The following is a 122,466-nucleotide window of genomic DNA, read 5'->3' on the forward strand; positions in this document are numbered from 1 at the left end:
ATGGACAACCACTAGGTGAAGTAAAAAGTAAAGAAGGAAATACTACACTTCCAGTTGGAAATATGAAAAGTGACGAAATGACATTTATTTGAATAAAAAAAAATAATAATAAAAACTGGAAGTCCTTCCGGTGTGATGACCCATGCCGGTTTCAGTTACAACCTCTATAGCATATAAATTAACTTCATGGGGGGGGCGGTCTGATAACCACTGAAGAAGGGGATACGCTAGCCCCGAAATGTGTCTGGTCAGACCCCCCATCATTTTAAAGAGTAGTGCACTACACAAAGAGGAAGACCGCTGCCGAATATCCGTTGAAAGACCGCGTGGAAAGCTGGACTGAATCGGGTCCGAAGCCAAACCGGCGGACTCGCATGCACCGATCCACGATCCGGCAAACGAATCCTTGGTGAAACAAAAGGAAATCTTCACCTGAACACGGCAGTCGGGGTCACTCCAAACGGGTAAGACCGTTCCGACCTCTGGTCGGTATTACCGAACATAATATTTAGTTACTATCAGTGGGATACTGCTGGGACATACATTCAGCGGGACGCCGCCGTATGTCAGCTAGCAGCCACGATTCAAATTCTCACTGCAGGCGCTATAAAGGAGGTACAAAGCCGCTTACTATGATTATGGACTATTAATACCTCTTTCTCCACGGTAGGAACGCATAGCCATCTTCCATCCATCTCCTTTCGGTTGATTTAATGTTGCTAAAACCAAAATCTTTTTAGGACAATGATAGAAAAATGAGATAATCATCGTGACTGCTGCGCATATTTTAACTATATACAGCAATTGTTATTAACTGCTTTGAACTGTCCTTGACTACTGTGCAAGTTGGTTGTTGCGGGAATCCAGCAGACGCTATCAAGGTGGCATAAGGGCCGATAGCTGTCACTACAGACTTGCACCTACCCTGTTTAAAGAGATCCAGATTTATAGCTACCTTGACACCCACTACTGTGCCGCTACTAGTCGGCTGTTAAGGATTTTTATCCCTACTACCAGTGACTGAGTGTCCTTTAAAATCGTGCTTACCCTTAGCCGATTTTATCATCATCTTTCTTCCGGATCCTCAGCACACTGATAGATCTATTTGTATAACGTGTATTTTTAAAGATTGACCTTGTTCCTAATATTTACTTTTATCTATTTTTACTGTTCTAAATATTTTTAGAACTACTGTTTTCAATTGATTTTTTGAATTGTTTTAAACTAATTAAATCTTGTGGCTTAATATCTTGTGGTGTGCCCAGTCTTCTATTGATTGTTTTAATATTTTCCTGAGTAGTGGGGTGATACTACTCGACTGTGGGCACCCCGGTTGGTGATCACATAGACTTGTGCGTCTGACTACCTTTTATCTTGATTGATGTTTTATCTCCTATAATGGACCATTCGCATGCTCCTGTCGCCAACCTCTCTTAAATATTTTCTGGACATTTGAGCCAAAAATCACATAAGACACACCCATTTATACAGACCACGCCCCTAAATGCATTCAACTTCATTTGACAGTCCCCAGGATTAACCGCCTCCGGACCGCCTAACGCAGATTCGCGGTCCGGAGGCGGCAACTCTGCGCAGAGTGACGCATCGGCGCGTCATCTCGCGTGAGACGAGACTTCCTGTGAACGCGCGCACACAAGCGCGCGTGTTCACAGGAACGGAAGGTAAGAGACAGGATCTCCAGCCTGCCAGCGGCGATCGTTCGCTGGCAGGCTGGAGATGCGATTTTTTTTAACCCCTAACAGGTATATTAGACGCTGTTTTGATAACAGCGTCTAATATACCTGCTACCTGGTCCTCTGGTGATCCTTTTTGCTTGGATCGACCACCAGAGGACACAGGTAGCTGTGTAAAGTAGCACCAACCACCACTACACTACACTACAACCCCCCTCTGTCACTTATTAACCTCTTATGAACCCCTGATCACCCCATATAGACTCCCTTATCACCCCCCTGTCATTGATCACCCCCCTGTAAGGCTCCATTCAGATGTCCGTATGATTTTTACGGATCCACGGATACATGGATCGGATCCGCAAAACACATACGGACGTCTGAATGGAGCCTTACAGGGGGTGATCAATGACAGAGGGGTGATCACCCATATAGATTCCCTGATCACCCCCCTGTCATTGATCACCCCCCTGTCATTGATTGCCCCCCTGTAAGGCTCCATTCAGACGTCCGTATGTTTTTTACGGATCCACGGATACATGGATCGGATCCGCAAAACACATACGGACGTCTGAATGGAGCCTTACAGGGGGTGATCAATGACAGGGGGGTGATCACCCATATAGATTCCCAGATCACCCCCCTGTCATTGATCACCCCCCTGTAAGGCTCCATTCAGACGTCCGTATGATTTTTACGCGGATCCACGGATACATGGATTGGATCCGCAAAACACATACGGACATCTGAATGGAGCCTTAAAGGGGGGTGATCAATGACAGGGGGGTGATCACCTCATATAGACTCCCTGATCACCCCCCTGTCATTGATCACCCCCCTGTAAGGCTCCATTCAGACGTCCGTATGTTTTTTACGGATACATGGATCAGTTCCGCAAAACACATACGGACGTCTGAATGGAGTCTTACAGGGGGGTGATCAATGACAGGGGTGTGATCAGGGAGTCTATATGGAGTGATCACCCCCCTGTCATTGATCACCCCCCTGTAAGGCTCCATTCAGACGTCCGTATGTGTTTTGCGGATCCGTGGATCCGCAAAACACTGACACCGCGCATCCACAAAACACATATGGACGTCTGAATGGAGCCTTACAGGGGGGTGATCAATGACAGGGGGGTGATCACTCCATATAGACTCCCTGATCACCCCCCTGTCATTGATCACCCCCTGTAAGGCTCCATTTAGAATTTTTTTTGGCACAGGTTAGCGGAAAAAGATATTTTATTTTTATTTTATTTTTCTTACAAAGTCTCATATTCCACTAACTTGTGTCAAAAAATAAAATCTCACATGAACTCACCATACCCCTCACGGAATCCAAATGCGTAAAATGTTTTAGACATTTATATTCCAGACTTCTTCTCACGCTTTAGGGCCCCTAAAATGCCAGGTCAGTATATATAAGACACCCCAAGGTATTCTGTCAGGGGCATATTGAGTCCATGAAAGATTGAAATTTTTGTCCCAAGTTAGCGGAAAGGGAGACTTTGTGAGAAAATACAAAAAAAATCAATTTCCGCTAACTTGTGCCAAAAAAAAAAATTCGATGAACTCGCCATGCCCCTCATTGAATACCTTGGGGTGTCTTCTTTCCAAAATGGGGTCACATGTGGGGTATTTATACTGCCCTGGCATTTTAGGGGCCCGAAAGCGTGAGAAGAAGTCTGGGATCCAAATGTCTAAAAATGCCCTCCTAAAAGGAATTTGGGCCGCTTTGCGCATCTAGGCTGCAAAAAAGTGTCACACATGTGGTATCGCCGTACTCAGGAGAAGTTGGGGAATGTGTTTTGGGGTGTCATTTTACATATACCCATGCTGGGTGAGATAAATATCTTGGTCAAATGCCAACTTTGTATAAAAAAATGGGAAAAGTTGTCTTTTGCCAAGATATTTCTCTCACCCAATATGTTAATGTAAAATGACACCCCAAAACACATTTCCCAACTTCTTCTGAGTACGGCGATACCACATGTGTGACACTTTTTTGCCGCCTAGGTGGGCAAAGGGGCCCACATTCCAAAGAGCACCTTTAGGATTTCACAGGTCATGTTTTCAAACTACTTACCACACATTAGGGCCCCTAGAATGCCAGGGCAGTATAACTACCCCACAAGTGACCCCATTTTGGAAAGAAGACACCCCAAGGTATTCCGTGAGGGGCATGGCGAGTTCCTAGAATTTTTTATTTTTTGTCACAAGTTAGTGGAAAATGATGATTTTTTATTTTTTCTTACAAAGTCTCATATTCCACTAACTTGTGTCAAAAAATAAAATCTCACATGAATTCACCATACCCCTCACGGAATCCAAATGCGTAAAATTTTTTAGACATTTATATTCCAGACTTCTTCTCACGCTTTAGGGCCCCTAAAATGCCAGGGCAGTATAAATACCCCACATGTGACCCCATTTTGGAAAGAAGACACCCCAAGGTATTCCGTCAGGGGCATATTGAGTCCATGAAAGATTGAAATTTTTGTCCCAAGTTAGCGGAAAGGGAGACTTTGTGAGAAAATACAAAAAAAATCAATTTCCGCTAACTTGTGCCAAAAAAAAAAAATCCGATGAACTCGCCAGGCCCCTCATTGAATACCTTGGGGTGTCTTCTTTCCAAAATGTGGTCACATGTGGGGTATTTATACTGCCCTGGCATTTTAGGGGCCCAAAAGCGTGAGAAGAAGTCTGGGATCCAAATGTCTAAAAATGCCCTCCTAAAAGGAATTTGGGCCGCTTTGCGCATCTAGGCTGCAAAAAAGTGTCACACATGTGGTATCGCCGTACTCAGGAGAAGTTGTGGAATGTGTTTTGGGGTGTCATTTTACATATACCCATGCTGGGTGAGATAAATATCTTGGTCAAATGCCAACTTTGTATAAAAAAATGGGAAAAGTTGTCTTTTGCCAAGATATTTCTCTCACCCAATATGTTAATGTAAAATGACACCCCAAAACACATTTCCCAACTTCTTCTGAGTACGGCGATACCACATGTGTGACACTTTTTTGCCGCCTAGGTGGGCAAAGGGGCCCACATTCCAAAGAGCACCTTTAGGATTTCACAGGTCATTTTTTCAAACTATTTACCACACATTAGGGCCCCTAGAATGCCAGGGCAGTATAACTACCCCACAAGTGACCCCATTTTGGAAAGAAGACACCCCAAGGTATTCCGTGAGGGGCATGGCGAGTTCCTAGAATTTTTTGTCACAAGTTAGTGGAAAATGATGATTTTTTTTTTTTTTTCCTTACAAAGTCTCATATTCCACTAACTTGTGTCAAAAAATAAAATCTCACATGAACTCACCATACCCCTCACGGACTCCAAATGCGTAAAATTTTTTAGACATTTATATTCCAGACTTCTTCTCACGCTTTAGGGCCCCTAAAATGCCAGGGCAGTATAAATACCCCACATGTGACCCCATTTTGGAAAGAAGACACCCCAAGGTATTCCGTCAGGGGCATATTGAGTCCATGAAAGATTGAAATTTTTGTCCCAAGTTAGCGGAAAGGGAGACTTTGTGAGAAAATACAAAAAAAATCAATTTCCGCTAACTTGTGCCAAAAAAAATAAAAATCCGATGAGCTCGCCATGCCCCTCATTGAATACCTTGGGGTGTCTTCTTTCCAAAATGTGGTCACATGTGGGGTATTTATACTGCCCTGGTATTTTAGGGGCCCAAAAGCGTGAGAAGAAGTCTGGGATCCAAATGTCTAAAAATGCCCTCCTAAAAGGAATTTGGCCCACTTTGCGCATCTAGGCTGCAAAAAAGTGTCACACATGTGGTATCGCCGTACTCAGGAGAAGTTGGGGAATGTGTTTTGGGGTGTCATTTTACATATACCCATGCTGGGTGAGATAAATATCTTGGTCAAATGCCAACTTTGTATAAAAAAATGGGAAAAGTTGTCTTTTGCCAAGATATTTATCTCACCCAATATGTTAATGTAAAATGACACCCCAAAATACATTTCCCAACTTCTTCTGAGTTCGGCGATACCACATGTGTGACACTTTTTTGCCGCCTAGGTGGGCAAAGGGGCCCACATTCCAAAGAGCACCTTTAGGATTTCATAGGTCATTTTTTCAAACTACTTACCACACATTAGGGCCCCTAGAATGCCAGGACAGTATAACTACCCCACAAGTGACCCCATTTTGGAAAGAAGACACCCCAAGGTATTCCGTGAGGGGCATGGCGAGTTCTTAGAATTTTTTATTTTTTGTCACAAGTTAGTGGAAAATTATGATTTTTTTTTTTTTTTCTTACAAAGTCTCATATTCCACTAACTTGTGTCAAAAAATAAAATCTCACATGAACTCACCATACCCCTCACGGACTCCAAATGCGTAAAAATTTTTAGACATTTATATTCCAGACTTCTTCTCACGCTTTAGGTCCCCTAAAATGCCAGGGCAGTATAAATACCCCACATGTGACCCCATTTTGGAAAGAAGACACCCCAAGGTATTCCGTCAGGGGCATATTGAGTCCATGAAAGATTGAAATTTTTGTCCCAAGTTAGCGGAAAGGGAGACTTTGTGAGAAAATACAAAAAAAATCAATTTCCGCTAACTTGTGCCAAAAAAAAATATTCTATGAACTCGCCAGGCCCCTCATTGAATACCTTGGGGTGTCTTCTTTCCAAAATGGGGTCACATGTGGGGTATTTATACTGCCCTGGCATTTTAGGGGCCCGAAAGCGTGAGAAGAAGTCTGGGATCCAAATGTCTAAAAATGCCCTCCTAAAAGGAATTTGGCCCACTTTGCGCATCTAGGCTGCAAAAAAGTGTCACACATGTGGTATCGCCGTACTCAGGAGAAGTTGGGGAATGTGTTTTGGGGTGTCATTTTACATATACCCATGCTGGGTGAGATAAATATCTTGGTCAAATGCCAACTTTGTATAAAAAAATGGGAAAAGTTGTCTTTTGCCAAGATATTTCTCTCACCCAATATGTTAATGTAAAATGACACCCCAAAACACATTTCCCAACTTCTTCTGAGTACGGCGATACCACATGTGTGACACTTTTTTGCCGCCTAGGTGGGCAAAGGGGCCCACATTCCAAAGAGCACCTTTAGGATTTCACAGGTCATTTTTTCAAACGACTTACCACACATTAGGGCCCCTAGAATTCCAGGGCAGTATAACTACCCCACAAGTGACCCCATTTTGGAAAGAAGACACCCCAAGGTATTCCATGAGGGGCATGGCGAGTTCCTAGAATAATTTTTTTTGTCACAAGTTAGTGGAAAATGATGATTTTTTTTTTTTTTTCCTTACAAAGTCTCATATTCCACTAACTTGTGACAAAAAATAAAAAATTCTAGGAACTCGCCATGCCCCTCCTGGAATACCTTGGGGTGTCTTCTTTCCAAAATGGGTCACTTGTGGGGTAGTTATACTGCCCTGGCAATTTAGGGGCCCTAATGTGTGCGGAGTAGTTTGAAATCAAAATCTGTAAAAAATGGGCGGTGAAATCCTAAAGGTGCTCTTTGGAATGTGAGCCCCTTTGCCCACCTAGGCTGCAAAAAAGTGTCACACATCTGGTATCACCATACTCAGGAGAAGTTGGGCAATGTGTTTTGGGGTGTCATTTTACATATACCCATGCTGGGTGAGATAAATATCTTGGTCAAATGCCAACTTTGTATAAAGAAATTGGAAAAGTTGTCTTTTGCCGTTGGCGTTGGCGCAGAACTAGACTGCCGTGGGGATTGGTCCATATTACAGCACAGATCACATTCACAAACGTAACTTTATTTTCAATATAAAAGTATACGCTAGCTGCTGTTACAGAATATATTCCTCATCCGATTAATAAGGTATAAAACCTCTATTTGCAACAAAGGGGCGCAATCACTGACTAGGGTACTCAGAATCTTTGGCTCTATATATGTAGGTGTCAACTGACACTTAGAAAATGAAAAAAGTCATAAAACAGAAATGACTAGAAATATATAATTTATTACCACACAGAATCCTCTCCCTCATTTTTACAGGAAAGCTTGAAGCTCATCAAGAGAATGCCAAGAGTGTGCAAAAGCAGTAATCAAAGCAAAAGGTGGCTACTTTGAAGAACCTAGAATATGACATATTTTCAGTTGTTTCACACTTTTTTGTTATGTATATAATTCCACATGTGTTAATTCATAGTTTTGATGCCTTCAGTGTTAATCTACAATTTTAATAGTCATGAAAATAAAGAAAACTCTTAGAATGAGAAGGTGTCTCCAAACTTTTGGTCTGTACTGTATATATATATATATATATATATATATATATATATATGTCTTACTGATTGTTTTATGCTAAGGACTAACTAAGGCTCATTAAATTAATACATACATATTATATATTTTGCTTCTTTAATAAATACCTAATTGTATAGGTAATTATCACCAGCTGCATAGAGCTTATCTTTATCTCCCGTCATAAATTGAAAAGTAGACAAGGAGGCCTCTTCTCAGACTGGTACATTCATGAGAAGAATAACACTAACGAGCAGAAACCTTTGAGTGACCTTACTTCGGCCTACTCAAGACATACAAAATTGGAACTATTGTCGAGCATGGCTCTTAAAAACAATGAACATCCATCTTGACTAGAATAATTGGATATCAATGCATATACCTATGAAAAGGCACAACAGGGTGTAGAATAATTACCTCCCAATGCCCCGTGTTGTCATCCTGCAACCTGTGGCCAGTGTCTTTGAAACAGCAAAGGCATCATGATAATGTGGTGGGCAGTGGTGCAACGAGCTAGGGCTCCCTTGTATGTAGTAGTGCTGGTGCTGCTATTATATTCAACTGTACCCTCATCCTTAAGAATCTGGCTACACTTGAATTCAAGGACAGGGGAGGAGAGTGATATATGGGAGTGACTGCCCCTATCTAATCAAAACTGTCCCTGGATGCTTTATAGGGTTGACACATTTCCCAAAACAAAATGCCGGCCAAGTTTACATAGGTAAAAAGAAAGTGTGGTTTGGGGCTATGACTTAACATGGAGTGTTATTTGGCACCAATGTTTTGATCAGATTTGGAGCTTTGCGCCTTTTAAAAAAAAATATATATATTTTTTCCCCTGTAATATAAAATGCCGCTAAAAATGATTCAGCACCTTCATATATGAACAGGTGTAATGAATGAGCTGTTACGGAGAAGCAATAACCACAAATCCTGGAAAAACCCATCCCCTCCACCTATTTCAGTGCAACCCTCGAACTATGTAACCCAATGCAGGAGATGGTTTGCCCTGGTTTGTCATACTGACTTGCTAAATTAAAAATGATCATTTATGGCAACAGTCAGCGAGAAAAAATGTCTGTTCCGACTGACAGAAACCATCTGCATGAAATATATTACATCTTCCTTTCTAGTCATTATTGCTACTATAGCAGCTTATAACAGGTATTTCTAGAGAAGCGCTCCATATGTTTTATGTTAAAGATCCAGAATGGGCTGTAGGACCAGTGTAAAATGGAAACTTTACTGGTATTTGTGTGTTTGGTGTGATTTGGATGCTGGTAAATGTCTGGGTTGTGCCATCAATAAAACAGCCTAATTCCGCACAGAGGGGGATTAGATGGGCGAATGATTATCTTCTCAATGCTGTTCTTGGATAAAAGACCACCATATGTCACCTTCAGAGAGCAACTCTGTTCATTAATAACATGCACAGAAGTCTTTGTATTAAAATATCCGTCAGAAGCCTTCATTGCAGATACTGTCAAAATACAGCATAGAAAAGAAAAGCATGCAGTATTTGATTTTTCATGTAAAATGCCAGGTTTGCTAATGGGAATCAGATCCCTTACTACTCAGTGGGGACCGTCAGGTGGCATTTATTTCCATCATTTGGTGGAAATGCCACTTCCATTATTTTAACTGTTCTCCTGCTATCATGGATGGTGTTGCGTTATATATTCCTACTATATTCCTCTTTAGAGATACATAGAGATACAGGTATATCAGTGATATACCAGTATATTGTGCATGTGAATACATTATACATGGGAATAATACTATTCCGAATTTTAGAAAATCCTTCTATTGATAACAGTGGTCTCTTTTGGCTGATGGTTAGAGTTTATGCCTCCCATACAGCAAGTCCTGGATTTGAGATCTGGCATTGACCATCTAAAAGACAGAAATTAAATATACATGGGTATCCCCAAGTGCTGATCCCCCTCCCCCCTCACTGTCATAGCCTTGACTGCATAGAGCAGACCAAGAGCAGGAACTCCTAAGTAACACAGAGAAATAAAAAATTACTGGTGCTTCAATGTGCCGGTAAAAATAAAATACTGACCAGCCTCCTGCTACAAATACCGACTAGACTGGTGGTGGTTTTCTGGTCAGGTGGCAACCCCAGTGCCTTACAGGCTTGTGACCGAATGGTTGAGGACCAAACAGAAAAGCTATGCCTTAACAAAAGATATATAGGGCATGCTGTGACACAACAATAAGTCACTGAGTTGGACCGATTATGTACGCAGTGTAAATCCCCTATTTCTGTATCTTTCTCTTGCAAGCTCTTGTGGAAGTCCAAGTGTCTAAGGGCTTGGGATATTTTGTACACTCATTGACAAATAATGCACCAAGAATGATGAGATATGTAAGTGATTACAACATTAGAGGGAAAGGATAAGATTATTGGAGAACACTATACAATTGAAAGGAGGCTCTAGTATCCTGTTGGACTGCCTCTAGTCTGGATACCAGATGAGATATGGTTGGGTTGGGCATGGGAGCATATAGGTTCCATATGGTATCTTGCAGAATACAGTATTTGCCGACAGATGTTGCATCTAGACCTGTAGATCCTGCACACTCATAAGTTGTCAAAGCTAGCGTCCCAGTTGGTCCCATAAATGCTAGAATGACGATAAATCTGGTGACTGGACAGGACAGGATGAGGAATAGCTGCATTCTGGCAGAGACATTCCTGGGAAACCCTTGCTGTGTGTGGGCAAACAGTATCCTGCTGAAAAATGCCAGGCAAAAGCACTGCCACGAGAGGTAACACATCTGGCTTCAGGATGTCCTGCACCTATCACTGAGCTGTTATTGCCCTTTGTATCACTAGATATATCATGGCTTCCCAGATCACACCAGCAGTTGGGGCAGTGTGTTGCTCCACAGAAAAAGCCGGATTGAAGGGCTCACGCCAAGACCTCCGTACATAGTGGGATTTCAAACAGGACCTGGATTTGTTGCTAAAGACAATACTGTCATGTTCAGTCCACAGCAGTCCTGGTTTCTTGTTCATTACATCACCGCAATCTAAGGTGATGGTGGCTGTTAATGGCAGGACACGTAATGGGCGCCAGAACACCAAATTTCCCTCTACTAAGTGTCTGGAAATGCTCCGGGAAGAGACAGGTGATGTGTAATGAAGTTGCTACCAGTGTCTGGATGGTGGACAACAAAACCCAAACAGAATAGTTACCAGGTAATATGTCGAAATGATCATCCTGATTCACTTAGTTCATTGATGTGCCTCCTCCTAAGGTCTGTCATCTAAGTAAAATGTGTTTAAGTGTGTTGTAAAGGCATGTCTAGCAGTCAATAATCTCTCACCACCAAGAGATACACTACCCAAAAGTAGCCTCTGAGAGCTTTTTTTTTTTTTTTTTTTTTCAAGGCATTGGGGAAGTACTTGTATGCCCTCTTGTGGCAAGACAAAGGGGGACATTTACTAAGCATGTTTCACCAGAATTATGGCGTAAAATAGGCCAAAAAGATTGGTGTCTTGATTTGTGCCAAATATATAAACTGTTTTCTCTAGAATTTTCACCATAAGTAACGCATCACACCAGAAAATGACTTTTTGTGAAAAAGTCGCATTTATGAACTCGTCGTGGGAACAAGTGACAGGTACGTATTAAAACAAGATGCATTTATTTTTATTAGAGTTTTGTCAGTAAATTGACATTCCAAACAAATACAACAAAAGGAAAAAAGTCCAGAGTGTGAGGCATTACCATACCTGTAATCATTTACATATCTGCCTGAGATAAAACTGCATGCCAAGAGGCAATAAGTGTATTTTGTCCCATTCTTCACCTACTGTCACGACCCTTGGTCATGGTCGTGACTCTTGTGGCCGCATGCAGTTGCCTGCGGTCTTGGTGTGGTTGTCAATCACAGGTGAGGGCTATTGTATGTTGCCTCACCTGTGGTTGCCGCTGGCAACATTGGGTATGTGGCAGCAGAGCAGCCTGAGCGGTGCTAGGCAGCTTGCTGCAGTAGGCATGCGGTTGCACCTGGCAACCTCTCCTATAGGTGTGCCTTTTATCGGTGTGCACGGGGTGTTATATGTGTTGTGTGCACTTCCCCTTTAAGTTGATGTTTTCCCTTCCCTGGTGTTGGAAGGGTTAACTTCCTTCCTAGTGTGTGTGTGCACTGGGTGTGTCTGACTGTGGGTGTGGCTACTTGGCCCTATAAAGCCTCAGTTGAAGGCAGTAGTCAGAGAGGGTGCTTCAGCCATGCTTGCTGGAGACTTACTGGGTTCCCGTGTGATTTCTGTTGTGTGCTGTGTCCTTGGTGTTTGTTGTGGATAACAGCACTTGCATGTGGGTTCCAGGTTGTGTGTCTGTGGCAGGTAAGTGTGGTACTAGTCTCACTTACCTGTCAATGCCATATGTCTGTTTATGTTCCCCTTTTCTATGTAGTTTGGCCAGTGAGACTCCTGTTCCTCCGTGTCTAGGAGGAACGGGTCGTCTTACCCAGCTCCTAGCTTAGGGACCTGCGGAGGGTTAGTAGGGACCCGAGGTTCCGGAGCATGAGTCCTCCTACCTTCAAGGTCGGCTCATGCCGCTAGGAGTTAGGGTCAAATTAGGGATGTGTAGGAGGTGACCAGCTCCCTAATTCTCTGTCCTGGCCTTGCAGCGACTTCATCTGCTGATACCGCACGGCTGAGGGTTTTCCCCATCCTCAGCCGTGACACCTACTTGCATTATATCCTAGGCAAGTGTCTACTCTGCCACTCCCTGGAACACATGTGGGCCTTCCACAGATCCTTCACTTTGAAACTGTAGATATCGATCCTAGATGTCATGCACTAGCCTGCACCATACCTGTGTACTATGATAAGCCTAGGTGGCAGATTCTGGCAAAAAGCAGGACAAAATATCACTGTACCCAGCTGTATTTTGTCCACCAAAATTGTGGAATCCATAAAAGAAACCCATCTGATCCCATTATAGCCAATTGAAAACTGCTGTATATTGCTGTTGTCATACATATTGTATTTAAGTATGTCACAAAGAAGCCACTTGGTAGATGCAGATTATTACAGTACATGCAGACCATCAAGTATGTCACCAACTAGCAACCTGGTAAATGTGAATTGTTACATACAGACTAATGCATTTCCCTCCACTCCATGGGGTTCATTAGGGGCTATGGTGGCACAAAAACATACAAGTAGATACCCTATAACAGGAATCAATGACCACAAACAGAAATATAAGCAACTCCCCTACAAGTCTTGAAGAATCATTACGTAACAGATGATAGTAGCTTGTACTGGCACAATACATGACACATCACATACGGGACATGCCAAATACGTAATGGCACCCCCAAAAAAATGCAGCTCTTCAGCGATTTTTACTTATCATATGGCACACATGCCAATAGAACGAATACCATGGTTTGGCCACGCTGAGACTATGGGGGCAGCTGCGGTGTCTGTGATGGTAAGTAGAGAAAGAAAGAACTGAAAAGCAGAAAAGAGCCATTGATGTGAACATAGTCTTATGCGCTGGACCTAACATATATGCAATGCATAGTGCACTTTTCTCCATCTCTATAGCGGAGCCTCTCATAGGAAGGCACTTGACGTCAGGGCATGCTGTGACCTCTAGTTCTACAGTCTGGAAACAGCAAATAAAAAAGAATGGGAGGCAGTTAAAGAGAACCTACACCACTTGGGCTAGAGAGTGGTGGAAGTTGAGGAGAGCCAAGATGTGAGGAGAGCCAAGATGTTATACTGTCCCAGATTGAGGAACACTCTGCCGCCATAAAAGACCAGGCTCAGCAGATCTAGTCAGTAGTAGCGTATTTAGACGACATCGAGAATCAGCACAGTTGGAACAATGTTCGAATACGGGGCATACTGGAATCTATCCAACCCGATGAATTAGAGCCGGTGGTACAGAAACTGTTCAAGGCACTGTTGGGTGAGTGTAAGGGACTCTGTGGTTTTGGTTCCCTTGCTGGTAGATAAGGTGGGGCGTCCGCATGGGCACCGGAGGGGAGGGCCGCGGGGATCTCTGAGGCAGAATTGCCGGGCTGATGGCAATACGTCGCGGCCGGTCCTGCCTCCGGTGTCTCCTGCGGGTTCCGTATCGGCGTCCATGCTGGCACAATCCCGTGCCGAGTCTGTTGGGCGCCCACGTGCACGCCTGAGGGGTTATTCGCAAAGGAATGCGCGGCCGAGTGTGCGTGCATCTTATGCGCTACGTCGGCCACTGGCAGGAAAAGCATCTGTGCACAAATTCAAAGTTTATTAGGGATTTGCTGCACAGGTGCTAATGAGTAGGATCATTGCATGACCTATGAGGTTCTGACAAGCAGCACTCTGTGATTGGCCAGCAGGTATTTCAAAGGTGATCTCCCTGGATGACCAGTGCTCACTATTGTCTCTACAACCTGGGAGTATGCTGGTTCAGATTCACTAAGTTTGTTCCATGCATGAACTCTGTATGTCTCCATTTAGTGAATGCCTCTGGAAACCTCGTCTCTGCTCTACAGTTGCACTGTGTGTGATCTCGGATCGGACCTTGGATACTTTAGTCTCATCCTTAGGTATTTGGTTTCACGGACTATTCTGTATGAACTTTAGCCTGGTCTGGCTTTTCTCTGACGTTTTCCCACAGAGGTTATTGTTTGGACTACATTATTTCTGTATGATTTCTGGCTTGGACTTTACTGCTGTGTTTTCAATAAATCCACGTTTGTTCAGATCTTTGCCTGGTTGCTTGGGGTTCTGCAGCATTACAGAACAGTGAGCCCCAACTTCCAGTTATAATGGATCGTATCCAACAGCAGCTAGTGGAATTGACCGGAGCAGCGAACTTCTTGGTCCAACACAGGATAAACATCTCTGCTGTGAATATTAATAAGATCCATGCACAACTGGCAAAAGTCGGGGACGAGCTTAAAATCCTCCTCCAGGGAGGCCAGGGGTTGCCCGACCCGACTTCAGCAGAACGCCCAGTGGAACCCAAGATACCCCTACCTGAGGTTTTTTCAGGTAATAGGCAGGAGTTTCTCAACTTCCGTGACTCCTGCCGCCTATACTTTGAACTGCGCCCTGTATCATCGGGCAATACCAAACAAAGGATCGACATAGTGATGTCTCTATTGAGGAAGGACCCCCAACGCTGGGCCTTTAACCTGAAGACAGGGGATCCCGCATTTGACTCAGTAGAGGCCTTCTTTCATGCTATGGGGGTTTTGTATGACGACCCAGACCGCACTCGAACTGCTGAGACTCAACTGGAACACCTCCAACAAGGACGACGCACAGCAGAAGAATTTGCTGCAGAGTTCCGTCGCTGGGCCACCTTTACCAACTGGGGGGATGCTGCGCTTTGCCACCGGTTCCGGTTGGGACTCTCCGACCCTGTCAGAGATCTACTATTATCTCTACCATCTCCATCATCTCTAGATGTGGCAATCCAACAAGCAATCGATGCTGATCGTCGCATTCGAGAACGTCGTCTGGAGCGGGATTCTCATTCAGTTTCTTCCACCCCATCTCCACGACCCAGTAAACCGGCTGGGGAACCCATGGAACTGGGGTCTTCGCGTCTTACCCCTACGGAGAGGGCTCATCGCCAGAATGAGGGTCTTTGCTTATATTGTGGGGGAGTTGGGCACCGACTAAAGAAATGTCCTTTACTATTGTCAGGAAACGACAAAGCCTAGTGGAGATTGAGGAGAATCCACTAGGTACTCTGCTGCCTCATCTTAAAAGACGTCGTCTTCTCATACCTATTACTATTGAGTGGCAAGGGAATAACCATCCGATCTCCGCCTTACTTGACTCGGGAGCTGCCGGTAACTTCATTGACTCTTCTCTGGTCCAACAACTACAGATCCCAGTCTTCAAACCGTGAGAAGCCATTTCCGTCACCGCTGTGGATGGGTCTCCCCTTCAAGAAGGCCGGTCGTTGTGGATGACACCTGGGTTGCAGGTAAAGGTAGGGGCTAGTCACCGGGAAGTCTTAAACCTTTTAACTCTGGACATGCCATCCACTCCTGTGATTTTGGACCTTCCCTGGTTTAGACTTCATAATCCAGTTGTGGACTGGCGTTCCGGACAAATTTGCAAGTGGAGTTCTGACTGCTTCACCAGGTGCATTTGCCCTTTGTTGCCACTTGCATCCACGGAAGTGCTGAGTGTGTTACCCAAACACTGTCATCACTTCCAAGACGTGTTTAGCCCACAAGGGGCTGATGTGTTACCTCCTCATAGGCCATATGATTGTCCTATTGATTTGTTGCCAGGTACCATGCCATCCAGAGGGCACCTGTATAATCTCACTGGGCCTGAAATTCAGGCCCAGCAAGAATATATAAAGGAGAATCTTGATAAGGGTTTCATCCGACCGTCCACTTCTCCCGCAGGGGCAGGATTCTTTTTTGTGGAGAAGAAAGACGGCGGATTGAGACCCTGCATTGATTTTCGCGCCCTCAATCGAATTACGGTGAAGAATCGGTACCCCCTTCCACTTATTGAAGATGTTTGCTCAGGTGGCAGGGGCCCGGATTTTTACCAAACTCGATTTGAGGAGTGCGTACAACTTAGTACGTATTCGTAAGGGTGACGAATGGAAGACCGCATTTAATACTAGAGACGGGCATTATGAGTATCTTGTGATGCCTTTCGGTCTCTGTAATGCTCCAGCAGTCTTCCAGGAGTTCATCAATGATGTCCTCCGGGATTTCTTGGGTAGATTCGTGGTTGTCCATTTAGATGACATACTAATCTACTCATCAGACTTGCAGACTCACCGGGATCATGTTTGTCAGGTTTTCCAGAGGCTGAGAGAGAATCACTTGTACGCCAAGCTCGAGAAATGCTTGTTTGAAGTGAAAGAATTGCCTTTTCTAGGGTATATAGCTCCAATCCTCACTCATCCAGACACTTTTTGACCTTTTTTCCTCGAGGTTGACGCCTCTGAGGTCGGAGTGGGGGCTGTTCTGTCTCAGTACTCTGGAGATCCTGAGAGGCTTCATCCTTGTGCCTTTTTCTCTCGGAAGCTCTCTCCAGCCGAGCGTAACTATGATATTGGTAATAGAGAGCTTTTGGGGGTTAAGTTGGCCTTTCAAGAGTGGAGACATTGGCTAGAGGGTGCGGAACATACCATTACGGTTTACACCGACCACAAGAACCTCGAGTATATCGAAGGGGCTAAGAAATTAAATTCTCGCCAAGCCCGCTGGGCATTGTTTTTTACCCGTTTTAATTTCCGCTTAACCTATAAACCAGGAACCAAGAATGTCAAAGCGGATGCTCTTTCCCGTTGTTTCCCTGAAGCCCCTTCTGGACATGACACTGAGCCAGAACCCATTATCCCTGTGAGGTGTTTTGTAGCCGCCTTGGACACCTCAGGGATAATGGAGGATATGTCATCACTGCTCTTACCTTTACAGGCGGAGAGCCCTCCAAACAAACCGAAAGGTCGGCTATTTGTGCCTTTAAATTTCAGACTCAGGGTTTTGCAACAATTGCATAATTCTAAGTCGGCCGGGCACCCGGGGATAAAGAAAACAATATCCCTTTGTAAACGTCATGTCTGGTGGCCCAAGATGCTTTCTGATGTCAAAGCCTATGTCCAAACATGCAGTGTCTGTGCTCGCTGTAAATCATCTCGGTCCGCCCCTTCTGGTACTTTTCTTCCTCTGTCCATTCCTTCGGCCCCGTGGACCCACATGTTTATGGATTTCATAACGGATCTGCCTAGGTCTTCCGGCTGTACGGTAATTTGGGTAGTGGTGGATCGTTTTAGTAAAATAGCTCATTTTATTCCACTTCCTGGATTGCCGTCGGCTGGAGAGCTGGCAGATCTGTTTGTGAAACATGTCTTCCGATTACACGGGGCACCGGAAGATATTGTTTCAGATAGGGGAGTTCAGTTTATTTCCCGTTTCTGGCGTTCCTTCTGCTCCCGTCTAGGGATTAGGCTATCATTTTCATCTGGTTTTCACCCAGAGACTAACGGGCAGACAGAAAGAACGAACCAGACCCTGGAACAGTATCTCCGGTGTTTCGTGTCAGACTGCCAGGAGGAATGGGCAGCTCACCTCCCCATTGCAGAGGTGGCTTATAACAACTCTGAACATGCCTCTACCAAGATGTCTCCATTCAGGTGCGTGGGGGGCAGGGATCCAAGACTCTCCTCTCTGGCAGGGGCCTCCACTGACTGTGTAGTGGAGAATCAATTGTTCCAGGATAGACAGCCCATTTGGTTGTTGACGCAGCGGAATCTTCGTAAGGCGGTGGCACAACAGAAAGAATTCGCTGACCGCCATCGCACTACGGAGCAAGAGTTTAAGGTAGGAGATCCAGTGTGGGTCTCCACCCGAAATATCCCGTTGCGTCAACAGTCTGCCAAACTGGGGCCTAGGTTCATTGGTCCCTACCCGGTTATACAAAAAATTAACCGGGTGACTTACAAAGTTTCTCTTCCTCAGTCGATTCGAGGAGTTAACTCCTTTCATGTTTCACTGCTCAAATCGGCGGCCGAGTCAGCTCCCTTCATTCGAACCCCATCTCCGGTGGAGGTTCAAGGGGAGCCAGAATTTGAGGTCAATAAGATTTTGGATTCCCGCTTTGTCCAGAGATCTCTCCAATATTTAGTGGACTGGAAGGGATTTGGTCCTGAAGAGAGATGTTGGGTACCTGCCCACCAGGTTAATGCAGAGGAATTGGTAGCTACTTTCCACAGTGAGAATCCGGCTAAGCCCCGTTTGGAGTCTTCTGAGCTGCCTCCTCGAGGAGGGGGTAATGTAAGGGACTCTGCGGTTTTGGTTCCCTTGCGGGCAGATAAGGCGGGGCGTCCGCATGGGGAGGGGAGGGCAGCAGGGATCTCTGAGGCAGAATTGCCGGGCTGATGGCAATATGTCGTGGCCGGTCCTGCCTCCGGTGTCTCCTGCGGGTTCCGTACCGGCGTCCATGCTGGCACAATCCCGTGCCGAGTCTGTTGGGCGTCCGCGTGCACGCCCGAGGGGTTATTCGCAAAGGAATGCGCGGCTGAGTGTGTGTGCATCTTATGCGCTACGTCGGCCACTGGCAGGAAAAGCATCTGTGCACAAATTCAAAGTTGATTAGGGATTTGCTGCACAGGTGCTAATGAGTAGGATCATAGCATGACCTATGAGGTTCTGACAAGCAGCACTCTGTGATTGGCCAGCAGGTGTTTAAAAGGTGATCTCCCTGGCTGACCAGTGCTCACTGTTTTCTCTACAACCTGGGAGTATGCTGGTTCAGATTCACTAAGTTTGTTCCATGCATGAACTTGGTATGTCTCCATTTAGTGAATGCCTCTGGAAACCTTGTCTCTGCTCTACAGTTGCACCGCGTGTGGCCTCGGATCGGACCTTGGATACTTCAGTCTCATCCTTAGGTATTTGGTTTCACTGACTATTCTGTATGAACTTTAGCCTGGTATGGCTTTTCTCTGACATTTTCCCACAGAGGTTATTGTTTGGACTACATTATTTCTGTATGATTTCTGGCTTGGACTTTACTGCTGTGTTTTCAATAAATCCACGTTTGTTCAGATCTTTGCCTGGTTGCTTGGGGTTCTGCAGCATTACAGTGAGTTGAATAAGGACACTATTCTCCTGGATAGTATCCATAGGTCGCTTGGGCCTAAGTCCTCAGACCCAGCTAGACCCCGAGACACTGTTTGTAGTGTACATTATTACACAGAAAAGGAGGCTATAATGAAAGCCGCATGGCAGCAAGAGGAGTTAAAGCTTAATGACAGCCCTGTCTCTATTTAGTGGTTTAGTCTGGGTAATGTCATTTTAGGTAGCCTGCTAAGCCTGCCTGAAAAGATGTGTTTTTAAGGCACTTTTGAAGGTGGAGAAGTTGTAAATTGATCTAATATTCCAGGGCAGAGTATTCCAGAGAGTAGGTGCAGCTCGAGAAAAGTCTTGAAGATGGGAGTGAGAGGTACGAATTATGGAGGTTATTAATCTTAGGTCGCTAACAGAACGGAGAGCACAAATAGGGTGGTAGATGGAGATAAGGAAGATGTATGGAGGTGCAGCACTGTGGAGAGCTTTGAGGGTGAGAAGTTTGAACTGTATTCTTTGGTGGATAGGCATCTAGTGAAGTGACTGGCACAGACTAGTAGCATCAGTGTAGCGGTTGGATGGATAGATCAATATCTTTATTATGGTCTGGCAGAATTAATGCTGCGAAGATGGATATCCTTCCTAGGTTTCTATATATAGCACAGGCGCTGCCCATCTATGTGCCCAGAGTCTTCTTTGCATTGCTTAGAAAGCTGATTGCTAAGTTAATTTGGGGCGGAGTGTGTCCGTGGTTTGGCTATAGTGTATTATGCAGGAAAAAAGAAAAGGGAGGGTGTCGCCTTCCTGACTTTTCTTTATATCATAAAGCCACAATCTTGATGACTATACCTAACCACTAAGTTATGGGTACAAATGGAAGGTGAAACTTCCCCCTTGCCACTGAAGTGGATTTTTTGGCTAGACCCTAAGGATAGAGGGGACCAATCTTGATTTTTTTTTTCCCCTTATTCTTTTTCTTCTCCGTTTCTGGGATAGGAGCAGCTCTATATATAAACTTTCAGGCCCAAGGGGTCCTCTAACACCAGCGTTTGGAAACAAGAATTTCAAACCAGGTTTACATTCGGGTGAGCTATTGGGATATGCCGGAAGCAGTGGTCTATATGTGGCACAAGTGTGGAGGGAGGGTCGGATTCTGCCTCTCATCCTTCCCAAGAGGAGCATGGTATGTTCATGAACAATTCTATAGCTGGGTTTAGTCCGTTTTCACATGGGAGGAGTTGCCACGTCCTTTGCTGCCATTCGAGCAAATTTGCTTGTCTGGATCTCCATCCACCCACTTGATCTTTGCGGTGTAGGGCTGCTCATGGGAGGAATGACCGATAGTGTCCCTTCTTTCCTTGCTTCCTGGGAGAAAACTAGAGGATGTTCATACGCCAAGGCAGATTGGGATAAGACCCTGTATCTCATCCATAAGATTTCAGTGTCATATGGGATCCAGCAGAATAGCTATAAGATCCTGACCAGATGGTATCTGACACCTCCTAGACTCCATTAAATGTATCCCTCGTGCTCAGTTGCCTGCTGGAGATGTAATAGTGGGGTAGGGACCATGGAGCATATTTGGTGGCATTGTCCTAAGATCTACCAATTATGGCCACATATTACCACTTTCTATAATAAGCTATTTTATGTATCCATCTCTATATCTATAGAGATTGCACTTCTGTCTATGTTCCCTGGCCCAATTAACAGTACAAAAATAGGGTATCTTCCGTTGCTTTGTGGTAGCAATGAGACTGGTATTCCAAATTTGGGGAAATCAGCACTGGCTCCTTCTAGAGTAAACTGGTCTGAGGAACTGCATAGAATTATGAGAATGGAAGATATGATGGCTTCAGAATTAGATAATTGCTCCTTCTTCCACTCCATATGGCTCCCTTGGGTGTCCTTCAGGGACTCTCCCTCTTATCATAGCTGGTTGGAGGACGGTTCTTTGGTGCAAGTAAGGCAGTTTCTAGTCCAATGACCATGAGTCATGGTTAGTAGTAGTACACTTTGCTTTATTTTTACTTTAAAAAAGCAGAAGACTATGGACCCTTTCCTAGTGTGTCGCATCCTGTCTTCTCTCAAGTTATTGTTGTTTGGCCTTCAGCCTATTTCACACTTTATGTGATTGTGTAATTAAATTCAGAGCCTTGATTGTCATACACAGATATATTCTTTGGTCAACGGTATTGTCTTTGATTGTCTGAACTAATAAAACCTGATTTAACCTAAAAAGCCACAGGCAAGGGTTTGTAACTTTTTTAGACCAGAAAAGTGGCATGGGGGGGAAGACTGATAAATTCCCCCCAAAAAGAAAAAAGGCATTGTTACTGATCCTCATACCTTGATCAGAGCTGGTCTTTTTGTTCTTATTGCTGTATCTGTACTAAATCCAGCGGTCATCCTGACATCCCGCTTTGCACCTAGCTGCAGGTGAAGATTATCATATTACATGCCCGCCTGACACAACGCCATAAGGTGAGCCCAACTCTAACTCTTCCCTTTTTTGTAGGTTATTTTGTATGTGGCGCTATTTTTTCTATTAGAAGGAAAGCAGAAAAAAAAAACAGATTAAAAAAAAATATTAAAACCTGGTTTAATTAATAAGAAAAAATATTTGAAAATTTAAGACAGGCTTGAATTCAGTCATATAACGGAATCTTGACAAATGGGGTCTTCTGGTTGTTAAAAAACTGCAGCATGCTCGATATGTTCTGTTTGCACATTTTCCCAATTTTTGCCTGTCAGTGTATCACAAGCTAATAAGTCACGCCACCAACTACCACCATGGCATACTATTACATCCTGTTGTGGTAAGGAGGCCACCATTAGGTGATGGTACATCCACTTGTGGGGAGAGGTAACTGCATTTTCAGACCAAGAACCATGAGGACAAATCATAAATATGGAGTCTACAGCACCATCATGACCTGGAACCATAAAAATGTACAGAAGAAGATAGCTAATTCAGGAGTCCCACTTGTTCGATCCATAGGAGCCTTCAAAGAAGAAGGTGTTCTCATGACCTTCATAAGACAAAGCTAAATGACATTGAGTGCAGAGGAGGGCTCTGAAATCCTGACATCCCACCTATGGGACAGGCACTCATACAGATACAGAACATCGCCTTGGTGCAACCCTTCAGATTACCACATATCACACAACATCCACCTCTCCGCTCTCTCACACACAGTGCTCCTAGTGCCTCCTTCTCTAACACAGAACTCTCCTGGTGCCTCCTTCTCTCACACACACAGTGCTCCTAGTGCCTCCTTCTCTAACACAGAACTCTCCTGGTGCCTCCTTCTCTCACACAGACGGCTCCTGGTGCCTCCTTCTCTCACACAGACGGCTCCTGGTGCCTCCATCTCTCACACAGACGGCTCCTGGTGCCTCCTTCTTTAACAAGAGCGCTCCTGGTGCCTCCTTCTTTAACAAGAGCGCTCCTGGTGCCTCCTTCTCTAACACAGAGCGCTCCTGGTGCCTCCTTCTCTCACACAGGCGGCTCCTAGTGCCTCCTTCTCTAACACAGAACTCTCCTGGTGCCTCCTTCTCTCACACAGACGGCTCCTGGTGCCTCCTTCTCTCACACAGACGGCTCCTGGTGCCTCCTTCTCTCACACAGACGGCTCCTGGTGCCTCCTTCTCTCACACAGACGGCTCCTGGTGCCTCCTTCTCTAACACAGAGCGCTCCTGGTGCCTCCTCTAACACAGAGCGCTCCTGGTGCCTCCTTCTCTAACACAGAGCGCTCCTGGTGCCTCCTTCTCTAACACAGAGCGCTCCTGGTGCCTCCTTCTCTAACACAGAGCGCTCCTGGTGCCTCCTTCTCTAACACAGAGCGCTCCTGGTGCCTCCTTCTCTAACACAGAGCGCTCCTGGTGCCTCCTTCTCTACACAGAGCGCTCCTGGTGCCTCCTTCTCTACACAGAGCGCTCCTGGTGCCTCCTTCTCTACACAGAGCGCTCCTGGTGCCTCCTTCTCTCACACAGACGGCTCCTGGTGCCTCCTTCTCTCACACAGACGGCTCCTGGTACCTCCTTCTCTCACACAGACGGCTCCTGGTACCTCCTTCTCTCACACAGAAGGCTCCTGGTACCTCCTTCTCTCACACAGAAGGCTCCTGGTACCTCCTTCTCTCACACAGACGGCTCCTGGTACCTCCTTCTCTAACACAGACGGCTCCTGGTACCTCCTTCTCTAACACAGACGGCTCCTGTTACCTCCTTCTCTAACACAGACGGCTCCTGGTGCCTCCTTCTCTAACACAGAGCGCTCCTGGTGCCTCCTTCTCTAACACAGAGCGCTCCTGGTGCCTCCTTCTCTAACACAGAGCGCTCCTGGTGCCTCCTTCTCTAACACAGAGCGCTCCTGGTGCCTCATTCTCTAACACAGAGCGCTCCTGGTGCCTCATTCTCTACACAGAGAACTCCTGGTGCCTCCTTCTCTACACAGAGCGCTCCTGGTGCCTCCTTCCCTAACACAGAGCGCTCCTGGTGCCTCCTTCTCTACACAGAGCGCTCCTGGTGCCTCCTTCTCTCACACAGACGGCTTCTGGTGCCTCCTTCTCTCACACAGACGGCTCCTGGTACCTTCTTCTCTCACACAGACGGCTCCTGGTGCTTCCTTCTCTACACAGAACTCTCCTGGTTCCTCCTTCACTAACACAGACGGCTCCTGGTGCCTCCTTCTCTCACACAGACGGCTCCTGGTGCCTCCTTCTCTAACACAGAGCGCTCCTGGTGCCTCCTTCTTTAACACAGAGCGCTCCTGGTGCCTCCTTCTCTAACACAGAGCGCTCCTGGTGCCTCCTTCTCTAACACAGAGCGCTCCTGGTGCCTCCTTCTCTAACACAGAGCACTCCTGGTGCCTCCTTCTCTAACACAGAGCGCTCCTGGTGCCTCCTTCTCTAACACAGAGCGCTCCTGGTGCCTCCTTCTCTCACACAGAGCGCTCCTGGTGCCTCCTTCTCTCACACAGACGGCTCCTGGTACCTCCTTCTCTCACACAGACGGCTCCTGGTACCTCCTTCTCTAACACAGACGGCTCCTGGTACCTCCTTCTCTAACACAGATGGCTCCTGTTGCCTCCTTCTCTAACACAGACGGCTCCTGTTGCCTCCTTCTCTAACACAGACGGCTCCTGGTGCCTCCTTCTCTAACACAGACGGCTCCTGTTGCCTCCTTCTCTAACACAGACGGCTCCTGTTGCCTCCTTCTCTAACACAGACGGCTCCTGGTACCTCCTTCTCTAACACAGACGGCTCCTGTTGCCTCCTTCTCTAACACAGACGGCTCCTGTTGCCTCCTTCTCTAACACAGACGGCTCCTGGTGCCTCCTTCTCTAACACAGAGCGCTCCTGGTGCCTCCTTCTCTAACACAGAGCGCTCCTGGTGCCTCCTTCTCTAACACAGAGCGCTCCTGGTGCCTCCTTCTCTAACACAGAGCGCTCCTGGTGCCTCCTTCTCTAACACAGAGCGCTCCTGGTGCCTCCTTCTCTAACACAGAGCGCTCCTGGTGCCTCCTTCTCTAACACAGAGCGCTCCTGGTGCCTCATTCTCTACACAGAGCGCTCCTGGTGCCTCCTTCTCTACACAGAGCGCTCCTGGTGCCTCCTTCCCTAACACAGAGCGCTCCTGGTGCCTCCTTCTCTACACAGAGCGCTCCTGGTGCCTCCTTCTCTCACACAGACGGCTCCTGGTGCCTCCTTCTCTCACACAGACGGCTCCTGGTGCCTCCTTCTCTAACACAGAACTCTCCTGGTGCCTCCTTCTCTAACACAGACGGCTCCTGGTACCGCCTTCTCTAACACAGACGGCTCCTGGTGCCTCCTTCTCTAACACAGAGCGCTCCTGGTGCCTCCTTCTCTAACACAGAGCGCTCCTGGTGCCTCCTTCTCTAACACAGAGCGCTCCTGGTGCCTCCTTCTCTAACACAGAGCGCTCCTGGTGCCTCCTTCTCTAACACAGAGCGCTCCTGGTGTCTCCTTCTCTACAGAGCGCTCCTGGTGCCTCCTTCCCTAACACAGAGCGCTCCTGGTGCCTTCTTCTCTCACACAGACGGCTCCTGGTGCCTCCGTCTCTACACAGAGCGCTCCTGGTGCCTCCTTCTCTCACACAGACGGCTCCTGGTGCCTCCTTCTCTCACACAGGCGGCTCCTGGTGCCTCCGTCTCTACACAGAGCGCTCTTGGTGCCTCCTTCTCTCACAAAGACGGCTCCTGGTGCCTCCTCTCACACAGACGGCTCCTGGTGCCTCCTTCTCTCACACAGACGGCTCCTGGTGCCTCCTTCTCTCACACAGACGGCTCCTGGTGCCTCCTTCTCTCACACAGACGGCTCCTGGTGCCTCCTTCTCTCACACAGACGGCTCCTGGTGCCTCCTTCTCTCACACAGACGGCTCCTGGTGCCTCCTTCTCTCACACAGGCGGCTCTTGGTGCCTCCTTCTCTCACACAGGCGGCTCCTGGTGCCTCCTCTCACACAGGCGGCTCCTGGTGCCTCCTTCTGTCACACAGGCGGCTCCTGGTGCCTCCTTCTCTCACACAGACGGCTCCTGGTGCCTCCTTCTCTAACACAGAGCGCTCCTGGTGCCTCCTTCTTTAACACAGAGCGCTCCTGGTGCCTCCTTCTCTAACACAGAGCGCTCCTGGTGCCTCCTTCTCTAACACAGAGCGCTCCTGGTGCCTTTTTCTTTCACACAGACGGCTCCTGGTGCCTCCTTCTCTACACAGAGCGCTCCTGGTGCCTCCTTCTCTACACAGAGCGCTCCTGGTGCCTCCTTCTCTACACAGAGAACTCCTGGTGCCTCCTTCTCTACACAGAGCGCTCCTGGTGCCTCCTTCTCTACACAGAGTGCTCCTGGTGCCTCCTTCTCTACACAGAGCGCTCCTGGTGCCTCCTTCTCTACACAGAGCGCTCCTGGTACCTTTTTCTCTCACACAGAGCGCTCCTGGTGCCTCCTTCTCTACACAGAGCGCTCCTGGTGCCTTTTTCTCTCACACAGACGGCTCCTGGTGCCTCCTTCTCTCACACAGGCGGCTCCTGGTGCTTCCTTCCCTAACAGACTGCTCCCCATAATTCTCCCTCTTTCCTCACAAACTGCTCCACACCTCACTGACCCCCATACTCCACATCTCTCACAAACGACTTTCCTGCTCCCCCTTATCCTCCCTCTTGCGCCCGTCTTTCCTCCACAGGCTGCTCCTCGTGGCCCTCTCTCTCACAGAAAACTCTCGCCCTCAGTCCTATTATTACCAGCTACAACCTGTTCCTGTACTGTTTTGTTTTGTTTTTTCCCCCCACACAGGGATGCAAAGGGGGGTAAGCCCACCCCTTTCCATCTGGTCATGTGACCCTATTTTAACCACTCCAGGCTAGCTCCAGCTTCATGGCCATGCCCACATGTGGTAGCTTCATTGTGGTATTTACTGCTTCACGCGTGTGTGTTAGGTTATGTACGGTAATCTCCCCCGCCCCATCTGTTCAGCACCGGGGAGGGGGGGTCCCGGTATTTTCTGTTGCCCGGTCCTCGGTGCATAGTACACAGGATTGTATGACTGGGCCTCGGTGAGCGCCTACTCTGGCGCGGATGGTGGGGCCTGCAGATCGTTCCATTATAGCGGAGGGAAGGGGGAGGCGGATGACGAGCGGCTGAAGTGGAGGGAAGAGACGGCGGGGAGCGGGCACTGCGACCAGGTGAGGTGTCTGTATATAAGCACCCCCAGGTGGAAGTGGTGTGTGCCCGGGGCTGAGCAGAGGCGCGGGCCAGCTTCGTGCTGTTTCCAGCCGCGCAGCCTCTGTGTGTTGTCAGGACTGCAAGGCCTCAGGTCGTGGTCGGCTGATAGGCCCGTGGAGGTGACAGCAGGGGCAGGCCGCTGAGGTGCTGACACTCGCCTGTTATATATGCCTGTTAGCAGCTCCTTACATCTGATGTCACCCATGTCCCCTGCCTGTGCGATGCTGACAGGGTGACAACACTCAGCCCTACGCTTTTACTGCTTCTGCCTTTATGACTTGTGCTGTTATCTCCTGTGATAAATGCCCAGGCCTTCTGGCGGAGCATTCAAATGTATCCCTAGGCCACATGGAAGCTGATGTCTGGGGGGCTTTTTGACAGAATCAAACTGGACAGAGGGCTGATGATTTCCCTATACACTGTTATATTATGCTATGGTTAACCCCCTGCAGAGCCTCATTACGTTTATGATATGGTTAACCCCTGAAGAGTCGGTCTAATTACATTTATGCTATGGTTTACCTCTGTAGAATATATATATATAAATTCACAAGTGTCCCCCATATCTCAGCTTCTTGGTCCTCAGTGAGTGCAGGCAGCACTGTTTGTGGCCAGACTGGGACTGCTCAGGATAGTTCATCAGTATAGAGGGCTCAGCGCTAGTGTGGCGTGAACTTGTGTTATAAGTTCTGCGTCCAAAGTTCGGATTGTCGAAGAATCCCGTTATGGCTTCCGCTACCACAGACCATAACGGAATTTGGAATCCATAGCGGGATTCTTCGATAACCCGAACTTTGGACGCAGAACTTAAAACCCAAGTGCGTTCGCTCAACACTGCTCAGCGCTAAAATAAGATCGGCAGGCCCTTTATTCCTAGGGTCTCAGATGAGAAGAGCCCTTTAGCATCTGCACTTACCGAGTCTCCTCTGTGGCTGGGCATACACATGTTCGGCCGATGCTCTTAGGCTACTTTCACATCTGCCCTTTCCCTTTCTGGTATTGAGATCTGTCGTAGGAGCTCAATATCGGAGGAAAACGCTTCAGTTTTGACCCTATTCATTGTCAATGGGGACTAAACTGAAGGGAATGGCGTGCATCAGAATGCATTATGTTCCGTTTCATTGCGTTCCCATGACGCACACAAAAGCGCAGCAAGCAGCGTTTTTGAGTTCGTCCTGGGAGGCAGAGCAAAACGGATCCGGCAGGACTCGCAATGTAAGTCAATGGAGAAGGATCAGTTTTCTCGGACACAAAAGAAAACTGATCCGTCCCCCGTTGACTTGCAATGGTGTTAGAGACGGATCCGTCATGGCTATTTTAGAGATAATACAACCGGATCCGTTCATAACGGATTATCATGATGAAAGCGTTTTTGCTGATCCAGCACAAACGCAGATGTGAAAGTAGCCTCCTTTCCAGTGCTGACATCAGGGGAGGATTGGACATGTTCTCTGGAAGATAATCCTCTGGCAGCGGCTATCTCCCCATTCACTACATATGCATGCTCCGATGAACCGTTCATAAGTATGAGAGGATCGAGAGAGAGCTGTCTGCTATCTAATGTGTATGGGCCCCTTTATGTATAATATTTTGCATACATACATAGTTGGCTTTTGTTGTTTCAATGGTTTATTTAATGTGTAAAGTCAGAGATTGCTGCATCTGTACCCCTCATTATTTTCCTGAAGCCCCCCCCCCCCCCCCCAGGAGTTCTCCTTGTGCTTCATCTTAAATGCCCTTGGTACGGTGAAGGTGCTGCTGACTATCTGATGAAAGAGCAAAATGATGGTTCATCGGGTAATCCCGCCATTCGTGCGGTCACCTAAACAAAAAGCGCTGCATGCAATGGTACTTGTCTGGCTGAAACCCGGCATTTATTCCAGAAAGCGCCAGATCACCACTGGATCCCATTATAGTCAATGGGGATCCAGCGGTGATTGGCAATTTCTGGATATGGTGAGCTCAAGCAGGCTGTTCCTTTACTGTGTTTTTAACGCTGATGTAAACGTACCCTTAGGCTCCATTCACACGTCCGTTATAACACTCCGTTTCCGTTCCGTTTTAAATCGGAACGTTTTTTCGGATCCATTAATTTCAATTGCCTCAGCAAAAATGCGGACACCAATCATAGTGCTTTCCAAATCACTGAATCCGTTCCGTTTTCCTATTTTTGAGTATGCGGATCCTGAAAAAAAATAAAGCTTGTCCTACTTTCTGTCAGTTTTTCTGGTCCGTTGTCCATTCAAGTCAATGGATCCGCATACAAACTGATGACATGCACAAAACCATGCAAATGTTATCAGTTTTTTAACTGATCAGTTGGCAGGAAACTAAAAAAAAAAAATTAAGTCCAGCCCTCAGTGCCTGCGGTGAGAGAAGTTCAGGTCATCTCCTGCTCTCCTGCAAAATGGCATATGAAGTGGACCGATTGATCACTATGATCCAGGTACATTATCCAAGTCTTCAGACATGACTATCGGTGAGATAACTGTAGAAAACTAAGCTAGCAAGGCAGAGATTTTATACAGCTCCTACTACACCAAAAGCACAATAAAATGGCACCTGTTCTAGAAGATGTCCTCTGTTTTCACCAGTTTTTTTTTTGTTTTTTTTGGTACCCTAGCAACATCTATTCCTCCTCTTTTTTTTTTTTTTTCTTTTGGAAAAAAACAAACAAAAAAAACACGGAACAGATTCGGAAGCACGGATCCACAAAAAAAAGGAACGTTTATCTGGAATGGACCCTAAGGGTCCATTCACACGTCCGTTGTTTCTTTCCTGATCTGTTCCGTTTTTTTTAGGCCACTCCAGAACCTTGATATGCTTCTTACAGAGCCACTCCTTGGTTATCCTGGCTGTATGCTTTGTTGGAAGACCCAGCCACGACTCATCTTCAATGCTCTGACTGAGGGAAGGAGGTTGTTAATAAATGGCTCCATTCATCCTCTCCTCAATACAGTGCAGTTGTCCTGTCCCCTTTGCAGAAAAGCACCCCCAAAGCATGATATTACCACCCCCATGCTTCACAGTAGGGATGGTGTTCTTGGGATGCAACTCATCCTTCTTTTTCCTCCAAACACGACGAGTGAAGTTAAGACCAAAAAGTTCTACTTTGGTCTCATCTGACCTCATTTGACCTGATCATCCAGATGGTCATTGGCAAACTTCAGACGGGCCTGGACATGTGATGACTTTAGCAGGGGAACCTTCCGTGCAATGCATGATTTGAAACCATGACGGCGCAGTGTTCTACTGACAGTGACCTTTGAAATTCTGATCCCAGCTCTCTTCATGTCATTGACCAGCTCCTCCCTTGTAGTTCTGGGCTGATTCCTCACCTTTATTATCAGTGATAATCCATGAGGTGAGATCTTGCATGGAGCCCCATTCTGAGGGAGACTGACAGTTGTCTTTAGCCTCTTCCATTTTCTAACAATTGCTCCAACAGTTGATCTATTTTCACCAAGCTGCTTGGCAATTGCCCCGTAGCCCTTTCCAACCTTGCGGAGGTCCACAATTTTGTCTCTGGTGTCCTTTGACAGCTCTTTGGTCATGCCCACGGTAGTAGTTGGCGCCTGACTGACTGTGGGGTGGACAGGTGTCTTTGAAGAGCTCAGACAGGTGCTACTAAGTTAGATTAATGAGTGGCGTAGAGGTGGACTTTTTAAAGGCACAGTAACAGGTCTTTGAGAGACAGAATTCTTGCTGTTTCTCAGGTGTTCAAATACTTATGTTCAGCCGTGCAAGACAAGAATTATTTCAAAATCATACAATGAGAGTGGGAATGCACCTACAATGTGAATTTCAGACCCCTCCATGAGGGTGTTCAAATACTTCTGTTCCTAACTGTATGTGGCATCTACAGACTGATAGTACCAGAAAGAAAAAACTTTGCATACAGCATTTTTCTGCCCATCACTTTTTGACATCAGGCATCACAAGTGATAGAGTAGATGTACAGTATATGAGCAGTCCCATAGAAAACTATGGGATCAATTCTAGCTTCAGTTTCCCTCTGGTGTTTTCTGCATCACCAGACACAGAGGTCGCACCATTTATTTTTCTGGAAGAGTAAAAATACTCTTACCATTTTTGAGGAGTATTTTCAGCCGATGAAGAGTACGAAAGTTACAGTAATTCAAATAGTTAATACGAAGGCATACATAACATTAAAGGGAGTCTGTCACCTCCATATGGCCATATACAGTGCTTACATGGCTCTGTAGCACATCCATACAGGATTGTAACTGTACCTTTTGTTCTTTTCTTTAGACTTGCACCAGCAGGAAAAACAAAGTTTAATTCATATGCAAATGAGCACTCGCAAGTGCCCAGGGGCCGCGATCAGTATGTAGGTGCCCAGGCTGCTCTGCCTTCTTTTTACTTTACTCCTCCCCAGCCTCTGCCTTTGCCCGCCCTCCAAGTCTCTTGCCTCAGGAGGGCGGGCAAAGGTAGAGGCTGGGGAGGAGTAAAGTAAAAAGAAGGCAGAGCAGCCTGGGCACCTACATACTGAACGCCGCCCCTGGGCACTTGCGAGTGCTCATTTGCATATGAATTAAACTTTGTTTTTCCTGTGAGTGCAAGTCTAAAGAAAAGAGCAATGGTACAGTTACAATACTGTATAGGTGTGCTACAGAGCCATGTAAGCGCTGTGTATGGCCATATGGAGGTGACCGACTCCCTTTTAAGGGGTTGCTATTTATGCAGGGAAACCATTACTGGTCTTCTATGCATAAATAGCAAATTTAGACAATCTTAAATTTAACTAAGGTCACTGTTGCTCTGAGGGGGTCGGTACCACTGAGGTCACTGTTGCAGTGATTTTATGAGGTTTGAAGGGTTTGTCGTCCTAAGGCCTCATGCACACGACCGTTGACTGCAACCGTGGCCGTTGTGCCGTTTTCCGTATTTTTTTCGCGGACCCATTGACTTTCAATGGGTCCGTGGAAAAATCGGAAAATGCACCGTTTTGCAGCTGAGACCGTGATCCGTGTATCCTGTCCGTCAAAAAAAATAGGACCTGTCCTATTTTTTTGACTGACAACGGTTCACGGACCCATTCAAGTCAATGGGTCCGTGAAAGAACACGGATGCACACAAGATTGGCGTCCGTGGCCGTAGGTTACTTTCATACAGACGGATCTGAAGATCCGTCTGCATAAAAGCTTTTTCAGAGCTGAGTTTTCACTTCGTGAAAACTCAGATCCGACAGTATATTCTAACACAGAGGCCTTCCCATAGTGATGGGGACGCTTCAGGTTAGAATATACTAAAAACTGTGTACATGACTGCTGCCTGGCAGGTGCTGCCAGGCAGCAGGGGGCAGACCTCCCCCTGTAGTTAACACATTGGTGGCCAGTACGGCCGAATTCATTCTCCAGAATTGTTATTGCATGGGAAATGCAAGTCGTTACTAAAACAGACATGTCCCCTTCAAGTACATGATCGCTGGGGGTTCCACCTTGGTTACCATGTTCTAGTGTTCTCTTGGTCAAGTATGGATAGGTAAATGGTGTTGATCTTGGGACACTTAATTTTTGCTGCTGTTTTTGTGCCGCTGGTCACTGGGGTTTGCCATCCATCACGTGGCCATTGCTGCCCACCAAAGTTACGTCCTTGTAGATGAGCTCTCAGGTGGGTATGTCTGTGCCACCGGGGCTGTTGGTAGACTCTGAAGAGACCTGAGGCACTGGCGGAGTAGGATACAGGCACAATGGATGGTGGTGCATGCTGGTACCAAGGGCACAAGCAAAAGACCAGGGCACACACCTCTGGTGCCAGGTGCTTGCACCGTCACAGTCACTTGTTGTGGATCTGGATGATGTCATCACTTAGTGATAACCCCCAGGCTCACCTATAGATCTAGGGTGCAGCAACCTTCAGCACTCCAGATGCTGTGAAACTTTAACACCCAGCATGCACACTTGCTCAGCTGTTCTTTTAACTCCCCAAGAAGTGAAAGGAGGATACTGGGAGTTGTAGTTTCAGAACAACTGGAGTGCCGGAGGTTGCTGATCCCTGATCTAGAGGCTGTTGTGCTTGATCTTGCTATAAAGGGGAGTTTGTCTTCCATGACCCATTGCCCTATCTCATGCCACAAAATTGCCACCACCGCTGTGGTTATTGGATTATACAGTTTTACATCAAAGACTTCATGCGCTTGGCAAAGGGACTATGTCCTGGAAGCTGTAAATGGCCACATGCAGTCCTTGTACCACGTGCTGCATTACAGAAGATTCCTTATAGCAAACAAGATCTCTAGTTCAGCATCTGATCCTTGATGGATTCATAGGAAAGCTAACAGGTGACATAGAGGTCTACGGGTGAGAGGTCTGTCCGTTATGGAGGTCTCCTGTTGGTGTGTCCAGTGCAGGAGTCTGAATCACTCAGCCACTTTTCCTCACTGCTGAGTGCGGTAGTGAAGACTGTCCCCTAAACCTTCTATTGAGGCTATCTTCACTACCGCACTCAGCAGAGAGGAGAGACAGTGCTCTGCTGAGCGCTTCAGTCTCATCATTATAGGGAAAAACAAGGCGCTCAGATCCCCACTACACTAATTTCACAGCAAGACCACTTGCCCCGCCAGTGAGGATCACGCGCCTCACTTCAGAGCGGTGTGCCATAAGCTTCGGCAGCCTGCTCAAACTGACCAATAACAAGGCTCCTCACTGTAAGGAGCCTTGTTATTGGTTGTTTCAGGCAGCAGCATCGCTGCGCTGCCTGTGCCGTTCACGGTGCTCACTGCGCTGATGAGTGGCAGGGAAAAGTTTAAGGCGTATTGCTACCCCTTAGATTTTTTTCTAGGGAGTAAAAGGCCTTTTATTGTGGGAAGTCTAAGGCATATCTGTGCAATATTCATGCTGTCTAATCAGCAACTTGATATGCCACACCTGTGAGGTGGGATGGATTATCTCGGCAAAGGAGAAGTGCTCACTAACACAGATTTGTGAACAATATTTGAGAGTAATGGGTCTTTTGTGTATGTAGAAAATGTTTCAGATCTTTGAGTTCAGCTCATACAAAATGGGAGCAAAACCAAAAGTGTTGTGTTTTATATTTTTGCTATATATATCCATGAAGAAAATCTGGCAGCACTCCCTTTGTTACACAGATGTAGGGTGCCCGCGGTGGTCCGGAAGACAGCAAAGAAAGTCCGCAGCACTCCTTGAAGTAAAAAATGTGGTCTTTATTTACACATGTCAAATATTGACAACGTTTCGGTTCTCTCACAGAACCTTTCTCAAGTCAGGTGAAACACAAAGTGCATACGTGCAGGTATAAATACATGATCAGGTTGTTACCAATTATTTCATCAACCAATAAACAAACAGTGCACTCCCCTTTCTGGACGTGTTAGGGCTCTTTCACACCTGCGTTATTGTCTTCCGGCATAGAGTTCCGTCGTCGGGGCTCTATGCCGGAAGAATCCTGATCAGGATTATCCTAATGCATTCTGAATGGAGTGAAATCCGTTCAGGATGTCTTCAGTTCCGGAACGGAACGTTTTTTGGCCGGAGAAAATACCGCAGCATGCTGCGCTTTTTGCTCCGGCCAAAAAAACTGAAGACTTGCCGCAAGGCCGGATCCGGAATGAATGCCCATTGAAAGGCATTGATCCGGATCCGGCCTTAAGCTAAACGTCGTTTCGGCGCATTGACGGATACGACGTTTAGCTTTTTTACAATGGTTACCATGGCTGCCGGGACGCTAAAGTCCTGGCAGCCATGGTAAAGTGTAGCGGGGAGCAGCATACTTGCCATCCGTGCGGCTCCCGGGGCGCTCCAGAGTGACGTCAGGGCGTCCCAGGCGCATGGATGACGTGATCGCATGGCACGTCATCCATGCGCATGGGGCGCTCTGACATCATTCTGGAGCGCCCCGGGAGCCGCACGGATGGTAAGTATGCCGCTCCCCGCTCCTACTATGGCAACCAGGACTTTAATAGCGTCCTGGGTGCCATAGTAACACTGAAAGCATTTTGAAGACGGATCCGTCTTCAAATGCTTTCAGTACACTTGCGTTTTTCCTGGATCCGGCGTGTAATTCCGGCAAGTGGAGTACACGCCAGATCCGGACAACGCAAGTGTGAAAGAGGCCTTACAATTCATCCATTAACATCACATGGATACATCAGAACGGATAGTGAGGCGTCATTGGGGGCTACTTAGCAGTGGTCACCCCACTATAGCTGCTTATAGAACCTCCTATGATGGCATATAAAAGAGCAGGTTGTACACTGTAGACTGCCAGAAAGGGGTCAGTTAAGACAGACTTTTTTGAAGACCAGACATACAGGATCGTTTCCGTGCCTGGGATGCGTGAATTGTAAACTGATGAATTAAGGGATCAGCGTTCACGCATCCAGACACGAAAGAAATATTTAACATAAAATATTACCTCACATGTGATTCATCATGGGTAATATGTGTTATGGTGCCCTTGCAAAATGCTCTATGTGGGGGAAACCACATGCGACATAAAAACCAGGTTAAATAACCATAGACAATCCATTAGGAATAAAAGAAAAGATTTGCCCGTGTCAAAGCACTTTGTGGAAAAAAATCATAAGGAAAATGACCTGAGATTTATGATCTTGGATCATGTAAAACCGCTTGAAAGAGGAGGTGATAGGTTAGCTATCCTAAAGAAAACCGAGCTCAGGTGGATTTTTCGGTTAGATACTCTGTAACCCAAAGGGTTAAATGTGGAATTTAGGGTAACAGGAGGGATGGTTAGCTAGTGCCCCTCCATAGTGCCTGTGTTCTGATGTATCCAGTTTGCTGTATGGGGTGGACCCAATGGAAGTTATACGGATCAATTATATTATAATGTGATGTGGATATATATTACATTGTCTTAGAATAGAGTCTGGTGTGTACCAAGCTGGGTTTATAATTTGGACAGTGGGAAATAGTAGGAGTTAGAAAAATGTCAGTTTTAATTACTGCCCAAATATTGCCCTTTTGAAAAATGGCGGAAAAAGGCAGGCGCGGTGACGCGGGTGGCTGTAGCACCATGCTCGCGGGTACATGATGCACATGGAGCGTGCTGACGCAGCCTACCAGACGTCACGACGCTTGGTCTCCGCCCACCAGCGACGTGCAGGGGTTATGTATCACCGAAGAGAAGGAGAAGGATCGGCACATGCGCATTGACGAGGAGTAGACGCAAAGTAGTGGCGCGTATTTACAGAAACTAAGACGCCACCTTCTTCTACTCCATAGGTTCCCAGCAAGGTATTAGAGTTTTTAGATAGTTTTGTTATTGCACTATGCACTTTATTATATGCACTTTAAAACAGATAGTATGACTATGAAAACGATTATGGATATTGAAGTTATATATGTAATACACCTGGATCCGCTTGTATTTACGTTAGCATGTGATGTTAATGGTGGAATTGTAACACGTTCAGAAAGGGGAGTGCACGGTTTGTTTATTGGTTGATGAAATAATTCATCAACCAATAACCAGGTAACAACCTGATCATGTATTTATACCTGCACGTATGCACTTTGTGTTTCACCTGACTTGAGAGGTTCTGTGAGAGAACCGAAACGTTGTCAATATTTGACATGTGTGAATAAAGACCAAATTTTTTACTTCAAGGAGTGCTGCGGACATATATATCACTTTATTCACCCCTGTGGTCGCAACTAGGGATGAGTACAAGGTTCGGGTTATGTAAGAATTCCATTATGGATTCTGCTACCACGGACCATAACATAGGGTCCATTCACATGTCCGCATAATGGGTCCGCATCCGTTCCGCAATTTTGCGGATGGGTTGCGGACCCATTCATTCTCAATGGGGCCGCAAAAGATGCTGACAGCACCATGTGCTTTCCGCACTTCCGTTTCGCTGCCCTGCAAAAAATATTGAGCATGTCCTATTCTTGTCCGCAGCCACAGACAAGAATAGGCATTTCCCCAGTCGTCTCCATGACACCAAGTCCTGAGATTGACTTCCTTCTGATTGGACAGGAAAAACACAGAGGTTAAAAAACCCACCCCTCCCTTCATCGCCAGTGTTTTTCCTGTCCCATCAGGATAGGAAGCAGGAGAGGTGCATGGAGCTCTAGCAGGCTCACCTGGAATTTTTTCCTTCAGACCGAGGTTGGATCTGCAGGGCAGCTCTCCCTCCTCCTCCCGGTTAGGCCTGGACTCGGGCGCATCACGGTATGCCCCCCCTGCGAAGATCCCCTCTTCGACGGCCCAGGGGGACTTAATGCAGAGGGGAAAAGAAGATTCGGCGGATCGGCACTGAGATGCGTCCCTTCCGGCCGGCCGGCAGGCGGGTGACGTCAGACGCCGGGAGCGGAGCATCCTGAAGTCATCAACATGTGCCACAGGTCCTGGAAGGAAAAAAGGAAACTAGAAGAACCCACAGGACCTGCAGAATGGCGCCCTGCACAGCGCGGCTTCTTCCTAAGAGTGCGTCCCTGGAAGCGGTCGGGAGTCGAGATGAGTACCCCCCCCCCCCCCTCACGCCGGGCTCTGGAACTGAGCCTGCATCAAACCCAGGGACTGTGAGTAGCCTGCTCTCAGGCACATGCTTATGTATTGCTGGTTTGGTCTGCTCATCCTTTCCTCCCTTGGTATCTGGTGTTAACGACTGTCTAATACAGGATCTTAACCCCTTTGTAAAGAATGTACATCCAGTATCGTCAAATCCGAATCTTCCAGCTTGCTTGAAGATATTGGGAAAGTAGTTAAAGAGGAGGTTCAGCTGGCCTTAACATCTAAGGAACCAACACCCCCAAAAATTACTCCTCCTCAAGACACCCGCAGTAATCGGTCACTTATCTTGGACTCAGATTCTGAGGGACTGGCAGTTTCGGACTTTGAGTCGGTACAAAAACATGTCGCGTCCTCAGACGAAGATAGTGAATACAAATGATTTCTGTTCAATTCAGAAGACATTGACAAGCTTATCAGGGCAATTAGGGCTACCATTCGGATGGAAATGCCCAAAACGCCTAGACAAACCAGTAGCAAGGGTGGCGAAACATACAGCTCTACCATTTGAGGATTCGGCACAACTGAAAGATCCTCTAGATAGGAAAGCGGAGAGTCTCTTAAGAAAGACCTGGGAGACAACAGCGGCCCTTCTCAAACCAGGTGTAGCCTCAACTTGCGTAGCCGGAACATTAAACTTGTGGCTAGAACAATTAGAGATGCATCTAGTGCAGGCATGCTCAACCTGCGGCCCTCCAGCTGTTGCAAAACTACAACTCCCATCATTCCCTGACAACCTACAACTATCATCCTACAGAAGGGCATTGTGGGAGTTGTAGTTTTACAACAGCTGGAGGGCCGCAGGTTGAGCATCCCTGATCTAGTCAATAAGGCACCACGTGACCAAATATTGAAGAGCTTGCCCCTGTTAAAGATGGCAACCTCTTTCCTAGCAGACGCAGCAGCACAATCTGTTAAACTGTCCGCCCGAACAGGCGTTCTATCCAATAAAGCGAGACGGGCGTTATGGCTTAAAGCGTGGTCGTCACTGGACATCACTTCTAAAAATAAATTAATCGCACTCCCGTTCCACGGTCAATATGTCTTTGGAGAAGACCTAGATAAAATCCTAAAGAATGCTACTAATAAAAAAAAGGGGTTTCCCAGAGGAAATATACAAACAAAAAAGGCAGCTTTTTCATGACCCACACTATCAGCCTGAAAATAAGAAAGATAAAAGAAAGACCAGTAGGTGGAGCTATGCGAAGGGAGGCAGGGGAAGAAATTTCCTCTTCAACCCGAATCGAGCAGAATCCTCCACCACCAATACCAAGCAATGACGCCATATCAGTGGGGGGGGAAGGCTCAGCTCCTTTCAAAAATCTTGGGAGCACATAACAAACAGTGCATGGATATTAAGTATTATAGAAGAGGGTTACAAATTAGAACTACTCTCTCCCCCCCTCCACAAAAATTTGTTGTCACTACCCTTCCCCCATGTCAAATTGGTACCTTTTAAAAAAAAACGGCATCAAAGATTTGTTAAGCTTGGCCGCAATAGAACCCGTCCCAGAAGACCAGATAGGACTGGGATTCTATTTCCCGCCTTTTTATAATAAAAAAAAAAAAAAAAAACGGGAAATCCAGAGTGATATTAAACTTAAAATACCTAAACAAATATGTCAGGTACCAAAAATTCAAAATGGAAACTCTAAAGTCGGCAGTGAAGCTTATAAAAAAGGATGCAGTGATGGCCACAATAGACTTAAGGGATGCCTACTATCATGTCCCTATACACAGGTCATCAAGAAAGTTCCTAAGGTTCGCAATAGAATTAAAGGGACACATTTAACACTTTCAGTTCAAATGTCTCCCCTTTGGAATCTCGTCTGCTCCAAGAATTTTTACAAAGATAATAGCGGAAGCCATAGCAATTCTGAGAGAAAAGGCAATATGCGTGATCCCTTATCTGGACGACCTGTTAGTAGTTGCAGACAACATAGCTATTCTAGAAATCCATCTCAGGTTAGTTTTGGACCATCTACAGAGCCTAGGTTGGATAATCAACTGGGAAAAATCTGATTTAATCCCGGACAGACAGAAGATGTTTTTGGGCATAACTCTAAACACAGTCTCCCAAAGATCCTTTCTTTCACCTCAGAAAATAAAGAAACTTCAAACAACATTGAGGAATTTCAAGAAAGAGAAATTCTGTTACATCCGGCAGGCCATTAAAGTGTTAGGAAGCCTTTCAGCATGCATCCCAGCAGTGGCCTGGGCACAGTTTCATCTAAGACCACTTCAAAAATTCAAAAAGACCACTTCCATCTAATCACAAAGAAATGGGGCAGACCGACAGTGGACCTATTTGTGTCCAGAAAGAATCATCAGTTAAGTCAGTTCTTCTCCCTCAACCCCAGGGATCATCCTCTGGCAGTAGACGCCTTCAACCAAAATTGGACAACAAATTTAGTCTACGCATTCCCTCAGTTTCCACTAATCCCCAGAGTGCTCCAGAAATTTCTGAAGGAGAATTGTACGCTAATTGTGATAACTCTTTTTTTGGCCCAAGAGAAGTTGGTTTTCGCTGTTAAAAACCCTCAGCATAGAAGCCCCTCTCCTTCTCCCTCTGAGGCCAGACCTTCTAAGTCAGGGACCTATTACTCACCCAGATCTAAAAAATGCTAAAGTTAACAGCCTGGATTCTGAAGAATCCAATTTATTAATGCTAGGGTTATCCAGAAAAGTAGTGAACACTTTACTCCTGAGCAGGAAACAAAGCACGAATGACAAGTACTTAAAAATATGGGAAAAATTTGCTGAATGGTCAGGAAAGTCCTTTGACCGGTTCGGGGCCAATATCCCACTAATCTTGGAATTTCTTCAGGAAGACCTAGATTTAGGACTATCCCCTAATACCCTTAGGGTCCAGGTATCGTTTCTAGGAGCCTTATATAATACCAGGCTAACAGAACATCCCTGGATAACTAGATTCCTCAAGGCAGTGAATAGAATCAGACCTACTATTAAAAACATGGTAGCTCCCTGGAATCTCAATACGGTATTGGTGGGCCTGACTTTTGATCTGTTTGAACCTATGGACACAATCCACATCAAATGGCTTACTGTCAAAACAATTTTCCTGGTGGCAATAACATCTGCCAGAAGAGTCTGTGAGCTACAGGTTTTGTCCATCCAAGAGCTATTTCTTTCAGTGTTCCAGGACAAACTAGTACTCAAATTAGATCCTACGTTTCTCCCAAAGGTGGTTTAGACCTTCCACAGGTCACAGGACATTGTTCTTCCTTCATTTTGTAACGATCCAAAAAATGAACAAGAGATCTCCTACCAAACATTAGATGTTCGGAGAGCAGTCTTAAAATACCTGGAAGCAACTAGACAATGGAGAGTAGACAAATCTTTTTGTTCAGTTTTCAGGTCCCAATAAGGGGGGGGGGGGAGGGGGGGAGCGGCAAAAAGTTTCATCTCTAGATGGATAAGATTGGCTGGCTATCTCCGAAGCATATAAAGTCCAAGGAAAGGATGCCCCTGCTTCCCTAAAAACACATTCCACAAGAGGCATGGCAGCCTCCTGGGCGGAAAAAGCTTCAGCCTCTTTACAGCAGATTTGCAGAGCAGCAACCTGGAAAAGAATTCATACCTTAACCAAGCATTACAGATTAGACATATTTGCCAATGATGACCTAAGGTTTGGACGTAAAGTCCTTTCTGCAGTCGTCTCCCCCCCCCCCCCCACATAGTGTTTTTGATATTTTCTCAGGACTTGGTGTCATGGAGACGACTGGGGAAAAGAGTATTACACTCGCCGGTAATCCGGTTTCCTGGAAGTCTCCATGACACCACATACATCCCACCCATTTTGTTTCTGCTATTATCTATTATCCTTTCATCCTGGGGTTCTTCGTTAAAATACACTGGCGATGAAGGGAGGGGGTGGGGTTTTTAACCTCTGTGTTTTTCCTGTCCAATCAGAAGGAAGTTAATCTCAGGACTTGGTGTCATGGAGACTTCCAGGAAACCGGATTACCGGTGAGTGTAATACTCTTTTCTATCATAGTGCGGTCCGCAAAATGCGTAACGCACATGGCCGGTGTCCGTGTTTTGCAGATACGCAATTTGCGGACCACAAAACAGTTGCGGACATGTGAGTGGACCCTTATGGTCTGTGGTAGCGGAATCCATAACTGAATTCTTAGATAACCTAAACCTTGTACGCCAAACTTGAAACAGAAGTTCTCAACACTAGTCGCAATGTTTTAGCTCATAACTTGAAAAGACTCTGTGAATGAGCTGAAAACATTGCGACCACAGGAGAGAATAAAGTGTTTGAGAGTGTGGACATTTTTGTCTTATATATGTCATTTATTAAACTGGTGTAAAGTAGAACTGGCTTAGTTGCCATGGCAACCAATCAGATTCCACCTTTCATTTTTCACAGCTCCATTGGAAAATGAAAGGTGGAATCTGATTGGTTGCTATGGGCAACTAAGCCAGTTCTACTTTACACCAGTTTTGATAAATCTCCCCCACTGTGTCATCACACTATACTAATCTGTGTGGGAAAAGTGACAGCTCACTGTGCGGACTGCACACAATACTGTATTCAGAAGTGAGTGCATGTAGTGAGAGCTGTCAGTAATGAGATCTATATCCTTATTATAACGCCATAGTTCTCACTGTAAATCTCTGCACTAAGGGTATTTTCACACTAGCGTTATTCTTTTCTGGTTTTGAGTTCCGTCCTAGGGGCTCAATACCGGAAAAAAACGCTTCAATTTTATCCTAAATGCATTCTGAATGGAAAGCATTCCGTTTAGTATGAATCAGGATGTGCTGCAGTATTTTCTGCGGCCAAAATTCTGGAACACTTGCCGGAATGCCGAATCCGGCATTAATTCCCATTGAAATGTATTAATGCCGGATATGGTACCAAGTGTTCTGGAAAACCGGATCCGGACCTTTAAAAATGTGAAAAAAATAAATGCCGGATCCGTTTTTCCATTTGACACCGAAGATACGGTATATCAATGCATTTGTCAGACGGATCAGTCAGACGGATCGGGATCAGTCTACAAATGATATCCGTTTGCATACAGATTTACGGATTCAGCAGGCAGTTCCGGCGACTGAACTGCCTGCCAGATCCTCACGACGCAAGTGTGAAAGTACCTTAAAGTTATCAGCAGAAATATCTATTTGGTCTACAAATAATGGAAAGTGAGAAATAGATCTGCTGATTACAGCATACTGTAAGATTTACCATGTTGTGGATTGGAATGAAATCTTACTAAGTTACTTGCAAGTTCCAGCAGCCTATATGTAAGTGGCTGCTAGCTGTCTTATGTAACAGGATGTGGGGGCGGGGCATCAGAGCTCGTGCTGGTGCATGTGAAATCAACAGGAACGCCCACAGATTCTCACAGGAGATGACAGCACTGAGCAAAACTCATATCGGAGCATTTCTGAGAGCATGAGAAGTAAAGCTGATACCAGTAAACAATCAAGTGAGATTTTATTATGTGCTGCATTACGGTAAGATATGGGGTTATTGATTTTTAGTGCACAAATGTGTCCATAGCCTTTAAAAGGGAACAGGGCTTAGCAGGAAGGAGGCATCGCTTCTTGGAAAAGGGGTGGGACCCAAGATGCAACTTTTGCACCACAATTCTGGTGTAAAAGTGAATAGAATTAAAGGTACCCATACACATTAGTCTAAAGTTGATAAAAACAATCATACGTCAGGTGAAATTTACCAACAAACAGTTGCAGTAGTCGGCCAATGACAGACCAAGATTGTCTAAAATAATTCCGCTGTGTTGAAAATTTTTCTGATACTTGGTTGAAAAATCTTTCATTCAAAGAAAGGTTGTTTCTGAACAAAAGATATTTCTTGGAAAGAACGTTCCCAGAAAGATCGTTCATCTGTTGCCTGGTTTCATTGAACATGAATGGCCATGTTGAACAACTGTAACAACCAATATGGACTAAAATGTGTATGGCCATGTCTGTCAAATGATTGTTCAGATATCAACCTGCTACTATGTATAGCAGGATAGGACATCAATATCTAATTCCTGGAGAACCCCTTTAATGGTAAAAATAGCATGACATGCGGTGCAATTCCTCCTGTCAAAAATGACTGAATCTGATGTGTGAGCATGGCCCAAGTTTATCTGTAATGCCAGTAGATGCCATCCTGGATGTTAGGTGTGCCATCTAAGAAAGTGTCCAGGTTTCTGGTGACAGCAGTGGGAAGCGTTACCGCTGGTGTGGTGTGGTGGATATTCCGGTAGATCTATGCTCCATTTTGTGAGCTGCATATGGTAATACATGTTTTATGCATTGAGGGATACTGAAGAAGTCGTAATCCCAGAAGGGTTTGTAGTTGATAATAAAATTTCCATGCTGACAGAGCAAAGGGTAGTACCATACGAACCTGAACCCTGCCGCTGGCTCCTTTGTTTCTCTGGCTGCAACTCTCAGATCTCACCAGTCTACATCTGGTTTGTCACGGGTCATGTGGCTGCAGCTGCGATGTGTCCCTCTTGTGTCATGTGATGCATTGGGACATGCCACTGCTGCAGGCCCATGTGACCCACCAGATGTTGATGTGGGGAGGCCTGAGAGCTGCAGTGGCAGCGGGGGAGCAAATGAGCCATAACCCAGTGGTGGGGATCAGGTAGGTATGATTACCTCCACAGGCCACGCTGGGGTTCCTGTAGAACCGCCAAGGGTGAACAACCCCCTTAAGTAATCTCTGGACAAATCAGTCTTTGGAAAATGATGTGCCCTGTTTTTGCTTGCTGCAAATTGAGGGCATTGATAATCCACCACTCAAGACTGGTGTTTAAATGGAGTTTTGGAAATGCTATTCACATTGTACTCTATTTGACTTTTAGTGCAGAATCTGCGTAGAAGATCCACAGTAAATTTGCATGTGTCCTTAAAGGGTGTCTGTCACCTCCATATGGCCATATACAGCGCTTACATTGTCCTATAGCACATCTATACATGAATGTTATGGTACCTCCGTCTTTGTCTTTACACTTGCAGAAGCTAGAAAAACGAACTTTGATATGCAAATGAGCACTCGCGTGTGCCATGGGGCAGCATTCACTGTGTTGGTGCCCAGGCTGCCCTGCCTTTTTTCATTGTTCGCCCGCCCTCCTATTCCCTTGCGTCATCCTAAGGTCCGACCGAGATCCCGCGACTGTGCACTGCCTCGCCAGGCCAGAGCAGGCCATGCGATGCCCATTGTTGGCACGGCATTGCTTTAACTACTGCGCATGCTCCTGCGAACGGAACAAAACCAGCGGCAATGTGCTGTTTGCCGGCGCATGCCCAGTAGTTAAAGCGATGCAATGCCCACAATGGGCATCGCAGTGCGCATGCTCCGGCCCGGCGAGGCAGTGCACAGTCGCGGGATCTCGGCCAGACCTTAGGATTGCGCAAGGGAATAGGAGGGCGGGCATATGCAGAGGCTGGGGCCGGGGAACAATGAAAAAAGGCAGGGCAGCCTGGGCATCACCACAGTGAACGCCGCCCATGGGCACTTGCGAGTGCTCATTTGCATATCAATCAAATTTCATTTTTCCAGCTTCTGCGAGTACAAAGGAACCATTACATTCATGTATAGGTGTGCTATAGGACAATGTAAGCACTGTATATGGCCATATGGAGGTGACACTCCCTTTAAAATATTATAGCTCTGTACCTCATGTCTTTAGGCTGCATTCACACATCATATGTTTCATCATGCATTATGTTTGGCTTGTAATGACTGTTCAACGTTTTTAATTTGTGTGTCCAGTGCACAGCATATTCTGGGACTGTCATTTGTCATAGACAACCTTTGTAACAAAATCTGGTGCAAGTTTCATGGCATTATTTGTCAGTGATTGTGAGCCAAGACACAGAACAGATACAAATCTTTCCATTACACCAGAGGCCTCATTCCTAGCTTCGGCTCCCAATCACTCATGGGAATCACTGAATGTGTGAACTAGGCCTTGGGCTGCATGCACACAATCGGGAAGCACTGCCCATGTGTCGGCCGCGTCTTCCCAACGACGGCGGCTCCTCTGACAAACTCGCTGCATCATTGCTTTATAAGGTCTCTTTCACACGGGCGTGTGCGGCCCGCAATGCACGAACACAGTCCATGGGGCAGCTGCATCGGATCGTGGACCCGTTCACTTGAATGGGTCCGCGATCCGGCAGTTCCGCAAAAAGATAGAACATGTCCTATCATTTTGCGGAACGGAAGTACGGGACGAAACCCCACGGAAGCACTCCGTAGTGCTTCCGTAGGGTTCCGTTCCACATCTCCAGATTTGCGGACCCATTGAAGTGAATAGGTCCGCATTCGTGATGTGGAATGCCCACGGACCGGTGCCCGTGTATTGCGGGTCCGCAATACGGCAACGGGGCGCACACGTCCGTGTGAAAGAGGCCTAAAGCATTGAGTTCCTATCAGACTGTGGGTCTCTTGTGCTGTTCTCGCATGATGATGTAAGTGCAGTAGACGTGCGGTCAGATATGAACTCGCTGCGTCCTACATGACTCTGATGCACTTTGTGTCCGGGAGGTGCGGCTGACAAGTGCCTTTTTTCGCAGACTGCACATGAATGTGACCATGCAGCCTTAGTACGGCTCTTTCACACAGCGGATGCTGTGCAGGTAATCCGCTGCATGAAAGACAGCCAAGCCCCGCTCTGGACAGCAGAGACACGGACTAGTAACATGATTGATAATGCTCTTTGCCTCTCTGTGATGTTTTTACTACAAAATCACAGTGAGATACAGTTGTCACCGTGATTTTGTAGTAAAAAGATCACAGAGAGGCACAGAGCATTATCAATCATGTTACAGCTCCGTGTGTCTGCTGTCGGGAACAGGGCTTGGCACTCTTTCACGCAGCGTTTCGGCTCATCCATAGAGCCTTTCTCAAGCTTGAGAAAGGCTCTATGGATGAGCCGAAACGTCGCTGCTGCTATTTTGTTCCACATGGGTGAATACATTTTTCTATATTGTATATCTTTGGAGTGCTGTCCATTTTTTCCATTTGTATTTTGGGCTATTAGCCTGTGCCCCAGGACATGGCACCCGTTTATTTTCTTTTTTTATTTTCGGTGCTGCCAACTTTTTCATATATAATTCCCCAAGCAAGTGCGGATTTTCACGCACGGTTGCTAGGAGACGATCGGGATGGAGACCCGATCATTATTATTTTCCCTTATAACATGGTTATAAGGGAAAATAATAGCATTATTAATACAGAATTTATAGTACAATAGCGCTGGAGGGGTTAAAAATAGTTTAACTCTCCTTAATCCACTTGCTCGCGTAGCCGGCATCTCCTTCTGTCTTGATCTTAGCTGTCTGCAGCAACAGGACCTGTGGTGACGTCACTCCGGTCATCACATGGTACATCACATGATCCATCACCATGGTAAAAGATCATGTGATGACCAGAGTGACGTCACCAAAGGTCCTGTTGCTGCAGACAGCTAAGATCAAGACAGAAGGAGATGCCGGCTTTGCGATCAAGTGGTTTAAGGTGAGTTAAATTATATTTATTTTTTTAACCCCCTCCAGCGCTATCTTAGTATGCATTCTGTATTAGGGCTGCAGTAAACGAATATTTTTGTAATAGAGTATTCTATCGATTATATTTCTCGATTCATCGAGTAATCTAATAAGAAAAAGCTACTTAAAATAACGTACGTAATTAGGTATGTATAAAGTTATTGGTTTGAAGGGGTTAATAACTTTATACATGCCTAATGCCAAGGTGCTTCCATTAACCCCTCCAAACCAATAACTTTATACATGCCCATTGGGTTTGGAGGGGTTAATGGAAGCACCTTGGCATTAGGCATGTATAAAGTTATTGGTTTGAAGAGGTTAATGAAAGCACCTTGGAGGTGCCTTCATTAACCCCTCTCTAAACCAATAACTTTATACATGCCAAGGTGGTGCTTGCACTCCATTAACCACTCTCTCATCTGCTTGCCCCCAGCTCTGACTGCTTGCCCCCAGCCTGATCTGCGCCCCCCCAGCCTCTGATCTGCTTGCCCCCCCCAGCCTGATCTGCTTGCCCCCCAGCCTCTGATCTTGCCCCCCCCAGCCTCTGATCTGCTTGCCCCCCCCCAGCCTCTGATCTGCTGCCCCCCAGCCCCCCCCCAGCCTCTGATCTGCTTGCCCCCCCCCAGCCTCTGATCTGCTTGCCCCCCCCAGCCTCTGATCTGCTTGCCCCCCCGCCTCTGATCTGCTTGCCCCCCCCCAGCCTCTGATCTGCTTGCCCCCCCCCAGCCTCTGATCTGCTTGCCCCCCAGCCTCTGATCTGCTTGCCCCCCCAGCCTCTGATCTGCTTGCCCCCCCCAGCCTCTGATCTGCTTGCCCCCCCCAGCCTCTGATCTGCTTGCCCCCCCCCAGCCTCTGAATCTGCTTGCCCCCCCCAGCCTCTGAGCTGCTTGCCACCCCCCCAAGCATCTGATCTGCTTGCCCCCCCCAAGCCTCTGATCTGCTTGCCCCCCCCATGCCTCTGATCTGCTTGCCCCCCCACCTCTGATCTGCCTTGCCCCCCAGCCTGCTGATCTGCTTGCCCCCCCCCAGCCTCTGATCTGCTTGCCCCCCCCAGCACTCTGATCTGCTTGCCCCCCCCCAGCCTCTGATCTTGCTTGCACCCCCCCCAGCCATCTGATCTGCTTGCCCCCCCCAGCCTCTGAATCTGCTTGCCCCCCCCAGCCATCTGATCTGCTTGCCCCCCCCCAGCCTCTGATCCTGCTTGCCCCCCCAGCCTCTGATCTGCTTGCCCCCCCCAGCCTCTGATCGCTTGCCCCAGCCTGATCTGCTTGCCCCCCACGCAGCCTCTTGATCTGCTTGGCCCCCCCCAGCCTCTGATCTGCTTGCCCCCCCCCAGCCTCTGATCTGCTTGCCCCCCCCAAGCCTCTGATCTGCTTGCCCCCCCCAGCTCTGATCTGCTTGCCCCCCCCAGCCTCTGATCTGCCTCCCCCCCCCAGCCTCTGATCTGCCTCCCCCCAGCCTCTGATCTGCCTCCCCCCCCCGCCTCTGATCTGCCCCCCCCCAGCCTCTGATCTGCCTCCCCCCCAGCCTCTGATCTGCCTCCCCCCCCAGCCTCTGATCTGCTCCCCCCCCCCAGCCTTGATCTGCCTCCCCCCCCAGCCTCTGATCTGCCTCCCCCCCCCAGCCTCTGATCTGCCTCACCCCCCAGCCTCTGATCTGCCTCCCCCCCCCCCAGATTGATCTGCCTCCCCCCCCCAGCCTCTGATCTGCCTCCCCCCCCCCCCCAGCCTCTGATCTGCCTCCCCCCCCCCCCAGCCTCTGATCTGCCTCCCCCCCCCCAGCCTCTGATCTGCCCCCCCCCCCCAGCCTCTGATCTGCCCCCCACCAGCCTCTGATCTGCCTCCCCCCCCCCAGCCTCTGATCTGCCTCCCCCCCCCCCAGCCTCTGATCTGCCTCCCCCCCCCCCAGCCTCTGATCTGCCTCCCCCCCCCCCAGCCTCTGATCTGCCTCCCCCCCCCAGCCTCTGATCTGCCTCCCCCCCCAGCCTCTGATCTGCCCCCCCCCCATGCCTCTGATCTGCCTCCCCCCCCTCCCCAGTATTAATCATTGGTGGCAGTGGCCACAGGGTCCCCCTCCTCCCCCCCCCATCATTGGTGCAGTGTCAGTTCCGATCGGAGCCCCAGCAGTGTAATGCTGGGGCTCTGATCGGTTACCATGGCAGCCAGGAGTCACGCTACTGAAGCCCTGGCTGCCATGGTATGTTGGTGAGCAGAGAGCAGCGCATTATACTCATGTGCGCTGTGGCCGCCGGTCTCTCCTTCTTCTGTCTGTGCGGCGGATTGCTAATGCTTACAGCATTAGCAATGCGCCGCACAGGCCTATGAGAAGGAGCGACCGCCCTCCACAGCGCACGTGAGTATAATGCGCTGCTCTCTGCTCACTAACATACCATGGCAGCCAGGACTTCAGTAGCGTCCTGGCTGCCATGGTAACCGATCGGAGCCCCAGCATTACACTGCTGGGGCTCCAATCGGAACTGACACGGCCACCAATGATGGGGGGGAGGAGGGGGACCCTGTGGGATATGGCCGGCACAGTCAATGGTAGCGCAGTGGCCACAGTCCCTCCCCTCCTCCTCTGTCCTCATTGGTCTTCAGCGGCAGCCGCGCACAGTGGGGAGGGAGAGACTCCCTCCTCCTCCCTCAGCTGTGCCGGCCGGCTCAGTCCTGCCTCTCTGGCCTCCGGAGGACACGGAAGTGGTGAGTGAGACGCTTAATTTCACTCCCGCTCCGTGATCACGTGATGTAAACGATTCCTCGATGCAGGGAAACTGCATCAATGAATTTTTTGACTCGATTTAATCGAGTTATAATCGTTTCAGCCCTATTCTGTATTCAGAATGTATTTTCCCTTATAACCATGTTATAAGGGAAAATAATACAATCTTCAGAACATCAATCCCAAGCATGCGCGTACCAAACATGCACGATTTTTCTCACGCACGTGCAAAACGCATTACAATGTTTTGCACTCGCGCGGAAAAATCACACGTGTTCCTGCTGTGTGAAAGAGGCCTTAAGGGTAGGGTATTTTCCCATGTGGGGCGTCTGCTGCAGGTTTTCCACAGCAGATCTAAACTGTCTACAGCAGCAAAAGCTACACCAAACTGCGGATTGTGCTGCAGATGTTGGTGCAGAAACACTGCAGATTTGCTAGAGATTTCATCTGTATTGCAAAGGGTGAAATCCGCAGCAGCTATCTGCAAACTTAAATTGACATGCTGTGGATATAAAATCTACATCGCATGTAAAGTTTTGTGCGGATTCCAGTGCAGACACTTCCTGCTGCGTCTAGATGAGATTTTGGTACTGTAGATGGCACACAAATCCATGGCAGCAAATCTGCAGAATTTACACCACATAAGAGACTATATACTCATCAAGAAAAAAAACAATGCTGCTTTGATGCAGTTTTTGGCCGCACATCTCGAATGGATTTTCTGTGAATGTCGCATGTTGCAGTGCGACACCATAGACTGCCATTATAAAATTGTTGCAACAAAATGTCGCGCGACAAATGTCGTCGTGTAGACCTAGCTTTAAAGGGGTATTCCCATCTCAGACAATGGGGGCATATCGCCAGGACCTCTGGGACACACACCTATTTTGTAAGCTGAGCCGGCAAAGTAAAAGGAGGGCGCACCACGCTTGCACAGCCACTGTTTCCATTCACTCCAATGGGGCTGACGGAAATGGCCGAGCAAGCGCTCAGCTATTTTCAGCGGCCCCATATTAGTGAATGGAAGGCACATGCGTGTGCGCCCTTCTTCACTTTGCCAGCTCCACTTACGAGCTAGGTGGGACCCGCACCTATCAGACAATGGGGGCTTGCCCTAGTGATATGCCCGCATTGTCTGAGATGGGAATACCCCTTTAAATCTGTGCCCTGTTCCTGTTTCTAACACTAGCATATCCATAGTCATATCAGAGCTGAAATATTATTGTTAAAGCTGACAATGTAGTGAATGTAGACGGTGTGATGAATGCAGAAGTGTCAGCATTGCTTTCTATTATTCCAGTAATTAGCCCACTATCTTATGGTAATGAGTAAATCTTCGCCCTCGGTCTGAAGCATCTGCGCTGTGCACCCTGTCTACAGTAAGCAGCGCAGAAATCTCTATATGAAAGTCATTTAAAGGTCAGCCAGCAGACAGATGTAAACAGCGAGCCCTCTCCCCCGAGCCTGCAGTCTTCCCGTACAGTAAGGTGTCACACAGGACTAAACTTAGTCACCAGTCATGTAATGTATACTGTGCTGGTGGAAGAATGAACATTCAAGAAGTAACTGCTTGAAGAAAAACCTGTAGTCAGTATCTCTTCTCTAAAACTGCCCACAAGCTCTTAATACAAAGGTAGGGAGTTGTTTTGGCTCTCAAAGTTTCACATAATACATTTAAATTGCAGACATTCGATAAAACAGTCAACACTTAAAGGGACACTGACAGGCCCAATAATCATATTTAGGTGTGTATATGTATGTATGTATATATATATTAGGGTGCACTGTCCGAGTATGGTAACTGGTGCTTACCCACTAATACGGAATAAAGAAATCGGACTGCACTCCAGTTGAATCTTCAGTGAAAAAAGGTTTATTCACCCATAGGTGGCACAAGCGACGTTTCGGCTCGCATATGAGCCTTTCTCAAGCGTATGCGAGCCGAAACGTCGCTTGTGCCACCTATGGGTGAATAAACCTTTTTTCACTGAAGATTCAACTGGAGTGCAGTCCGATTTCTTTATTCTATATATATATATATATATATATATATATATATATATATATATATATATATATATATATATAGTACAGGTCTTCTAAAGTGTATTAAAATCATCTAAGTATCCCCCCTGTCCACCTTATAAATACAGTAAACTGAAGTTTTATAACCTGGTAGAAGCGTCTTTATTCTACCCAAGGGGCGGCGTTTCATCTCCACTTGCGCCCAGCCAGCTGCCCCCCAACTGCCGTTTTGAAGCACCGCCCAGCTCATCAATATTCACTTCGCTGGGCGGCTACTACTGTCCCCGGCTGCACAAGATCTGGCGCATGCCCAATACAATCCTATGGGCATCGGCCTCTAGTATTAACCCATTCTGAGGTGTAAGAGAGCAGCGCTCTGAAGAGCTGCTCTGAACAGTGCCCGGCGCATACCGAAGAGGCTGAAGCAGCCTTGAAGATGCTGACTGAACGCAGGCGCGATGTGAGGGTGCCAGGCGCATGCGCTGAAGATAAGACGGAGGCCGATGCCCATAGGATTGTATTGGGCATGCGCCGGATCTTGTGCAGTTGGGGACAGTAGTAGCCGCCCAGCGAAGTGAATATTGATGAGCTGGGCGGCGCTTCAAAACGGCAGTTGGGGGGCAGCTGGCTGGGCGCAAGTGGAGATGAAACGCGCCCCTTGGGCAGAACGAAGACTCTTCTACCAGGTTATAAAACTTCAGTTTACTGTATTTATAAGGTGGATAGGGGGGATACTTAGATGATTTTAATACACTTTAGAAGACCTGCATCGGATCACGGACCCGTTCACTTTAATGGGTCCGCGATCCGCCCGTTCTGCTAAAAGATAGAACATGTCCTATCTTTTAGCGGAACGGAGGTACGGGACGTAACCCCACGGAAGCACTCCGTAATGCTTCCGAGGGGTCCCGTCCCGTGCGGCCGTTCCGCGATTCCGGATTTGCGGGCCCATTGAAGTGAATGGGTCCGCATTTGTGATGCGGAATGCACGCGGAACTGTGGCCGTGTATTGCGGCCCGCGATTTGCGGGCCGCAATACGGCCACAGATCACACACATTCGTGTGAACTCGGCCTTAGAAGTAAGGACCTGTTTTATCTGCCTTAGGGCTCATGCACACTACAGTATTGCTTTTTCAGTGTTTTGCGGTCCGTTTTTAATGGATCCGTTCCGTTTTTTGTTTCCTTTCCGTTTTTCAGTTCTGTTTTTCCGTATGCCATATACAGTATACAGCAATTACATAGAAAAAATTGGGCTGGGCATAACATTTTCAATAGATGGTTCAGCAAAAACGGAACGGATATGGAAAACATACAGATGCATTTCCGTATGCGTTCCGTTTTTTTTGCTGACCCATTGACTTGAATGGAGCCAAGCACATGTTCGATCATTTTCTCATCTTGGATGACATTTTGGGGCTTTGGAACCAATTACTCACGTTTAGTGATGAGCGAACTTCTGTTTTAAGTTCGGCGTCTAAAGTTCGGCTTCCGGTTAGCGGAGAATCCCGATATGGATTCCGACTTCCGTTGTGGTCCGTGGTAGCGGAATCAATAATGGCCGATTATTGATTCCGCTACCACGGACCACAACGGAAGTCGGAATCCATATCGGGATTCTCCGCTAACCGGAAGCCGAACTTTAGACGCCGAACTTAAAACAGAAGTTCGCTCATCACTACTCACGTTACAATGGTTTTTAACACACAATGGTCGTCCTGGAGCTAATTAATATTGTAACTTGAGGGACCACTGTATTAGGATACTAGGATGCAGTCGATATCTTCTCATGGCCCATGCGCGAAAGATCACAGGCACACAACCATATGTGTTTGCAGTCCTCAAAACATGGATACCAGCCGTGTGCATGCCCTCCTTCTTGAAATTTGTTCATGATTTTCTTACTGATAAAAGGTGAATTGCGTTATGGATTACGTTACCACGGACCATAATGCAATTCTATGACCGAATGCCTTTAGAAGCATTCCATTATTCATTCTGTCATAATAGAAGTCTATAACGGATCCATCCCGTTTCCGTTATGCAGGGGAGTCCTCTACTGATCCTGGGTCCTCTCCTGCATAACATAAACCGTATGGATCCGTTATGCAGGCCATAGACTTATATTATGACAGAATGCCTCTAAAGGCATGCCGTCATAGAATTGCGTTATGGTCCGTGGTAACAGAATCCATAACACAATTCACCTTTTACCAGTAAACGAAGCGTGAACGAATTTCATAACTGGAAATTTGCTCATCTCTAGTAATGACAATTCTGGAGCAACTATTCTTATGGCTCTATGTTGTGCCATTCCTTTATTATTTATACTAGAAGTTATGACTGAATAGCTAGCAGTCTGCAGTAAGGGTACAGAGGGATGGTAACCAGTTGGGGGTGTGCACAGTCTGACTCTATCCAATCAGTGCTGCCATTTTCAGACTGTGCAGGGTCACACCCCAACTGGTTAACAAAATTATCCACAATCGGTGGATTTGTGGCCTACACAGATCTAATCGGCATGACCAGCTTTTTCTGGGTGTATAGTGCTACTCTCTTGCCTCGTCTAGGCCTCCAGCAGTACAGTTGTGTTCCTATTAAAGGGTTTGTCCAGTTTGTTTTGGGTTTTTTAATTTACCCCCCCCCCCCAGCCAGTTGTACTTTGTAGAATTCCTACTCAATTTTTCCCTCCCATCTATTAGTTTCGGCATGGTTATGTGTAGCTCCCCTCCCGGCCTACCTGCACACCAGTGTGAGCTGTCGTCTTGCGCTATAAAAGGTGGCATCTGCAGGTGCTCTGGCTCCCCCTACTGGTTCCTTGCATAGATGAGGTTTATTAGATCATCGCACAAAGTGAAAGTACCAGTCACATAGCTAGAAAAATAGTTAAAGGGGTTGTCCGGGTTTAGAGCTGAACCCGGACCGGACATACCCTTATTTTCACCCAGGCAGCCCCCCTGAGGCTAGCATTGGAGCATCTCGTGCTCCGATACGCTCCCTTGCCCTGTGCTAAATCGTGCAGGGCAAGGTCTCTTTTGTTACTCTTAATAACACACTTCCGGCAGTGTGTTCGGTGACATCACCGGCTCTGATGGGCGGGCTTTAGCTCTGCCCAAGCCTTTTTACTGGCTAGGGCAGTGCTAAATCTGGCACATCAGTGCCAGTGATGTCACTGGGCTTCCTGGCAGCCCCATGGAGAGCCCCGGTATGTCACCGGATCTCCAAAAAATGCCTTTGCCCTGCACGATTTAGCGCAGGGCAAAGGAGAGCATCAGAGCATAAACTGCTCCGATGCTCAAGTCAGGGGGGCTGCCGGGGTGGAAATGGGAATATGTCTGGGTTCAGCTCTGAACCCGGACAACCCCTTTAACCTTTTGTGACAGAAAGGTCAATTGAAAATATGATTTTTAGCCCAAAAGTTGTAACTTGCAATCATAAAAAAAAAAAAAAAAGCCTCCAAAGGTGTACATAGCCTTCAAGGCCTCATGCATATGACCGTAGGTAGTCTTGTGGACTGCAAACGGTCTGTGCGCAATATACGGACACTGGCCATGTGCCCTCCGTATAATGGATATGGACCCATTGACTTGAATGGGTCTGCAGGATACAGAGCATTGCGGAATGGAGGCACGGATCGGAAACACTGCAGTGCGCTTCCGTGGGATTTCGGTCTGTGCCTCTGCCTATTTGTTTTTGCGCTGTAGACCATCTATTTGGGGCCCACTGCATGGCCCACATGCGTTTGTGTGCATGAACCCTTGTTGTAGGGTAGATGTTATTTATTTCAAACAGCTGCTCCTACCAATATACAGTATGTTGGTTGTGGAGTGTGATAGGAAAGCCATAGAAGAACATAGATATCCAGCAAAACAAAAGTTATGCTAAATCAGCGGAGTGCTGCCTCTCCCTTTGTTTTGTTGGGCTCTATAGTGAGGGGCTGAGTTGGACTACACCTCAGGAGGCACGTGCCCACCTACGCTGCATCTCTACGAGAAGAACATAGGTGTGTCTGGCTGATGAATGACTGGGCTTATGAGGCAGCAGTTCTGCCCACTGTTCGCACATTGCATATTCAGAACAATGTTTTAACAAACCCCATTCACTCTCTGCATGCTGTAGTCTTCAGACATTCCTAATTGCAGACTGAAGTCTTTGGCCATATCCATACAGAAAAGGTGGATTTCATTGCAGATTTTAAGGGGTTGTGCCAAGTTATCCCTTCTACACTATAGGGCAGTGGTCGGCAATCCAGCTGTTGGAAAACTATAACTCCCAGCATGCATGCTCCCCCAAGAACTCTCATAGAAATGAATGGAGCATGCCTGGAACTGTAGTTTCACAACAGCTGAAGTGCTGAAGGTTGCTGATACCTGGTCGAGAGGATAACTAGCTGATTGCCGGCGGTCCAAATGTTGGGATTTTCACCAGTCCGGAGAACAGTGTTTCCTGTTCCCCCGTTCTGATGGAGCATGTGCACTGCCGCTCTATTCATTCTATATGGGAGATCACTAAGCGCAGCACTAATAGGCGATCGCTAAGCGCAGTATTTGGCTATCTCTTCCATAGAAATGGGTTATGTAATAAAATGCTCCCCCACTTCTGTGTGACTCCTTTTCCAGAATGGAACAGGTGGGCAGATGCTGGAGAGTGACGTCACCAGTGATGTCCGCCCACTCTATTCACGTAGACTGTACTGACTTGTTTGGATGTACATTGCTAGAAAGAAATACACCACTGAATTCCTGGAAAGTCTAAGCTTTGGTAAAAATGAGCAGCGGTACAAAGCGTCAGGCTTGTAGATTTAACCTGGCCAATCCCTCCAGGTGTATTTTTTTTATTGTCCCCATGTGGAGCAGGCCTGCAGGGGGAGAGCGGCAGCGGTTCCCAGTGGCTGTCCTCATTATGGCTTTCCCTGGGGCTGTGCAGCAGTGAATGGAGGGCACAACCTGACCTCTGGGGCTCTTGTCTGGTGGTAGTTGGGGGAACCCTTGATGGAGAATGTTTGGCAGGAGGTCAGGTAGAGTGTAATTGCAATAAATAAAGTCCCAGATAATGGGAGTAGTACTTCATACAGCAGCAAAAGGTTTGAGATATGTTACAGAGTAGGATTCTCCCAATAGCTGTGTATAGGCAGCCCCAATGATGGTGGTAGAAGTCCTTCCAGGGGGACACAGACCTAGACAGGACAGACACAGGCGGGGTAAGGCTGAGTTGCGAGTAGGTTCCCAATTGCAGTCAGTTTTGACTACGATTGCATTCCGTTCAGTTTTTATCGCGCGGGTGCAATGCGTTTTTCACCCGTGTGATAAAAAACTGACTGTGGTACCCAGACCCGAACTTCTTCACAGAAGTTCAGGTTTCGGTTCGGTGTTGTGTAGATGTTATTATTTTCCCTTATAACCATGTTGAATGATAGCATTCTTAATACAGAATGCTTAGTAGGTGGTCAATTGAGGGTTAAAAAATAATTAACTCACCTTCTCCTCTTGATGGCGTAGCTGCCGGTCTCTTCTTAATACTTTAATCATGAGCTGCCGGTGTTCTGCCACTTTTCTATACCCGGACAAAAGTCTATACCCGGAAGTGATGTAGCTGCACCGGAAGTCACGTGGACGCGTTGGAATCAGCTGGAGGAGGGGGTGTGCGCGCTGCGCAAGCGCATTCGGCTACAGTATGTTAATCTGGCAGAACGCCCCTGCATTTTCCCAGCCCTCCATTTCTTTACTATCCATCTCTTTCTTTACCAGCCATCTCTTTCTTTATCATCCATGGTGGCATAGAGTCAGTTTTAGCAAGTGGCAAGCGTGCAAATTAATGTAGATTTCGGGCTCGCTTCATTCTGCCAGATTACTATACTTTAGCCGAATGCGCTTGCGCAGCGCACACACACCCTCCTCCAGCTGATTCCAACGCGTCCACGTGACTACCAGTGCAGCTAAATCACTTCCGGGTATAGACTTTTGTCCGGGTATAGAAAAGTGGCAGAACATCGGCTAAAGGACCTGTGGTGACGTCAGATCATATGGTCCATCACCACGGTGATAGATCATGTGATTGGACCTTGTGATCTGACGTCACCACAGGTCCTTTAGCCGGCAGCTCATGATTAAATAAGTAAGAAGAGACTGGCAGCTACGCCATCAAGAGGAGAAGGTGAGTTTTTAATTTTTTAACCCTCAATTGACCACCTACTAAGCATTCTGTATTAAAGAATGCTATTATTTTCCCTTTATAACCATGTTATAAGGGAAAATAATACAGTGAATAGACTGTCATCTTAGAAACCATGTGTGAAAATCGCACCGCATCCGCATTTGATTGCAGATGTTTGCGATTTTTCACTCGGCCCCATTCACTTCTATGGAGCCTGCATTGCGTGATAAACGCACAATATAGAGCACGCTGCGATTTTTCACTCAGCCCCATTCACTTCTATGGAGCCTGCATTGCATGATAAACACACAATATAGAGCATGCTGCGATTTTCACGCAACGCACAAGTGATGCATAAAAATCACAGCTCATGTGCACAGCCCCATAGAAATAAATGGGTCCGGATTCAGTGCGGGTGCAATGCGTTCAACTCGTGCATTGCAGCCGCACGGAATTCTCACCTGTGTGAACTCAGCCTAAGGGGAAAGGATGACTTTCTGATAGCTATCCTAATAACTCCTATCTGATCTATTCATCCCAAGGCGCCCATGTAATGCTGTGAGGTGCTTCTATCCTAGCAAGGAGATCTGTGCTGGAGGTTGTCCCAGAACTAGCTGCAGTTACAAGTGGTGTCAGGGGTGCAGATCTTAAAGTTCAGATGGCCAGCCCATCTCGGTGTGTGGTTGGTGCAATTAACCCTTCCCACAAGTAGTAAAGTCTTGATGGTAGCTTACTGTCTGAATCCAGTGCACAGCCTCAATGGTTCTAAATCGGGGATGCTCATCCTGCGGCCCTCCAGCTGTTGAAAAACTACAACTCCCAACATGTCCTGATTGCTGTAATCTGTCAGGGCATGCTGGAAGTTATAGTTCTGCAACAGCGAGAGGGCTGCCGGTTGGGCATCCCTTTTCTAAACCTTCTGTGGACGTCTGTTCTTTTTTCCTCAGTGGATTTCTTCTCTGGCAGCTGTTCAGTCTCAGGAATGATGTTTCCTGGGTAAGGCCGAGTTCACACTACAGTGATTTCCATCAGTGATTGTGAGCCAATACCAGTAGTGAAGCATCCACAGACATAAGGGAAAGATCTGCTCCTGTTCTGTGTTTTTGACCCGTCCCTGGTTTTGGCTCACAATAACTGATCAAATAACTGTAGTGTGATCTCAACCTAAGGCCTCATGCACACAACCGTTTTTTTTTTTTGTTTTTTTTTCCCCGTTTGGTTCTGTGTACAGACAGTATACGGAACGCATTCATTTCAATGGGTCTGCAAAAAAAACGGAATGTACTCGGTATGCATTCTGTATTTCCGTTCAAAGATAGAACATGTCCTATTATTGTCTGCATAACAGACAAGTATAGGACTGTTCTATTAGGGGCCAGATGTTCCGTTACGCAATATACGGAATGCACATGGATGTTATCCGTATTTTTTGCGGACCGCAAAACACTGAGAAAGCCATACGGTCGTGTGCAAGAGGCATAAGGCACACGACCGTATGGCTTTTTCTGTATATTGTGGTCCATTTTTCACAGATCTATTGTTCCGTTTTTTGTTTCCATTCTGCAAAAAATCTCCATATGGTTTCCTTATGCGATTCGTTGTTTGCGGATCGCAAACGGAAACATAAAATTTGGAATCATTACTGTAAGTTGCAGTAATGTTTTTAAACAGTAAACACGTGGGCATGGATCTGCAAAAAACGGATGACATACAGATGTGTTCCATATGCATTCCGTATTTTTTTGCGGACGAATTGACTTGAATAGAGCCACGGATCGTTATTTGCGGCCAATAATAGGACAAGTTATATCTTTTAGAGGAACGGATATACGGAAACTGAATGCATACAGAGTAAATCCTTTTTTTTTTTTTTTTTTTTTTTTTTTTTTGGTTCCACATAGCAAGAACGGAAACGGGAAAAAAATAAAGAACGTTTGTGTGCAAGAGGCCTAAGGCTTCTCTTTGGGCCTAACTTGAAGGAGTTCACACATGTACGTTGTCTCTACCCTCTAACCAGAGGAAGTCTCTATGGCAGTGATGGCTAACCTTGGCACTCCAGCTGTGGTGAAACGACTCCCAGCATGCTCCATTTATTTCTATAGAGTTCTGAGAGCAACCAAGCAAGGGGGCATCTTGGGAGTTGTAGTTTTACCACAGCTGGATTGCCAAGGTTAGCCATCACTGCTCTATGGCAACCTAACCAAAGGCTCTTTCACACTTGCGTTGTCCGGATACGTTGTGTACTCCATTTGCCGGAATTACACGCCGGATCCGGAAAAACGCGAGTGAACTGAAAGCATTCCGTGCGGCTCCCGGGGCGCTCCAGAATGACGTCAGAGCGCCCCATGAGCATGGATGACGTGCCATGCGATCACGTCATCCATGCGCGGGGGGCGCCCTGACGTCACTCTGGAGCACCCCAGGAGCCGCACGGACGGTAAGTATACTGCTCCCTCGCTCCCCACTACACTTTACTATGGCTGCCAGGACTTTAGCGTCCCGGCAGCCATGGTAACCATTCATAAAAATGCGCCAAAACGACTTTTAGCTTAAGGCCGGATCCGGATTAATGCCTTTCAATGGGCATTAATTCCGGATCCGGCCTTGCGGCAAGTGTTCAGGATTTTTGGCCGGAGCAAAAAGCGCAGCATGCTGCGGTATTTTCTCCGGCCAAAAAACGTTCCGGTCCGGAACTGAAGACATCCTGATGCATCCTGAACGGATTTCTCTCCATTCACAATGCATGGGGATAAGCCTGATCAGGATTCTTCTGGAATAGAGCCCCTAGGACTGAACTCTATGCCGGAAGAAAAGAACGCAGGTGTGAAAGAGCCCCTAGACTGCCAGGGTTAGCTGTTTTTTGTCCATACACAACCATCAGGAATACATGGTGCATAGCGAGAAAATTAAAGAGTTAATCCCATCTAGCGATATGCCCAGCAGTGCTCCTCTGGGTTCACTGTAACGTGCTGGAGGGTCACAGACCTCTCTGCTGGGACCACATGCCACGGACTGGGGAGAGAAATGTGTTGGGATCTACTTGCTGCCCTTGATTGTGCAGACTGAACAGCCCCTAGCCACCAGGCAGTGTATTAGATAGCTCACGTTCCTTAGGGGGCGAGCCGCCTGGTTGCTATGGGTAACGGCTGCTAGCTACCGATGTCATTGCTGCATGGAGAAGGGACCGCCACCCCCCTCACCAGGTCAGCAAATGCGGGCGCGTCACGTGACGTTTGGCGGGCGGGGCTGCACGAGCAGCTCTCGTCATAATTTTGCCTTTGGTTCGGGGAGGGGGACTGACGCTTGGCTGTGCGCGGGCACGTCACGTACGCGCTCCCCCCTGTGTTGTGAATAGGGGAGCAGGACGTTGTCTGTCTTAAAGTGACAGAGACCGGAGCCTGGGCGCCTGTACAGTAGGGCGCGCTACCCCGCATGTCGGGCTGGGTGGCGAGCGAGCAGCAGCCGCCTGTGACCTCGCGTGAACCCGGCTCGCGGGGACCGAGACGGAGGCACCGGGTACGTTATTGAGAGCAGACACCGTGCTTTGTCCGAGGCTTTCTGTTCTGAGCGCTCAGCTCCTCCCTCTGGCATGTAAATACTGGCCACCTGGGTCACGTGTGAAGCGGGGCTGCTCCGGTGAGGGGGTGACCCTGTGGCGGGCACACGTGCTGTTGTTGTAGTTGCGCCTCTGTCCCTTTGTGTCTCGGTCACAGTGGACGGGTGAGTGCTGCTGGGGAGGAGGCCTGAGGGGCTGCGCTCAGCCTGCGGAGAACACGACGAGCGCCTGGCTCTTTTCCTTTGTTGTTGCTTTGTTGTTTCCTGCCGAGCACATGGTGTGAGACTGGAGCCTGCTCTTAAAGCCACAGCCTGCTCCCATGTGGTCACCGTGCCCATACATGCCAAGGTACTGTTGGAGGGGCATGGCTGGCACAAGCATCCCATCTGAAGTACTGTGGTAATGCTAGAAACCCCGCTGCTTTAGGTGTAAACACCAGAACGGTTTCTGGCGCCAGAGCATGAGGGTCTAGACCAGGGGTGACTGTTGATAAGTCGGCTGGGTCCTATTGCAATGGATGAGACCACAAATGTTATCACTGTGACTTTGGTGCCAGCCAGTATAAGTTACAGAAGCATTGTCACACCGAGGATACTGCTTAAAGGGTTTGTCCTACAAAAATAAGGTCATTTTGGATCTTGGGACCCACCACAATCCAGAGAGTTTTACTTCTATTCCACAGCACTTTACAGACCTCAATGGAGCTCACAATCTATACTGATCCGTATGTCCCGAGAATGAGGCGTCTGTACACGGTTTTGTACTGACATGCACACTAATGCTCTTTTTTTTTTTTTTTTTTTTTATTGGGGGAGGGGTGTCCAGCTGATAGGTATTACCTATCCTGTTAGGTAGTAAATGATTTTCATGAGGTAGCCCCTTTAAAAGGGATTCTGGTGCCACATACCTAGAAATAAAACCTTCCGCCTATTTAGTTGTGTACTTATCAGTTGAAAGGAACGTACTTGGTCCCATGTTGATATGGCGCCCCAATTCGGAGAAATAAGCCTTTGTAGCTTATGTAAATGATGCCTTAGGTGCAACAAGGGCGTTGCCCTTGCACTTGAAGCTCCAGTCACTTTCTGTTCAATCACCAGTTGAAACCCAGCAGTCTCGCCGAAAACTAGCCAGATCCCTGCCGGGTCCCATTCTAGTCCGTGTGGTCTGCAGGTGAACAACAGTATCCTCTGCAGATGCAACACTAGCTTAGCCAGTTGGGCCTGCCATGTACTGCGGCTATCTGTTGTGTGATGCATCTCACACATAGTAAAAGCCACAATGCTGATGTGAACAGAGTCTTAGCAACTCAATGTGGAGGACGTGGTCCATTTTTTTCTTCTCGGGTGCTGTGAAATGCTGTTTCCTGATGGTAGAAATTGTGCAAAATAGCTAGTTTTTGCCAATTTCTCTGGGGAAGTATCCTAGTCAAAAATGATTGAGACATAGGTTGCATATTGATCCCCTTTCACTTGAGACCCAGATCAGTCATAGGCATCAATCACAAAATCTGTATGTAATGGTACTGATTCACACAACCATACTCGGTCCAGAAAACCTAGGCCGTGTGTAGGCCGCATCTCTCGGAATCATAGTGTGTTATGATGGTCCATTCCTATGTAATTGTGGGTCAGTTGGACTGTACTCACATGATGTATATTGGGTTCTATAGAAGGGTCACATTAATGCTGAGTGGTATCTCCCCTCGCTGTGATACAGATGGGTGGCTATCCTCCTGTGTTATGTCATTCAAAAATCTTTCAGCTTGCACCTATAGTTCAACCAAGGTGGTTGTTGGCTGCTGTATAGAGATCAGTCACCCCTTCCAGTCCAAGATATTCTCGATGGGGAAGAGATTTGGCAATTAAGCTGGCCAGGGGAGCTGCTGCATGCCATGAAAGGCACGTTGTGTGTGCGAGTGGGCGTTATCTTGTTCTAACACCAACCGTACACGTTCATATCTCAATTCTTATCAAACTGATAGGTATTTGTTTATATCCTGTCAGGAGCTCAGAGATAAGGGCTGAACATGATCCATCAGGGCTTCTATCCGAGGATACCCACTGTAAGCAGAAAGCCTGCCACTCTACAGAAACTTCCATATGTACAGAGGAAGGGCTGAACGTTGTTGACAAAAAGAAATTTAATAAAAATTAAAGCCCAAAATGAGTAGAATGCAAGAATAAAAAATGCCCGGAATTCAGCTGTCAGTTGACTACTGTGGCGGGGCATGGTAGCCAGTGGCTCCCTGCTCGGCTTTTCACACTTATAGACCGCTAGGCCTGAAGCCCATGAGAACACACAACACAAGTGATGTGATGATGTCATCATGACTGCTTGTTCTGGGACGCATGCAGTGCAGGCCAGAAGAAACCTGTGGTCGTGGATCAGAAGTCAAGTGAGTATTAAATTTTTTTTTTTTTTTACGACTTCAACCCCCCCTCTCTTTGGCCACACAGCGTTATTATAACAAGGCATTCCACTCTGGGGAAGTATATTTCTACTTGGGCCACTATTGGGGGGGGGGGGGGGGGGCATATTACTACTCGGGGCACTATATAAGAGAATATTATAACTATTTAGGACACTGCTTGGTACAATTAATTTGGGGGTGCTGGGTGAGCACTATTACTATTGGGGGCACTGCTTGGGCACTATTACTTTTAGGGCACAATCTACTTGCTGAAATTATTTTTATAGATGCCACTGGTGACAGATTCCCCGATCAAACTGTTTGCATTGACACATAGCTGTGGTTCATCGGATTAAAACATGGTTTTCCTTTTGTAGATCCAAGGCCCCATTTCTGAGTCATAATACTTTTTCTTCATATGCAGATTAGGGCTTTGGTGCAAAGAGGGCAGCACCATTGCATTTGTTGCACCCATACTCTACTCATTTCTGTGGTCATCCCCTCCTTCATCCTGTCAATTAAAGCCAAGAGGGAGTGGCTGGCCACAGAAATGAGTGGAGCTTGGGTGCAACAAGAGCAATGGTGCTGCCCTTATTGCACCAAAGGCCCAATTTGCATGTTAAGAAAAAGCATAATAACTCGAACGAAGCCTCTGGTCAACCAAAGGAAAACAGTGTTTCAATTAGATAAACCATTTGCTAGGGAGTCCGCTGGCGACCGATTCCCTTTAAAAGGGTTCATACTGTCTTGCAGTTTCCACAGCAAGATGGGATGAAGTGCTGGCCCTTGGCTGCTCCACTATTTGCAGGGCCTTATCTGTGTATTACTAATATATTCAGGAGGACTATCTGTGTGGGACATTTATTTCTTTATTATTCAGGTGGCATTGGGGGGTAGCAGCAGGCTGACACTGTTGGGTCACTGGAATAGGGTAATTTGGTGGAGAGGATGATGGAAAAGTGAGGAACCTAAGTATTCTGTGTGGCTAACTCTGCAGAGAGACAAGATGTGGCTGGAAAAAGTTGTCCTGGTGGTTTGAAGCGTATGGAGAAGATGAGAAAAGAGGATGTCTACAAACAGAGGAGACCTCACTGGATGTGATAGGTGTGTACTGCTGTATTCTTTGGTAGCACTGGTTCTGCCCAGAAAGTCAAGGCAGCACACTAAAAGTAGGGCTGTCTCAATGCCTTGGCCCATGTCTCTCACCTTCTCAGTTCCCTACTCCATATCTTGGAGACAACAGGAGACGGTGGCAGCTGCTCTGGCCACCACAGAGGGGCAACTTCCGGGGAGGTTTTGTGCTGCATTGTGTTATTCGGGCTGTTGGGTTGGTGTGTTATGCTCCACTGTGGCATGTTTTATGCTACTACTGATGTGGTGCTGCATAGTAGTATTTGGTTGCTGGTGAGGTCCCACCATCACCATGGGTTGGCTGGTGGGGTCTGAGAATAAAATGTTTAAGAAGCCCTGCTATATATAATTGGCATACATTTAGACAGGCTGTCTAGACATTCACCAATGTATCACAGTGGCTGAGACTGGATGATAAATGTGGTCCATTGCACTGTTGTCTAAGGCTTCACGCACACTACTATATTTTTCGTCTGTGCACTATTCAGATTTTTTGCAGATAAGTATTTGTGGAAGCATTACAAATTAGGGATCGACCGATTATCGGATTTACCGATATTATCGGCCGATATTCAGGATTTTGAACACTATCGGTATCGGCATCTATTTTGCCGATAGTGTATGGGGAACACAGATCGCGCTACTGACAGCGCTCTCCGTGTTCCCCTTAGCAGCACAGGGGAGAAGGAGCAGTGTCTCCTCCCCCTGTGCTGCTCCTGCCGCTGCCGCCAATGTAAGGACAGGGGACAGGAGGAGGGGAGGAGCTATGGCCACTGCTCCACCAATGAAGATTAATCTATCATTCATTCATATACAGAAGGCGGGAGCTGCAGGATCACATAGCCGGCTCCCGTCCTCTATGAGCGGTAGCTGCGATCTGCGGTAGTTAACTCCTCAGGTGCCGCGGATCGCAGCTACTGCTCATAGAGGTCGGGAGCCGGCTATGTGATCCTGCAGCCAGCTCCCGCCTCCTGTATATGAATAAATGTGGGATTAAGCTTCATTGGTGGCGCAGTGCACCCCCCCAAGCCCCCCAGTATCAGACATTGGTGGCGCAGTGCGCCCCCCCCCCCCCCAGTGGTGGCGCATAGGGCCCCCCCACCCCAGTCGCAGTGCGCCCCCCCCCCCCCCCCCCCCCCCACAGGATTCCCTCTCCCTTGCTCCTCCGATCGGAGCCCCAGCAGTGTAATGAAGCCCTGGCTGCCATGATAAGCTCCATGCTGCTGTGTGCACAAAGCACAGAGCAGCAGGGACAATGAGAGCTCCTATTCACCCTGATAGATCTCTATCAGGGTGAATAGGACAAGGGTTCTAGTCCCTAAGGGGGCTAAAAGTTAGTTTAAAAAAAAAAAAGTTATAAAAACACCAAAATATTAAATATAAATGAAAAAGAAAGATTTACAAAAAAAATAAATAAACATTAACAATACATTAATTTTCAGCAGATTTGTGGGAATTTTTTTTTTTTTTTTTTTCAAAAATGAAAATTCCCAGAATATCGGTATAAATTATCGGCTATCGGCCTGAAAGTTCACAAATTATCGGTATCGGCCCTAAAAAATCAATATCGGTCGATCCCTATTACAAATCACTTTGTAAATTACACTCACACCTGTCCTGACACTGAATAAAAACTAGGGCCCTCTGCACTATGCTTCACCCTATGTGTTTTTGGATACAGGTACTTCTCTAGGCATCATCATGGGTGTTATGGCATGTATAAACCCTGCTGTCAGTTGCTACAAATTCAGTAGCAAAGAATTTAGTAGCAGTGTCTGGCTATCTTATTCCGCCATGCGTTAAGAAGCCCTTTAAAAACCCTCTGCTCAGCCTGCTATTTTGAGGTCAGACAGACAACCAGTTGGACATCACCTGGCTGCTTGCCAATCCACTTCACTAACAAGCCGCCAGGAATATGGAACGACAAGTGTCTGTTAGCCATGGAGATCACTGGGCGGCTAGGAGACTGACTTGTACTCAAAATCGGAAGATGAAGTGTCTGCAAGCCACTACCAATAGTTCCCACTAGTTGCGAAGTTGGAGATGTACCAAGTTTAGAAGTGATCCTTTAACCTCAGGAAGGGGGGGGTCCAACTGCTTTGGACCTGCATCATTCATCCTCTCTGGGGCCGCCAGAGATGGCCAAGTACAGCAGTCAGACCTCCAGCGATCGGTTAGTTATCCCCTATCCTTTGGATAGGAGAACATCTAAACTTGGTACAACCCCTTTAAATACCACAATGTAATGACCGTACTCCTCCTTCTGGTCCTATAATCAAGATGTCCTATAAATGTGGTCAGACGAAGTCCACCTAGTCGCTCTACTCAGGCTTGATAGTTTTTCAGGGAGGTTCTGAATGACGTACCAGATTACCAGTCCTAGGAATGTAGTTCTTCTATTAGGCTATTTACCATGCCTTCTTTTTGCCTCCTTGTACCTCTGTTCCTATGTGTGCTTATTTATCTTGCTATTGGACGTGTTGAAACTCATTAGGCCATACAGTATTTATAGGTGCTGTATTTGTTATCTAAACAGGATGAACCTTAACTGCACTTTGCAAATGTGGAAATTGGTTCTCTGACCAAAACATTTCACCTAAAGTACAAAATATTCAAAAGACCTGACTTCTCGTCACTATGGCCGTCTATAACTGTGGATTTCACTGAGCTATGCCATGATTAACTGGCTCTGCCAAGGTCTATACAGTAAAGAAGGTTTCCGATATCCTCTTGGTTCCTGGCAACCCTGAGTGCATGATCTGACTGTGACGAGTAATTCACTGGCTGTTATTGGGTTATTAGTTCATTTATTTTTAACTCATAATGTTATTTTTTCACAGAAAGAATAACTGCAGTTAAGTTTCTCCTTGTTGGAAAAGCCCTGCTTGCCACTTTGCCTTCCCGACATCACAAATGCGACCATGGGAGCTGGCAGTGAATAGGTGGCCTCCTTCAGCCCCCATAAACCAGCGGAGGTTCTTTGGACCCTGCAGCACCCCAGCACACCTCAGGCGAAGGTAGGAGCTGCGGGGGCTCTGGAAAAGGTATCACATTCTAACATAGCGTGCATCATAGGCTTTCTCTTGTTTTGGGCTCGGTAGCAAAATGCATATGGTTTATGACAGCACGGCTGAAAGAAAAGTTGTTGGTCCTCAAGCATAAAACCACAGCAGACAGAAGAGGTTATACCTAGTATTCCTCCTCAGTAGTAAAGACATGAGAGAAATGATGGCATGAACCAGCAATGTTAGACAGCCATCTGAGGTCATGTGCCCCCTCTGGCAGGGTAGTAGAAATCCAGACTTTTGTACCATTTCTACCTGGATGTCTTGGCTACTGATCAAATAACAATCCTAGATATAGTTTTGGTTCAAGATTGTCAACTCTCTGGATCGGTTTAAAGCCAGAAATTCAGAATTACAAGCTTATCCTGAATACAATGTCATGCTGCTCCGACAGTCTGGTAAATAGCATAGGCTAGATTTTACATGAGGACAACAGGTAGGTTGGTTTAGCTGACTCCTCCACTTCTGATTTAAGGGGGTTGTCTGTCTTTGGTCCAGACCTGTGCCCGTTAACTTGAAAAATAAGACCTATCTGTCTGCAATTCCACCGCTGCTCCATCCCTGGCCACTTCCAGTCATTGCAGGACCAGGATACGTCACTGCCGATGTAACCACTAAGGCCTGTGATTGTTTTCAAACCAGGCTTGCCTTGTGCGAGAAGCAGGAATAGAAGGAAAGTCTAAAGGTCCCCATAAAGATTCAGTAGCTGCTGGCCGAACTGTTCAGCCGACAGCTCTTTATACTCCCTCCCAGCTTTCCCATACACATACATGTTTGACTGAGCTGAACGTGTTTTCAATGGGGAGAATGGAGAAAGCTGCTGCCAGACACTTCTGGTGGTGGCTTATCTCCTTGGAGAATAAAAGGATCAAGTGAAAATATTCACTTCTTCCTATCCGTCTCTCCTCCGACATCATCCGTTGGGGGGAGAGTTGGGAGCTCCCCATGCACTGTCGAGCAAACCCGCCATTTTCGGCAGGTTCAGCCGACAATAGACTAATATGTATAGAGGTCTTAAAGGAGTTATCCCTTGACTAATGCAAAAAATGAAAATCAGAAATCATATAGTACATAACAATGTTTTTGTCAAAACTAGAACCAGCCCTGTACCTCACATGGATCTATAGATTCCCCCCAACAATTCATTGCTCTGCTAGATTTATATCAAGCTGGTGGCTTAAGGGGAGTGTCTTTTCTGTTGCGGCTAAGGGGGCGTGTCTCAGCTCTCCCTATCACAGCTCAGGAGGCAGTCGAGAATGAAACTGAGCATGTGTGGCCATCTCGGTGAGCAGGTCAAAGAAATGAGAGAAAAAAACAGCAGGTGGTGCTGTACAGATACATTTTATTGAATAACTCATTCCCGATCATCTGCTCGTGTAACAGACCCTTTAGTTTTCTCTTCTATAGTTGTTTTGATACCTTGCAGCAAGATTGGGGAGAGTATTGTTAGTAATGGCAATATGCAAAGTTATGCCCAAATTGGCCATAAATTGAAGAGACCATAGTTCATGATGTCTGTCAATTTACTGCTTTGTCTTATTCAAAGCAAACTTGTTTCTAGAGAGGTTTTCCATATAATCGGAAATGCATGTTTTTTCTTTCTGGAATATATTTTCTTTGTCTCAATTTTTTTTTCCCTTTATTCATAGTCCTCCAACGAGGCGTCAGTGGGGCAGGAGGGACAGACCTCAACAGGGCATCCTCATTCAGGATGAGAATTCTTTCCGGGCTACTTTCTTTCCTGTAGATGAACACAGAGTTTTTGCCCTCACCAGCACTCCACCACGAATGCTCCACCCCACTGCACACTCCACCCAGCAAACCCCATTCATGGTTGACCTTCATGAGCAGGTAATTGGATTTCTCATAGTTGAGATTGATGTGTTTCTCATATAGCAGAGACCTGCAGCTAATTACCCTGACCGTCACTAATGCTCGCACTTCTGGGCTTCCTACCTATGCCTCGTGTGTCCAATCTGGGCATAGGTAGTTGCGCTGAATACTGGTAGCTTTAGGGTCCATTCACACGTCCGCATCCAATTTTGCGGAACGGGTGCGGACCCATTCATTTTCTATGGGGATGGAATGGATGTGGACAGCACACAGTGTGCTGTCCACATTTGCGGAGCGCGGCCCAGATCTTCGGGTCCGCAGCTCCGCAAAAGATAGAACATGTCCTATTCTTGTCCGCAGCTGCGGACAAGAATAGGCATTTCTATAGGGGTTTTGGGCGGGTGTGTTGCGGATCCGCAATTTGTGAGTCCGCAACACACCACGGCGTGTGAATGGAGCCTTACTGAGTAAGCTAACAGTATTCAAACTGCAATTCTTATTTTGGCCACCAGGTGGCAGGCCAGGGTAAGACCTGAGCAAAAGTGAGCAAAATTAGCTAATAAATTCCCGATAAACCAAAATTAAAACTAAAATGTAATAAGCTCATATATGAAGCACATAATGATCACAAAAAAAAAAATTGTATAAAAGTTTAAATCGCCCCCTTTCCGTATAATTTAAAAGTAAATACCTAAATAACAATAAATATAAGCATCATGGGAATCGCCGCAACCGAAAATGCCCATACTATTAAAATAGAAAAAAAAAATCCAATATGGCGTAACGGGAAAAAAAAGGGTCAAAATGGCAAATTTTGACTTTTTTATTTATTTTTTTATATTTTTTTTTATTGCTTCTCTTACCCAAAATGTAATCCACAGCACTCTTCCATTATCAAAAATCCTATTCTTTATTTGTCCGACAGCATACAATGAAAGCGACGTTTCGACTTAAACAAGTCTTTTTATGAAGCCTAGGCTTGATAAAGACTTAAGTCGAAACGTCGCTTTCATTGTATGCTGTCGGACAAATAAAGAATAGGATTTTTGATAATGGAAGAGTGCTGTGGATCCTTTTGAATCACTAGTGCATCAAGGGACCCTTGGCCTGGACCCCAATCTGCGAGCACCCCCTTTGGACCATTGTTTTTGGTACCGAGAGAATTGGATGTCTGCCCCATGGGAGGGTATGTAGTGCTGCCTAATTAAATAAAACACCATTGACTGAATTGGACGAGTGCTGCGGACCTCTATACGTAGCTTTTTTCATGCAGCAGTCACTTCCACTGCTTGTCCCCAGACAGATTAATTCTTTCTAGGCAGCAGATGGCTGTGTACACAAGGCAATCTGCTGCCTACAAATGATGATTTTGGTGTCTGCATGAGCGATGCTTTCACCTTGTGAACAAGCGCTTGCTCGGGTCATCAGTGACATGTTTACGCAGGCAAATTATTGAGAATGAGCGTTTGTAGGAATGTTTGTTCCTGATAATCGTCTGATGATCATCACGTTCAATTGGACCTAAAAAATAAATAAAATCTTTGGTAGAGTCCATTGTTTTGTGACAGTTTGAAAACGGCGCAGTTCCAAACTTTTTTTATTTTGCTTTTAATGTGCATTCAATAGAAGTTTGAGACATTTATTGTAGGTTCCATATACTGCCTCAGTAGTACAGTCGTTAATTTGTATTGTTTTCTAGGTACACCAGGGACCTGTCCCTCTGTCATATACTGTTACAACGGTAACCCAAGGCTTTCCTTTACACACCGGGCAGCACATACCGGGGTGCAGCACCCAGCAGTTGCCAGCATGTTCTGTCATGTTCAGTGGCCAACACTACCCCCTCTGCTGCCTTCCTCCTCCGGTGAGTGACAAAGAAAATGGGAAAAAAGGTTTTTTTTATTTCATTTACCCAGTGCCACTGCTGACTGGTGTTTTGTCTCCTTGCTAAAGAGTGTTCCATAAGAGCCGAAATACACCCATTGCAACAAAGCACTCCACTTGTCATAATGCATTGTGGAGACCTTGAGCTGCTGTGTTTGTGCCTGTCAACCGAGGAGGCTCCAGGAGCCTGAGAGAAAAGTAGAGAAATTGAATGACTAGTAATATGGATGTCACATTCTAGTCTATGTCTTGGATCACTTTCAAACAGTCAGTATTTTTCATCAGCATTTGTAAGCCAAAACCAGGAGTGAATCCTACAGAGAAAAAGTGTAATAGAAAGCTTTCTGCCTGTTCTGTGCATTGGACCCACTTCAGGTTTTGGTTTACGAGCACTGATTAAAAAAAAACAACTAAATGCTGTCCTGTGACAGTGGCATTAAAGAAGACCCGTGGCCTCACTATGGGATCGCCAATACAGTCCCATGCCCTTGCAATCCTGGCGTCGGCTATTATAGTCGTGCCCTGAAGCCTTCTATATAGATGGGTAATCCATTGTCCATTGTACTGCTGCTATGAGTTGAAGATGTCTCCTCCAGGTCCCTGGTCAGTATTTGTCACTGTTTACCTTGCAGTAGTTTCATTATTTGTTTGTTTGGTTCAGATTGGTTTATGCTTTTAGGTCTTATTGGAAATCATTCTCTGGGCACTGGCTGTGTGACCACCATACTTTGGCAATTAGTCATTGTCTTATGCAAGTTCTTGTACGGGGCTGTGGATGTTTTAGGCTACTTTCACACTAGCGTTCGATCGGATCCGTTCTGAACGGATCCGATCATAATAATGCAGACGGAGGCTCCGTTCAGAACGGATCCGTCTGCATTATTTTGGCATATAAAAGCTAAGTGTGAAAATAGCCTCGGACGGATCCGTCCAGACTTTCAATGTAAAGTCAATGGGGGACGGATCCGCTTGAAGATTGAGCCATATTGTGGCATCTTCAAACGGATCCGTCCCCATTGACTTACATTGTAAGTCTGGACGGATCCGCACGCCTCCGCACGGCCAGGCGGACACCCGAACGCTGCAAGCAGCGTTCAGCTGTCCGCCTGTCCGTGCGGAGGCGAGCGGAGCGGAGGCTGAACGCCGCCAGACTGATGCAGTCTGAGCGGATCCGCATCCATTCAGACTGCATTAGGGCTGGACGGAAGCGTTCGGGTCCGCTCGTGAGCCCCTTCAAACGGAGCTCACGAGCGGACAGCCGAACGCTAGTGTGAAAGTAGCCTTATCCGTTTTGTGAGGTCAGTTGTTGACAATTGAGTCGGACCCCAACGGCTATAGCATGTCCGAGCTTGCAGTACATGAATCGGTGAACTCTATGGGGGTACATGCTGCTACAGTACTTCATGCACTACTGCTTATTTTTAAGGATGTTGTTTATTATGTTTTGTATGAATAATTGACTAATAAACTATGATGTTATATTATGTGTGCTCTTGTATATTTGGTGAGTCTTTGTGGAATATCACACATACTGAACTATTCACAATTATGTTCGAATGATTGGAAATGTTTAGATAATTGCCTGATAAGTGTGTGTAAAAGGACCTTTAACAGTAGATATAGCTGGTGGCAGTTAAAGGATGGATTGGACACTCCAGTAGGTGGACATGCACATTACTATACAGATTAAACACCAGGGGGCACCATTATAATGAAGTAAAGAGAATATCTTAACACTGGAGCATTGTCGTAACAGAAAGTAAGTTCCAAAAATTCCTGGTGGTTTATATAAACATTTTATGGTGGCACGGCCCCTGTAAAGCAGTGCTAAAAGTCCAAACACAAAAGAAATTTAAAAGCCAGGGCAGGAAGTTGAATACATAAAAAAAGAAATACATAGAATGTCCACATTTAGGTGGTTAAAAATAAAATGGGGTCCCTTTAACAAAAAAAATAATAAATCAATTTTAATTGAGGCAATGCAGATTTATTGAGTATGTTTAAAAAGAAAACAAGCTAAAATCGGTATTGGAACCCATGAGGCAAGGAGTACAATCTTGTGCTTTGTGTGGAAAAGTGCGTACAAGGTATAAATTGGATTGTAGGCATCATGCTAACAGAAGGGTGTAATTGTGAAAGCTTGCATGTACTCCCCTAGGGAAGAATAGCTCTGTAATATGGCACAGTGTGCCACATGCCACAGAATCCATGAGAAGAAAACCTCTCTGTGCCGCCTTGTTAAAATCTACATTCTGTGAAGGACCTATTCAGGATCTGTGTGACACAGACTCTTCGGCATTGGGAAGGCCAGAATGCTCCTGCTGCAGTAGTTCCTCACTGTGTAGTGCCAGTGTGCCGTCTGAAATAAGAGACTACTTATTTTTGTTACTATTGATTTTACACTGATTATTGCTACATTTGTAATGTAAAGCATAGTAGACCTTATCTCTTTTTCTTTTAAGCTCATCCCTGGGTGCACCATGCAGCAACTTCCTGTCTCGTACCAGCCATTTCCTCCTCTTCTCTCCAGCGATCATTACATCTTGCATCCTCATCCACCGCTGCCACCACACCAGCCACCTCATATGGCCTCTCTTACTCCATTTGTTACAGTGCAACCACAGAGAATGGTAAGTGCCGAGCTAACAGTGCGATTCATAAAACATTGTGTATTCTTGTCCTTCTCCTTGAGGCCCTGTGGTACAGAACATATGGTATACAGTTATACAGCTTTCTAGAAGACAGAAATGCCCAATCTCTGTATAGTGCGTTTTTTATTTTATTATTTTTTTTTTTTTTTTTTTTTCCCTGTGTGTGATGTATTTGGGGCCTTTTTGTAAATAAGATAATACATCCTGATTATTCTCCTGACATGTCTGTTCTAGTAAATGCTTGTAGTCCTCATAAAGGAACAATTCAGCAATATAGATTATAAAAAAAATATAAAGTCTGTGTGGTTTAAAGTGCTTCTCACTTTCTTTGTCTTGAGTGCACTTTTCATGCTCACCTGGACATAGTTAAGTTACACCAGTGGTTTAAGATGTGCTTGTTCCACACGCCTCCATTTTGTTTTGTTTTTTTTATGTATAGTGACAGCAAGTGTTTTTTGTAATACACTTTATCAGAGAAATGTGTTAATTTTCATATGTGAAGTAAACTGTATATAAAGTCTGGGGGTTAAGGAGAATCCATCGTCAACGTTCTACTAAACACTGGAAAACTGTATGATGCAGAGGCAAGCTTCTCAGCTGACCTCTGGTCTCCCTGTCCTAGCTGCTCCCAGAGCTTACTAAGACCAATGTGACCCTGCTGTCAGCGCTGATCACTGGCAGGAGCTCTCCCCCTTACCTTCCCAGCTCTTCTCTGCTTAGCGTTGAGAAGATACAGGAGTAGGGCTACAGCATTCAGCGCTGACAGGAGGTATACAGGAACAATGCCACAGCCTCGCCCTTCTTTATGACTACCCAGTGCTAACCAGAGGAATGCTGGGAAGATGGAGGGGAGCTCTCCAGTAACTGCAGGGTCACGTTAGTCTCAGTAAGCTCTGTTACACATCTGAGAAGCCAGTTATCTGGTGTCATTAACTTTTAGAAGAACGCTGAAGACAGGTTCTCCTTAGCTACCCTCCGTTATAGAAGAGGGGAAACTATACATACAGTTTTCTAATAAGATTTAACATTTTTATAATTTGTTGCAGAAACCCACTCACTGTCCCTACACAGTAAAAAAATGACATTTACACGTTAACTGTAGTGCCCATTTTAGCAGTTATTTCTGCTTTAGATACTTCCGAATGGAGCACAAGTTCTATCTGCATAAACACGTGCACACTTCTCACTTTTTAGTCAACTAAATAAGGTGGGATCTTTTCGGTAATGGTTTCCAATTTTATTTTAAACATTTTGTAGCCACTGCAAAGGATAGACAATGAGTTGGATCTTCGAGGTGACCAACATCACATGGGCAACTTCCCATTCCACCACTCTCACCCTGTGCCTACATTGCCCCATTCAGTGCCCATGCATTACCTCTCCCATGATGCACTGCACCAGGAGCTGTCCTTTCCAGTGGTAAGTTTGCCAAAGGTGTGGTATCTTTTTGTACCACATATCAATGAATAATATGTGAATAGTGAACATGTCATTCCCCATTTACATTTTATAAGCAAGGCCTTTATTTTCCTGTTGGCTTTTCTTATTGAAGCTCCTTGCTCGTGAGAGCTCTATGTATTGCATTCATACTGTTTAACCCTGTATTTAGACCACTCTCATAGAATCTAGGAAAATAACATGGACATGTTAAAGTTTCACCTCGTGCTTAAATGGGTATTCCAATTAGGAAAAGTTATCCCCTATTCACAGGAGTACAGCACTTGGCTATCTCCCATAAAAATGAATGAAGTGCTATCATGCATTTGTGACCAGTCGCTTGTCCACTTTAAGCGGGATCCAGGGGTAGGGGGCCCCTGTTTTTACAATCGGTGAGGGTTCCACCAGTCTTTTATAGTTATCCCCTATCTGTGGATAGGGGATAACTTTCTCTAACCAGAATACCCTTTTAATAAGGAATCATTTTTGAATTGAATCTTGTACCTTTTTATGATTGTGTGGTATTCTGTTTTGCTGTAGCCATACGCTCATCTGATGCCACGGCGATTAAATACCCAACGTTATCGTCTGCAGCAACCACTGCCGCCTCCTGCACTGCCTCCTTCATATTACCCTAGTTTTCTGCCCTACTTCCTGTAAGTATTCCTTATTACATTACTAAGAATGGTTGTTTGCACCGACATTTGCCATATTTTGTAGCAGCAGCAGCATGTTCTTTTTATGTATGCTGTACTTATTGCAACTCATTTTCTGAACTCGGTGCTATTCTTCTTGCAGCTCCATGCTTCCTGTATCCCCCACCTCTGTGGGCCCAGCAATCAGCTTGGATTTGGATGTGGATGATGTTGAAATGGAGAACTATGAGGTTAGATTTGGCCACCACCCCAGTCCAGAAAGCTGTTCTTACCGTTGCTGCCTGTAAAGTTTGACAACCCATGTTCATTTTTTGCCCCTAGGCACTGCTTAACTTAGCTGAACGTTTAGGAGAAGCAAAGCCGCGTGGACTCACCAAAGCCAACATAGAGCAGCTTCCATCTTACCGCTTCAACCTTGAGAGCCACCAGTCTGAGCAAACCCTGTGAGTAGCTATGCATAATTTGTCACCTTCAGTCCTATTTATTAGGAATGATATTGTGCAGCAGTATAGTGCATATATGTGACCAGAGCATTTTTACAAGGCCATTAAATCTGCAACTGGCACAAAAATGTGTGTAAAGGAAGCCCAAAGAATCTGTTTTCTAGTGGATAGGCCATAATTGGCCCCTCTATTGTCTTCCCAATTCTCTTCATTTGACCACCTTATTAAGGAACAGATCAGATTTTTCCCATTATAACATGTCTACCAGTGATCCGTAGAGACAGCTTGGTGCTATGTTGCTGCCCATTATGTGAGGGGTCTAGTTGGGCAGTTCTGTTTTAAAGAAGTTGTCTCACTTCAACGAATGACATTTATTATGTAGAGAAAGTTAATACAAGCCATTTACTAATGTATTGTTATCCATATTGCTTCCTTTGCTGGCTGGATACATTTTTCCATCACATTATACACTGCTCGTATCCAGGGGTTATGACCACCCTGCAATCCATCAGTGGTGGCTGTGCTTGCACAGTATAGACAAAAGCGCCGGCCTATTTGGTGGCCGTGACAGTGGGAGCGCACATAGGCTTGTGCCTTTTCCTATAATGTGCAAGCACAACCACCGCTGCTGGGTTACAGGATGGTTGTAACCATGGAAATGAGCAGTGTATAATGAGATGGAAAAATAAATCCAGCCAGCCAAGGAAGCAATATGGACAATCACAATACATTAGTAAGTGCCTTGTATTAACTTTCTCTACATGATAAATGCCACTTACTGAAGTGAGACAGCCCTTTAAGATGTGTGTTGGGATTGAACCATGGCAAAAAGCCTGCGCAGTAGAATTCTTGCTTCCCCCAATACTTGAACAGTTCCGTTAGTTGGCGTTAAAGGACTTGATGTATGATGAAATGTTTTTTTTTTTTTCCTTCTACTTCCAGGTGTGTGGTGTGTTTTAGTGACTTTGAAAGTCGGCAGCTCCTCAGAGTGTTACCTTGTAACCATGAGTTCCATGCAAAATGTGTTGATAAGTGGCTCAAGGTATGTTCCCTAGCATAATTCTTCTCTCCTGAGGGAGTGGTGTGATATTAGAAATTAAGTGTCAATGGCTGTAAAGAGAAATCCTCTTAACATTAAAGGGGTTATCATGTTAAGAAAGTTAATAGAAGGCACTTAGCAATGTATTGTGATTGCAGACGGCAAAGGAAGCAATATGGACATTCATTTTTCCATCACATTTTACACTGCTTGTTTCCATGGTTACAGACCACCTGCAATCCGTCAGTGGTGGTTGTGCTTGTGCTTGCACAATATAGAAAAAAGCACCAGCCTATGTGCACTGCCATGGTCCTGGCCACCAGAGAGGCTGACGCTTTTTCCTATAGTGTGCAAGCACGACCACCACTGATGGATTGTAGGATTGTCGTAACCTTGGAAACGAGCAGTGTATAATGTGATGGAAAAATGAATCCAGCCAGCAAAGAAAGCAATATGGAAAATCACAATACATTATTAACTTTCACTTCAGTAAGTGGCATTTATCTTGTAGAGAGACAGACCCTTTTATTCTTGAATCTTTATATTTGCTGGAAACATGTCCTCATAGTGTCTAATGCTGGTTCACATCAGATGTATAGGGGAAAAAAAGTAAATATGGTATGTTAGTATAATAGGACTCCAAGGTAGAAAAGTGCCCTGTTGGCATCTGACAGTCTAACTTCTTTCTTTTTTTGTCGTCACACCAGCCTGTGTTCTGTTCATAGACTAGAAGTCTATGACGGTGTTCTAGGCATCCTATTTTTACTGAAATGAAATATACAAGATATCTCAACAGTGAACAAGGCATTACTGGCACAGATGCCCAGCTTGTTAATTGCATCAGAGCTGTCCATCTGTGGCAGAGCTTAAAAAAAAACGGCCTATTGTTTAAGTCACTTTATGTTTAATATTTAATTTTTTAAAGACTTTTATGGATATTTAGAATTTTACATCAATATCTATAATTAAAAAACATAAAATCCTGCAGTTTTTGCACTAGCCACTAAGCCTAATACATATGTTTATAGAGTCAGTCGATACCTAATATCACATGACCTAACCCCTCAGATGAACACCGTAAAAAATAAAAACTGTGCTAAATAAACCTTTTTTTTTTGGTCACCTTACATCACAAAAAGTACAACAGCAAGCGATCAAAATGGCGTTTGCCCACCAAAATAGTACCAATCTAACAGTCACCTCATCACGCAAAAAAATTAGCCCCTACCTGAGACTATCGCCCAAAAAGTAAAAAAAAAAACTATGGCTCAGAATATGGAGACACTAAAACATCATAAAAGAAAAAAAAAAGCTGTTATTGTATAAAACTTAAATAAAAAAAGTATACATATTTGGTATCGCCGCATTCGTATCGACTGGCTCTATAAAAATATCACATTACCTAACCCCTCAGATAAACACTGTAAAAATTTAAAATAAAAACTGTGCTAAATAAACAATGTTTTGTCACCTTACATCACAAAAAGTGTAATAGCAAGCGATCAAAAAGTCACACACACCCCAAAATAGTGACAATAAAACTGTCATCTCATCCCGCAAAAATCATACCCTACCCAAGGTAATCGCCCAAAAACTGAAAAAATTATCGCTCTCAGACTATGGAAACACTAAAACATGATTTATTAATTTTTTTGCTTCAAAAATGAAATCATTGTGTAAAACTCGCATAAAAAAAAAAAAAAAGTATACATATTAGGTATTGCCGCATCCGTGACAACCTGGTCTATAAAAATATCACATGATCTAACCTGTCAGATGAATGTTGTAAATAACAAAAAATAAAAACTGTGCCAAAACAGCTATTTCTTATCTTCCCTCACAAAAAGTGTAATATAGAGCAACCAAAAATCATATGTACCCTAAACCACTACCAACAATACTGCCACCCTATCCCGTAGTTTCTAAAATGGGGCCACTTTTTTGGAGTTTCTACTCTAGGGGTGCATCAGGGGGGCTTCAAATGGGACATGGTGTCCAAAAAAAACAGTCCAGCTAAATCTGCCTTCCAAAAACCGTATGGCATTCATTTCCTTCTGCGCCCCTGCCGTGTGCCCGTACAGTTGTTTACGACCACATATGGGGTGTTTCTGTAAACTACAGAATCAGGGCCATAAATATTGAGTTTGGTTTGGCTGTTGACCCTTGCTTTGTAACTGGAAACAAATTATTAAAATGGAAACTCTGCCAAAAAAGTGAAATTTTGAAATTGTATCTCTATTTTCCATGAATTCTTGTGGAACACCTAAAGGGTTAACAGTTTGTAAAATCAGTTTTGAATACCTTCAGGGTGTAGTTTCTAGAATGGGGTCATTTTTGGGTGGTTTCTATTATGTAAGCCTCGCAAAGTGACTTCAGACCTGAACTGGTCCCTAAAAATTGGATTTTTGAAAAATTCTGAACAATTTCAAGATTTGCTTCTAAACTTCTAAGCCTTGTAACATCCCCCAAAAAATAAAATATCATTCCCAAAATGATCCAAACATGAAGTAGACATATGGGGAATGTAAAGTAATTATTTTTGGAGGTATTACTAGGTATTATAGCAGTAGAGAAATTGAAACTTGGAAATTTGCAATTTTTTACAACTTTTTGGTAAATTTTTTTATTTTTTTTATATAAATAAAAATTTTTAACTTCATTTTACCAGTGTCATGAAGTAAAATATGTGACGAAAAAACAATCACTTAAGGGGTTAACAACAGCTCAGGCAAGATGACCATAATCATGTTTGGTAAAAATAATAAGTAAGGCTACTTTCACACTTGCGTTCAGAGCGGATCCGGATCCGCTCATATAATGCAGACGATTGGATCCGTTCAGAACTGATCCATCTGCATTATATTGTAGAAAAAATTCTAAGTGTGAAAGTGGCTGCAGACGGATACGTCCAGACTTTACATTGAAAGTCAATGGGGGACGGATCCGTTTGCTAATTGAGCCATATAGTGTCAAATTCAAACTGATCCGTCCCCATTGACTTAGATTGTAAGTCTGGACGGATCCGTTTGCCTCCGCACGGCCAGGCGGACACCCGAACGCTGCAAGCAGCGTTCAGGTGTCCGCCAGCGGAGCGGAGGCCAAACGCTGCCAGACTGATGCATTCTGAGCGGCTCCGCATCCACTCAGAATGCATTAGGGCAGTATGGATGCGTTCGGGGCCGCTTGTGAGAGCCTTTAAATGGAACTCGCAAGCGGAGCCCCGAACGCAAATGTGAAAGTAGCCTAAATCTGCAATTGGAAAATTTAAAACGGATTAGAAAAAAAAAACTGGTTTTAACTGGCAGATAACATTTTTGGTGTCGCATTTCTTTTAAATGGACTGTCATCAGAAAATAAAGTTTTATGTTAAACATTTTTATGTGTGTGTAATAAGTAAAAAAAAAATAAAAAAAATTATATTATCCATATAAAAAATAAAATTTCAATCCATGCAGTTTTCACACTGGCCGCTAGGCCTAAAATATATCGGGACTGAATGTTTCTTTGGGCGCAACCACATACACAATAGACTGGACTATAGGGCTGCAACGATTAATCGATGTAATCGATTATATTCGATAACTGGATTCGTTGTCGACGAATCCAGTTATCGAATAATCGCCGATTCGTTGCTATTCGGGCGGGCGGGCGCTGCATCTTTATTTTACCTTTTTACAATGACGCTCCCGCTCCTGTAACAGCCAGCCAGGCAGAGCGGACGGCGGCGTAACGTCACTCACTCACGTGACACGCCTGCTCCGCCTCCTTCATTCATGAAGTGGGCGGAGCAGGCGCGTCACGTGATTGAGTGACGTTACGCCGCCGTCCGCTCTGCCTGGCTGTTACAGGAGCGGGAGCGTCATTGTAAAAAGGTAAAATAAAGATGCAAGCATCGGGGCCGGGGCTGTTAGGGGGAAGGGGGAGGGGGGATCTGTCTATGGCACTGCTATGGGAAGGGGGGGTCTGTGTATAGCACTGCTATGGGGAGGGGGGAGGATCTGTCTATGGCACTGCTATGGGGAGGGGGGTCTGTGCACTGTTATGAGGAAAGGGATCTGTGCACTGTTATGCCCATAACAGTGCACAGACCCCCCTCTCCATAACTACGCCGTCCACAGACCCCCCTCTCCATAACTACGCCGTCCACAGATCCCCCATAAGTGTCGTCCACAGATCCCCCATAAGTGTCGTCCACAGATCCCCCATAAGTGTCGTCCACAGATCCCCCATAAGTGTCGTCCACAGATCCCCCATAAGTGTCGTCCACAGATCCCCCATAAGTGTCGTCCACAGATCCCCCATAAGTGTCGTCCACAGATCCCCCATAAGTGTCGTCCACAGATCCCCCATAAGTGTCGTCCACAGATCCCCCATAAGTGTCGTCCACAGATCCCCCATAAGTGTCGTCCACAGATCCCCCATAAGTGTCGTCCACAGATCCCCCATAAGTGTCGTCCACAGATCCCCCATAAGTGTCGTCCACAGATCCCCCATAAGTGTCGTCCACAGATCCCCCATAAGTGTCGTCCACAGATCCCCCATAAGTGTCGTCCACAGATCCCCCATAAGTGTCGTCCACAGATCCCCCATAAGTGTCGTCCACAGATCCCCCATAAGTGTCGTCCACAGATCCCCCATAAGTGTCGTCCACAGATCCCCCATAAGTGTCGTCCACAGATCCCCATAATAGTGTCGTCCACAGATCCCCCATAATAGTGTCGTCCACAGATCCCCCATAATAGTGTCGTCCACAGATCCCCCATAATAGTGTCGTCCACAGATCCCCCATAATAGTGTCGTCCACAGATCCCCCATAATAGTGTCGTCCACAGATCCCCCATAATAGTGTCGTCCACAGATCCCCCATAATAGTGTCGTCCACAATTTGTTTTAATATGGCCTTTGAACATAATTTTTCAAGTAAGATCATATAAACCTCTCTGTTTTGTAATTTTGTCGTTTTTTCCGATTAATCGATTAATCGTAGTAATTAATCGGCAACTAATCGATTATTCAAATAATCGTTAGCTGCAGCCCTACTGGACTAGACCTCATTAACCTCTATGGGAGAGTTTTCTAGGCATGCTCTGTGACCTGTGCAGAGATCAAGAGGGAGTAGATAAGCTGCGATATCACCTATTGTGGACCCTTGTTTGTGTATAGAGGTGATCTATGTCGGTGTAATCATGCCTGTGATGCCAATGTCATGGCTACTGTAAGGTTACCTGTTCAGGGCTCCAGATGGCGACCAAAATGGTCGCCAATGCGACTTAGAACTGCTAAATGGCGACAAGACTTTGTAGTCTTGTCGCCATTTGCGCCTAGACCCTCCGCTCGCTGCTCTGCCTCTAAGAAAAAAAAGGCTTTCATCCAGCAGACAGACACACGCTGCAGACTTCTGCTGGGTGAAGATCCGCCCCTCAGATTACCCGACATAGAGGGTGGGCGTGGCTTGTGCTCCCGCTTCCAGCAGTCTGGCAAGTTTTGGAGTTGAGTCTGTGCTGTGGCGCTGAGCTGCTGGAGACACTTCAACTAGGGCCGCACAGTCCACGGCTGATAACACGAGGCGAGTCACCCGTATGCAGATTTATTAGTGTGTTTTATAGGACTGGGTCCTTATGGGGTCACAAGGAGAAGGCAGAGATCCGTAAGAACAGGGGGAGGATCCGCTGTCCTGGTCTGCATAGCACTGCCGGGGTCGCATAGCATTATATTGATTTATGATGCTATGTAACCCTTAGAGGTCTGGAATGTACTGGATAACACTGACCTAATGCGGTCAGTGTTATCCAATACATTCCAGAACTGTAAGAATTACATAGCATTATATTGATTTATGATGCTATGCGACTCCGGCAGTACAGAGCTCCTGCAGACAGACTCCGGTGTGAAACCAGCGCAATCCTATCAATGCACAGACTAGTAACCATTTCTGAACATAAATCATATAATCTATTCCCCTTATTTCCCAAGACCAGTATTCATTTCCACATAGGGAATAGCAATCGGATGTCAACCTTCCCGTCAGTCCGTGTTACTGCTGGCAGAATGATGAGACAATGGGACTCCCCAGGCCTAGGGGTTCGCTCAGCAGTCCCAAGGCACACAGATTGACGAGGAGAGATTCCCGCCTATACCGCACACGTTCTAGAAAAGGACGGCGATGTCCGTGCACGGCTCCTTACTGACACGTGGGTGATGGGCAGAGAGCCCTTAACTGCTCCTTTCTGTGCCAAAGACATGTGGTAGAGTTAAAGAGAGGGAAAATGGCACTGAAGCAGCCATTTAAGCACAGGGGTTAAGCACAGGCTAGTTCAGCTGCCAGTGGAGGTCCCCTAGCTTTCCTACATCTGCTTGCTGGCAGTGAATGGAAACCTTTAAGGTTGACATTCACAGACTGAATGTCCATGTCCAGCCACAGTTACACAGTGAGCAGCACTACAATATGGGCAATCTTTCCTCAAGAAACAACAGCAAACAAGAGGTTTTCATTCACTGACCAGCAAGCAGAGGGGTTGAGAATAAAGAGTAAAGCTCATGAAGTATCATATTTTTATCTGTTATATTTTTTCTCAATGTAAAAAAAAAAAGCTGCCCTCCCCCCACCCCCACTGTCATGCTGGTCCCGTCAACACGTGATGCCCTCTGATGTGGTCACTGGTTGCAGTGGCGACTCTCAAGTGATTGTCTTTTAAGGAGTGCAGTGGGGATAGTTTATTTGAACCCATTCTGTGTCGCATATAGAATAATACTGGTTTGAAACCCCTTAAAGAAAAATATAAAAATTACTCCTTAAAGGGTTTGGATACACTAATTTCTGGACCTCTGAGACTGGCAGGACCTTTGTTGGTGATCATACTTTCCTGATGCCCAGTGCGGGGTCCCGGCTCGTTTGCTCCCCAGCCTTTGTTGCTTGTCTTGAGTCCCTTCATGAAAACCTCCTGTTTGATGGCGTTCCAGCCAATGACTGACCACTGCTTCCCGTGCATTATGTTAAATGGTCATGATCTCCACTGTGGCCAGAGATTGTCTTGATGCCACTGCAGCCAAACGTTTTCATGGAGAAACCCAAGACAAGCTGCGGAGGCCGGGAAGCGAATGAGCCGGCACCCAGCACCTAGGGATTACCAACGCGAATCTGGCTAGTCTGACAGGTCATGGAAATGAGTGTACAACTCCTTAAACTGCATGGGCTGTAGCTGAGAAAACCCCATGCTCCTAAGCATCCCAGCTATATTATGTATTTTAAATTTGGCGACTAAAAATTTCATTTGGCTCCTAAATTTTTCAGGTTAGGAGCCAATGGCTCCTTGATATTTTTTTTAGTCTGGAGCACTGCTGTTAAAAAAAATACTGGAATTCTGTGCTCTATTTATTTATTTTTTTATTTTTTTTAAATACAGTTAGTGACATGAAAAATGTAAACATTAACTTGCCAAAACTCCTAAAAAAAAAAGAGTTTTAAATTAAAAGGTAATTTTAAACAATAGGTCATTTTCTGGTGCAGGAGGCCTAAGGGGGAAACATGAATAAAGAGGTTATCCGGGTTCAGAGCTGAATGCCAACATAACCCCTTCTTCCCCCACTCGGCCCATCTGAGGTGAGCATTTCATGCTTCGATGTCAGCACAGGGCAAGGGCTTTTTCATTAGATCCAGCTAGGGCAGCACTAAAGCCTGCCCATTAGTGTCAGGGACATCACCGGGAACACTGCTAGGTGGAAGCCTCTGCCTAGCAGTGTAAAAAAAATGCATCTGCTATACAACACAGGGCAAGAGAGAGCATCGGTGGACAGTTTTAACCCCTTCTGCCCCGGGCCAGTTTTCACCTTCTTGCCCAGGCCATTTTTTGCAAATCTGACATGTCACTTTATGTGGTAATAACTTTGAAACGCTTCTATTTATCCAAGCCATTCAGAGATTTTCTCGTGACACATTGTAATTCTTGACAGTCATAAATTTGAGTCAATATATTTCACCTTTTATTTATGAAAAAATCCCAAATTGACCAAAAATGTAAAAATTGCAATTTTCTAAATTTCAATTTCTCTGCTTTTAAAACAGAAAGTGATACCTCATAAAATAATCATTACTTAAAATTCCCCATATGTCTACTTTGTTTGCATCATTTTGTGAATTTCATTTTATTTTTTGGGGACGTTAGAAGGCTTGGAATTTTAGAAGCAATTCTTAAAAATGTTACGAAAATTTCCAAAACTCACTTTTTAAGGACCAGTTCAGGGCTGAAGTCACTTTGTGGGGCTTACATAATAGAAACCTCCTCCATAAATGACTCCGTTGTAAAAACTACATCCCTCAAGTTACTCTGATTTTACAAACTTTAACACTGGTGTTCCACAAGAATTAAAGGAAAATGGAGATAAAATTTCACTTTTTTGGCAGATTTTCCATTTTAAGCCATTTTTTTCTTTAACACATCGAGGGTTAACAGCCAAACAAAACTTCCACATTTATTACCCTGATTCTGAGGTTTACAGAAACACCCCACACACATGGTCATAAACCGATGTAAGGGCGCAGAAGGAAAGGACTGCCGCGTGGTTTTTGCTGGACTGGTTTTTAGACCATATGTCCCATTTGAAGCCCTCCTCATGCACCCTTACAGTAGAAATTCCCAAAAGTGACCCCATTTTGGAAAGTAGGGGATAAGGTGACAGTTTTATTGGTACTATTTTTGGGTACATATGATTTTTAATCACTCTATAAAGTTTTTTGTGAGGCAAAGCAACCAAAAAATTGCTGTTTTGGCACTGTTTTTATTATTTTTACAACATTCATCTGACAGGTTAGATCATGCACTATTTTTATAGAACAGGTTGTTACGAACGCGGTGATATCCAATATGTCTACTTTCTATGTTTGTTTCACTTTTACATAATTTTTGTGTCTCCATTTTCTGAACGCTATATATATTTTTTTTCTGCCAATTGTCTTGTGCAGGGGCTCGTTTTGTACATATGACTTTTTGATTCATTATTACACTGAGGCAAGGTGACAAAAAATATATTTTTATAGAGCAGGAAGTTATGGACGTGGCAATACCTAATATGTATACTTTTTCTTATTTAAGTTTTACACAATAGCATTTTTGAAACAAAAAAAATGTCTCCATAGTCTAAGAGACGTATTATTTATATTTATTTTTGGATTGATTGTCTTAAGTAGGGGCTCATTTCTTGTGGGATAAGATGGCGGTTTGATTGGTACTATTTTGGGGGGCATACACCTTTTTGGTTGCTTGGTGTTGCACTTTTTGTGATGTAAGGTGACAAAAATGGCTTTTAACAGTTTTTATTTTATTTTTTACTGTTTTTATCGGACGGGGTGGATCATGTGATATATTTATAGAGCCGGTCGTTACGGACGCGGCAAAACTTAATGTGTGTGTGTTTTCTTATTTTCTTTCTATTTTATTATAAAAAATCAGTGGAAAGGGGAGTTATTTTATTTTTTTACTTTATTTCTGTCCCACTTTGGGATTTTACTTTTGGGGGTCTGATCCCCTCTGCAATGCATTACAATAAATCTGTATTGTAATGCATTGCCTGTTAGTGCATTACACTGAGTAATACAGTAACAGGTTTCCTAGCAGACCAAGCCTGAGGCTGGATCTCCTGGACACCCATAGAAGGCAGTTCCCGATGCCGTGCAAGGCATTGATGCCGTGCAGAGGCTGCCTTCTCACCCATCGGGTCCCCTCTACAGCAGCGTGGGGATTTGATGGGCTCCCTCACACGCTGCAAATCCCCTCTATGCCGCGGGCAACGCTGATCGCGGTATAGAAGGGGTTAATCCGCCGGCATCGGGTTGTACATGACGTAATAGTACGTCAAAATGTGGGAACGCACCTGCCACCATGATGTACTAGAACGTCATATGTCGGGAAGTGGTTAAAAAAGGCTTATTTAATTCTAAGAATTCATCTAACACTGATGCTTATGAAAATGTCTAAGTCTGGGACTCCCTCCCTTTTTCTAAAATTCACATACCACCCATCCCTTGGTTGAACTTGATGGACTTATGTCTTTTTTTAGTTGCATTAAAGAGAAACTCCCACAAAAATGTTTATTCTGCAACCTGTTAGAAAGGTACATGGTGTAAACAGTAGTGAATAATCATCTTGCCAGTGACTGTATTTGTGAGTTATAACCTCCCTTCTGAACCTCAGCTGTGTTTTGTGACCTACACTATGACCTCCAATTGACACAGGACAGGAAATCAGTTGCTTCTCTATTCTTTCCTATGAGACTGACATTGAGGCTTCCATAGGAATACATAGAGAAACTGGCCTCCTGTCCCTACATTAGATGCTGTGTTTTGGAGAGTCAGTTGGTCACATGACACAGCTGAGGATCAGAAGGGAGGTTGTAACTTAAAGTACAGTCAATGATAAGATTACCTGCACTACAGTTTACATCATGTACATTACACAGGTAAGAGTGAAAAAAATTGTGGGAGTGCTGCTTTAACCAGGTAAGGCTACTTTCATATTAGCGGTTTTTGCGGATCTTCAAAAACCGTTTCCGTTACCACGATACAACCGCATGCATCCGTCATGAACAGATCCGGCTGTATTATCGTGCACAGAAAACCACTGCAGGCAGCGTTTTGTTGTCCGCCTCCAGAGAGGAATGGGGACTGAACGGAGGCAAACTGAATTCCGAGCAGATCCTTTCTCGCCCAATTCCTTGGGGGACACAGGAAACCTTGGATATAGCTCAGCTCCTTAGGAGGCGTGACACTAAGTGAAAAACTGTTAAGCCCCTCCTCCAGCAGCTATACCCTCAGCCTAGAGAGAGACTACCAGTTTTTTGCTTAGTGTCAAGGAGGCAAGACACTCTCTGCTCTGCAGAGCTGTCATTGCTTTTAGTTTTTACTATGTTATTTTATTTTTTCTGTTCTCACAGGGACAACAGAGACGCCTGGACCTCTCTGTTTCTCCCAGGGTCAAGCTGTGCCAGTGCCGTCTATCCGCACTGCTGCCTCCCCCACTGAAGAAAAGGAGGACCAGGGCAGCCCAGCTCCCCTGCATCCCGCCAGCGCAAGGGTCGCCCACACGCCAAGCCCCTCTCCAGCTTCCTGCCACTTCGGTGCCAGTGGCTGAAGGGGTGACCCTGCTGGAATGGACAGAGGGTGAAGACTTCAGGATGGTGAGAGTGGCTGTTCCAGCCCTGCTCCTGCTCCCCACCATCTTTCTCTCTCTATCTCAATCTCTAATCTATCGGCCCGATATGCAGCACTCAGAACAGGCACCCCTTATATTTTTCACCCTACGTGCCTGGCAAGCTCTGCTGCCGCTCTTGTCTGAGGACGGATCAATGTTAGGCTCCGGTGCCTGCAACTGCTGTCTGCTCCAGCTCTGAGACACCCTTCCTAGTGCTGCAGCCCCTAGCCTGGACGGTTTTTTCCATACCTTCTAGCCAACATGTCCGATCCCTCAGGGGCCTCTGGACCCTGGTACCATACCTGTAATTGCCCTGCATGCCAGGTCCCAATACAGGGTCTGCCTCTTGGATCCTTCTGAATGGGCTAAATCCCTTTCCCAGGCCGTGGACAGCCTCACTAATGTTGTGAGCCGCCTTGCGGATGCACTGCCTACCATGCAGCCGGATGCACCCCCCCGCTGTACCCTCCAGGTCCGCTACCCCAGCCGACCTGTCTGAGTCCCTCGCTCCCAACGACTCCTCCAGGGCCCGACACCCCCAGAAGCGGTTCAGGGCGGAGTACGTGTCATCTTCGGATGCTTCCCTGTCACCCCCAAGGGTACGGTCCAAGTCAGGTCCCTCCTCCTCACAGGATATGCCCTCAGAGGGAGAATTAGTGGATTCGGATTGGAATATGGACTCGGCCTTACCGTCCAAGCTGGCCTCGGCTGTGGGCCATCTTATTACCAACATTCGTGACACCTTTAAAATTCACGATTATCCTCCCAGCTCTGACAAGGCCGGTGTGTCATTTTTCAGCCCCAAGCAGGCGTCCGCAGTATTTCCCCTCCATGCCGACTTCTCGTCGGTAGTCTCTAAGGCCTGGTCTCGTCCTGATGCACGTTTTACTCCCCCTAAGAAGTTGGATATCTGTTATCCCTTCCCGGCAGATTGCATTTCCACTTGGGCGTCGCCGCCTAAGGTTAACCCTCCTGTGGCCCGCTTGTCTAAAAGCACGGCCATTCCTGTGGCGGACGGCTCCTCTCTTCAAACCGCTGAGGACCGGCGCATGGAATCCATTACTAAGGGCATATTTGCCGGTTCCGCCCTCAGGCTGGTCTTTGCTTCTGCCTGGGCCGGAAAAGCGGTATGGGCTTCTCAGCTGGATCAAGAACTTGAGTCAGACGTTTCCATTCGGTACCTCCGTTCTTTAGCCCAACTCATTGTTCAGGCAGGTACATTCATTTGTGAGGCCTCCCTTGATGCGGGTGCCCTCATGGCCCGTTCATCTGCCCTGGCCGTTTCGGCTAGAAGAGAACTTTGGCTAAAGGTTTGGACGGCGGATTCCACTTCCAAACGGTCACTTACTGTCCTTCCCTTCGCGGGTTCTCACTTATTCGGGACCCGCCTGGATGACAGCCACAGGGGGGAAAAGTACCCATCTTCCCCAGTCCAGGACCAAGAGCGCCACTCAGGGCCGTCCTGGTTTCTCTCGCTTTAGGTCCTCCCGCAGGGCTTCCACCCCTCGATCCGCGTCCGGTCCGTCTTCTAATTCTACCCAGGATAGGCGAAAGAAGCCTTTTTTTCCGGACCCAGCCCTCCTGGCGTAAGTCTGTATCTTCCGGGTACAAACTAGAGTTTGCATCCCTCCCCCCATTTCGCTTCTTTCGCTCCCGTGTCCCGGGGGATCCCCAGGGTGCGGCCGACTTCTTCGCTGATATTCACACCCTTCTGGACAAAGGAGTAATCGCTTTGGTTCCTATAAAGGACTGATTCAGGGGGTTCTATTCAAACCTTTTTGTGGTTCCCATAAAGGAAGGTTCGGTAAGACCCATATTGGATCTCAAGCGGTTAAACCGTTTCCTCCGTCTTCAGCGGTTCCGGATGGAGTCCCTCAGATCAGTGGTGGCCTCTCTGGAAAAAGGGGAGTTCCTGTCCTATCGACATCCAGGATGCTTACCTCCACGTCCCGATCACTCTGTCACCAGTGTTTCCTGCGCTTTGCGGTGGGGAACGACCATTACCAATTTGTCGCCCTCCCCTTCGGCCTGGTGACGGCTCCTCGTGTGTTCACGAAGGTCCTTGCCCCTGTCCTGGCCTTGCTCCGTTCTAGGGGCGTTTTTCTACTCCCATACTTGGACGATCTGCTCATCAAGGCGCCCTCCTTTTCGCTGACGTCCACAAGCGTGAACCTCACGCTGCAAACCTTACAGCGGTTCGGTTGGATAATCAACCTTCCCAAGTCTTCACTTGTCCCATCCAGGCAGCTTGTCTTTCTGGGGATGCTTCTGGATACAGAAGCGGCGGAGGTTCGGCTTCCGCCGGCAAAGCGCCTGCTCCTTCATCATTCGGTTCGGAACCTGCTTCTCCATTGCCGTCCGTCCTTCCGGTTCAGCATGCGGGTATTAGGACAGATGGTGTCCTGTTTCGAAGCGATCCCCTTCGCGCAGTATCACTCCCGCGCCTTTCAGACGGCCATTCTGTCTGCCTGGGACAAGTCCCCGGAGAGTCTGGATCGTTCAGCCCTGTCAGCCATTTACATTCCGGGGGTGGACAACTGGGCGGCGGACTTCCTCAGCCGGAAGACGATCGACCCAGGCGAGTGGTCTCTGCACCCCGACGTGTTCGAGTCAATTTGCCTCCGTTGGGGTCGTCCGGACGTGGATCTCATGGCCTCCAGATTCATTTCACAAACTCCCCACCTTCCTGGCCAGGTCCAAGGCCCCGAGGGCGTACGGCGCTGACGCGCTTGTTCTTCCGTGGACGGAATTCTCCCTCCTATGTTTTTCCGCCCCTCCCTCTTCTGCCACGGGTTCTCCGGAAAATCGCGGCGGAGGGCACGCCTGCGATTCTGATAGCCCCGGATTGGCCTCGCCGGCCTTGGTGCGCCGACCTGATGCTGCTTCTGGCAGACGCCCCTAAGAGAAGACCTCCTCTCTCAAGGGCCGATCTTCCACCAGCATTTAGGGTCGCTACGTTTTTAACGGCATGGCTATTGAGACCGCAGTTTTAACACGGCAGGGGTTTTCTGCAAATGTAGTTCGTACCATGATCCGCGCACGAAAACCGGCCTCGTCCAGGATTTATTACCGAACCTGGCGGGCCTACCTGGGTTTTTACGAGGCCCTGGATGTTCATCCTCTTCGGTTTTCCCTACCCACGGTCTTGTACTTCTTGCAGTCTGGTCTGGGTCTCAGTACGTTAAAGGGTCAGATCTCGGCGCTTTCCATCCTCTTCCAGCGTCCTCTGGCTCCTCTCGGTCCTGTCAAGACCTTTCTCCAAGGAGTCGCTCACTCTGTTCTGCAAATGTGGGGAGTATCCCTCTCCCATTCCACCCTGGGACCTTAATGTTGTGCTTGCGGCTCTCCAGTCTTCCCCCTTCGAGCCCCTGCGGAAGGTTTCTCTTCGCCTTTTGTCCTGCAAGGTCTTTTTCCTTGTGGCAATCACGTCCCTTCGGCGGGTGTCTTGAGTTGGCGACACTTTCTTGCACGGAACCCCTTTTGGTTTTCCACCAGGATAATGCTGTTCTCCGCCCGGTTCCTGACTTCCTTCTGTAGGTGGTATCCGCTTTTCACCTCAATGAGGACATCGTCCTCCCTTCCCTTTGTCCGTCCCCTTCTCATCCTCGGGAATGGGAGCTTTACCGCCTAGATGTTGTTAGGGCCCTGAGGATTTACCTGGAAGTCACCGGACCCATTCGGCACACAGACTCTCTCTTTGTGGTTCCGGAGGGTCCGCGCAAGGGGTTGGCGGCGTCCAGGGTGGTTATTGCCCGCTTCATCAAGATGGCTGTTGCTGAGGCTTACCGCGCCAAGGGTAAGGAGACGCCCTTTGGTATTACCGCTCATTCTACCAGAGCGGTTGGTGCCTCTTGGGCTCAGAGGAATCGAGCTTTGGCTGAACAATTGTGTAAGGTGGCCACCTGGTCTTCCTTGCACACTTTCACCAAGTTCTACAGGGTGAACACTTATGCATCGGCGGATGCTGCTTTGGGCCGCTTGGTCTTGTAGGTGGCGGTTTCTTGATGCCTCTGGTGGTTTTTCATCTTGGGCTGTAGTCCCTCCCCTCTTTGACTGCTTTTGAACGTCCCAAGGTTTCCTGTGTCCCCCAAGGAATTGGGCGAGAAAACAAGATTTTTGTTTAACTTACCAGTAAAATCTCTTTCTCACTCTTTCCTGGGGGACACAGCACCCACCCATTGTTTTGGTTACCGTTACGGTTTAGTTGCCTCTGTCGGGTAGTTGACTTGTTTGGTTTTACATGGTTGGTCCTTGCCTTTGTTTCACTACTTGGGCACGCAACTGGTAGTCTCTCTCTCTCCAGGCTGAGGGTATAGCTGCTGGAGGAGGGGCTTAACAGTTTTTCACTTAGTGTCACGCCTCCTAAGGAGCTGAGCTATACCCAAGGTTTCCTGTGTCCCCCAAGGAAGAGCGAGAGAGATTTTACTGGTAAGTTATACAAAAATCTAGTTTTTCCATTCAGAATGCATTAGGGCAAAACTGATCCGTTTTGGACCGCTTTTGAGAGCCCATGACGGATCTCAGAAACGGAAAGCCAAAACGCTAGTGTGAAAGTAGCCTAAAACCCAAGAAACAATAGCAGAATTGCAGTGGGTAGAGGAGTTCAACAAATATTTTTTTTTTTCATGTTTCAATACATGGTATGATAAATTAAATCGGTGTCAAATATAACTTGTCCCAAAAAAGAAGCCTTCATATGGCTATGGAAACAGAAAAGTAAAAAAGTTATGGCTCCTTGAAGGCTAGGAGGAAAAAAACTAAAATGTTGAAGGGATCTTGTCAGGTGATTTTATTATTTTATCTCTGACGTGAGTTGGGCTTTGCAATCTCAGTCCCATATGCTTGACTGGAGAGGCATAGCACGTTGGTTCACTGCTCCATTCAATAAATGACAAATGTAATGCAATACTGGTCACAAAATGCCAACATTCTACTGCACCTCTTTTCCCGGTTCACAAAAGTAATGATTGTGTTTTCTCTTTCAGTCCAACCGCACATGTCCCATCTGCCGGGCTGATGCTTCTGAGGTTCACAGAGATGGGGAGTGAGGACAGGAATTTTCCCTCTTGCCTCCTGCCGGTGCACAACCCCAGAGGGATCAACACAAAATAAACCAGCCTCCTTGCCTGACTCGGATGCTTCAGCTTCCCCCTCCACCTGCACTTGTCCTTATGGCTAGGACACAGCGGCTTTGAATCTGGAGGTGGTGTTAAAGAGTCACACATTCCACTGTCTCCATCCTAGTACCTCTACACCCCAATACTTCCCAACAGTGCTCCTTCATTATGTATTGCCGTTGTGGGCATTGGGAGGGATTTGAGGTGTGTGTGAGATGAATTGGGTTGCAAATGAGAGAAACTTTCTCTCTTTCCCCTGAGAGTAGCTGAGGCTAGCAGGAAAAGACTGGGTCATTGTGGCCAGTGCTATCCCCCAAAGGGGAATTAATTAGAGGCATTACCAGGGGCTCCCTGTTTGCAAAAATTTCCTTCTGTCAGTCCCTTAGAGGGGAATGTCACAGCTGCTTATTTAAATATGTTTGCACTGATGCCCTAGCGGGCAGTTTTCTTTTCTTTTAATGCATTGGACCAGATTTATGCTTCCTTCCTATCATTTGCTGCCATCAGACCTATTTCTGGTTGAAGAATAATGTGTTTTAGGCGTTACTGTCTGTGCTTTGTATTACTCTTTAATCTTGCCTCCACTTTCTGTGTCCAGCCATCCATTTCAGTCTGCCTGAAAGCAGCGTGCTGTGAAATGTGCCGGAGGGCAGAGCCGTGATGAGGTCTTTAGCATCAGATGTGATTTTATTCTCTTGACCCAGTGAAAAATCATAGCTTTTGCTCCCTGGAGGAATACAGGAGACATTTGTGTCTGCCAGCACTCTGATGGCCACATGCCATCTCGCATGACTTTTAAGCCTAATTTGCTGGAGTCTGTTTTATTTCTAGATTTTTCTTTTCTTCTTAAGCTGGCAACCTGTTGAGCATATGTGTTGCGTGGACCATTCCGGAGGTGCAGGGGCCCTTTGCCTGTGTTCTCGCCCCTGTTTCGTCTGGTAGCAGAAGCCCTGGTAATGCCTCCTCAGTGTATTTTGTCAGGCAGCAGGTCACACAATTGCAGGCTGGTGTGTGTTTACAGGGTTCACTCTGTTGCACACCAAGCTGTTTTTTTTTTCGTTTTTTTAGTGAGTGTGTTGCACTTGGCACCCGCATTTCCCCCACCCCGATCTCTGTGTTGACAGTGACGCAAGAGGCGCATGGGCGAGCGGCTGCCTAATTTACTGATTTGTATCTGTTTTAGTTCAAGTTTGCATGATAGAACAGCAATGAACACAAGAGCCAGCCAACCATTTCTGATCTGTGTGCGCATTCTAACGGTCAGGCAGAAAGAGTCTGTCTTAATGTTTCACAATATGCATGTCTGAGCAGCTTGGAATATGGTATCTGCTAACCCTTGGCCGTCTGTGGAGTGACGTGAAGGGGGGTGGGGGGTACTGGGACAAGCATTATAGGGGCATGTATCATGCTGAGCTGATTCCTGCTGTGCACTTGTTCGCAAGCAGAAGGCACCTGAACTGTTTGTTGGGATTTGAATGTCTCATTGCCTATAAAGGTCACACTCGGGCAGGGATTATTGTGTGCGATGGGGTGTTCCTAGACCAAAAGTAAATTAGTTCTTCATACCGGCCCTCTAGTATATTACAGCGTAATACCGCGTGGAAATATAATAATACGATGTTAATGGCTAATATTACATACAGCGTTTAATGTAATCCACCTCACGTCTATAGAGAGATAAACTCATGCAAATCGCCACTGCTGTAACCTGTAGTACATTGGGGTTGTAATTCTAGGCTGTCGACTCAATAACCTTTAATACAGTGTTCTGTTATGTCTGTGGTGGTGGCTTTGCAGTCCTCTTTTATTTTGGGGCTAGTAACCAGTGTTCTTGTATTTTTGTTTTAGACCCTTCACAAGTACTTCAGTAGTACTACAATAACTTTTCTCCCCACTCTGTGTGGACATAGCGACATAACCCCCTCTAGCCACTGTTTGGCTATAGATGTCTTCCTCTCCACTAACCACTTCACTGTTCTCACGGTTGACAATTCTGAAAATAAGTTGCAGCTGGTGGTGTGTGTATGTATAGTTATATTATATATTTTTATATATACACACACAAATTATGGATTGGAAGACACAACTGAATTTACCAGCTAGCATGTAACGTGCAAAGCATTGATCTCCCATCCATTGTGCTTGTCCTTTCATAGGTTCATATAGAGATCCTGGTCCACCACATGAGACTGACACTATGGGTGGTGGACGCTTCTTGCCTTACATACCGGCAGCACATGAGGTTTCAAGCCATATGCCGGCAGTGAGAACAGTGGAGAACCAAACTGTTCATATGCTGGAGCGTGATTGTATCTGCTATTTTCTCCTCTCCCCCCACAATAGACAAAACCCCTGTTCTGTAAACTGCCACAGTGGGGCTAGTGGAAGAAGGTAGCCGTGATTATAGCAGAGGAACTAGATGGAGCACTTGTTTTACAGCACACAAGTTACCAAAGGTCTTACTGTATATATTAACACTTCAGACTTCTCAGCAGACAACAGCAGTATCTGCTGCCAATCTCTCGGAAACCCCTTACCTGCTGGAGGTGTCAAACTCGATGAGCCCCTCTCCAGCCAATTAGGGATTGTCTCTTCATCCTCTGCTCCACTGTATAGCATCCATACGGTTCTTCCACTAATCTCAGTAGGAACCCCACAACTATAGTTCGAGTGCTGTTAAGCTCTAGTAAAGCACTTAGCTTAGCACTTCATGATCAGTCTGCTTAAGTAATACCCATTGATTTAGAATGTCCGTGATTGCTGCATAGATGCCACTTTTTTAATCTCTCGATATATGTTCTTTTAAACACCCCTATGGTGGGATATAGTGGATTGTTTACTGTATCATCCTAACCTCCTGGACCCCATACTCACACTGGGCTTGATTGATCTCAACTTTTTTCCCTCCCACTAACATTCCTGGCCCCCTACCCCAGAGATGTGGCTTCCCTTACTCAGGGTCCCGGAGGTGTCTTCTGTGTTAGATTTGTATATCTATATGTGTGTGTATACATATAGATATATCTCTATATATAAACTTTTTATTTTTGGCTTTTGGTACTTGCACATTTACTGGTTACCTCATTTCCCATGTATGTATTTGAAAAAAAAAAAATATGCTAATATATAGAAATGGTTCTTGAAGCTATCAAAGTGTGTTTCTTTTCCTCCGTTCCATTGGAATAATATTGGTTTGTAGCATTTAACATTACCTAGTAATATTGTATTATATATATATGTGTATACTGATTGAAATTTTTAACAGATTTGTACTTTTTTTAAAATGAAAGTTGCTAGTTTTGCTTGACCTGGTAGTGCAATCATTTATTTTTTTTAATGTTGTGGCTGAATTGAGAGGGTTCACTAATAAATGTACAAGGACAATAATGGAGTCTCCTGGTCTTGTTTAAGTGTGTGATTCTTCTACACATAATTATAGCCCAGTAGAAAACGCTATATAATATTCGAGTCACTGGATGGACATTTCTTCTTTTCACCCTGTGATCTAGAAACATTAGGAACACAGAAGTATTTTAGAAATTTACAACTTTCAAGGCTGAATGACTAGCGTTTTTCTTTTCCGGTGCTGAGTTCCATCCAAGGGGCTCAAATCTGAAAAAGAACTGATCAGTTTTATCCCCATGCATTCTGAATGGAGAGTAATCAGTTGAAGATGCATCAGGATGTCTTCAGTTCAGTCTTTTTTTAATGATCAGGCTTTTCAGAAAACCATAGCATGTTGTATTTTTACCTTCCGTCCCAAAATCTGGAACACTTTGACAACGCCAGATCCGGCCTTTTTCCCATTGACTTGCATTAACACTGGATCCGGCTTTTGCATGTTAAACCCGAAAAATGTGGGGGAAAAAAAAGTTAAAGTCCATAAATGGCGGATCTGTTTTTTCCAATGCATTTTTTCATTGTGATCAAGATTCAAATGATAATCCATTTTCACACGTTTTTCCGGATCCGGCGGGCAGTTCCGGTGACTGAATTGAACACCGGATTCAAACAACGCTAGTGTGAAAGTAGCCTAACACTTAACGTATATTTTCACATATATAACATATTGTTTGAGTAATTTTGTTTTAGTTAATGTTCTTGATATTGATGGCCTATCCTCAGGATAGGTCAATAGGTGATTTGTGGGGGTCTGACTCTGGACACCCCTGCCGATCAGCTGTTTGAAGAGGTTGCAGCGCTTAAGTGATATGTCTATAGACTTGAATACAGTCTGGTTGGAGCAGTTTATGATGCTGTTGGTAGACCCCTCCAGGCAACACATGATGCATCCCCCATTATGGATGGATGGATTAGCTTTTTTGTGTGCAAAGGTTTGTTCCAAACAAGTCTGGCTTGAGATCCTGAATAAATGTATTCTTCGCCTTGTGTCCAGTCACTAATTGTGAAATGTGACCACAAAGCCTGTATTTCAGCAATTAGCCCATTTTTACATCTTCATGTCCTTAAGGGTTCGTTCACACGTCCGCATCCGTTCCGCAATATCGGGAATGGGTGCGGACCCATTAGGTTGGCAATACCCCCTTTACAGGGATACCCTACAGAGATGTTCATATGTGCCCATCAGTCTCCTTGTTTTGTATTAAATGATCCCACTCTTACTGCTGTCTTTTATTCGTCAAAAAGGCGATTTATATAGATATGTAAATTACCTTGATAGGGAGCCCAAGGGGTTGTCCCACGATCCGTTGGAGCCCAGCACCACCTACCAGTTAATTTATTCACTGCACTTGCCCTGACGTCATTCCTTCCAAGCGCTGTAATCTCGTGTGTGCAGGGAGCCAGTTGGATTAAGCCTGTGCCAGTAGTATACACGGGCACAGACTTCTGTGTACACTGCGCTTGGAAGGAATGATGTCAGGGCAAGTGCAGTGAATAAATTAACTGGTAGGCGGTGCTAGGCTCCGGAACGATGGGCGCGGCCGGGCTCCAACAGATCGTGGGACAACCCCTTGGGCTCCTTATGAAGGTAATTTACATATCTATAAAATAGCTTTTTTCACGAATAAAAGGCAGAGCAGTAACAGTGGGACCATTTATACAAATCAAGGAGACTGATGGGCACATATAAATACAGTCCTGATCAAAATGGCAAAAAATCATATTTAACCTGGCTGTATCTTAACAAGGTTCCAAGTAGAGCTTCAACATGCAACAAGAAGAAATGGGAGTGAGACAAAACATTTTTTTGTTTAGGGCTCTTTCACACTTGCGTTCTTTTGTTCCGGCATAGAGTTCTGTCGTCGGGGCTCTATGCCGGAACAATCCTGATCAGGATTATCCCCATGCATTCTGAATGGAGAGAAATCCGTTCAGGATGTCTTCAGTTCAGGACCGGAACGTTTTTTGGCCGGAGAAAATACTGCAGCATGCTGCGCTTTTTGTTCCGGCCAAAAATTGTGAACACTTGCCGCAAGGCCGGATCCGGAATTAATGCCCATTGAAAGGCATTAATCCGTATCCGTCCTTAAGCTAAGCGTCGTTTCGGCACATTGCCGGATCCGACGTTTAGCTTTTTCTGAATGGTTACCATGGCTGCCAGGACGCTAAAGTCCTGGCAGCCATGGTAAAGGGGAGCAGTATACTTACCGTCCGTGCGGCTCCCGAGTGACGTCAGGGCGCCCCACGCGCATGGATGACGTGATTGCATGGACACGTCATCCATGTGCATGGGGCGCCCTGACGTCACTCGGGAGCCGCACGGACGGTAAGTATACTGCTCCCCACTACTACTATGGCAACCAGGACTTTAATAGCGTCCTGGCTGCCATAGTAACACTGAACGCATTTTGAAGATCCGTCTTCAAATGCTTTCAGTTCACTTGCCGGATCCGGCGTGTAATTCCGGCAAATGGAGTACACGACGGATCCGGACAACGCAAGTGTGAAAGAGGCCTTAATGAAAACAACAAATAAACTGAAACAGGCTGATCAAAAGTTTAGGACCACACCTCCTAAAAAAAACGAAAAAACCTGAAATCCCACTTCCAAACATGAACTCAGCAATGAGTAGCTCCGCCGTTATTGTTTATCACTTCCAAAATTCAGTTCGGCATGCTTGATGCAACCGTTTCCATGAGGTGAGTGGGAACATTTCTCCAAGTGGTGAAGACGGCCGCACGAAGGCCATCTACTGTCTGGAACTGTTGTCCATTTTTGTAAACTTCCCTTGCCATCCATCCCCAAAGATTCTCAATTGGATTTAGATCAGGGGAACACGCAGGATGGGCCAAAAGAGTGATGTCATTCTCCTGGAAGTCCCTTGTCCTGCGGGCATTGTGTACTGTACCGTTGTCCTGTTGAAAACCCCAGTCGTTACCACACAGACGAGGGCCCTGAGGCATTAGGAATGCTCTCTGCAACATCTGGACATAGCTAGCGGCCATTTGACGCCCCTGAAGCTCCATTGTTCCACTGAAGGAAAAAGCACCCCAGACCATTATGGCTCCCCCTACACTGTGGCGCGTAGAAAACATCTCAGGTGGGATCTGCTGGTCATGTCAGTAATGTTGGAAACCATCAAGGTAAAAAAAATTCTCATCAGAGAAAACTTTCTTCCACCTTTTGAATGTCCCATGCTTGGTGCTCTCGTGCAAAGTCCAAACGAGCAGTTCTGTGGCATTAAAGGAGACGAGGTCTTTATAGAAGTTTCTTGTTTTTGAAGCCCTTCAGGCTCAGATGCTGTCTGATGGTTATGGGGCTGCAGTCAGCACCAGTAAGGGCCTTAATTTGGGTCGAGGATCGTCCAGTGTCTTGACAGACAGCCAATTGGATCCTCCGGCTCAGTGCTGGTGAATTTTTTTTGGGTCTTCCACTTGACTTTTGTTCCATAACCCTCAGGATCATTTAAGCAATTCCAAATGACTGTCTTACTGTGTCCCACCTCAGCAGCGATGGCATGGTCTGAGAGACCCTGCTTATGCAGTTCAACAACCTGACCACGTTCAAAAAGGGATTTTATTATTTTTTTGCCATTTTTCAAGTGGTTTTAAACTTTTTTGATCAGGACTGTATCTCTGTAGCAAAAATCCTGGTGACAGAATTCCTTTAAGTTTTATTTTCCACCCCCTTGAAATTGGTTCAGTCTGACAATGTGGCCCTTAACCTTTTCTTGTGCACCCGTTTTAAAAAGTTCCATACATCTTATATATGGGTTCACCAAAAACACCTTTAGTGTGATGGCTGTTGGTTGCCCCCGTCTTCTTGCTGTAGGCAATGAACTCCAAATTTGAATAGAAGAAAGGAGTTTTCCACTGCGACAATCAATATAGATCATCCTTCTTTAGGATAAGCTCTTAATAACAGGTCTGTGGGTATCTGAATCTCAGCACCCCTGCTGATCAGCTGTTTGAAAGGGCTGTGATGTTCCAGCAAGCGCAGCATGTTGTCTACACCATAAAGGCACTGCATGGTAAGTAGAGCTATGTCCTAGTCAAGAAAGGGGGAGTTCACACCACCACTGTAGATTTCCATTCTGCTCCGTTAGAGGAATAGAACAACGAAAGGAACAGAAGTGCTGGATTTTGAACATAACTCAGAGAAATGGAGCTGAAAAGATTCTCCAGCCCACAATGGAGCCTGTTCAGTTTCCAGATGAACACATCCTGCATTCAGGACTTCTTTTTCTGGTCTTGATAAAAATCTGCAAATAGAACTGAGCTTCCAACATAGCTGTGAACAAGCCCTTAACAAGTCAAAGCTGGAATTACCCTGCTGCTACTATGTAAGCGAATAAAATAAAACTGCATTCAAACTACTTAAAAAAATAAATAAAGTTTATGAATTATTTTCTTGTATTGATTTATGTAGAGTCCTTATACCAATTTACTGGACTCTGGCTGGAAAGTGTACATTTTTTTCCTCCCAAGGAATTCATGTGGCTCAACAGCTTGGTGCTGTATGGTAGAATAAGTTTGTAGTACAGAACCCTTAAAAGGGGTTCTCCTGGAGGACCCCCACCGATCAGATGTTTCAGGGAGCTGCCATGCTCACCAGCAGCTTTCCAAGCACCGCTTCATACATTGTCAAGCTGCTCAGCCTCATTCACTAGAATGGGGCCGAGCAGCAACTAGGTCATGTCACTGATATAACATGGCCTAGGAAGAGGCTGCGCCGCTCACAAAGCACCAGCCTCCAACAGCTGTATAGGTCAATATGAATTGCCGTATAACCCCTAATGCACAAAAGTGGTTGGTGTATGTGAAGATCTGAATCGAGAATTATATAAAAATGTAATCTAATGCTTTTCAGCTTTAGCCCACTCAAGTGTAACATTAATTTATCTAGAATCCAATCTTTTTTGAAGATCAACCCCCAGCTAGGGCATGCTACAACAGACATCCACTTAGCTAGTAATGTCTGAAGTGGCAGCATTAAGATATCTAATAAACTTATTTAGAGATGAATTTAAATTGGCCTAAAACAACTATGTGCTATTCTTTCATCAGACTTTGGTCTAGTTCCAAGCAGACATCATGGTTTCAAAGGGGTTTATTATATTGATGACTTCTCCTTAGGAAAGGTCATAGTCATCAGATCAGCAAGAGGTCCCGCTCCCAGTGATCAACTGTTGGAATGAGCTGCTGCACTCCACAATAGCACGGCTTCATCATCCACCGTGTAGGGGCCAGGAATAATACCATTCACAGGATCATTGCACAGTGGAATGCAGGTGTCCATTCAAACCGCAGCTTGTGGGGGGTGCTGGGGCATCAACCCCCCATCTGATATCAGTATTGCAGTCATATTGGCAGTTTACAGATGATCTTTAGGATAAACAGGCTTGATGAGTCTGGTCCATGTTCATGGTTAATAAATGCCAGCTGTATACATTAAAAATAGCTGTGTGCTGGTGCAGATATCCATGGTAAAACAAATACAAAGTACTTGGAATTAACAGTTTCATGGGTTTCCCAGGACTTACATATTGAAGAACTATAAGGTCAATGGGGGGGGGGGGGGGGGGGAGGAGGGAGTGTCAAGTGAATGGCTCCGCACTAGGCCAGTATACGGGAGACCAGGAGTCAGACTCCCCCTCGATCTTGATAGGTCATCAATAAGTCCCAGAACAAACCCCAATTAGTTTTTAATGAGCTGAAACATGATTACAGGAGAAGATCCCATGAACTGATGGTCACTGTACAAGTTGGTATTCCACATAAACAGTTAACACTGAGAAATTCTAAAATGTTTTAATTTATATCTGGAATAAATTATAATCTGGAATATAGACCAGTTGGAACATACAGTATGCTAGTGACAAGAAGGCATCTAAGCAGGGAGACCAGTCACTATATATTGCCTTTATTACACTACAGGGGATTGGCAATTACCATGACCCCTTTGAGCTCAAAGCAAAATCCCTCACACATACTAATCAAAAACTGGATCCACTGAAAATCCTCGCATGTCAGACACAGCTGCCGATCTCTCTCCTTTGGTCTTTTAGAAAGCAATGAAGAAAGGGTGAATTAAAAAAAAAAAAAAAAAAAAAAAAAACCTTTATACACAGTAAGGAAAGTGCTTTCCTCTTGTTCCTCAGAAACATGACAACACACAACCTGGCAGAGGGACTGGTGTGGGTGTCAGATTTGCAGATAGTTCTTCCTTTGCTGCAGTGGAGAATAATACAAGGCCATGCTCTGCAGACCTCTCCTGCAAGTGAGAAGTTTGTCACTTGAGCAAACACCAAAAGGAACTTTACAAAGTCTCCCTGCATTCTTAGGTTCCCAGTCACCTGGCCTTCATCCCCTTCCAATAGGGAAAGACAATTCACTGCAACATGCTACCTTCCCACCCTTACCTGGGCAAAGATGCCAAGATCCAAAGTCAGTAGCAGCAGTTACTTAAAAAAAATAATAATGTTTTAATGAGAATTTGTTTCTCATTCCTCCCTACCTGCATTTTTATATATTTTATAATTTTTCCCCCCCCCCCATTTTCCTTCTATCCCAAATATCCTTGGGAGAAATAAAAATAGATATTTATCATTCGTCCGTAAGATCCTGTACAAAGAGAATCTGTGATCGACTAAGTCCAGCCTCTTGGAGGGTGGGAGGCATAGGGACTTCCTCACTGGGAAGGCACGGCAATACCCTTCGAGGAAAATTCGCCACTATCTGGAAATGTTCTGGAGTCTCTTTCAAGGAGAAGAGAAAATCATGAATCACCTGAAACAAAAGGAAATATGGGCTGTCAACACTGAGAACATAATGATTTACTTTTTACACCAATAAAACACAGTTTATTTGTGGCTATGATGCAAAATCTTTCATTAGACAGGGAAACTTACCGAAAGGGACTGTGTGAAGAGGAACCTTCGCTCCACTCTGGTGTCGTTTGGCATCTTGAAAATTATTCTCAGACTGTCAGGGTGGTCCGGCTCAGGTTCTGCAGGCAGACACTCGGATCTGCGTTCCTTCTCTTCTTCAAGGTTCTGTTAAAGAAGGTACATTTAGAGTTGGGCCACACTGCTGTAGTTGCTAGGCTTTACTATTTAATGGGGTTTTCTGAGACTTTAATACTTATCAGTGGAGGTCTGACACCCAGGACCCCGCCGATCAGCTGTCTGAGAAGGCGGCAGCGTTCGCAATAGCTCCGCAGCCTTCTCCGGCTTTGTAACATCACATTCATCAGTCACATGACCTAGGCGCAGCTCAGCCCCATTGAAGTGAATGGGACTGAGCTGCAATACGAAGCAAAGCCGCTATTAAATGAACGGAATTGTGCTTGATGGGCAGAGAGAAGGCAGTGGCACTACTGCGAGTGCCGATGCCTTCCCAAACAGCTGATCAGCAGATGTCTCAGGTGTTGGGCTCCCACTGATCAGATACTGATGACCTATCCAGGGGATAGTTAAAAAAAAAAAAACTCTTGGAAACCCCTGTAAAAGTGTTTTCTAGGAATTAAATACTGATTACCTATCGTCAGGACAGGTCATCAATATCAGAACAGTAGAGGTCTGACTTCTGGCACAGGGGGCCACAGCGCTCTAACAAACCCTGCAAGCACAGTGCCGTAAATTGTATAGTGGCTCTGCTTGGTATTGCACCTCAATCACATTCATTTGAATAGGACAGAGCTGCACAAAAGCCAGGCAACAGATGTGAGATCACAGGCCAAAAAAGAGGTCACAGCTCTCCAAGAGCTGACTGGTGGGGATAGCAGGTGTCCTGAGGATATGTCATTATTACTTAAAGGGGTTGGCCACTTTCTGATTGTTGACCAAAGTGTATATAAGATGATTATATGGCACTAATATAGCCTTTATTGAAATTCTGCACCATTTTCTATATTTCATAAGTCTATTGCCATCTTGTTCCGTTTGCAGTTTAGTGCAGGTGCAGTGTGTTTGGGTGGAGGAGACATCACATGGAGGTGAATTGCCTGGTCACATGACCCTTCAACAGCAGCCATGTTATGGATAAGACCTCTTTGTGGACACTAGAAAAGACGTTGAGTAATTTATAAAATATAGAACATGGTGCAGAATTTATACAAAGGCTATATTAGTAAGTGTCATATAATTATCTTATATACCAATCGGTCAGCAATAATCAGAAAGTGGCCAACCCCTTCAACTACAGTGTTCGATATGTGGGATGTCACAGTTTAAGCTTGGGACTGGTCTTTATAAAAGCAATCACATTTTTTCCCTTTCCATCACCTCTCATATATACATATTTACTATTTATATCATCTTTATCATTTCTGGAAAATCTGATTCATATAGAGCCATGTGAATTAACATGTTAAATGTTTGATGAGGTTAATATGTATACAACTAGGGCGGTGTCTGTGTTAGAACACATATATATATAATTTTCTTTACAAGGACTAGAGAGGATGATCACGACAAGTGGGAAAGAAATCCCAAGCCTATCTGTAGACTAGGCAAGGCCCTCTGTAACAGAAATATTGTAGAAATTATTCTAGCAATTGGTGGGGATTCCAGCTCCGATGACCCCAAACTATCACAACTTTAGAAAGCATCTGATTAGTAGCGTCTGAGCACTGGAAGCCCCACCGATCCTGGATCGCTTGTTTGAATGGAGCAGAGGTGGAGCTTGTGCACTGCTGAAGACAGTCAAACAGTGCTCAGCTACTTCCGGCAGTCCCATAAAGTGCAACCACCACTCTATTCAAACATAGGACACATAACCCCCATTATCAGAATCAGTGAGGTTCCCAGCCTGCGGATAGGTAATCAGCTGAAATTCTAAGACAACCCCTCTAACTAAAATGACCATAACCTTTGAAATTGTGCCAGTCTAATGACAGATAAGGTTATGGTCACTGGCTTTGCTGTACAGACTACATTTCTTCACTCACCCTCTTCTTTCTTTCCTCTGCCTGCAGTCGAAGTTGTGCTTCCTCCTCCTCTCGCCTCTTCTGCTCCTGTTTTTCTCTTCTCTTACGTTCCTTCTCTTGGTCAGCTCGCAGAGAGACCAGATATGCCTCATCCTGCTGTTGTCTCAGCACCTGTGTCTGGTTCCTCTCCTCCCTGAAAATGACACAAGGGTCCATACCTACTGTAAGCCATTTGCCTTGAGACCTGCAAGACTCACGTTGTCACTCACAGTCTCCATCAGGGAATTCCATTATGCTAGATGGGAAGAATAGCACAGAATGCAGCGAGATTCTTCCACCCAAACAACAGGTGCCAAGGCGGAACTTGCTGAACCCCATTATAGGGCCTCATGCATGCGGCCATTGTGCGGCTGTTCTGTGCTTTGGGGACCGCAATTTGCGGTCCCCAATGCATGGGCAACGTCCATGCAGCGGCCGGATCGAGTCCCATTTAACTTGAATGGGTCAGTGATCCGTCTGTACCGCAAAAAAAAATAGAACATGTTCTATTTTTTTTGCGGTGCAGAGGCATGGACAGAAACACCAGAGAAGCACTCCGTAGTGTTTCCGTGCCTTCATTCCACACTGCAGCTCCGGATAGCGGACCCATTCAAGTGAATGGGTCCACATCCGTGATGTGGGGAGCACGCGGCCGGTGCCCACATATCGCGGAACAGCTGTTTGCGGGCAGCAATACGGGCACGGCCGCGTGCTTGAGGCCTAGGTCAAAGGAGTCCGTTGGGTGTTGATAGAGTCCGTCAGAAGATACACATATGTATATGCACTGCCTTTCAGTAAAGAACTGCACCTTCGATATTATGCTTGGGACAATGTTAAACTCTCCAGTATGCCCTACATGGTTAAAGGGGTTGTCCGGGTTCAGAGCTGAACCCGGACATACCCTTATTTTCACCCCAGCAGCCCTCCTGAGCCTGGCATCGGAGCATCTCATGCTCCGATGCGCTCCCGTGCCCTGCGCTAGATCGCGCAGGGCACAGGCTCTTGTGTTTTCAATAACACACTGCCGGGCGGTAACTTCCGCCCAGCAGTGTGTTCGGTGACGTCACCGGCTCTGAGGGGCGGGCTTTAGCTCTGCCCTAGCCGTTTTACTGGCTAGGGCAGAGCCAAATCCCGCCCATCAGTGCCGGTGACGTCACCGGGCTGCCTGTCAGCCCCATAGAGAGCCCCGGTACGTCACCGGAACTCAGAAAAATGCCTTTGCCCTGCGCGATTTAGCGCAGGGCAAAGGAGAGCATCGGAGCATGAACTGCTCCGATGCTCATGTCAGGGGGGCTGCCTGGGTGAAAATGGAGGTATGTCCAGGTTCAGCTCTGAACCTGGACAACCCCTTTAAGCTACTTATTATTTTCAGCTCTATCATCACTCCTCCTAAAAGGGTGCCACTGATGATGGGAGTTATTCTTTAGCAGTTAACTTCCAGAATGTTCATTTATAAATCCCTTTAAATCCCTTTAGCTTGTGAATAAAATAATTATGCAATTTTTTTTAGTAACCAATTCCTACAGCCTTTAACCAGAGATGGAAGTCAGAGGCTGCGTTCTTGCTGTTTGTCCACGACAATGCTTCTGCAGTTTCGTCATTAGGACATTCACATCACTGTCTGTTTGGTAACTATAAAAGGCAGTGTGGATACAGACCTTGAAGTAATAAAGTTTTATACTACTGTAGTAAATCATCTAATCTGACATCACTGTGATCCAATTGTGCTGGAATATAAGACACAATAATGTAAAAGAAACAAGAGATATGACTACAGTCAGTCTCTAGATTACAATTTCCGTATTATACCTCCCACATCAAAGGCTCTTCTCTGTAACTCACCTCTCCAGTCTCTCAGACACCAAGTAAGTCTGGTTGGCCTCCATTATGAATGTCAGTTGATTGATTAAGTCCTGTGGCTGAATTAACCCTTCCAGCCGACCAACAACAGTCATCCTGCGGTCCTTCAGCATGATCATGGCAAGAAATGGGTAGGTGTTTTCACGCAGAGCCTGGGAAACTGAATTAACGGCCAATAAGACCCTTGTTAGTATAACATTAAACCTTATGTTACATCCACATGATAAAGTATGAAGCTGACCTCTGAACCCCTCCGGCTTATTGGTGGAGCAAGCCCAAAACAGCATTCTGCTATTGACGAACTGAGTGACTTCTGAAGTACATAGTGTGTTCCTATAGGAGCAAGATAACAACCATGACACCCAAATGTCCTCAGACAATGAATATATTATACAGAGGGTAGCACTCACCTGCAAAAGTCATCAGAATCCTGGTGATCTTCCCCATGCAGATATACTAATAAGAAGCGCAGCTCCTGTTTGGCATCATTAAGCGCCTGCAAAAGGGTAAAATATAAAGCAATTACATGGAAAACTGCAATCCATCAATGGACCACATGGTGAAGATACCCTTGGTCATTTTCACAAAATACGGTTGTGTGCACGAGGCCTTAAATAAAAGGACGTAACAATAGCAGAGCTCCTGAAGGTGATGTGAAATAAGGCTCTGTTCACACCTGTTATGGGTTTTATTTATAATAAAGAACGACGCAGTGCTGGATCCGTGAAAGTGGATACCAATGGCATCCATCAGGGTGTTAGTCGCTTTGACAGAAAAAAATAGTCTTGCATGGAACGCTATTTTTCTCTCAACTATGACAGAATCTTCAAGGGAGGCACCAAATAGATATGAATACGGTCCAAGATAGTAAAGAGCGTAACCAGACACAACAGAAAAGTAAACCGCTACCATGTCCTGTGTATGAGGTATAATGTTATCATGTTCCTCTAAGTATAAGAACTCTTTGACTTATCGGAGACGTGAAGAATTCTCATTGGTGGACCCTCACCTATAGCAAGGGGACACGTTTTATAACTGGAGGTATATTTCCTTAGATATTCATTATGATGACTTGTACGATAATATGCCTGTCACGTTTTACCCTTTAGTGATGCAGCTTGGAAGAATGCATCCATGTTTGTTACCTGACTATAGGTCCCCTGGTAAAACACAGGATGTGTTCTGCCATATTTCTCCTCAAACATCTGTATAAAGGAGACAATGTCCCCGACTGGGTCAGTGACTCTGCTGCGTGGGTCTGGTCGAATGAAGCGAAGAGCAAACCTACAAAGATGACAAAGAGCTGAGCAACAGTTCCTAAATCTACAAGGCCAAGCATGTGAATACTGTCAGTCACTTACCTAAAGATATCAAGCAGCGTATAGTATGTGATGCGGAATGGAAGCATGATCAGGTAGTAACCCCATCCGAGAAGCCCCTGAACAAGAGATGACTGCGTTACATGGCCGCACACAAGGACACGCACCTGTTCAACATGGTCAGAAGGAGGTTCCTAAACTCACCCTCGGCTGTGGCCTGGACACCACATAACTATACACTCTGTGGTCTGCAGTATTCACTTGCAGCGGCCGGCTGGGTGTAGTGTTAAAGACACTGGGGACTCCTTCCTGTTCATTCAGTCTGTCCTGAACAGCTGCCTAAATATCAAGGAAAGGACACCATGGTGACTGGTAAACCTGGAAGGTGGGAAGAGACCACAGACGTGAAAAACAGCTGACATGTACCGTACATACCTCTATATTCCAGTTGTGCTGCTGCAAGGTTTGGCGACATTGGTCCATTGACTCTATTCCTGTCAGGTCCTGGGCACACAAGAAAAAAAAAGGGGGGACAACTTTACTCATTTATACTGAAAATAAGATCAAACCTCATAAATGATGTGTAGTATCAGAGTCTCTCTGTATAACTGGAATTGCGGAAGAGCGTGAAAGCATGCAGCAGTAACATTACTCAAAGGGCATCTCATTTTTATGGTCCCTGGCTCCCTATGCACAAGGGGGTTTTCCTTGCGATAGTCCATCAACATTTTGATTCCCGGCAGACAAATGGAGCAGGCTATGGACACCCTCAAATAGAATTTGTTATCATTGCATTTTACTTGTTTTTGTTGTACAGCCTTCACTTTCAGTGTTTCTGCTTTACAGTGAATCCATCTGGCTGCTGCTCTGATGCCTTCATTGGAAGCCATCTTCTCTCAATCCCTGACAGTTTATAAACACTCTTTAGTGGTAACAATGTGGTTTACAGAGCATCTGTCAGCATGATCAACCCTATTAAACCAGGCATACTGCCTGATAGGGCTGATCATGCTGAATAAAATGATTATTTCATCTTTCTTTAGGTCGAATCGCTGCAAATGCCCTACTTCCAGACCAAGGGGCTGGCCATAGGGCTAGAAAGCACCGCTAGCGCAATGCCCTTGTGCTCCGTGTACTCCCTCCTTCCTCTTTACATCTCGTCTAGCCCTGTATTCTTGTGCTAGCGATGACTTGGCTCAGTGACTCGGGATCTGCGCAGCGGATCACATGCTTGTGAAGCAGCAGAACATCAATTATGCAAGCGCCAAGTCAGCTTAGTGACGTAATGCCTGTGCATTGGATCTCATTAGATCCACTGCACAGGCACCAAGTTATTAAGCCAACTCAGCGCAAGAACACATGTCTAGCCCCATCAAACAAAGGAGAGGGGGGCAAACACACAGCAAAGGGTCATTGTACTAGTGGCGCTCCCAATGCTATGGCAGCCCCTCGGTGCTCAAAATAGGTGACTTGCATAAATATATAAAGTTATACATATCAGTAACTATTCAACCTAAAGGAAAAAAATAATAATAATATTAAGAGTGTTTATGAGCTGTCAGGAGTTCAGAGATGAGGGCTACTACACACTGAGCACACAGGGAAGCAGCCTGATGAATTCTCTGTAAACCATAAAGCAAGACTGTCTGTAGATACATGGAAGTTAGGGCTGCAGAGCGGAAACAGTTGAAATTAGTTTTAATAACATTTTGTGCTAAAATCGCTTTTTCACATGGTTAAGTTAAAGGCAATGATAAAAAATTGCTCCTAAAGGTGTTCATAGCCTTTGGTTGCGTCTGGTACTGCAGTAATACTGGACTATAAAGAGCACTTCAATTCAGCTGGTCTGCAGGGGTGCCAGGAGCTGGATGCCATGGTCCAAGACCATGGATCTATGGCAGTGCAGCCAGCATGTGGTGCATGTGATCTGATTAGGGTTGTTGCGGGTATCGAAAAATCGATACCCAATCGATACTTTTTTACAAGTATCGATTCGGTACTGTGATTTGCACTTTTTCGATACTGGGCTGCGCAGCCCATTATCTCCTATGACACAACATGGCGCTCCGCCAGAAAGACAGTGGAGAAGGCGGGAGAGGGAGAAGGAGGGAGGGATTCCTTCCCTCCTATGACGCTGCCGCCGCTGAGCCCAATGGAGTAAGCGGGCTCTGAAGATGCCTGCATCACTGCCACCAATGACTGTGCGTTTAATTAAAGGAGGAGGAGGGACGGGGGAGGTAATAAACTGCTGCGCCGTCTGACTCTGAGACGAGTGAGCGCTGAGCTCAGCGAACGGCACCAGCGGCAGCGGAGCAGCCTCCTCCTTCGTCCTGAGTCACTCACACTTGTCTTGTGTGCTGCGCCGTCTGACTGAGACGAGTGAGCGCTGAGCTCAGCGAACGGCACCAGCGGCAGCGGAGCAGCCTCCTCCTCCGTCCTGACTCCTAACTGAGTCACTCACGTTTGTCTTGTGTGCTGCGCCGTCTGACTGAGACGAGTGAGCGTCAGCCCGAGCCCCAGAGTCAGTGAGACTGAAAAGCAGCCAGCCCAGCATAGCAGGTACCTAGCCTAGCCCACAGCCAGACCCAGTGCAAGAGTGATGATTAGCCTGCCTCAAAATAAAGGCAGGCAAAAACCATATCTATAAGGAAGACAGCCAGCAAGATTTGGGGTTAATGTGACTCATTAACCCCAATCTTGCCACTACCCATGTTTTAAACATGATGGGGGTCACTTATTTTTAATGTCAGGCTGGGCGCATGCTTTTGGAGTCTTTGGCATGGACCCCATGTGCCTCACATTAATAGTAAGTGACCCCCAAAGTACCATCTAAGGCTACTTTCACACTTGCGTTTGAACGGATCCGATCATATTAATGCAGACGGAGGCTCCGTTCAGTACGGATCCGTCTGCATTAATAACTTAGAAAAATTTATAAGTGCGAAAGTAGCCTGAGCGGATCCGTTCAGACTTTCAATGTAAAGTCAATGGGGGACGGATCCGCTTGAAGATTGAGCCATATGGTGTCATCTTCAAGCGGATCCGTTCCCATTGACTTCCATTAAAAGTCTGGACGGATCCGCACGGCCAGGTGGACAGCTGAACGCTGCAAGCAGCGTTCAGCTGTCCGCCTGTCCGTGCGGAGGCGAGCGGAGCGGAGGCTGAACGCCGCCAGACTGATGCAGTCTGAGCGGATCCGCATCCATTCAGACTGCATCAGGGCTGGACGGAAGCGTTCTGCTCGGCTCGTTAGCTCCTTCAAACTAAGACTACTTTCACACTTGTGTCTGAGGCGGATCCGCTCATATAATGCAGACGGTGGCTCCGTTCAGAATGGATCCGTCTGCATTATATTGTTAACAAAAATTCTAAGTGTGAAAGTAGCTTCAGACGGATCCGTCCAGACTTTTACATTGAAAGTCAATGGGGGACGGATCCGTTTGAAGATTGAGCCATATTGTGTCATCTTCAAACGGATCCGTCCCCATTGACTTCCATTGTAAGTCTGGACGGATCCGCACGCCTCCACACGGCCAGGCGGACACCCGAACGCTGCAAGGAGCGTTCGGGTGTCCGCCTGCTGAGCGGAGCGGAGGCTGAACGCTGCCAGACTGATGCATTCTGAGCGGATCCGCATCCACTCAGAATGCATTGGGGCTGGACGGAAGCGTTCGGGGCCGCTTGTGAGCCCCGTTTGAACCACCCGAACGCTAGTGTGAAAGTAGCCTAAGGGGGGAAATAGTTATTAAATAAAAAGTGTAAAAAAAACCCCCACCAAAATATGAAGTATAAATGACCCCCTTTTCCCAATTTCACACATATAAAATATATAAATAATAAACATATTACATATCGCCACGTCAGAAAAGTCCAAACTATTAAAATATAAAAAAAAAATCTAGGTGGTGAACGCCGGAACAGAAAAAAATTAATAAAAACTGCGCGATTCGCCATTTTTAAACATGTGGAATGCACGTGGCTTTTTTGGTTTATTTTTTTCGCGTGGTATCGAATGGTATCGAGTATCGCAATACTTTTTCATGGTATCGAAACCGAATCAAAAATTTGGTATCGCAACAACTCTAGATCTGATATAGAGATACTGAGCACATTATGGTTCTGTTTTGCACACCATCTTGGCAATCAGCAGAAAGAAAGAAAATACTCCCTCCATACTGGTAAATACTCTGCTTACGGCATATGAGAAGCTGAATGTGTGGGGGGGGGGGGGTGGCTGCTCTGATGTAAGGTCCTGCTATGAGTGAAGCTTTATGGCTACCACTTAGGCTACTTTCACACTAGCGTTCGTCGGTCCGCTCGTGAGCTCCGTTTGAAGGAGCTCACGAGCGGACCCAAACGCCTCCGTCCAGCCCTGATGCAGTCTGAATGGAGCGGATCCGCTCAGACTGCATCAGTCTGGCGGCGTTCAGCCTCCGCTCGCCTCCGCACGGACAGGCGGACAGCTGAACGCTGCTTGCAGCGGTCAGCTGTCCGCCTGGCCGTGCGGAGGCGTGTGGATCCGTTCAGACTTACAATGTAAGTCAATGGGAACGGATCCGCTTGAAGATGTCACCCTATGGCTCAATCTTCAAGCGGATCCGTCCCCCATTGACTTTACATTGAAAGTCTGAACGGATCCGCTCAGGCTACTTTCGCACTTAGAATTTTTTCTAAGTTATTAATGCAGACGGATCCGTACTGAACGGAGCCTCCGTCTGCATTAATATGATCGGATCCGTTCAGAACGGATCCGATCAAGCGCAAGTGTGAAAGTAGCCTTACTCCACTACCCAAAAAGCCCAGTCTTCAGGCACAATTACTGCCAATCGTCCATCATTCCTTGGCATCCTGGGCAGCGCCAGAAATATACAGCCACCAGCTTATCTTTTCTCCTGACCATAGCAACCAATCAGCTATTACCATGGAAGGAGGTGTCACACTGTATCCACCGGATATGCCTGAAATCCCCTTTACATTTTCTGGAATGCTGGTTCATGCCAATGTTTAACCCCTTATCAGCAATCCTATAAGGCTTAACCCCTTATAAAGGTTGTCCAGAGCTGGTTACTGTATTGAAGAGAAGGGGAGCAGCGGTGCAGTAACCCATTCCCTCCACTACACAATGGATGGAGCTACTACCAAACAGCTGACTGGCTGGGACCCCCGCCATCTGATATTAAAGGGGTTGTCTCATCTGGAACATTGGTGGCATATTACTAGTATAGGTGCGGGTCCCAACTCTCCATTCATTTCTATGGGACTTCCGAAAATAGCAGGCTATTTACAGAACTGCTTAGAATGAATGGAGCACGCATGCTGTTGCTCTGTTCTAGAGATAGGTGCCGGTCCCACCTCCTAACAATATGCCACCAATGTTCCAGGTGAGAGAACCCCTTTATTGCCCTATTCTCAGCATATACCTTGGATACCCCTTTGAGGGCCAGGCCATTTTGGATTTTTTCCTCTCCCCATTTTTGTACTAATTTAATTTTTTATTTTTGGATTTTTACATCAATGTAGCCATATTGGGTCTTGTTTATATGTCATTTTATTTTTTTTAACCTCTTCAAGACATCCGCCGTATATATGTACTGGTCTTAAAATATGGCATCCCCCTTTACACAGCTGAAGCCCAGACTAATGTCTGCAATCAATGATAACGTCAACCAGACATTAACCCCTCAGATACACTGGTCCCGTGCCGATAACAGCTCCTTGGCTGACATCTGGGAAGAAGGCCGGAGTTTGCTCGATGCTCCAAAGCCTATCAGTGGTATATTCCAATACAGACCTGCAGGTGGCAGCACTGCATTGGAATATACTGAACGCTGTATTTTGTAATGGATAAGAATTCATTACAGCGCACAAATGCTATGCTTGTCAGTCACCTAGGGCGACTTAAAAAATGAAAAATAAAAAAAAAGTTTTAAAAATATATAAAAAAAAAAAGTCTAAATCATCCCTTTCCCCAAAGTTAAAATAAAAAAATTACATTGTAGGCATCATCAGATGCAAAAATGCTTGTACTATTAAGAGATAAAAGTATTTATCCCATAAGGCAACAAATTCAAAATAGCCAATCTGCCATTTTTCGTCACTTTATCTCCCCAAAACAATTTAATAAAAAGTGATCACAAAACCATACACCCCCTCAAAATATTATCACTGAAATGTACAGATCGCCCTGGAAAAAAAAAATGAGCCCCCAAAAGGCTCCATAGACATAACTATAAAAAGTGATAGGGGTCAGCAGAGGGCAAAAAAAAAAAAAAGAAATCATTTTTTCCAAAGTTTTTTTTCAATATTAAAACACAAGAAAAACGTGATAACGTTGTAATTGTACTGACCCAGACAATGACGGTATCAGGTCAGTTTTGCCGCATAGGAAACGCTGTAAAAACAAAACTCGTAAAAAGTGGCAGAAGTGCGTTTTTTCCCCCTATTTCACCTCATTTGCATTTTGCGCTTATCAGCTTCCCACCACATTGTTTGCAATAGTAGGTGGTGCCATTAGAAAGTCAAAGTTGTCCTGTAAAAAACGGGGAAACGGAAAACTGTCTGGTCCTGAAGAGGCATACTCATTCAGTACAATTATTTCAATATATATTGAGTTACTTCTATGTGCCAACAGCCCTGGCGATCATTGGGCTTCACTGCGGCTGGTTCTGGAGTATTCTTTGATTCTGGGAGCGCACTGTGCGGTCCTGCCCCCAGCGATTGCTGCCCGCACCATTACCAGTAGACCAAGGTACCTCAACGGGGTCTTACTGACATCTGGAACCCATGGTCAAAGTGCTGTCTACAGGGATGTCCTCGCTGCCCTTCACATGCCGTTCCTGCACCAGTGTGCCACACTTCCAGCCTACCTAGGACTGGATGTAGAGGAGACGAAAGCTCGGCACTGGACCCAGAGTGCTCGTGACAGGTGGGTCTTTTTTTTTTCTTAATACATTGGCACCATGCCCAGCCCCTGACCATGGGGTGCCGTTCTGACAGAAACTCTTTATAATGATATTGTTTTTCTCCATTTTTGTCCCTCCTTTAGGAGTTGTAACTTTCTTTGTTGTTTGTGTAATTTATATTATTTTTACTTCCTGCTTTTTTATTGGTTTATTTTTCACACCAAATAAACTATTAATTTCCTTCTTGTTATTGTTCTATAGAATATCACAGTCTCAGACAATCCTATGGATTTCCCAGTCTGTGACTACGCCTTCTAAAAAGCATAGTCTTGGACCCCCTACGATACCTACCCATGGGTATCACTGTCCTACTGACAGTAAACGTACTCCGGCACCTGCTAATCCAGCGAGTCTGACCGACCAGCGGCAGAAGACTGAACAGGGGCACCACTTATAAAAGAACAAGCTACAGCCTAGATAAAGTAATCTTCAATATCCTCCTTAAAGGGTTTGTCTCACTCCAGTAAGTGGCATTCATCATGTAGAGAAAGTTACTACAAGGCACTTACTAATGTATTGTTATTATCCATATTGCTTTCTTTGTTGGCTGGATTCATTTTTCCATCACATTATACACTGCTCGTTTCCATGGTTACGACCATCCTGTAACCCAGCAGCGGTGGTCGTGCCTGCACACTATAGGAAAAAGCGTCAGCCTCTCTGGTGGCCGGGACCTTGGGAGCTTATATAGGCTGGTGCTTTTTCCTATATTGTATAAGCACGACCACTGCTGATGGTTTGCAGGGTGGTCGTAACCATGGAAACAAACAGTGTATAATGTGATGGAAAGAAGGCAACATGGAGAATCACAGTACATTAGTGTCTTCTATTAACTTCCCCTACATGATAAATGCCACTTGTAGTGAGACAACCCCTTTGAAGGAATTTACTGTAATTTAAAGTAATTGACAACAGGAGGCAGGTTTTTAGCCCAGACCTCATTCTCCAGTGTGAACGCAGCTCTACACGTGACACACTCATTGATATTCCATCCAATCGCAGGAATCTGATGAGTACCAGTGACAGACGGCTCAGCTAGGTGTCTGGTAAACCTAATGGTTGTCAGGTACTCACACGTCACCTGTCATCTCCGGTACCTGGTAAACCTAATGGTTGTCAGGTACTCACACGTCACCTGTCATCTCCGGTACCTGGTAAACCTAATGGTTGTCAGGTAATCACACGTCACCTGTCATCTCCGGTACCTGGTAAACCTAATGGTTGTCAGGTAATCACACGTCACCTGTCATCTCCGGTACCTGGTAAACCTAATGGTTGTCAGGTAATCACACGTCACCTGTCATCTCCGGTACCTGGTAAACCTAATGGTTGTCAGGTAATCACACGTCACCTGTCATCTCCGGTACCTGGTAAACCTAATGGTTGTCAGGTAATCACACGTCACCTGTCATCTCCGGTACCTGGTAAACCTAATGGTTGTCACGTAATCACACGTCACAATGTCATCGATATGTCATCTCCGGTACCTGGTAAACCTAATGGTTGTCACGTATCACACATCCCAATGTCACCGATCTGTCATCTCCGGTACCTGGTAAACTTAATGGTTGTCAGGTAATCACACGTCACAATGTCACCTGTCATCTCCGGTACCTGGTAAACCTAATGGTTGTCAGGTAATCACACGTCACCTGTCAGCTCCGGTACCTGGTAAACCTAATGGTTGTCACGTAATCACACGTCACAATGTCATCGATATGTCATCTCCGGTACCTGGTAAACCTAATGGTTGTCACGTATCACACATCCCAATGTCACCGATCTGTCATCTCCGGTACCTGGTAAACTTAATGGTTGTCAGGTAATCACACGTCACAATGTCACCTGTCATCTCCGGTACCTGGTAAACCTAATGGTTGTCAGGTAATCACACGTCACAACGTCACCTGTCATCTCCGGTACCTGGTAAACCTAATGGTTGTCAGGTAATCACACGTCACAATGTCACAGATCTGTCATCTCCGGTACCATTTACAGTAACCTTCGCTCCTATCTTTCTGGAAAGCCATGCCTGACAATACAGCTCCCGCAGGGGTTGTCACCAAGCTTTCCCAGACCCCAAAATGGCGGTGAGATGTCCATCAGTACAAGTGTCACCCAGGAGGCACCCAGCTTACCAGTGGGCTGACCGTTACTGTAGGCCGGCCCTGGATGAAGCGTGTGGTGCTGTTAGGAGGAGGGCTTCATCACCTGTCAGGCTGTCTCATGTCCCAACGGTCACAGGCACGAAACACATGTCACCACAGCGTCCCCGTGTCATCCTCCACAGCCTGGCATCTCAGCCCTCCCGACTTCATACAAACCAGGCCAGGCCTGCTGCCGGGACCACGGGCTCCCCCATGCCGCCCGACACATCACGGGCCTGCAGGTTCCTGCTCCCCCGCCTCTCCTACAGCCGTCTACCTGGAACTGCAGCAGCTTCTCGGTCTGCTCCTGGCTCAACTCCCGCTCCTCCGGCGCCGCCATCTTCCCCCTCCGCCTTCTGACCCGTCACTCCCATTCACCGGAAATGACGAACGGAATTCGTGGGCACTCGGGGACGGAGTTCCGGTGTGCACCGGCCATCTTGCTCCCCGTAATTCCCGGAAACCATAGTCCAGTGTCTTATCTGTTGTCCATCTGCATGAAGACTGTAGTGTTCACGAGACCTCTATGTCATGTCTGATGACAGTACCCACTAATGTGCCAGCTACAGTGACCCACCACAATTAGGGTTGCCACCTTTCCCAACCAAATATACAGCCAAGTTAACTCTCACCCCAAAGGGGTTGTTGTGGGGGCGTGGCTTAACACGGGCCAATGTGGCTCCCAATATTAATAGTGCCCCCAAAAAATATTAATACCCCCATTAGCACCCTCAAAATTAATAATGCCCCCAGTAATATTCATGCCCTCATTAGCACCCTCCAGAATAAATAATGCACCCATTAGTGCCCCCAGAATTAATAATTCCGCCAATAATATTAATGCCCCAATTAGTGCCCCACAAAATTAATAATGCCCCTTTAGCACCCCTCAGTAGTATTAATGGCCCCATTAGCGCCCCCAGAATTAATTATGCCCCGTTAGCACCCCCAGAATTAAAGGGGTTGTCTGGGTTCAGAGCTGAACCCGGACATACCTATCATTTCACCCCGGCAGCCCCCCCTGACATGAGCATCGGAGCAGTCCATGCTCCGATGCTCTCCCTTGCCCTGCGCAGGATAGCGCAGGGCAAGGGCTCTTTTATTTACTATAACACACTGCTGGGCGGAGGCTTCCACCCAGCAGTGTGTTCGGTGACGTCACCGGCTCTGATGGGCGGACTTTAGCGCCATCCTAGTCGTTTTACAGGCTAGGGCAGCACTAAAGCACACCCATCAGTGCCAGTGACATCACTGGGCTCACTCCTGGACAGAAGCCTCCGTCTGGCAGCCCGAAGGAGAGCCCGGTACGTCACCGGAACGCCACAAAATGCCTTTGCCCTGCACATGAACTGCTCCGATGCTCTTGTCAGGGGGGCTGCCTGCGTGAAATTCTGGGGTATCAACCCTTTTAATACTGCCCCCAGTAATAGTAATGGCCCCATTAGTGCCCCCCAGAATTAATAATGCCCCCCCCAATAATATTAATGCACCAATTAGTGCCCCCCTTAATTAATAATGCCCCCATTAGCGCCCCCCAGTAATAGCAATGCCCTCATTAATTAACAATACCCCCATTGGTGCCCCCAGTAATAGTAATGCCCCCATTAGTGCCAGCCAGAATTAATAATTCCCCCATTAGTGCCCTCCAGTAATATTAATACCCTAATTAGTGGAGATATATTGGAAAACACATCATGAATCACTGCTGTCTGAATATTTGATAGATTCAGTGCACACACAAATTTGCTCAATATTTATCTGTTTTAATTCTTCAAAAAGTATTTATACATAATTCTCCATTGTCTCAGCAAAAATAAAAACAAATCATAGTTTCAGATAGTGTTTCTCAGATGGATGACGATGTTTCAGTCATGGTGATCTTTTTCAAGTCTCATCTGTACAAATAAGATAGGGAGTAAGAAGTGTGTATAGTGTATATAGGCAAATGACCAGGGATATGTAGAAAAAAGGAAAGAGAGAAATGGTGAATGGGTAGGTAGGTATGCACATGTAAACGTAGGTAGTGTGTACATACAGTGCCTTAAGTTCAATGTTTTGTTAATCTGCATTTTATGTGATAGATCAGAACACAATAGTCTAAGTTGGTGAAGGGAAATGAGAAACATATATAAATAAAACTATTGTTTAAAATAGAAAACAGAAAATTAGCATGTACGTATGTATTCACCGCTTTATTAGGAAGCCCATTAAAAAAAAGCTCTGGTGCAACCAATTACCTTCAGAAGTCACATAATTAGTGACATGATGTCCACCTGTGTGCAATCTAAGTGTCACATCATCTGTCATTACATATACACACCTATTTTGAAAGGCCCCAGAGGCTGCAACACCTAAGCAAGAGGCATCACTAACCAAACACTGCCATGAAGACCAAGGAACTCTCCAAACAAGAAAGGGACAATGTTGTTGAGAAGTACAAGTCAGGGTTAGGTTATAAAAAAAAAATATCCAAATCTTTGCTGAACCCCAGGAGCACCATCAAATCTATCATAACCAAATGGAAAGAACATGGCACAACAGCAAACCTGCCAAGAGACGGCCGCCCACCAAAACGCACGGACCGGGCAAGGAGGGCATTCATCCGAGAGGTAGCACAGAGACCTAAGGTAACCCTGGAGGAGCTGCAGAGTTCCACAGCAGAGACTGGAGTATCTGCAGAGGACGACAATAAGCCGTATGCTCCATAGAGTTGGTCTTTATGGCAGAGTGGCCAGAAGAAAGTAATTACTTTCAGCTAAAAACAAAAAGGCACATTGTGAGTTTGGGAAAAGGCATGTGGGAGACTCCCAAAATGTATGGAGGAAGGTGCTCTGGTCTGATGAGACTAAAATTTAACTTTTCGGCCATCAAAAAAAATGCTATGTCTGGTGCAAACCCAACACATCACATCACCCAAAGAACACCATCCCCACAGTGAAACGTGGTGGCAGCGTTGTGCTGTGGGGATGTTTTTCAGCAGCCAGGACTGGGAAACTGGTCAGAGTTGAGGGAAACATGGACAGGGATATTCTTGAGCAAACAGTGTACCACTCTGTGTGTGATTTGAGGCTAGAACGGAGGTTCACCTTCCAGCATGACAATGACCCCAAACACACTGCTAAAGCAACACTTGAGTGGTTTATGGGGTAAAC

The 122,466-nt window shown here is 46.1% G+C and overlaps 2 protein-coding genes across 7 annotated transcripts; one reads left to right on the plus strand and one right to left on the minus strand.

Moving 5' to 3' along the window:
- The first annotated feature begins 26,955 nt into the window (after positions 1-26,955).
- Positions 26,956-98,044, plus strand: RNF44 (ring finger protein 44). Of its 6 annotated transcripts, XM_044280607.1 has the most exons (12): positions 26,956-27,251; positions 65,216-65,322; positions 68,190-68,366; positions 70,064-70,265; positions 71,947-72,111; positions 74,594-74,761; positions 76,040-76,201; positions 76,760-76,875; positions 77,018-77,105; positions 77,197-77,318; positions 78,261-78,360; positions 94,526-98,044. In XM_044280607.1, the coding sequence occupies exons 3-12, from the start codon at positions 68,263-68,265 to the stop codon at positions 94,586-94,588; spliced, it is 1,290 nt and encodes a 429-aa protein (XP_044136542.1). In that variant the 5' UTR covers positions 26,956-27,251; positions 65,216-65,322; positions 68,190-68,262; the 3' UTR covers positions 94,589-98,044. The 6 variants fall into 6 exon arrangements, with proteins under 6 accessions (XP_044136542.1, XP_044136545.1, XP_044136540.1 ...); XM_044280605.1 differs by lacking the exon at positions 65,216-65,322 and having other exon boundaries at positions 26,957-27,251; XM_044280606.1 differs by lacking the exons at positions 26,956-27,251; positions 65,216-65,322 and adding an exon at positions 61,535-61,768.
- Positions 98,045-103,748: 5,704 nt separating this feature from the next.
- FAF2 (Fas associated factor family member 2) lies at positions 103,749-119,717 on the minus strand. Its single transcript, XM_044280611.1, has 11 exons — positions 119,592-119,717; positions 110,641-110,709; positions 110,410-110,544; positions 110,248-110,324; positions 110,032-110,170; positions 109,297-109,382; positions 109,128-109,219; positions 108,869-109,046; positions 107,009-107,180; positions 104,970-105,113; positions 103,749-104,847 (listed from the first exon to the last, which is right to left on the minus strand). The coding sequence occupies exons 1-11, from the start codon at positions 119,652-119,654 to the stop codon at positions 104,665-104,667; spliced, it is 1,338 nt and encodes a 445-aa protein (XP_044136546.1). The 5' UTR covers positions 119,655-119,717; the 3' UTR covers positions 103,749-104,664.
- Between the last annotated feature and the right edge of the window lie 2,749 nt (positions 119,718-122,466).

The sequence above is a fragment of the Bufo gargarizans genome, chromosome 2 (assembly GCF_014858855.1).
Source record: "Bufo gargarizans isolate SCDJY-AF-19 chromosome 2, ASM1485885v1, whole genome shotgun sequence".
NCBI classification, from domain to species: Eukaryota; Metazoa; Chordata; class Amphibia; order Anura; family Bufonidae; genus Bufo; species Bufo gargarizans.

Bases quoted from the DNA above. Each gene is read 5' to 3' on its own strand.
- RNF44 (XM_044280607.1), top strand. From the start codon at position 68,263: ATGCGACCATGGGAGCTGGCAGTGAATAGGTGGCCTCCTTCAGCCCCC. The intron at 72,112-74,593 runs GTGAGTGACAAA...TTTTCTTTTAAG, and splicing joins TCTGCTGCCTTCCTCCTCCG to CTCATCCCTGGGTGCACCAT. The intron at 74,762-76,039 runs GTAAGTGCCGAG...AACATTTTGTAG, and splicing joins CAGTGCAACCACAGAGAATG to CCACTGCAAAGGATAGACAA.
- FAF2 (XM_044280611.1), bottom strand. From the start codon at position 119,654: ATGGCGGCGCCGGAGGAGCGGGAGTTGAGCCAGGAGCAGACCGAGAAG. The intron at 110,325-110,409 runs GTGAGTTTAGGA...TCTCTTGTTCAG, and splicing joins TGTCCAGGCCACAGCCGAGG to GGGCTTCTCGGATGGGGTTA. The intron at 104,848-104,969 runs GTAAGTTTCCCT...CTTTTGTTTCAG, and splicing joins TCTTCACACAGTCCCTTTCG to GTGATTCATGATTTTCTCTT.